At 39.4% G+C, this 144,179-nt stretch overlaps 3 protein-coding genes, 2 long non-coding RNA genes and 1 pseudogene across 7 annotated transcripts; 2 read left to right on the forward strand and 4 right to left on the reverse strand.

Moving 5' to 3' along the window:
- The first annotated feature begins 25,171 nt into the window (after positions 1–25,171).
- On the forward strand, positions 25,172–25,930 carry LOC104602095 (uncharacterized). The gene has a single exon (XM_010265658.1). It carries the CDS (start codon positions 25,172–25,174, stop codon positions 25,928–25,930), a length of 759 nt encoding a protein of 252 aa, XP_010263960.1.
- Positions 25,931–29,537: 3,607 nt separating this feature from the next.
- Positions 29,538–62,834, reverse strand: LOC104602063 (uncharacterized). Of its 2 annotated transcripts, none has more exons than XM_010265632.3 (16): positions 62,352–62,834; positions 62,060–62,121; positions 61,903–61,970; positions 60,534–60,655; positions 43,128–43,233; positions 42,964–43,015; positions 42,771–42,888; positions 42,617–42,647; positions 42,474–42,497; positions 42,183–42,307; positions 38,555–38,636; positions 31,796–31,918; positions 31,615–31,668; positions 31,456–31,525; positions 30,719–30,752; positions 29,538–30,318 (listed from the first exon to the last, which is right to left on the reverse strand). In XM_010265632.3, the coding sequence occupies exons 1-16, from the start codon at positions 62,542–62,544 to the stop codon at positions 29,954–29,956; spliced, it is 1,629 nt and encodes a 542-aa protein (XP_010263934.1). In that variant the 5' UTR covers positions 62,545–62,834; the 3' UTR covers positions 29,538–29,953. The 2 variants fall into 2 exon arrangements, with proteins under 2 accessions (XP_010263934.1, XP_010263933.1); XM_010265631.3 differs by having other exon boundaries at positions 29,735–30,329.
- A 33,425-nt stretch (positions 62,835–96,259) lies between these two features.
- Positions 96,260–101,931, reverse strand: LOC104602062 (uncharacterized). Of its 2 annotated transcripts, none has more exons than XR_736020.3 (5): positions 101,109–101,931; positions 99,045–99,133; positions 98,464–98,948; positions 97,758–97,852; positions 96,260–97,643 (listed from the first exon to the last, which is right to left on the reverse strand). It is a non-coding gene; the product is annotated as an uncharacterized LOC104602062 (long non-coding RNA). The 2 variants fall into 2 exon arrangements; XR_002022924.2 differs by having other exon boundaries at positions 99,045–99,223.
- Positions 101,932–106,157: 4,226 nt separating this feature from the next.
- Positions 106,158–119,593, reverse strand: LOC104602061 (FMN-linked oxidoreductases superfamily protein). The gene is made up of 10 exons (XM_010265630.3): positions 119,161–119,593; positions 118,468–118,584; positions 118,081–118,317; positions 116,975–117,233; positions 116,620–116,879; positions 115,601–115,873; positions 115,033–115,314; positions 114,119–114,239; positions 106,782–106,951; positions 106,158–106,638 (listed from the first exon to the last, which is right to left on the reverse strand). The coding sequence occupies exons 1-10, from the start codon at positions 119,422–119,424 to the stop codon at positions 106,540–106,542; spliced, it is 2,082 nt and encodes a 693-aa protein (XP_010263932.1). The 5' UTR covers positions 119,425–119,593; the 3' UTR covers positions 106,158–106,539.
- On the reverse strand, positions 110,261–113,552 carry LOC148791069 (uncharacterized; annotated as a pseudogene).
- Positions 119,594–122,981: 3,388 nt separating the features above from the next.
- Positions 122,982–127,096, forward strand: LOC104602060 (uncharacterized). Its single transcript, XR_736019.2, has 2 exons — positions 122,982–123,419; positions 126,870–127,096. It is a non-coding gene; the product is annotated as an uncharacterized LOC104602060 (long non-coding RNA).
- The last annotated feature ends 17,083 nt before the right edge of the window (positions 127,097–144,179 follow it).

Below are 144,179 nucleotides of genomic sequence, written 5' to 3' on the forward strand. Positions count from 1 at the left end.
TAGATCATTCTTAGAGTTGGAGCTACTAGACTCATAAGAAATTGAACCAGAACCAGAAGACATGATGCTAGAAGGGGACTTCCTGAACCGATGTACTAAAGTTGAGGGTGAGGGAAAATGGAACCCCACCCACTCTCAACCAAAGACGCAACGACGATTGACAAAATCTTATCCTTTTAGGCCTCATCTCATGGCTCGAAAGGCATGACACCTGTGATAGGATGATCCTAAGTGTTGATGTGTAAACCTTTGAAATGTGAATTTCACCATCCTACGCCCGTGCAAGTGCAACCCGGTCAAGATCAAACTAGCAGTTCAACTAGTTGACCTAGTTCGACACCTTTCAGTACTTCCTAGTCGAACATGACCAAGAGCTCATCCTCGCTAAATGCTAAGAACTTTGTCCTCACCCTCGAAAGTAGGGGCATGCGATAAGTCTAAAAATTGGGCCCTAGGTTAACTGCCATGTTGACATATAGGAAGGTTACATTGTTGAGCCAAGGCCCGACTGATAGTTGTCCTACACATAGATGAGTATTGAGGTAGCATACTCCCATTCGGTTTGTTGACTTGTAACTTAGGCTGTGTTTGGTTTTAAGGAAAAAATAGGGAAAGGAAGGGAAAGGTTGGGAAGTCTATACAAGGTTTGTAAAGATTTACTTACCTTTCCCTACCTTTTCCTTCAAATCAAACATAGCCTTAATGAACACCAAGAGCCTTGAATGAAATGACACATGGTGAACGTCAAGAGGACCTCCACTCCAACGTCAATATCGATAGCCACTTTGAACCCCATCTGAGTGAACGGGAGGCAAAATCATACACATCTAGGTGAACTACCTATCATGGTTGAACACATCAGTGCTCACTTTGAACCCCATCTGAGACCCAGCTGTACTGAACACTTGCATGTTCAACCATGATAGGTAATTCAGCCAGGTGTGTATGTTTTTGTCTCCAACTAATTTGCTCCTACTTGTCCGACAATGTTCCACTCACACCTCTAACAACTCAATTGCAGAGCACCCCAAATACTGACACACATTCTAGTAGCGAGGAGCACAACAACATTCCCCAACAAGTATTTAAGGGTACAATACTCAAAGTAAATATTCTTACTCACTCTCTGAAGTACTAAGAACTCTCTTGCTCTCCTACTCATCTTCTCATTTTCTTAGCTATAACCAACTTGGCCTAGCCAACCACTTCGTCGTTACTTACTGACCTAAATGTCGGAGTGCTCCTCCCTGAGGAACAACCTTGGGGCCTTTGACATCTTGAACTGTGTTTACTCTAGACTAAGTCATGGAACTATCATTTTCTATTGATTTGTTAACTTTATAGCTCTAGTTTTGCACATTTACGGATGAACGGGCAAATTTGCCAGATTTGTCAAGATGAAGTGGAGATTGCATTGTGTTATGTTTGTGCCTTGAATTCTTTGTGGTGACCTGTTTCATGAATCCACTCTGAATTAATTTGAGAAAAACCCAAAGGCAAATTTGCGGTATGGACCCGACCCATATTCTTCTTATAGGTCTGAATTGAATACGAAGAGTTATGTATTTCGGGGGTTTTCTCTTTTGTACATGGAGTCTGAGTCTTGTGAAAGATGAGTGAAACATTGGGTGTATTTAGGGTTAGGGTTTTTTGTGAGAGTACAACTCTATATTTCTTCTCCATTACCAACTCCTTGGTGATTTTTGTTCCTCCTTCGCCCGTGGACATAGGCTATACGTCGAACCACATGAATCTGTGTGTGTGTTCTTTGTTTGCTTGTTTCTCTTTATCTCTGTTTTACTTTCATTTTGAGTGCCATTCAAATCTATTTTCTTGGGTTTTTCGCAACCAAATGGTATCAGAGCTTACTATTTTTCGTTTGGCACTTATAATGTCATCAATGAAGTTTGATATTGAGAAGTTTGATGGTAGCATCAGTTTCAGTATTTGACAAGTCAAGATACGTGCTATTTTGGGATAAGATAGACTACACAAATCTTTGTACGGGAAGGAGAAGAAACCTACAACTATGAGTGATGAAGAATGGGAGGAGTTAGATTTTAAAGCCCTAATCATGATTCAGTTGCTGCTATCAAACCAAGTTTTGTGGGAAGTCGTTCATGAGAAGACCACTGCGGATTTGTGGTGACAAACGAACTTTCTATACTTGTCAAAATCTCTTGCTAGTAAGCTCTACTTGAAGCAATGACTATTCCTGTTTCAGATGGCTAAAGGTACACCTATAAAATATCATATTGATGAATTTAACTCTCTTATCATGGACTTGCAAAATATTGATGTTAAGGTTAAAGATGAAGACAAAGCCCTTTTGTTACTTTATTCCTTACCACTCTCATATAAGTCTTTTAGAGAGTCTCTCATCTATGGAAGAGACACCATCAGTACAGAGGATATTAAAAATGCATTACTCTCTAAATAGGTGATTGATAAAGACTTGACTATGAATAAGGGTGATAGTCAAGACTCTGGATTACTTGTAAGAGGGAGATCTAAGGATAAGGGCTCAAATAGTAAACTAAAGTCTAGATCAAAATCTGGACATAAGAACTTGACCTATAACTATTGTCACAATAAAGGGCACATTAAGTCAGAATGTTATAAGTTAAAAAATAAAAACCAGAATGAAGAAAAGAAAAAGAATAACTCTATAGAGACTAGTGTGGTTGAGGATGAGAATGTGGATGTTCTCTTAGTGACAGATGATAGAACCAGATCCAATGATGAATGAATTCTAAATTCGGGTTGTTCCTACCATATGTGCGCCAACAATGACTGGTTCTCCACCTACAAATCTATTAATGGTGGAGTTGTGTTGATGGGTAATTACGCCTCCTATAAAACTATGGGAAAAGGAACAATTCGAATAAGAATGCATAATGGTGTTGTGAGAACATTAACAAATGTACGAAATGTATTGGACTTAAAGAAAAATCTCATCTCTCTTAGCACTCTAGATGCTGATGGGTGTAAATATTCAATTGAAGGTGGAGTTTTGAAACTCAGTAAGGGTGCTCTTGTTGTGATGAAAGGCATGAAGATAGGAAGTCTGTATGTGCTATAGGGTACTACTATCACAGGTTCAGTTGCAATTTCTACATCATCTCTATCTGAGTCTGACACCACCAAGTTATGACATAGGAGGATAGAACATATGAGTGAATAGGGACATTCTATATTAAGTCAGAGAGGTCTTCTTTGTGGCCAATGTACAGGAAATCTTGACTTCTATGAACATTGTGTTTTCGGGAAACAGAAAAGAACCAATTTTAGTACAATCGTTCATAGGACAAAGGGCACTTTGGATTATGTTCACTTAGATCTATGGGGACCTTTACAAGTTCCATCAAAGGGTGGTGCTCGATATCTTCTTACCATCATCGGTGACTACTCCAGGAAGGTATGGGTTTATTTTCTAAAGCATAAGAATGATGTATTTGTGACTTTTAAACAGTGGAAAACTTTGATTGAAAAGAAAATAGGAAAATAGGTCAAGTGGTTGATAACAAATAATGGTTTAAAGTTTTGTGAAAATGAATTTAATGAGTTTTGCAAAAATGAAGGCATTGTAAGGCATCGTAATGTTGTCAAAACACCATAGGAAAATGGAGTTGCAAAATGTATCAACAAAACTCTTCTAGAAAAAGCAAGGTGCATGTTGTCAAATGTTGGTCTCTCAAAGGATTTTTGCACGGAAGTAGTTAATATGGCTTGTCACCTAGTAAATCGTTCTCCATCTACAACCATTGAATGTAAGACTCCATAAGAGGTATGGTCTGACAACCCTCCTAATTACTCAAATTTGAAAATATTTGATTATCTAGCATATGCACATGTTAAGGAAGGCAAGCTTGAGACAAGGACCAAGAAGTGCATATTTCTTGGTTATGCTTTAGGTGTGAAGGGATACGGATTGTGGTGTCCTAATCCTAAATCACCAAAATTCATAGTTAGCAGAGATGTTACTTTTGACGAGTCTGCTATGGTTTACCCAAGAAAGGAGTCTTCAAATTCTTGTGATGCAAATAAAACCTAAGGTTTAGGAAAGAAGGTGGAGTTAGAAGTTAGAAGTGCTTCCTCACCTAAGTTTACATCAGTCTAGGTGCCCATTTCTACTGAGATAAAAGAACATGTACAGGAGGAAAAAGATGAAGAATAGTATTCTATTGCTAGAGGTAGAACAAGGAGAGAGGTTAAACCACCTCAGAGATATGATTAGGCTGATTTGGTTGCCTATGCATTGTTAGTTGCAAAGAATGTTGATGTTGTAGAACCTAATACTTACGTAGAAGCTATTTCATCTGTTAATTCTACTAAGTGGTTGACATCTATGCATGAAGATATTAAATCCTTGCATAAGAACCAGACTTCGGAGTTGGTAAGACCACCTAAAGGAAAGAAGATTGTTGGATAAAAATGGGTTTTCAAAAGAAAAGAAGGTACTCCGGGTGTAGAGGATGCTAGATATAAGGCGCAATTAGTTGCAAAAGGCTACAGTCAAGTACAAGGTGTTGATTTTAATGATGTTTTCTCACTAGTTGTTAGACATAGCTCCATTTGTATTTTTTTTTTGCTTTAGTTGCCATGCATAATTTGGAATTAGAAAAGTTAGATGTTAAAACTACTTTCTTGCATGGAGAACTTGATGAACAAATTTATATGCATCAACCTGAGGGTTTTATTGTTGAAGGGATGGAGACCATATTTTCTTGTTAAAGAAATCTCTATATGGCTTAAAACAGTCTCCTAGACAATGGTATAGAAGATTTGACTCTTTTATGGTGGCTCTTGGGTATTCTAGATGCAAGTATGATAGTCGTGTTTATTTTAGAAAACTTGCAGATGATTCTTTTGTTTACTTGCTACTTTATGTTGATGATATGCTTATTACAACAAGAGAAATATCTGAGATCAACAGATTAAAAACACAGTTGAGTGGTGAGTTTGAAATGAAAGATTTGGGTGTAACAAAAAAAATTCTTGGCATGGAGATTCAGATGGACCAAAAAGTAGGGAAGTTGTATTTGACACAATAGAAGTACGTTGAAAAGGTCTTAGAGCGCTTTGGCATGAAAGATGCTAAACCAGTAAGTACTCTTATTGTAGCCCACTTCAGACCTTCAGCAAATTTGTCACCATAAATAGATGAAGAGGAAAAATATATGTCACATGTCTCCTACTCCAGTGCAGTTGGGAGTATTATGTATGCCATGGTTTGCACACAACCTGACATTTCACATGCAGTTAGTATGGTGAGCGGATATATGCCATGTCCCAACAAGACATATTGGCAGGCAATGAAGTGGATTCTTAGATACTTGAAAGGAACATCAGATACTTGCTTGGAGTTTAGGAGTAGTGACAGTTTGGTGGGTTATGTTGGTTCAGATTATGTAGGTGATCTTGACAAGAGAAAATCACTCACAGGTTATGTATTTTCTATTGGTGGTTGTGATGTTAGTTGGAAAGCTACTTTACAATCTACATTTGCTTTATCTACTACTGAAGCTGAGTATATGGTAGTGGATAAGGCAGTTAAAGAAGCTATTTGGTTGAGAGGTTTGTTTGGTGAACTCAGTTTGAGTCCAAAGGTTACTGTTGTCTATTGTGATAGCCAGAGTGCTATTCATTTGACTAAGGATCAATAGTACCATGAGAGGACAGAACACATTGATGTGAGGTACTATTTTGTTCATGATTTTGTAGAACAAGGAGATATCATTGTGAAGAAGATTGGCACTGCAGATAACCTAGTTGATATGTTAACAAAGCCTCTTCCTGTGGCTAAGTTCAAGATCTGCTTGGACTTGATTGGTGTTTGCAACATTTGAACTTGCCCATTGGGACTTTTGTTGGAGAAGGTGGAGGGAGATTACTATTTTGTGATGCTTGAGAGAATTCAAGCCAAGGTGGAGATTTGTTATGTTTGTGCCTTGAATTCTTTGTGGGGACCCACTTCATGTATCCGCTCCGAATTAATTTGAGGAAAATCCGGAGGCAAATTTGCGGTATGGACCCAACCCATATTCATATTATAGGTTCGAACCAAATATGAAGAGTAATTTATTTCGGGGTTTTCTCTTTTGTACACGAAATTTAAGTCTTGTGAAAGACGAGTGAGACATTGGCTATAAGCCGCACCACATAAATTTGGGTGTTCTCTATTTGCTTGTTTCTCTTTATCTCTATTTTACTTTCATTTTGAGTGCCATTCAAACCTGTTTTCTTGGGTTTTTTGCAACACGTTGGATGGGGAGCCCTCTGTTACATGTAATAAATGTGATTTCCCTTTGTGCTAGCCTTGTTATGAGTTTGAGAGAAAGGAGGGCAATTGGACTTGCATTTGGTGAAAAATTAGATAAAATCACATCAAAGGTGAGGGTCATAAGGCTCTATATCTTTTAGGAATCACTAGTGATTAGATAACTAAACCAAACTAGTTGGTTTTAATCATAATTGAGCCCTTGGCCTATTTGATCATACCCCCAAAACTGAATTGGGTAAAAACTTGCCAAAAAACCTAGCCCAGGCTATCAAACTAGAAAACTAGTGAACCAGTCATGGTTTTAGAAAACTGGTCAGTTTTTGAACAATTTTTTAACACATAAACGCAAACTTATAGAGGCCATAACTTTACCCTTGGATGCTCAATTGAGGTGATCTTTTTTTTTTTTTGTTTCTAGGTAACTTTTTGAGACCTACATATTCCCAAGGTGCTAAGGTAATCTTGTCCCACTATTTTTCGCTAAAAACATCTTTTTTGGCCTCAAATTTTAATTTTTAATATAAAAAATTAAAACTAAAATAAATATATGTTATAAAAGAATTATATATTTTGATATATGCATAAAATTAAAATTAGATTCCACCTCAATTGGACTTCTGAACCATGAACCTCTCCCTTTTCCTTGTCGACTCCAATCCAGTTCTCTGAACATTGGGGAAAACAACAACAAAAAAACAAGCGAGATCCTTTTTAATGGTGTCTTACCCTTGCTGAAGAAGAAAGGGTTCTAGAGGTTTTTCCCATCTTTGGTGTGGGGTGATCATTCTTGGCCCAGCTTGCAAATTTCTAGGCTTGGGCCCATATGTATAGCCTGACCTAAGCTCGGGCCTACATCAAGTCTGGAAAATTCAAGGCCGGGCTTGGGCCTAGTACTTTAAGCCCAATATCATAGTTGTTAAGGCGATGCCTAGGCGACTAGGCAGTTTCCTGAGGTCGCCTCGCCTAGATGACTAATGTTTTTTCATTAGGCACCTATCCAAAATATTAGGTGGGCACCTATATGCAAGTCGGGCACCTAGTGTGATTAGTCTACCAATCTTTATATTTTTGTGAAATATTATTGGTTGTTTTATATTTATAACATAGGACCTGTTAAGGTATGTGTAATGTGTTAATTTTCTTCTTCTTCTTCTTCTTTTAATTCATCCAGAAGACATTTATGACAAGAACCAAATTACCATTTACCAGAACTTCTTCTTCTTCTTCCTTCAGTTCACCCATATTTTAGAACTTTTTTTTTTCTCTTCTATCATCTTCTTCTTGTGTTCTTTTTGTGTTATTCTTCTTCTTCTTCTTCTTCTTCTTCTTCTTCTTCTTCTTCTTCTTCTTCGTCCAATCTGAATTGAATAAATAGGGGTTCTGCCCCACTCTTTTTTCAGTTCTTCTTCAATTCTTGCTTAGTTTTGAGTAAAGAAACAGGGACTCTGCCCCTCTCTTTTTTTTTAATTTCATGGGTGTGACCATGTGAAATCAATTTATTTTCTACCAATTTTGTGTGAAAAAAAAGGGGCTCCACCCCCTACTATTTTTTTTTTTTAATTTTGGTGTGAGAAAATAGGGGTTCCACCACTCTTTTTGTTCACTGTTGTATGAAAAAACAAGGGATCCGCCCCTACTTGTTCTTCACCTGATTTGTAAAAAAGTATATATAAACCAGGGGTTGTTCCATTAGAAAATAACAATTAGAAAGTAGCAAAAATTCAATATTGGGTATTGACATGCATGTTGAACTTATCATAGTCTCATACATGATACATCATGATTCATGTCATACATATCATTTCCATTATATGTTTATTATTATGTTTTTATTTTATTTCTTGGCTTCTTGAATGTGAATCAGATTTTGTTCATGACTTTGTGTATGATCGATGAGGTATCATTTGTCATTAGTGAATCAGGTTTTGTTCCCTTTTATGTTCATTATCTGTTTATTTGTGTTTGTTAATTAAGTCAAACTGTTGTTTTCAGTGGCTCATTGTTCATTGGTGTTTGGTTTTATTTTCATTAGATAATGATGAATGATGTGGGAAATCAAAATATTTCTAGTACTATGAATAAGGCTCAGTCAAAAGATCCAGCATGGAAATATGCATATTGGCATAATTTAGAGGACAAAAATGCTATCATGTATTCCTTGTGTGGAAAGATTGTGAAAGGAGGAAATAATAGAATAAAACAACATTTAATTGGAGCCTTATTCTTAGTATCAGAAATCAAAATATTTTTGGCACTAAGAATAAGGCTCAGTCAAAAGATCTAGCATGGAAATATGCATATTGGCATAATTTAGAGGACAAAAATGCTACCACGTGTTCCTTGTGTGGAAAGATTGTGAAAGAAGGAATTAAGAGAATAAAACAACATTTAATTGGAGGATTTGGGGATGTTACCAAGTGTAGGCACATAGTGATCACTCAGATCATCAAAGTACAAAATATACCAAATGGATAACACATGGATGCTTGCGATGAGAATATGACTCATCGCATGTTCACGACAAACTTGTACTCGACACGAGTCAAGACAAACTTTGGCTAACGTGAACCCGCAATGAATTTTAGACACGCATGGTTCTATGATAAACCTTGGACACATGCAATTCAACAACGAACCTCGGATGCACATAGTTTTGCGATGAACCCGAGACTATTACAGAGCTGCAAATTACAATAAACCAGAATTAAGTATCGGTCATACGTGCAACCTTAAGTTACACGTGTGACAATGCGCCACCTAGGTTTAATAAAAGTGAGCCCGCCAAACTATGATGTCACCAGTGTCATATCGGTTAGGTGGGTCATGAAAGAAAGTAGTACACGTGGATTATGAGAATCCTCAAATGAAAGGAAAGTTTTCCCTTGAGAGATCTCATAAGACATGTGGAGAAACCCTAGAAGTGCTCCTTAATGACTGACAACGAATCTAATATTCCCTTTCCTAATGGGAATCAAACGCTTTTAACTCCTTCCTTTCAGAACCTCGAGATCCCTCCTTATAAAAAAGAGTCCATCACATAATGAAATCATCATTTGATCATTTAATCATCCTATCATGCTACCTTATCACTTTCATTTGCCCTAATCTCCAAACCTATCTCCTGCACCCGGTCTTCCTTTTTTCTTCAAGGAGACCCTCGAACGTAGCCTGACCACCTCGCCTACACCAAGTGCACAAAAACTACAATGAATATTGCAAAGGATATGTAAGAATATATATGCAAAAATAAGAAGAAGAAACCATTAAGTGATTTCACAGTGGAGGATAACTATGGGCCATGGGAGCAAATGGTTTCTGAGAGAGAATCTTGTCATGAAAGTAACCAACGTACGGAAGTAGATGGCTCCATTTAAACTGGTAGGAGTGCCCAACCATTAAAGCTAAAGGGAAGGGAGATCCATCATATGGATGACCGAATCATGCAGGAAAGCTGGGCGAAATTTCAAAAATTTCTTTCTCCCTTCCGGGAATCCTATTCCCAGTTTTAGAAAAATTGCATTTTTCAAGGATCGTTCTTGAAACAAACCGAACCAGATCTTGACAAAAGATTAGGGGGAGAGATACCTGATACAGAATCCACACAATTGCTCCTTTCAATGTAGGTGTTCATGCCCAAAGAGAGTGCCAAATCCGTCCTCCACTGAAGATGACACAGCTTAGGATGAGGCAGGATTAGTAAGGAGGTTCTTTAGCAAGAACCAAAATTCTTCAACAAGAATCACGCCAAGGATGTGAGCACAATTTCGAATTATTTCTTCTAGCAAGAAATAATATCAAGATCAAATCTTGATCAGTCCAAGATAGAGATCGAATAGGGTAGGTGGTGGCAAAAACAGAGGGAGAAAAGCAGAACTGAGAATTGAGTGCCTGTAAAGAGAATTAGCCCTCCTATTTATTATAGTCCTCTTTTGGATCAACTTCTAATTTGATTAGGAAAGAATTCCTTTGATTCAAATCTGTATTTGAATCTGGATTCTTAAATGGATAAGACTTATCTTATCCATCAACTAATCCTATTCTGATTATAAACCTAATTCGCCACCTTTTATTTAATCTAATTAAATATCCAATTTGATGTGGGCTTTTAAGGCCCATTAAGCTTTCATGCTCACTTCCTTTAACTGTTGGCTAACTTGGTTTTGTTTTTATGACATGGGACCCTAGCATTGATCTCCACAAAAGCCATATGGGTTCATTCCAGCCTTTATTACAAGGCTTGGTCGAATAAACCCTTGAACCCATCAATATGGGCTCTTAGTGGGCCCAACATCTACACTAGATGGTCCTTGAGTCCAGCCACCTTATGAAGGCTTAGGGACTATAGACTTATGTGAGATTAGCCCATCAGGTTTATTATCCCTAAATGGTCTTACACTTAACATCTCAGCCCTTAATGATCATATATAGCCCAACAAGAGGGGACTTCTCCCTTGGCTGTAAGGTACAGTGTTGCACTCTCTACTCACATGGATCCTGGGAATTAAAACCTTTTGCAAACAATTTGAAACCATAATATATACATATACACACATATATATATATATATGTATATGTATATCTCTATATAAATATATTTTGCAAAAACAAATTTCAAACACATTTGAAATCCACTACCGGCAGTTTAGGTTTCCATCAGAGAGAGTGCATTCCCCGATCATTCACTTTGTCTGACAAAGGGGCTGATCCTGTCACTATGATCACCTACTTAGGTGAATTCTCAGACTATCCCAACATACCCAGGTTTTGACCCCCTCTAAGTATCTCACAGATTGAAACATCAAAGACGGTCCAATCTGACACCTAGTGCAGTACCATAATCGAGTCTAGGGGTCAAGTGTAACATTCTAGTTTTGCCCATATATCTCCAAGGTCCAGGGCAATACTGGAATTTGGTTCAGTTTAGGGTTTCAAGAAAACCCACACTGCATGTACCTCAGGTTTCACCCTGGCAGCTAAGACAAGCCACCCCAACCAACTTGGCGGCACATCAGTGTCATCCTTTGTAGGATAAATCTCCCCAGATTTATCCAATGGCTGTGAAGATTCTAAACTAACACGAATCTCATAAGTGTCCAGTTTAAGGGTATTACACAAAAACACACCAAATCACATGAATCAATTATGCACTTTTATTCATTTACAATAAATGACAATAAGTACATCAATCTGATTGGAGCAAAGGGCATACACTGTTTAACAAAAGCCATGGATGCTTTTAAGAGGCCAATTCTAAAAGAAGTGGTAAAGGCAAGGCATAAGGGACACTTGGTGCAAACAAGTATAGAAAGTCGATTAAAAAATGAATAAAGAGAAAAGGTGAATAAATATGTCGCAAAGTGATTTTATTAAGTCAAAATACCCTTCAACACAATAAAGTTGAAGAGTTTTGAGATTATGGTGGAAGCAATTGTACAGTTTGGGTTTGGATACAAATCTCTAAGTTACCATGAGCTGAGAGAGCCACTCTTGAAAGAGGAGGTTGAAAAAACAAAGTTGCTTTACAAGGAGTATGAGACCTCTTAGAAAACTTATGGTTGCACTATTATGTCTGATGGATGGACAGGTAAGAGGCAAAGGAAGTTAATAAACTTTTTGGTTAATTCTCCTGAAGGTACCTTCTTAAATTCAGTTGATGCCTCTAATGAAATCCATAATTCATCTTACTTATATGAATTGATTGATAAGGTTGTTGAGGAAATAGGAGAACATGTGGTGTAAGTTGTTACTAATAACCACTCTGCTCATATTACTGCAGGTGACCTTTTGGAGATAAAGAAAAAGAACTTATTTTGGACTCCTTGTGTTGCTCAATGTTTAGACCTTACGTTGGAGGACATTGGAGGATTGAAATCTACTAAGAGTTGCATTGCCAAGGCAAGATAGGTGATGACCTTTATTTATAGACATCCTCTTCTCCTTGCTTATATGAGGGAGAAAACACAAGGAAGGGATCTTGTTAGATGTGTTGTTACAAGGTTTGCCACATCATATCTTACTTTACAAAGCTTGTTCACTTCCAAAGAGCCATTTTGTTCTTTATTTGTTAGTGATGTGTGGAATAAAAGTAAATGGGCAAACAAGCCAGAGGGTTTAAGAGTCTCAGGTACTATTCTTTTTGTTACATTTTGGAAAAATGTAAGGATTGCATTTTTAGCTTCCCAACCAATTGTGGAGGTTTTACAGTTGGTTAATGGTGATGAAAAACCTGAAATGTGGTACTTCTACTTTGCAATGGAATAGGCAAGAGAAAAAATAAAATAAAATTTTGGTGGAAAAGAAAGAAAATATAAGCCCATTTTGGAAATTTTTGGCAAGCATTAGAATAATATGATGCAACATCATTTGCATCTTATTGGTTTCTTCCTCAATCCAGCCCTCTTTTATAATGCTAAAGCTAAAGATAAAACATCAATTGGGAAGTTTGAGATGGGCTTTATAAATTGTATTGAGACCATGGTGAGTGACATTGAAATTCAAGATAAGATATCCCATCAAATGGAAGAATATAAGCATGCTTATGGTGCATTTTCTAAGGAAATTGCAATTAGACAATGGGAAACAAAATAACCAAGTAATATTTACCACTAGAATCTTATGGTTAATTCATTAATTTTTTTGCATTGTTATCTTTGAATTTGTATCTTCTAATTTAATTTTTCTCTATTTGTAACTTGTACTTTGTATTTGATTGGTGGTATACTTATGGACATTGAACACCAGACCATAGGTGTATTGCATTACACATATTAGGACTTATGTGCATATCTTCTGCCTGTGAGCATAACTGAAGCACCTTTGATCAAGTAATTTTATTATTTATTGATTTATAATTATAAAAGTTAAAATATTTTATTTTTATAATCTTTTAATTTTTGTTTGTAATGAATGTAGATTCATACCAAGCAGAGGAACAAACTTGATCAAAAGAGGCTTAACGATTTTGTCTTTGTTCAATATAGTCAACGTCTTCGTGAGAGGTTCTTGACAAGACGTGTAAACCCATGACAATTTGATCCCATTTTCTTCGATGACGTTGATGAGAGTAGTGAATGGTTAACTGGAAGAGACCCATCAAATGAGCTAGTTCATAAAAGTGGTGACCTCACATGGAATGAAGTGGATGAAGCATTAGGAGCAACTAAAGCCATTGAGGGATCAAATAGGCTGAGGAGAAGTGCATATACAGTTTATACACGTGCAAGTAGAAGCAGAGGTAGAGGTGGTCGTGGAAGAAATGATGGTAGGGGACAAGACAAAGGAAAGAGTGTTATGCAAGAAGAAGATGAAGAGTCAATGTGGGATAGGAACATTGAGGATAATGAAGTTGAAGTCGTAGAACTTGAAGGGGAAGATGATGAAGATGATGAGGATGAGGATGATGTTGATTGAGCTATTAATGATGTTGGTGGATTTACTAGAAGGGTTGCAGGTTCTTATTACCTAGATACTCAAATTAGTTAGATATTTTTCTTTATTGATCATCTATAAGTTTCATGTTTTGTTATCCTTAATCCTTTTGTAGAGAATTGGATAAGTGTCTTTTTTTTTTGTTATGGACCTTATGCTTTTATAAATTGCTTGATTTGGTTCCTACTTCCTATATACTTCCTTTTAAATGCCTAGAATAGATAAATTTTAGTCAAGGTATGTGTTTGATTTGATTCCTAGTTTCCTATATAATTCATTTTCTTCTTTGTTTATTTGTTGTAAATTTACAACGCTTTTTTTAATTTATTATTGATTTGTGTGTGTGTGTGTTAAAGGAAAAGTGAGAAAAGAGAGAGTACTCAAGAAGGACAATACTCAACATTCACCTCAAACTCAAAGGTATGTATGTGAATTTAAAAAATATTTTTAGTATTTATTAGTTTAATTTTTAGTGTAGTTGGTTTCGGCTCCTTTTTATTGAAAATAATATATTTAAATGTTGAACATGAAGTCATGAATACATGCTAAATTGATAATATTTTATGTTATTAGCTTTCTATATGAAATTTATACTCATTTGAGTGATTTATAGTGTTAATAGATAGTTTTCATGCTTGCTGGCCACCTAGCCTCGCCTTGGCGCCTTGAAAACTATGCCCTATATATATAATGTTTATTATTCTATATTAAATAGTTATGAATTGAAAATTGAAGCACGTCAACACATGTGTCAACACTTAACTTAATTCAAGTATAAATATTGTCCTCTAAGCAAGGCCTTGTATAGATGAAGGCAAAGCTTTCATTCTCATTCCCTAAGTAATGCGGGACTTAGGAAAACACTCAATGGTTGAACTAATTATTTAGTATTGTTTCAAGTCCAACATTGCTCAAGAATGGAAGTGAAAGTCTTGCATTTATCTATTAAATATATATATATATATATATATATATATATATATAATGTTTATTATTCTATATTAAATAGTTATGAATTGAAAATTGAAGCACGTCAACACATGTTTCAACACTTAACTTAATTCAAGTATAAATATTGTCCTCTAAGCAAGGCCTTGTATAGATGAAGGCAAAGCTTTCATTCTCATTCCCTAAGTAATGTGGGACTTAGGAAAACACTCAACGGTTGAACTAATTATTTAGTATTGTTTCAAGTCCAACATTGCTCAAGAATGGAAGTGAAAGTCTTGCATTTATCTATTAAAAGGATAAGTAACCCAAGCCAAATCAAGTCTAACAATTAAATGAAGTTCATGCCTTGTTTTTTGTGCCATAGGCCTAAAGCCTAGTCAAAAGTCAAATTTAATTTTGGCTCATTTAATTTTTAATATGTATTACATTTACATAGTATTTAATTTAAAAAAATAATAATTAATTAATTTTATTATTTGATGTTATGGCCCAAAGTCATTATTGATTAGGCCCAAAAAGCCCATAGGCCTGGCCTGGGCCCATGTAGGGCCATGCTTAGACTTGCAATCTAGGCCTAGGGTGTGGGCCAGGCCAAGCTCAGGCCTATCTTAAAGCCCTTATCATTGGTGCTAAGCCTAGCCTGGACCCAGCCCATGATCACAGATCACCCCTACTTTGGTCTTGAACTGAGCGATGAAATCTTATTCTCTCAATTCATTTATTTTAAAACATGAAAATTAGAAAAATAAGAGTTAACGGGGTCAAGCTTGACGTTTAGAAATTTTACATATACGAGGCGTGATGCCATTCGTGGCTGATATGTAGCAACATGATTAGAAGTGTACCTACGTATAAACCAAAGCGAGTGCACTAAACACAATGAACTCCAACAATGGATGCCAAAGAAGGAAGGAACAGTTCGGGATGAGCTGACAAATTTTTTTCTTTGGACCAGATTAATGTGATCTCTTTTGGTGTATAGGGAAGTATCTTGTTCTCTGCCTGATGGTTTTATTTATGACAGTGTTTTCTTTTTCCTTTAAAAAGCTTTCTTTTCTGGGTCTCTCTGAGATTGTTAGGTGTTGATGTTCTTCCAGTTTAGTGTCAAAGCAGTTTATTTAGATAGCAATAGGTTCTAGTTGTTTTGGTTTTGTTTTCTTTTCGCATTTTCCTATGGCTCTTTTATAGTCTTGTGACGCAGTGTGGAAGCACTAAACCGAGCTGGCTATGCAAGCACCGGGCGAACACCTGCTTCGTAGCGAAGCTATACATGAATCTCTTATAGGAGAGAGAAAAGTTGGCAAAAACTGAATTGTGTTTATTAGCTTGGAAAGAACAATATTTATAGTACATCTGGAAATTGTAGAATAACTAGGAAAGAAAATTTGTAGTTGATCTAAACATCTTGTAGCTAGGATCGAACTCTTCCTGATGTTGCCTTGCTTGGATCGAAACCTTCTTTGATTTGATCTCCACCGTCCGATCTTCCTGGATCTAATCTATGCATGGGTTATCCTTATCCATGCATGGGTTATCTTTGATCTTGGTATGAATCTTGGATTATCCTTATCCATGCATGGGTTATCTTTGATCTTGGTATGAATCTTGGATTATCTTGAATTCTTGAATTATTTTGGATGTGCCTCTTATCTCTTGCACGGCCGCCTATGTGAGGAGATGGGCCTCCATCATCTTGCCTGAATCAATAATTATAAGTTGTTTCACTCCCAAGTTCTTTTCTATGCAGTGTATCTAAGGATCCTCCTCCTCTGAGGAGCTGTTATTTGGTGGGATCTTTTTCTATCTCACTTCTCAAATTCCTTTCAGTGAAAGGAGATGCGTGTGAAAGGGTTGAAGAAAAAAACGCAAAAGACGTCTCCAGAAGAATATTGGAAATCATGTTTGAATGTCTCTAGCTGATTTTTCGAATAGTAGTGATAGGCAAAAGAAGTGCCCCAAAGTTTCCTAAAGTATGATAAAACATCACAAATGGCGAATTGCAAAAGAGAAAATAACAAAGCAAACAAAATTCCTATGATTGTAAAAAATTTTTTGAGAAAAAACACCCAAGTTGTAGGGAAAGAGTTGAGAACAAAAAGATTAGTTCGGGAAGGAGCAACAAGGTTCAGGACCCCAATATTAACAGTATGGAAATAGGTGAAGGAAAAAGAGGGAAAACATTGAGAAAAACAGAATGTAGGAATGAGGAGGTGGGAGAGAAGTCCAAAAATGTGTGGATAGAGATGATAAAGGTAAAGTGAGGTCGTCGTCTTTAAGTTGTGAAGCTCCAGGCATAAGCGCCCATTTGTTCCGGGATGGGCAATCAGAAAGTTGTTGTTTTGTCCACTGTGGTGGAGAATTTACTAAAGAAAACAAATATTATGCATGCCTTCACTTGGAGCAAGAACTCCCATCTCAATGGGAGGCAGGAACCAATGAACCAAAGTTTGAAGAAGATATGGCATGAGTGGATAGGAGCAGGAAAAATTAAAAGGTTAAAAGATCATCTCTCAAGAGAAAAGGATACGCATCATCTCTAAGTGAAAGGACAGGAAAAGACTTTTCCTTGGGGCATGAGAGCTTTAGGAATCAAGACAAGAGTAATCCAATTAATGAACGTAAAGATCAAAAACCATGGATGGAAACCATTGAAATTCTCAAGATTGAAAGGGCTACATCTCTTGGGCCTAGTTAGAATTCAAGGAAGGCTAGAAAGAATTCATTAATTGAATATAGAAATTCTATCTCAATCAATCTCAAACTCATAATAAATTATATCTTACTGAGAACTCCTAATGTAACTCTATTCAACATCACCCTTATCATAACAACCCATACTCCAATCCTTATCTTAATTCCTTAACATGCCCCCTCAAACACATGGGGATCAGAAATCTTCATGTGTTTGATCACAAATGACCACAATATGACAATAGCTATGTAGATGATGATGATCCTAATGGTGTCCTGTTGTGAAAATGATAACAAGCCTACTAGAATGATGATGATGATGGCAAATGATGAACGGCATGATGAGAACCTATGATGATGTGTGCAAATCTCCAAATCTGATGTGATGATAATGTGGCAAACTAACAATGACATAGTCGTGCTAAAAGCGTGATATTGCTTCCTCGAGAGAGAACCTCCATGGGTTGATGGTGAAAATTGTCAATGGGCCAACCATGGGCCAGACTGAAAATAGGCCAAAATAGGCCATGAAAAGACCTCACTTTTAATGAGTCAATTAAGAATGTCACAGGGGGCTGGCTTCTTGAGCCAATACGAAATGGGCCTCAACGGGCCAATCTAAAAAAGGGGCCAACAATGGCCAATAAAGAAAATCGTTCTAAGTGTCTTGTTTTATCCCAAGTACATCTCTTTGAAGAAGGATTTGTGCAGTACAGAAACAAAACATGTTGAGAAAAGCTTCAAAGAAAAAAGCAGAAATCGAACTACCAGGAAGAAGAATTCTTCACTAAATAATTAAGAGAAATTTTAATATAAAAATTTGTCTTAGCCTTCCCCTAAATACTCTTTATATAGGCATACACCCTTATGGCTCCTACAAGAAAATTTATTAATCTATGAAAACACTCCATAACAGAATCCTATTGAAACTCCTCAAAAAGTAAGTCTTAATCAAGGTTTTTAAAACCGACCCGGAGAACGAACTGATCAAGGGCCTGGTTCCTAGGTCGAACGATCTAGCTGTTCAATCTATTTTACAAAAAATTAAAAAATGGTCAAAACCATTGAATGGTTCAAACGGTTCAACCGTTTGGGTTAGTTGTTTGCTGACCAAATTAACGTTTTTTTACAAATATTTGGTTTTTCCAATATGACCGTCCAGTCCGGTCTGGTCCAATTTTGAAAACCATGGTCTTAATTGAGCAATCCTAATCTAAGAAAACACTCAATAATAGAATCCTACTAAAACTCTTCAAAAAGAAAGTCCTAATTGAATAAAAATTTGAAATCTCGCTATAATGCTAACTTGGTAATTGCGAGTTAAGATAGAAATCTTCAACGATGCCAACTTGGTAAAAACGAACTAAGATAGAAATTCTGTGATGATAATATATCAGTAAATATTTACTAAGTTGGATCAGTGGTGTCATCTCTGCTTCTTATGTGTCTTAGAATGGTCTCAACTTGCATAGAACTTATTAGCTTCCTTTTGTGTTGCATAATCCTCTCCCTATATGTACTAAGATGGGTCTTCAAAAACCAACTTTGTAAATGTTTACTCAGTTGGTACGAATCCCGTACTACATCATCCTCCCCATGTTGGAGAGAATTCATGCTTGGATTCATACTACCATGTGAGAGTCCTCCAACATTACGTATCGTGCTTCCTTTGTGCTTTTCTATTTTCAACTTTCTAATAGACAGTTGGTAGGGTAACCCTCCAATACGAATTGGAATGTCTTCATTGCATCCCTTAACTTTTGAAACACAATTGTTGATCTTCAAATAATTTAGTTCTTCTTTTACTGACCATTCTGAACTTTGCAAAAATGATTGTCAATATGAATCCTCATAGACTTGTATGAAGACAATGTTATCAAAGCCTCCAAAATTATAAATATCTCCATCTTCTTGAAAATCATGATGAAGGATTGCATATTCTTCTTGAGCAATGGGTTCTTCTTGTTCATCATAGATTGGAGGTTTGTTCCAATCAACATGTTGTTCTTCAATAGATGTTGTTGAAGAGAATGACCACACAAGATTTTCGTAACAATCCTCAACAATATTAAAGCAGTCAACAAAGTCATAAGATTTTATTTTACCTTCTAACTCTAAAATTGATAACTCCTTCATGAAACTCTAGTGCATGAATTCATTTGAAGATATATATCCATTAAACTTCAGGAACTCAAACTTGAGCTACTTGACTATCTCTTCTTGCATTTTATTGTTGGGTTTCTGCTCCATGATGTGAGCTATTTGTTTCTTCTTAGGAGCCATAATCCAAAGAAGAATCAAACATGAGCTTTGATACCAAATGGCGCAATACGAAAACAAAACACGTTGAGAAAAGCTTCAAAGAAAAGAGCAGAAGTCGAACTGCTAGGAAGAAGAATTCTGTTAGACAATGTATGCCCGTAGCTCCAATCGGATTGATGTACTTGATGACATTTATTGTAAATGAATAAAAGTACATAATTGATTCATGTGTTTTGGCATGTATCTGTGTAATACCCTTAAACTGGACACTTATGAGACTCGTGTTAGTTTAGAATCTTCACAGTCGTTGGATAAATCTGGGGAGATTTATCCTACCAAGGTTGATACTGATGTGCCGCCAAGTTGGTTAGGGTGGCTTGTCTCAACTGCCAGGGTGAGACCTAAGGTGCATGCAATGTGGGTTTTCTTGAAACTCTGAACCGGACCGAAATTCTAGTATTATCTTGGGCCTTAGAGATAGATGGGAAAAACTAGAATGTTACACCTGATCCCTAGACTCGATTATGGTACTGCACTAGGTGTCGGATTGGGTTGTCTTTGATATGCCAATCAGTGAGATCCTTAGAGGGGGTCAAAACCTGGGTATGTTGGGACAGTCCGAGAATTCATTTGAGTGGGTGATCATAGTGATAGGATCAGCCCCTTTGTTGAACAAAGTGAATGATCGGGGGTGCATTCTCTTTGATGGAAACCTAAACTGCTGGCAATTGATTTCAAACGTTGAAATTTGTTTTCGCAAAATATATTTATATAGAGATATATACATATATATATTATGATTTCAAAACGTTTGCAAAGGTTCTAATTCCCGGGATCCATGTGAGTAAAGAGTGCAACACTGTTCCTTGCAGCCGAGGGAGAGGTCATCTCTTGTCGGGTAGTGTTTGATCATTATGGGCTAAGAGGTTAAGTGTAAGACCATTGAGGTTAATACCTGATGGGCTAATCTTGCATCTGCCCACAGTCCTTGGGTTTTCATAAGGTGGCTAGACCCAATGACCATTTAGTGTAAATGTTGGACCCATTAAGAACCCAAGGTGATGGACTCAGGGGTTCACTATCTCCTACAATGAATTCGGCCAGCCCTTCTAACAAAGGCTGGCTCAACCCATGTAGCTGATGTGTAGATCGATGTGAGGGTCCCATGCCATACAAAGAGAGCCAACTAGGCAGCAGGTTAAGAGGTAAGTGAGCACATAAGCTTAATGGGCCTAAAGCCCAATTCGAACTGGGCTTAAATTAGTTAATTAAAAGGAGGCAAGATATGATTTATAATCTAATTAGGATTAGCTGAAATGATAAGATAAGTCTTATCCATTTAAGTGTCCGAATCCAAATATCAGATTTGGATCAAAAAACTCTCTCCTAAATAGATTAGGAGGCTGATCCAAAGAAGACTATAAATAGGGGGCGAATTCCTTAATTTTACACACAAAAATTTGCAGAATTCTCCCCTTGTTCTTGTTATCCCTACCCAGTTTGATCTCCACCTGTGGAACTGATCAAGAAGAGTTCTTGATATTGTTTCTTGGTTGAAGAAACGATATGAGGTCGTGCTCACCAACCCTTTACTCCGTTCTTGCTGAAAAATTCGGTTCTTAATGAAGAGTCGTCCCATTGATTATGCTTCACTATGCACTATGTCGTCTTCAGTGGAAGCGGGTTTTGGTTTTCTCCTTCGACGTGAACACCTTCATTGGGAGTTATTGCTACTTCATATTAGGTATATCCCTCTCCTCCCTTTGGTTTCAGATCTGGTCCGGTTTTGTTTCAAGAATGATCCTTGAAAATGCAGTTTTCTAAAATAGAGAATGCGGTTCTCAGATGGGAGAGAAAGAAATTTTTGAAATTTCGCCCAACCTTCTTGCAGGGTTCGACCATCCATATGATGGATCTCTCATCCCCTCAAAATTCTTAATTGAATAATTAAGAGAAAATTCAATATCCAAAAAAACTATTTTCCCCTAACTACTCTTTATATAGGCATACACCCTTATGGATCCTACAGAAAGTTTTCTAATCTATGAAAACACTCCGTAATAGAATCCTACTAAAACTTCTCAAAAAGAAAGTCTTACTTGAGCAATCATAATCTAAGAAAACACTCCATAATAGAATCCTACCAAAAATCCCCAAAAAAAAATTTAATTGAGCAATCATAATCTAAGGAAACACTTCATGATAGAATCCTAATAAAACTCTTCAAAAAGAAAGTCCTAATTGAATAAAAATTCGAAATCTTGCTATAACACTAACTTGGTAATTACGAACTAAGATAGAAACTCTGTAATGGCGTCAATTTGGTAAAAACGAACTAAGATAGAAATTATGTGGTAATGCCATATCGGTAAATATTTACTAGGTTGGGTCGGTGGCATCATATCTGCTTCTTATGTGTCTTGGAATGGTCCCAACTTGCATAGAACTTATTAGCTTCCTTCTGTACTGCATCATCCTCTCCCTATATGTATTAAGAGGGGTCTTCGAAAATCAACTTTGTAAATGTTTACTCAGTTGGTTCGAATCTCGTACTACATCGTCCTCCCTAGGTTGGAGAGAATCTGTTCTTGGATTCATGCTACCATGTGAGAGCCCTCCAATATTACGTACATTGCTTCATTTATGCTTCTTTATTTCCAACTTTCTAATAGATAGTTGGTGGTATAACCCTCCAATACGAATTGGAATGCTTTTATTACATTTCTTAACTTTTGAAACACAATTGTTGATTTTCAAATAATTTAGTTCTCCATTTACTGACCATTCTGAACTTTGCAAAAATGATTGTCAATATGGATCCTCATTGACTTGTATAAAGACAATGCTATCAAAGCCTTCAAAATGATAAATATTGTCTCCATCTTCTTGAAAATCATGATGAAGGATAGCATATTCTTCTTAAGCAATGGGTTCTTCTTCTTCATCATAGATTAGAGGTTTGTTCCAATCAACATGTTGTTCTTCAATAGATGTTAAGGAGAATGGTCACACAAGATTTTCGTAACAATCATCAACAATATTAAAACAATCAACAAAGTCATAAGATTTGATTTTACCTTCTGACTCTGAAACTGATAAGTCCTCGATAGAACTCCAATCCATGAATTCGTTTGAGAATATATCTCCATTAAACTTCAAGAACTCGAACTTGAGATCTGTTTCCCATTGCTTCTATTCATCACTTGCAACTACAGCCAGTTTGGTTTCTTGCCAAGTAGAAAACCCTCCATGAAACTTTGGGATCTCAATATTGAAACCTGTTTCCCACTATTTCTGGTCACCAACCGTAACTACAACTGACTTGGATGCTTTCCTTAATGATGAAAATGAACGAGCGAAAACACTTGCATTGGAGTCGCCGTCCCCTATTTCTGACTGGGAATGCAGCGATTTCACCTCCTAAGCAAGTGCCTCAACTTGTCTTCTCAGCTCCACTATCTCCTCTTGCATTTTGTTATTCAATTCCTACTCCATGATGTAAGCTACTGGTTTCTTCTTAGGAGCCATAATCCGAATAAGGATCAACTTGAGCTCTAATACCAATTGGTACAGTATGAAAACAAAACACGTTGAGAAAAAGCTTCAAAGAAAAAGCAGAAGTCGAACTACCAGGAAGAAGAATTCTTCACTAAATAATTAAAAGAAAATTTAATATCCAAAAAAACTGTCTTAGCCTTCTCCTAACTACTCTTTATATAGGCATACACCCTTATGGCTCCTACAAGAAAGTTTCTTAATCTATAAAAACACTCCATAATAGAATCCTACTAAAACTCCTCAAAAAGAAAGTCTATATCAATATATATTTACTAAGTTGGGTCGGTGTCATCATCTCTAATTCTTATGTGTCTTCGAATAGTCCCAACTTGCATAGAACTTATTAGCTTCCTTCTGTGTTGCACCATCCTCTCCCTATATGTACTAAGATGGGTCTTCGAAAACTAACTTTGTAAATGTTTACTCATTAGTCCGAATCTCGTACTGCATCAACGATTTAAGAGAACTCAGAATAGTTACATATTGAAATGGTTGAATTATATGTAAAAGAAGTCAAACAATGATGCCCATTTTCAATCTTACGCTACCTAAATCATCATTGGAAAAGATATAAGTGAGGCACGTACTTGATGGGAACATCTTATGGTGCCAACTTCCACCACCAATTTGCCTCAAAGATGTTGCCTCCATGATAGCAGTCATGAGCCGGAGGATTACAAACTTGTTGGTAAAGGTAGAGCTATCATCCAGAAAACTCTTACCCTCTGCCTCACGTATTGGATGCCGTATTGGTAAAGGTGGAGCTATCATTACTGAGACGAGAAAACTCATTAGAGCAAATATATGCATACTTTTAAAGGAAAACCTTCCAACAGTTGCTTTATAGTGAAGAGCTTTACTTGGGCACGCAAAGTAGCATGAAGTTCACCAACATCGATGTTTCTAGTAAGAAAGGACAACAGAACCTGGAAAATCGACGAAGTCCCGTCTTCAATAGATTTCGAGTACACCTTGAATCCCATTCAAACACCACCACCACCACCACCAAAGCTCCAGAGGAATTTCCTTTTTTTTTTTTGTATTCTTTTTCTTCCCTGGGCTTTTCCTCTTTGAAACTTTCTCTGTTCGCAGCTTTCTCTGCAATGGCGTTGCAGGTGGAGGCCCAAAACAAAGATTGTTTGTATGTTAGGCCCTGCTTCAAGGTTGGTGCCTATGATCGAGAAGTTGCTGAGAGCAGGCATGAACGTTGCATGCTTCAACTTCTCTCATGATTCTCACGCTTACTACCAAAAAACCCTTGATAACCTCAGATCCACCATGGAGAATACTGTGCGATACTCTATAGTCTATCTCAATCAATCTCAAATTCATAATAAATTCTGTCTTACTGAGAAATCCTAGTGTAATTCTATTCAGCATCACCCTTATCGTAACAACCCATATAACAATCTTTATCTTAATTCGTTAGTAGGCCTTTACTGGTAATGACATACAAATCTGACAAAGGCCAGAGATACAACGTTTCATCTCACGAGATAGTTGTCATTTAGCATGAGGTGTGTAACAGCAATAAAGAGAGAAACAAGCAAAGCAACAACTCTGTGGGCCCGCCTGAGGCTAATCATGACGAAACTATTATGTGCTTGGAAAAAACATAGACCAAATAAATCAGTTTTCAAAGAAGGTCAGTTTTCGAGACACTCATTAAACCTACGTGCATGCATGAGCCGTCGACTAACGGCGAAATGGAAAAAAGAATTAAGACAACTTGTGCAAGAGAGAGGAGAGAGTTATTATTTATATGAGGAAAAGATGGGGACTTTGCCATCTCAGGCAAAATCTCGATACAGAAATTATCAAAACTGTATCTTTGATTCACATATGAAGACTGATATGGCAGAATCAAGCAAGGTGAAGAGATCTCTGGGGTCTCTCTTTCAACGCGAAGAAGTAGAAGCACAAGTTAATGGAAAATCTGAGCAACACCATTCCAAGGTGGCTAGGATGGTCAATCTGGATGAACTCAAATAAAAAACGATGGTTGATCCGCTTTGGGCTCTCTGTCTCTTTGCCAAAATCCTGGGTGAAGAGGAACCGCTTGCGACCATCATGGAAAGAGCAAGGGACTGGAGAGTGGATAATAAAATGGATATCAGGAAGATAGGTAATGGATTCTTCCTCATTTCATTTACTTCTGAGGAGGACTATGATAAGGGGTTGAAGAAGGGCCCGTGGATGGTAAATGGTAAATACTGGAAACCCTGGTTTAATCCTCTGAAGGCCAAACTTGAATCGGCTGATATCTGGATTAGACTTCCTGGGCTGCCTCTTGAATGTTGGAACAGAGATGACTTAGAGATAATCCTGGAGAAGCTGGGTCCTGTGATTAAATTGGATGATGATACTTTGAAGTTGGAAAAGACCTTGTACCCAATGGTCTGTGCCAGAGTTGATCTTACAGGCCCTTTCATTCTAGAAATTCCTGTCACCCAAGGTGGAATCCGAAGTCATATAAGAGTCTTCTACAAAAATATCTTCGACCTCTGCATCAACTATGGTTGGAGAGGCCATAAGTTCTATGAATGCTCAAAGAAAAGGAATGAGAGGATTGAGGATGGATGGTCTCTTGTCCAAAATAAGAAAAGATCCCAATCTCTTAGATCTAAGGATGACCTTAGGAAGATTGGGAGAACTGGCGACAAAAAAAAAAGGAAAGGTTTTGGAACAATAGTGTCGATCACTGGACTCAGGCTAAGATGGTTAGGGTGGGGATGGCGAAAGAGGTGTCAAAGATGAGATTCATTAATGCCAATTTTCAGGAGATGAAGAAAGACAAAGGGAAAAAAAGTTGCTCATGAACAAATCACAAGGAACGAAGGGGAATCTAGCATGGAGGAAGAAGAGGAGAAGGACAACGAGCAAACAAACATGAGGAGTGACAACCAACAAGATGATGAAATCGATTAGATGGATGATCAAGAAGGAGAGGAATGGATGAACATCAAAGACATCAATGCTAAAATAGCTAAAATTGAAGGGGACAATATGGGTCCAAGATTTGGTATACCATGCAGAGAACGTGAGGGGGCTGGAAGACCGTGCCTCCAAAGACAGGTTATGAGTCTCACCAAGACACACAACCTAGAGATTTGTTTTCTAATGGAAACTAGAGTGAATCCTGAGAGGGCAAGGAAATTTGCTAAATCCCTCTGTTTTGATAATTTTTTGGTGGTAGATTCAGTAGGCTTCTCTGGAGGTTTATGGATTTTGTGGAACAATTACGTGTGTAACCTCCATGCTTTATTTTCTAATGAAAGATTAGTTCATGTTTGCATTAATGAAAGTAACTCAAATGTTATGTGGTTCTATACCTTTGTATATGCTCCCCCTAGTAAAACTAAACAAAATCATGGATTCCTTAGAAAAAGCCCAAAAGAAATTAACTGAAAACAAGGATAGAGCTTATGTGAATCTGGAATCTTCTCTACAAAAACAACTTAATAATCTTCTCCTAAGGGAGGAGATCTACTGGGCTCAAAAGTCGAGGTCGAACTGGATTAACTTGGGGGATAGGAATAGCAAGTTTTTTCATTTATCATCCACGATGAAAAGGGCCAAAAACAGAATTACATTCATTAAGAATGAATTTGGGGAGAGATTGGAAGATCATATTAGCATTACTAATCATTTTGTTGAGGCTTTTGAGAAAAGATTTCATACTGAGGGGACTTATAGCATCGATGAATTTATTGGTGTCATTGATAAATGTGGTACCGTGGACCAAAATAAACATATAATAAGGGAAGTCTCAGATTTTTAGATTTTCAATGCCCTTCAATCTATTGAAGATTTAAAAGCCCCCGGACCTGATGGCCTGAATAAGCTTTTCTACAAGAAATTCTGGGGCACAATTATTTCTTTCTGTGAGGTTGTTAGAGCCTTCTTCCATTCTGGGAGGTTATGCCCCATTCTTAACAAAACTTTTGTTGTCCTCACTCCAAAATATGATAATCCAGAAACTGTTAACAACTAGAGACCTATGAGCTTGTGCAATGTAATTTACAAGGTCATCTCAATGATTTTGGTCAACAAAATTAAACCGTTTTAAAAGGCTTGATTTCCCCGTTTCAAAGTATATTTGTACCGAATAGCCAAATTAATGATAATATTTTGATTGCCCATGAAATGATTCATTCTATGAAAAAGAATAAAAAAGGAAAAAAAAAAAACAGAATTATGGCATGTAAAATTGATATGAAAAAAGCCTATGATAAATTTGAGTGGGATTTCATTGAGAAAGTTCTTAGGAAATTTGGGTTTCATGAGAAATGGATTGGATGGACCATGGAGTGTGTTAAAACAGTGTCTTTCCAGATTTTAATAAATTAAACTCCCACTAGAGAACTCCATCCTTCTAGGGGGATAAGGCAGGGAGACCCTCCTTCCCCATACTTACTTGTTTTGTGTGCAGAAGCTCTTTCTAGAAATCTGGTGAAAGAATCTGAAAGTCCTGAATACAAGATTGGATGCAAAGCTGCTAAAGAGTATCCCAAAATTCCTATTCTTCAATTTGTCGATGATTGTTTGATCTTTGTTGAACCAACTATTCTGGCCTATTGCAAAATCAAAGAAATTTTGGATAATTTTGCAAAAGCGTCTGGGCAAGCTCCTAATTTAAAAAAAAAAATCTACAATTATTTTTTCAAATAATTGCCCTTTTAGATTCCAAAATTCTGTCTAGGATCCTGAAAGAGTTAACTCAAGAGTTACTAAAAGTTCTTTTAATTATGTGCTTGAAAGAGTTAACAAAAAACTTGCAAGTTGGAAGAGAAACACTCTTTCCCTTGCAGGAAGAATAACTCTATTAAAATCAACTATCAATATGATGCCTCAGTTTATAATGAGATCTTTTAAATTGCCCATGAACACCATCAAGGATATTGACAAAGCCTAGAAGAAATTTCTGTGGACCAATTCGAATAATAGAAAGGCTTTACATCTGATGAATTGGAAAAAAGTATGCTTCCCTAAAAATTGATGGGGGGGGGGGGGGGGGGGGGGGGGGGGGGGCTTGGAGGGGGATCATCAATTTGAGGGAGTTTTTAAGTAAAGGTCTAAGGTGGATCAGTGGTAATGGAGAGTATATTAACTTTTGGAATGATAGGGTGGGTGGGGGAAGAACCTCTTGCTGGATCTTATGATGATTCCTATCATAAGGATGATAATTTGAGGGTTGGGGATTTCATTGATCATGAGAGGAAAGTTTGGAGGGAGGAAAAAATTAAGTGATATCCCCAAATGACTAGTTCAAGATTAAACCTCTTTTTATCCCAACTATGGAAAAAGAGGACAAGATAATGTGGAGATACGATCCAAGTGGTGGTTTCGCTATTAAATTAGATCAGCTTACAAGGTAATTTGTAAATCGTTGATTACTAGAGAGGTGACCTTCAACTGGAGATCTCTAGTTTGGAACCTAAAGTGACAACCTAAACTGAAGGTCTTTTTGTTCATACTTCTAAATGACAAACTTCCATCAAAACTCAAAAGTTAATTTAAGAAACAGAGGTTTTAATGTTAGCGGGGGTTGTTGTTTCTGTGGAGAAAAAGATGTTGATCATGTCTTTAGAGGCTGTAGTGTGACTTCCCAAGTCTGGTCAGCGGTAAATAATAGCATTATGGGCCCCGTCAATGACCTGAAGGGGCGGTGGACTAAAATTCAGGAAGAAAAATAAGAATAATTCAAAGATAGTATTTCTCCTGTGGTTCATTGACAGAATAGGAATAATAAAATATTCTAAATGCATTCGCAGAGTATCAAGATTTGAGCGAGGAGCCAAATAGAGGAGGCAAGGAGAAAACTCTAAGAAATGTGGTGTCCGCCCGAGGGGGAGATCAAGATAAATTTTGATGCTTCAAGGCTTATCAAGGGGGAGATCAAGATAAATTTAGAAATGGTTCAGGGGAGATATTATTGATTACAATGGCTACTATTTGGGTGTGGCTACCATCAACATTGCAGAGGCTTGGGTAACTTGGGAAACTCACAATTTGGCTGCCAAGTTCGGAGGTTCAGAAGTCATCATCAAAGGTGATTCGAAGCTTGTCATCATCAAAGGTGAATCAAACGACTGACTAGATTTCTAACCAAGCTCATTCTTGTCATGACTTTTTTCTTGGACTTGTGTCGATTTTAAGCGAGTGCACTAAATCCAAACTACCAAGAACACAGTAATCCAACCAAGTCTTTGATCCCAATTCCCAGCAATGCCACGTAGGAGAACAAATTGCCAAAATCATCCAACAAGACTAGATTTAGGGCAACGCATCATCTGAAATGCCCACTGGGATGATAGCATCGACCATTTTGTAACAAGAAATGATGACCATAAAATATCATATAGAGAACAGAGGGTGTTGACGAGTTCGGATCTGCGCCCCACAACGTCCCACAGCGCATCCCCCACATTGTATTGGGAACATCATCATCGGGTCTGATATTATCATCAGGAGATGTTCCCAATACACGGCGGGGATGCGCTGGGAGACATTGTGGGGCGCAGATGTGAACTCGGTTGGCTTTGACATTGAAAAAACAGGTTCACGATTAAAAATACATATCCCACTAGACGCTTTTGCTCCACATTCCCCTCCCTTGACAATGGGGTTAAGACCTAAATTTTGTTCAAGGAAATTATCAATGTCAACTACAACGGAATAAAAGGAATGGAAAAATCAGACAATAGCCAATGGAGAAAATAGTAAATTCTTCTGTCCATTGGAAAACAAATTTCTGATTTGAAGTTGGAAAATATATCATCACTTGCTGGGCCTCCCTCTTTTCCCAGCTTTGCTCTTCCCTCGACCTCGCTGAGAGCTTTTCTTCTCATCAGCAGGAGGCCTTCCCCGGCCACGACCTGTGCCTTTCTTATCTGCTGCAAGTCCTTTAGTGCCCCTACCTTGGGATCTACCAGAAGTTTTTCCACCCCGTTTTCCCTTCTTTTCTGTTTGGCCATTTGCATCCACCTCACTGCCTTCACTGTCATCATTGTTTGCATCCTCATCTGATGAATCTGATGAATCCTTAGACTTCTTCCTTTTCTTAGAGTTTGTAGAAGTTCCACTGTCACCCTTCTTAGTAGTTTTCTTAGTAGCTGGACTTGTGCTCTCAGGCTCACCACCTCCTGCAGCAATACTAAGATTTCTATGAGAAGATTCCCAAATTCCTGTAATAGGAAATTCTAGTACTTCCTTCAAATACAAAAAAGTTCATCATTGTCTAAGAAACCAAATTAACAACTTAAACCATCTAATTCATTATATTTTCTCATTCAGATGCAAAAAGAAAAAAAAAGAGTTGATGAGCTACGTGTTAAAAACTTAAAATGTACCAGTTCAAATTTATATGATCAAGATGACTCATCCTCAAACTTTTTATAACCTTCAGATTTAAGACTTCTCAGTCAACTTTAGATTACAAGTATCACTTTTTTGAGCTCCATCTAGTATTTCATTAATCTTTGATAATTTACAGAACCAATCAGAGAATTCAGGGTGGAAATTTTTAATGACATGCAAACATACCTTCACTGGAAGCTTTTCCATCATAAACATTGAGCTGCCAGAAAAGGAGAGAATCAGAAAGAAGTACTAAAAATAGAAATTAACCACAACAAGATCAATACCAGTAAACCGAGAAAATGCATTAATAATAAAGGACATCAAGTCTTGGGGCCCAGGAACATCAACCAACAAGACAACAACCCAGCAACAGAAAATTCCTATACTATGATACCCAGATGCCCACATATACCTAAGATACAGTTGCTTGGATGGGAAAATCATCTATTAATAAATAATAAATAAAATAAAGAGGAACCTAAACCATTTTCTTAGATTGAGAGTTATAACAAGATTGCTTGCATGGGCTAGATATGCATCTCCTCAACTATGACTTGAATTGTCTCCTTGTGCATACACATGTGAGGCCAAATCTTTCACTCTCATGGTCATGCATTGTGATTGCTCAATCCAAACAAATAGCCAATCTGATGAGGTTCTCCATTCTTGATATGAAGTCTACAATAACCCTATTTGGGTTTGCCTTTTCAATAATGAAGTAGGTTTGTGGCGCTATAAAAACAAAGTCAGCTGAGGAGGCTCCATGAGACTTACAGCCTTACCTCCTATAAGAAAATAGAATTCAACATTGGAAATGCACCCATTCCATGTTCGTCTTAAGACTAAAAGCCATAAATAAACTATGCACAAATGTGCTTTACCAAAAAAAAAAACTATGCACAAATGTTTGTCCCAGTTACCTCTTCAAGTCTGTCACCAACATTTGTTCTATCAACAATAACCATGGAATGGCCCAAACCACAGGAAACACTAAAAGAAATTACGCAATAAAATTGTGTCAATAGGTTTGTAACATGGAATATTTTGGACAAAAACGGAGCAGTGTCAACAATACATACCCAATAACATGCATACCCTCTAGGATGTCAACTTTCTTGGGAATTGCAGAAGACCTATTGTGTTAAAACAGCACAAGCATGAATTAATATAATAGTTGAGAGTGGTCGTAGAAGAGAAGTAACAGAAAGAAATGAATAGAATATCAGTATAGTCATCAAAATACTCATAATAGAGACTAACTTTGGTCCAGTAGGACCATATCCTAGCTCTCCACAATGAGCATAGCCCCAACTAATACACGAATCATCAGCTCCACAGAAATGATGCATAGAACCCGAATCCATGCAACGTATATGCCAGCCACTGATAACAATGACAAGTTAAAATGATCAAGTTATGGATAATAGCAAAGTTAAATCCCCTATGCGTTAATCAAGAAAATTATAGTCAAAAGCATGTATAATGTTTGACATTGTATGTTATTGAGAGAAACAACAAGAACACCATATCCAGACACTAATTAACAAGATTCACAGAAGCAAGAATAAAATGGATGTCGGACAAAAAAGAGTATCTTTATTTGGATCATTGATGATTCCGCTCTCTTATAGTGGACTTAAAAACTTTGGTGATCCTTCTTTACTTCTCTTAATTAATTAATTAAAAGATCTAGATTAAGAACAACATCTTCCCAGTAGAATTGGCCAGACATATGGCAGACAAAGGATCAGAATGGAGATATCTGAAACCTAAGAAAAACTATTCTCCAAGTTTGGACAGATATGACATGGAAAGTCTCTCGATACAAAAAATTTGCATATCAAGAGTTTCCTTCAACCAAAACTCTATTGGTTTTTATTATTTTGTTCTGATCTCGTCAGTAGAAACGTCCTATCAAGTACTATCATTTAAAACAACTAAAATCTATCAAATGTTTATACATAATATATCAGTAAGCCTGAAAACGATATGTATTGTATGATACACACCAATACATTTCAATATTTTGAAGCTTGCATGCAACAGATCACTTCTACTTACAGGTGCTGCCGATGGTCTTCTATGCATGTGACCAAACCAATACATTTTTCCACTCATCCATCTCAGCATACACATTAGTGCCACACTCATTTTATGGACATGTCTCTGTCCAAACCCATTTTGATGTTTTTGCTACACTCAAAGTTTAAATCTTTGAATGCATAGGAGCATATAAACACAGCTTTTAAGTAGATATGAGTAGATGTTCAGGACTGCTATCAGTCTTGAACCCTAATGGATTTCAGGTTCGGAAATAGAAGAAAAGGTATAGAGAAGAGAGGAGAAAGAGAAGAGAGAGCAGTAGAAAACACGAGTTGAAAGGAGGAGCAGAATCTTAATGTTCTGCCACCGCCACTTTATTTAGTATTTATAGGTTATGCTCATTACATGGAAAGGACAGATCTGCCCTTAGTATTTACATAACAAATAGAACAAATTAAAACTGAAATAACCAACTGACCACCAGCTAACCCTAGGATGACTAGAACACCTTCTACCCTACGAACATAGTGGGACCATAGCTGTGGGGCCCACATCAATGTTCTCTACACTCCCCCTCAAGTTGGGAATAAATGTTTATCATTCCCAACTTGGAGAGATCCGCCTCTAGCTTCTTCCTTGGTACAGCTTTGGTGAGGATATCTGCTAGCTGCATGTTGGATGTGATGTACGGGAGACACACTTCTTGTGATGAGACCCTCTCTCGTACAAAATGTCGATCAACTTCAATATGTTTAGTTCTGTCATGCTGCACCGGATTGTGTGCTATATTAATAGCCGCTTGATTATCACAATATAGCATCAGGGGCTTCTCATACTCAATACCCAACTCCTCAAGTAATGATCTCAGCCATAGAATTTCAGCCACTCCGTTAGCCATTGACCTGTATTCAGCTTCAGCACTAGATCGGGAGACAACACTCGGTTTTTTACTCCTCCAAGAGACAAGGTTACCTCCCACAAGAGCACAACATCCAGAGGTAGACCTTCTGTCATCAACACTCCCAGCCCAATCGGCATCCGTATAGACCTCTACCCGGGCATCTCTTCAAGTATGCTAATATTCTTTCTGTTGCAAGAAGGTGCGTGGTTCTAAGAGAATGCATGTACTGGCTGACAACACTAACTGCATGACTGATATCTGGCCGAGTGACTGCTTCAAACCATACAATGCCTTATTAAGCCGGCAGACCTTCTTACCTGTCTCTGTATCATAGAATCCAGGAGGCAATTGCATGTAAACCTCTTCCTGCAGGTCTCCATTCAGAAAAGCATTTTTAACGTCCATTTGGTACAAAGGCCAAGTGTGGCTTGCTGCAAGAGATAATAGAACTCGAATGGTGGTCATCTTGGCTACCGGGGCAAATGTCTCCAAGTAATCTATACCATAAGTTTGGGTGAACCCTTTTGCAACTAGCCAAGCTTTGTACCTCTCAATGGAGCCATCCGCATTGTGCTTCACAGTAAATACCCATCTGCATCCAACTGGTTTCTTTCCTTTGGGCAGATCAACTAGCTCCCAGGTATTATTTTTCAACAGGGCATCCATTTCAACTTGCATTGCACCTCTCCACTCCGGAACTGATAGGGCTTCTTGCATTGTTCTTGGAATAGGGACATTAGCAACGGAAGTAAGGTAGGACCTGTAGGAGGGAGATAGGCGATCATAGGATAAAAACTGGGAAATGCAGTGGACTGTAGATGTGGTGCAATGGGAAGGTCAAGGTCGTCTGCAAGAGGTGAAGTGGCAACAATGGAAGGAGTCACTGTGGGCCCTGGGACTGTAATACCTGGACTTGGAGCCACAGAAGAGGTTGGAGCTGGCCTGGACTGTTGATGACCGGGATCAACCTGCCTGCATCGCCTGTGATAGACTCTCAACTCCTGATCCCTCTGATCACCCTCACTACTGCAACCCTCATCACCCAATGGAATAGGTAAAGGAACAGCCCCAAAAGTATTAACCCTATCCTCATTGCGCTCCCCCTGAAGAAAAGAACCCAAATCCCCACTCTCACTGCTCTCCCCCGAGGAGAAACCCGAGAATAATAGGGTGTCTCCTCAAAGAAAGTGATATCCATGGAAACAAACTTCTTCCCTGAGACAAGAGCATAGCAGCAACAACCCTTCTAAGTTTGTGCATAACCAAGAAAGATGCATTTGGAGGCCTTTGGTTCGAACTTGGAGTGATGGGGTCCGAGAAACTAAACAAAACAAGTACAACCAAATGTTTTAAGGGGAACAGTAAACAACTCCTCCTTTGGGTATAAAAGGGAAAAATGAGGTTTCATATCAAGAACCCGGGAAGGAACCCGATTAATAAGATATACCGCCGTGAGGATAGCATCACCCGAGAAGCGAATAGGAACATTGGAGGTAAACATAATACTTCTAGCCACCTCCAAGATGTGCCTATTCTTCCTTTCTGCAACCCCATTCTGCTGAGGTGTATGAGGGCAAGTGCTCTGGTGGATAACCCCATGATTAAAAAGGTAAGATGCCAATGGCTTAGCAAAGTATTCCTTTGCATTATCAGATCTAAGAACTTTGATCTTGGCATCAAATTGGGTTAGAATCATTTGGTGGAAGTTTTGGGTCAGGGCGGGAACCTCATCTCGTGAACGCATAAGATAAACCCAAGAAAACTGAGTATGATCATCAACAAATAATAAAAAATATCTGTACCCACCCATAGAAGGGATGTGATATGGCCCCCAAACATCAGTATGCACAATATCAAAAGAACTATTACTCCTTTTATTACTCAATGAATAAGAGTTTCTACAATGTTTAGCAAACTCACAACTTTCACATTTCAACTAGGACAACTCAACAGACTCAAACAAAGTAGGGAACAGACTCTTTAAGGACCGAAAAGACAAATGACCCAATCGGTTATGCCAAAGCATAACCGGACTCGCAATCTGAGAAACAAGTGACTTCTTATCCACTGACTCTTCCCAACGAGAACTCTCCCCGAGCAGATAGATCCCATTCGTCTCACGGCCAATCCCAATCATCTTCTTCATCTCCAGGTCCTGAAAAACACATCGGTCAGGAAAGAAAGTTACTGAGCAGTTCATATGTTTGGTAATACTACTAACTGAAAGAAGGTTAGTATCAAGTTTAGGGACATGCAAGACAGAAGACAAGGAGATAGTATTCGACAGTTTGATGTCACCCTTGCCAGAAATGGGGACAAGAGAGCCATCAGCAATAGATACTTTATCCCTACCAGAAGATAAATGATAAGTGGTAAACAATGAAGGCAAGCTAGTCATATGGTCGGATGCACCTGAATCTATTACCCAATAGGGTTCAATAGTACCTGGAGCTGAGGCATGGTAGACTAAGGCTCGTATACCTGAATGTGCGAAAGCATATGTAGCAGGGGCTGATGGTGACTGCGGTGACTGAGCTGATTTCCCAACTTCCTTTTCCAACTGTATTAGAGTAGCCCAAACTGCAGCTAATTTCTCTAAGGGTGTGCCTCTTGTGCCAGACGAGGATGCTGAATCAGTAGTCACGGCCACATGAGCATTACCCTTCTTGCTTCTCAACTTTGCCAAGACCAAATGAGGATGCAGCTTCCAACATATTTCTTATGTGTTTAGGTTTCTTACAATGCTCACATACCACATCCCTTTTATCTTCCTTCTTCCTGTCTCTCTCTGAATCACCCCCTGATTTGGGTTTAACAGCTGCAAGGGCCGGTGTAAGAGGCTGAGGTTGCATCATGACTTTCCTCCTGGTCTCTTCACTATGCACTAAGGAGTATGCCTGAGAGAGGGTCCTCAACTTTGCCAAGACCAAATGAGGATGCAGCTTCCAACATATTTCTTATGTGTTTAGGTTTCTTACAATGCTCACATTCCACATCCCTTTTATCTTCCTTCTTCCTGTCTCTCTCTGAATCACCCCCTGATTTGGGTTTAACAGCTGCAAGGGCCGGTGTAAGAGGCTGAGGTTGCATCATGACTTTCCTCCTGGTCTCTTCACTATGCACTAAGGAGTATGCCTGAGAGAGGGTCACACTATCTCTGGTCAAAATTTGTTGCCACACAATATCATACTCTGAATTCAGGCCAGCCAGAAACTCAAACACCCTGTTTGTCTCAATGTGCTTTCTATGGGTTTGTGCATCTTTGTGACTCTCCCACTCAAGAGTCTCTAAGTGATCAATCTCATGCCACAGGGACTTCAAGGTAGAGAGTTTCTCTCCTTGTTTAAGAGTATTCACTTCACATTTCAATTCATATGCTCTGGCAACATTAAGGGGTTGGGAGTAAGTTTCTTTCATAACATCCCATATCTCCTTGGTTGTCTTTGCCTACAAGTAATTTCGGTTGATATGAGGCTGCATAGAATTACACAGCCATGTCATAACCAAGTAGTTTTATTGGACCCACTTGGTATACATGGGGTCTCCCTTGGAGGGTTCTTTCACATTTCCCAAGAGATACCCTACTTTACCCCTTCCCCCAATAGCCATCATGGCTAATTGGGCCCATTCCAAATAGTTTGATCCATCAAATCTTACGGTTGTAATATGAAAACCTGTCTCAGAAACACCACCATAACTGTTGTTCCCAAAACTGCCTTCTGCCTGATTCTTAAACTCCATTTCGGTCAAGAACCAACAGTCTCAAAAAATAGGGTTACTACAGTCAAAAACAACACTTGGACTATCAATCACAGTCAAAAAATTAGTATAGAACCAATATGTATTCACGGTATATGTGCATGAAACAGGTATAAGTCTGATCTGAAACCAATTAGCAGACACAACAGCAATAGTCCGTATAGTTTTCACCCCTTAGAATAGTTCGAAACTCCCCAAAAAAATCTGAAAACAGCTTGGAGAATAATCTGATATGCTAAAGCAGAATTAGGGTTTTAATCAGTCCTTAAAAGAAAATTCTCAACCGCACATTCCAGGCAATACCATACGGATAAGACTTGTAGTAGGGTTAATATGAAACCCTAAAACTGATCAATGTTGAGGAGAGAATTTAATAAAAAACTTCACAGGTAGATCACAAGGTTCGGCCCAGCATTAGGGTTTGCCGCAAGGTTAATACAAAACCCTAGAGAATAGAAGAAAGAAAACCCTAGAGTGGTTCGGCCGCCCTTTCTAGATAGGTCCAACCTATCTTCTCTGATAGTACTTCTCTCAGAAAATAAAAACTTACAAGAGAATGTTGTTCGCTGCCTTCCAAGGTTACCCAAACCCTAGCCTTCTCTGATTCTTCCTGATCACCAACACTCTGCAACCGTGGCAAATCTTCAAACAGCTGCTAAACCCTTTGGCGATCTCCAAGAATCAGTCAACGAACTCTACTTTCTCAGCTTCCAGCCTTAGATGGTTCTCATGTGGTCGGCTGGACTAAACTCACATGAGAAACCCTAGCTCTGATACCAAGTAGACGTTCAGGACTGCTATCAGTCTTGAACCCTAATGGATTTCAAGTTCGGAAATAGAAGAAAAGGTATAGAGAAGAGAGGAGAAAGAGAAGAGAGAGCAGTAGAACACAAGAATTGAAAGGAGGAGCAGAATCTTAATGTTCTACCGCTGCCACTTTATTTAGTATTTATAGGTTATGCTCATTACATGGAAAGGACAGATCTGCCCTTAGTATTTACATAACAAATAGAACAAAATAAAACTGAAATAAATAACAACTGAAATAACCACCACTAGCTAACCCTAGGATGACTAGAACACCTTCTACCCTACGAACACAGTGGGACCATAGCTGTGGGGCCCACATCAGTGTTCTCTACAATATGCCCTCTGAATCATTGGATATTATTAAAACTGACAAAGTTGCATATAAAAATCAAGTCCTTAAATAACACTCTTGAAAAAAAAAAAGTAACAAGTAACAACAGGAAAAATGCATATACAAACATAGCACTCCTAATACAAAGGAAAACAAATAAGGCATCAGGTGGGACCTTAAATCCATAACAGGCTTAGGATACATCCAGTCATCGCCTGTGTTTTTTATTTTGCCCCACATATACAACTGCCCCCCACCTGGAAAGAAAAAGGATGTGATCATCATTACTAGCCAAACAAAATGTAGATATTCAAATTCAACATAAACTTGTTAGTAGAGTTCTAACACAAATCAATAAAAACAAAGCATGCAGAGTATCAATCATATTACTTACATATATTCAGCAAAAGACAAATCAAAAGAAATTTGGAAAACAAATCAAGCCAGATGGCAACACATTCTAAATTTGGGGAAAAATCAACAATTAAATAGTTAATCAACAAAATAGCATGATTTATGCATTCTAACCTTTCAAATAAATGTAATTTTCTCAACCTTAATTGTCATCATGCCATAATATGCTACCTTATATCTTAAAACAAGATGACATGTCCACTTATGGAAGATATAAAGAGAATAATGTCTATAATCATGGACTCGTGACAATACAACCATCTCAAAAGTTTAGATCATTTGTTTCTTTTCTCCCCCTCAACTCATCTTTCCTAATTATATTATAGGGAGACCATTTGGGCCCACCTTTTATTCAATTTGATACCAGGGCGTGGCAATTTTCCCCATCCCCAACGGGGACCCAACTTCCCCGACCCGATGGGGCCAGGGATGGGGATTGTTTTGGCGGGGCGGGGAAGGGGACGGGGATTAATAGGAATCCTTGGTTGGGGAATGTTATTTATATTAAATATACTATTATATTATATATATCAAAACATATATAAAGCATTATTTATAAATTAAATTTTTTATTTATCTTAATTTATTTTAAACAAATAATGTTATCTGAAAACATTTCGGGGATTTGGGTCCCCACAAGGAACCCATCCCTGTCGAGGATCGGGGATGGAGGACAAATTTTACCTCCGGCAGGGATCGAGGACGGGAATAGGGGTTAATTTCATAACCGGGGACAGGGATGGGGAATATGATCCCCGCCCCAAACCCACCCTGTTGCCATTCCCAAGGGCGTTCATCAACATCAAGGAGAAAAAACCTCCTTTTATTCAAATTGTTAGCGTACACATTAGAGGATATGCACCTCCTCTGAAACATGCACAGCTTTTAATTAGCCTAAGGTTCTTCTTTGATCAAATGTTTAGGTACCATGAAACTTGACAGAGAAGCCCCAGTTATTCAAGTATTAATTATCATAAGATAAGTAAGATCACTTGATAGATCAACCTTCAATTATTTTTCCCACCATTAAAGAATTATGCAATGAGACCACGAACAACATTGGATTTGTTCCATGATTCTAGATAAAGAACAGAAATTCAATCTTATTCCCTATCCACCCCTTGATCATCTGTACATGTAATTAGGAAAATTCCAGGCCTAGGCCTTTCTAGGTTGTCCTTATTTCTAATGCAGGCAAGTGAAGAGGCAGTGAGTAGATTTTTTGTATCATCAATAGAAACAAGGTACTTGGAACCAAAACCCATAAAACACTCAAAACAAGATACATCCAAAATTGGAATATCAGAGATCACTTTCTATCATAATCTGCCTTGAACTCGCCACCATATTTAGAAATTAGTAAGAATATAAGTTACTTGGTCAATTCAGGCATGCTTAAATTCACCACACCTTTAAGTAGTCCACAAAATTGAAATATATCATATCTCCTACCAAGGCCCATTTAAGATGCAACTAAATTTAAGAAGATGTAACTAAATCAATTAAGCATGGCGTAATTCAAGGTGGAACATTATGACGGAATCACGGAACGATGAAACTCATTTTAAGAAGTTGGACCCATCTTGGCCTACAGATGTACTAAAAAAACCAACCAACCAAAGGACAATAGAGCCTATATGGCAAACTGCAGGACTTGAAGATACAGGTGTATTTTGCCGATATATATAAAACCATTAAAATAATAATGAAACTAAAAGCAATGATGAAATCCCTTTCTTCTATTTACTGGTTTGGATCAGAAGACACATAAAAAAGTTGGATGAAATACTGAAAGCCAAGACAGAACTGAACAAGAAAGTAAATCCCATATATGAGAAAATTATACGACTTCCATTAATACAAATGCAAGTGTTTGACAATGAACAAGTATTTCCTACAGGAGACAGTAATAACATAGAAATCGTAAACTGTCACCCTCACATTCATGGAATCAAGTAAGTTTGCAAACACAATAAGGATTTATGGTTTCATTGTCAAAATAAATGCTATGCATCCAGGAACCATAATGTACACATGCACCAACCATAGAACAATCCGGACCATTTAATAGAAATTCTTTTAATAGCATCAATCCAATTATAATATCTTAAACGATTGAGGAGTTGAAACATAGAATGTAACAAAAAAAGGTACACAATATCAAGCAGGATCATTAAATAGGTTCTGAATTCAGACAACAGCCATCACAACTTTTGTTGTGCAAAATAAGAACATTTTACAGTTCTAAATTTTCACAAAAAAAAGAAATAAAATGATTGATTTTCTTCTCATCGATATAATGAACAAGCAAGAATCATGAATTAAACAGAAGAATTTCAACTAGATACAACATTGATTTAATTCCTATACAATTAAGAGATTGCAATGCTGTCAATGGACTGGGTTTGGTCAGGGTCAGGGTAGACCAGTCCCAACCTGATATGACCAAATAAAACTCTACTTAGTGGTTACAATTCACAGCTGTACTTTTAACCTAAAATTTGACAACAAAACTACAAAACTACTAATTTGTTAAATTGGCACATTTTGGACAATCATAATATGATCATACTACAAGTATATCATGAAAAAGTAGTAATCTTTTATGATAAAGGAGAAAGATGAGTATTACACTGGGGTGTCTTTGTGACATATCAATATACATGTGCATACAACCGATTATAGATATACAATTGTATATATAATTATGGTATCCAACCAATTATAACCGGAGAACAAAATGCAGACTCTGACCCAATATAATTGAGTGAGGTCCGTTTGGGTCTGACCAGCCCATTGACAGCCCTGAGAGAGAGAATGATATTGAACTCAGAAATTTCATAAGCCAACGTACTTAGACAGTAAAACTGAGGGAGAATGATATTGAACCCCGAAAAGAGGAAAGTTTTATTTCAAAACAATATCAGAAATAGTTTTTCCAGTAAAAAGTGTAAGAATAAGCAGCTGAACAAGAGATTGGGGGGTCTTATTCTTCTCTCTTAAACCTGGAGTAAGAGTTTCTCAATCCAGATGGCAGTATCAGTCCCTACTCCCTAATGTGTTATAGTCGCACATACACACATTTTGCCAAGTCCAGTGCAAATGGCTCAGTTCAATTATCACCAATGTAAATTGTAAGATCCAACTAACTTAGCACAAATGAGTTTCAGGAGTTGTAACAATCTAGCTAGGGATAGGATTCCCACCCGGCCCAATTTAGACATTGAAGGACTCAATTGGGACATAAAAACAATGATCAAACCAAGATTTCAGATAACAAGGTCCAAAGATTTTAGCATAACAGGGACTCTAAAGGCCAACCAGAGAGAACAAGAAACCTTAATGAAAAGGATACCCTAAATAAAACAGAAGGGAAGGCAAGTATCTACCAGCAGTGCATGCAGAACTAACAGAACCAGCTGAAACCACCGCATCAGGAGGTAGAACATTCTGCCGCTGAAATACTTCAACACGACGTGGAATCCACTCATCCTTCTGCTCTCTATGTCCAAGCCTACATGTAACCAACTAAAACAGTTACATGCATAATCAGGAATAAGGGCAAAAAAGTGAAACACAATCTAGATTAAGCTCCCCCATTATCTCCCATATTTTGGGGGGTCACGGTAACAAGCATAGAAGAATGATAAATATGAAACAGCATTTGTTAACATCCAAACCTTCCATAGCCGCCAAATCCCCACCTGAATATGCACCACAAAGGAAAAAAATAGTTAATTCAGATGGAAAAGATTTTTTTTCAGGAGGTTTATCAACCCATCAAGAGAAGCCAAGAAGACTTAAAGAAACAAGAGGGACATACGTGTATACAAAGCCTTTTGAATCCACAGCAACTGGCTCTCAAAATCAAGAATGGGTGTTAATAAAAGTAAAATGATACAAACATCTCCATACAGAGCAAGTGACAACAGGAACAAGAAAGAGGTGCAAACAGGAGGGAGGAGGTTCCAAATTACCTGTATGGTTTGTTCCACATGCAACTTTGACAATGGTTTCTCCTGCAAGAGAAGCAATTGCTCTTGGACGAGGTTGAGGTTCATATGCAAGCTTTACTGAGCTTTCTTTTGCATTATACTGCAAAGACATCCAATATTCCATGAAGATTCAAAAAAAAAAGAAATCAAGGAAAAAATAACCAAACCTTTCTACCTCATTGTCTGTTCCATGACCTAGTTGCCCATACTGTGGAAGACCTGCAGTTCTGAAAACCAATAACCAGTTTGCAAATCAACAAGCATGTCAAGCAACTAGGAACTTCAAATCCATAAATCACCAAATAAAAAACAAAACTGTGGGATATCTACAAACCATACAATATAGAAGATCCTTGGAGAGAAGATAGCCACACGGTAAAGTCACCCCCACAAACAGCATTTGTGACTTCAGAAACCAGACAGCGGACTGGAGATGGCTCAAATTCTACAGAAATTAAATCAGAAATAATATTAAAATAGAAGCTGGATGCCTTTAAGGAGACGTTGATTTATAAGCTTTGCACAGATATAGCAATCAAGAAAAAGTATTCTTGCGTCAAAATAGAAAGCTCAATGGAACAAAAAATCACTAAAATTCACTTGGATCAAGATGGAAAATTTTATATCCTTCAAGGTTTACAATTGAAGATGAAATCAACAATTACAGAAGCAATGAGTAGATAAGAATTATAAGTTCCTATAAACATGATATATAGATTTATTATTCACAAAGGACAAAATTGATGTACTTCAAACAAAAGTTTCGATTAAACATTTGTTAGAAAAATAAAGCTTTACAAAGATTAGGAAAGACTATTAAATGCAAAACAAGAATTAGTTTTTACATTAATTGTAGGTCTATAGGCTGTAAACACATTATCCTACAAAAATAAAGCTTAATTGGAAAAGAATTGCTATCAAAGACTGCAATTGCAATTGATTATGAATGACCTGGGGAAGGGGAAAATGAGTATAAATGACAAAAAAGGATGGCACTGGTCTCCTACAGTGTAAACCCAAAGTGCAATGCCTCCTAGACTAAAAGGCAGCACCAACTGTTTTCTAGTATCACCCAAACATATCAGTGAAAACATTTCCAACAGTGACAAATATTTTTACCAGCGTGAAAACATTTCCAACAGTGACAAATATTTTTAGCAGCAATACTGATATAAGACAAAAATAAGTTAATGTTTTTTTTTTTTTTTTGATAGGAAACGGTAACTTTCATTAGATAAAACCATAAGAAACAACTGTCACCTTCCAAAGTAAAAGGTGACCCCTGAATAACAAAAATCTTACAACACTGAACAAAACAAAAACTCCCGATTCACCCCTTGTTTTGCTAGGTTGTCAGCTAAAGCATTTGCTGACCTCCTAATACACTTTCGCATCCAGCTCCCTTGTGAGGCTCAATAATTCCTTTACCTGTTGTCTAAGGGACCACGTTCTCAAACTATTTGATTGCAGCCAACCTACTACTAATTTTGAATCCCCCTCCACTTCCAACTGTTGGAAACCCAATTGCTTGGCCCATCTGAGCCCCTGGAGGAGCACCAAAACTTCAGCTCTAAGCAAATTCCCCACACCTGTTGGGCCAGAATACAGAGCTAGGATTTTTCCTTCCGCATCTCTAAACACACCCCCTATTCCAGAAGGTCCGGGGTTCCCAATAGAGCTGCCATCAAAGTTCAGTTTGACATGACACTGCAAAGGAGGGGACCAAACTGCTTGTATGGTAGGTGATGAAGTAGAAGATCTTGCTAAATAATCCAGCCTCTAGTCAAATCATCTGTAGAGACATCCTTGAACAAGTCAAGAGTTTTCAGCCAATGTACTGCCTTGATGGTGATCCCTTCAATAACTTCAGAAGCTGATTTTTCTTTCCCTAGGAAAATCCTATTGTTTCTCTCTTCCCATACTGCCCACAAGATAGCTGCCCTCATTGTTCTCCACATCACCCTTCCTTTCTTCTTTGGTTGTCGAAAAAGGCTAGGGTCAAATAAATCTGCTACACTTGTGGGAGGATTCCACCTAAGAACCAATCCCAAATTAGAGCACTAAAAGGACAAGAAATTAATAGGTGATTCACCATCTCACCATTCCTCAAACAAAGGCTACAGACATGAAGTGACAAGCACCAATTTGGTCCCTTTCTTTAAAGCACCTCCAAGCTATTGATTTTTTGTAGAATCACTTCCCAACAAAAAGCCCTTACTTTTGGGGGGACCGGAACACTCCAAACTTCTTTAACAGGAAAAGAGGAAACCAGGTTAGAAGGAAGGACCAAAGCATTGAAAAACGAACAAGAAAACTACCTGTTGAAATTTCTGCCCACACTCTACAGTCCAAAGAGGAGTGGTCTAGAAAAACTGAACTTAGAAGAGAAAAAATATCAATTGCTGAATCCACTTCTGAGTCCCTCAACCCTCTCCTTAGTCCCAAATCCCAAGAATCCCCAAAAGTACAAAAAGAAGAGATAAATTGAGATCTTTTCAAAGAAAGGGAATAAAGGTTTGGGAATCTATCCTTAAGAGGAGATTCCCCAATCCACAAGTCCTCCCAAAAAAGAATTTTATTACCCACACAAGCATCATACCTGATGAAAGGATAGAAGAAAGGCAAAATACCAACAATATCTTTCCACGGGGAAAAACGCGAAGCCCTTGGGTAGAGTCCAGCGTCCCATCCATTTGCTACCATTCCATGAATACTTCTTATCACCTTATGCCATAGACTCTCTTGCTCCTTAGGAAACCTCCATAACCATTTGCCTAACAAAGCTGCATTTCTTATTCTAATATTTCCAATCCCTAAACCCCCTTTGTCTTTCTTTCTAGGCACCACTTCCCATTTTACCTTGTGATCCTTTTTGGTATCTCCAAGCTCCCACAGAAAATCTCTCATTATTTTTTCAATCTAGTTTGCAATCTTAACAGGCAATTTGAAGGTAGACAAAAAGTACATTGGCAAATTTGCTAGTGTTGACTTAATTAGAGTGATTCTACCCCCCAAAGAGATGTAGTTCCTTTTCCAACCCGCTAGTCTTTTTGAGAATCTTTCCAAGACTAGGTACCAAAAGCTAACAGACCTCGGATTTCCTCCCAAAGGTAAGCCTAAATACTTAAGGGGCTATTCACTTACCTCACAACCTAGAGATCTAGCCAACGATGCCACCTGACCTTCTTGCCTATTAATTTTAGCTACACAACTTTTATTTCAATTTACTCTCAAGTTGGAGACCTTTTCAAAATTCTTTACCAAGACCTTTAAATTTTCCAACTCCTCCGGATCTCCTTCACAAAAGAGAATTAAGTCATCAACAAATTGAAGGTGGGTTACAACTATTTCCTTCCTCCCTACTCTCCACCCTCTAATCAAATTTCTAGCATCGGCTCTAGTAATCTGGACACTCAACACATCAACTATCAGGGTGAAAAGGAAAGGAGAAAGAGGGTCCCCTTGTCTTAATCCTCACTTTGTCGGAAAGAAATCCTTGGCTACCCCATTTACTAGAATGGAGTAGTGACATGAAGAGATACAGCCCTTAACCCACATGCACCACCTTTCTCCAAATCCTCTGATGCTCAATACTTCCAGTAAAAAGTTTCAATCCACCAAATCATAGGCCTTCTCCAAATCCAGTTTGCAAATCAAACCCTTTTCTCCTTGTCTTTATCTGTAATCCACACATTCATTGGCAATAAGGATCTAATCAATAATTTGTCTTCCTGACACAAATGCCCCTTGGTTCGGAGAAATCAAGGAAGGTAGTACCTTTTTTATTCTTTCTGCCAAGACCTTTGATATTACCTTATACATACTCCCAATAAGGCTAATGGGCCTAAAATCCTTTGGGTGGTTTGCATTTATCTTTTTAGGAATCAAAGCTATGAAAGTAGCATTGGCACCCAAATTTATCTTACCTCTCTCAAAGAATTCCAAGAAGACCTCCATTAAATCACCACCTATAATATCCCAACAATTTTGGTAAAAGGCCACCGTGAAACCATCTGAGCCTGGGGCTTTAGATCTTTCCATTGAAAAAATAGCATCTCTTACTTCTTGGACTTCAAAATTCTTTTCTAGTTGATCCATCAAAACTCTATTCCTAGGTAGCCAATCAAGATCAGGGATTTCTTCTCTCTCTCTCTTCTTGGGCTGTCATAAATGGATTTGAAATGCTCCACAAAGGCTCTTGATATCTCCTCCTCATTTGTAATCACTTCCCCATTCCATTCTAGCCTCCCCACAAAGTTCTTCCTCTTCCTTCCATTTGCTAAGGTGTGAAAAAATTTGGTATTCCCGTCTCCCTCATTCAACCACTTACACCTAGATTTTCGTCTCCAACTTATCTCCTCTTTCCTTATGATTTCCTTCAATTCTTGTTTCAGCTTCCAATGCTCTTCCCTCTCTCCTACTGTCATTCTCCTCTCTGCCTCACCTCCATCAATTTCTTGAATCCTATTGGCAATCCATTCTTTTCTTTCTTCCACTCTTCCAAATTCCTCCTTATTCCAAGCTTTGATTCTAGCTTTTAGGGCATGCAGCTTTTTATAGAACTTGTACCATTTCCATCTGAATTCCACTTGGTCTTCTTCCCACCACAGTTGAACCTTTTTTATAAAATCAGGATGTAGCAACCACATGTTCTCAAACCGGAAGGGACATGGCCCCCCTCCTATGTTTTCTTGGAATAACCTAACTGGACAATGGTCTGAGGTAGGTCTAGGGAGAGCCCTCATTGCTAGTCCCCTCCATGCAGATTCAAATTCTGAAGAGAATAAGAATCTATCTAATTTACAACACAGAGGTTCTTCTTGGAAATTGGAACATGTGAAGTTTGCTTGCAACATAGGTAGCTCTCTCAATTCATATGAGTCCACAAAAAAGTTGAACTTTCTCATACTAGAGGTCACCCTATGATTTGAATTGGTAGTTTCATTTAGGAATCTTATGGCATTAATCACCCCCCAGACACCACGGTTCATTCCACAAACCCCTTATGGCTGCAAGCTCATCCCAAAAATCATCTCTCTCCCTATATGAGTTAGGTCCATAGACATTGGTTAAGGCCCACTCAAAACCATCCTCTTTCCTTCTCAACTTGATTGTTACTGTAAAATTGCCAATTAATTCTTTAATACACTCCATTTCTTCATTCTTCCATATTGTGATGATGCCTCATGATGCTCCCCATGATTGTGTAAACGCCCAACTTAACCCTCTAGCTAACCAAACACTCTTCACCCATCTTCTATCCACCTCTGTTAGTTTTGACTCTTGAATTAAGAAAAATGGTCGGTTTCTCTTTCCTAAGGACTTCCCCCTAATTACACTTCTTTTTCTCAAGCTCCCTAAACCCCTCACATTCCAATTGATTATCTTCATGGAAAACATTAAGATCATTGGAGAGGTGAGATGGGGAGTACGGGAGAGGAGAGAAACTTCAGGCTGGTAGGGAGGTGGCGTGTGGAGACAACCATTGAAGCAAAAAAATTCCTATTCGAGCAGGGAAGGACAAAGGGGGAGGCTCATCTGAAAATCAGAGAAGGCAGTAGGCGACAGTCTTCCTACCAGGTGAAGTGTGTCTTTGGTTGAAAGGATTTGTTGAAGGAACTGTTAATTCCATCCGGGAAGAAGGATGGAAGAACTCGGTGATCTGTCGGGGAAAAAGATTTGAGTCTGTTCTAAGAAGAAATGGAAGAGGGTGGTTTATTTCGGTTACAGAGCAATTTGGCATTAACCAAAGCCAAGTGAATTGTATTCCAAAAGGGAAAAAAGGGCAAGGTTGGGCTTCCTTTTCTCTCAGTCTTCAAGCGTTTCCTGTGGAGATTGAGAGGAAAGTTCCAGTGGAAGTTTCTGTTAGCAAGCCAGTAAAAAATGTCCCCTTAAAGTCTTGTTCCCTGGAGCCTCATAAGAATCAAAGTCCGGAAACATTGGTAGCTAGTTCAACTAAACACTCAAGAATAGCATTTGAAGAAGGGAGAGGCAAGTGGGAAAACAAGATGGTCTTAATGGCAGATAAGGAGATAAGGGATTGGTCAAAGATACTAGTTGCAGTTGCTGAGAAACTGGGCCTAGAAGAAGAAGCAATGCTACTACCCTTTGCAGAGAAGAAAACCATATTAGATGTTGGTAATAAGAAATTGAACTCTTGCACCGTCCAAGTAGAAGGATGACTAATACAGGTTCAAAACTGGATTCCAGTTTGCAACGAAGTAGAGCCAAAAGTTGGTAGTCTTCTGATCAAGCTTCTAGGGCTACCCTTTAATCTCTGGAACGAACCTACTCTCAGGAGACTCACAAGAGCTTTGGGGGGTGTCCTACTGGAGGTGAACTTGAGGTGCTTGCGTGCTGTAGAACTCAAAGTCGCAGGTATCAAACCAGAAAATGTGCCTTGTTCCTTTGAAGTGCACTCAGATGGTGCTTGGTACAGAGTTTGGGCGGCCTCAGAAGCTGAGGCGTCGCTGTGGGGAAGACGAACAGAGGAAGGAGACGGAGAGGAGCTCGCAGGTTGGAGCACACATGGCTCTCAATTCAAATTGAGTTTATCAATTCAAAGAGGAAGGGGAACAGTCGCAGGGAGGGTACTTGTATCGAAGCCTTCCCTTTAAGGCTATCAATTCAAATTTCTTTGAAAATAAATTGAGTTTCAGGGGTGGCCCTTCCTTTGCTGACGTGGCCAGAAGGGGAAAAGGGTGAGCAGTTTACATTAAGAAATCCTTTTCTGAACTGGCTGTAACAAAAACTGAACTGGCTAGAAAAAGAGATGAGCCAAGAGGGGAACCCGGTTGCACCTTTAAGAGGCCCACATAACAACTTAAGTTATCACGTGAGGTGGTTTTGTGAAAATTCAATGATAGATGAAACTTGTCATCTATCATCGTCTAAGGAGGGTTCGGCTGAACACCTGAAACACCAGAACAGACGTGTGATAGGGGGTAATCAGACTCTGAGTTGGGTATGTAGACAGGCCGGTGACAAGCAGCTCAGAGAATGATTGTGATGAGAATTCAGAAAAGTTTGAAAGTTTGGGCAGCTCGGAAAATGAAGATAATATTGAAGATCAAAACAGGGGAACGTTAAATCTGGAACTTCTGTTTCTTGAGGAGGCAGTGGGGGAACAAAAGGAAAAAGGGGAGTGGGTGAACGAAACAAACACCTGTAACAGAGCAGCCCTTAGCCCAAAACTGGACGTGCCCCTCCCAAGTTCTAGTGTCTTACAAGAATCTGAGAAGGAGTCAGCCCGGGTTAAATCTGAACTGAACAAGAGTACATCACAGAGAGGGCAAACAATTGGGTACAAGAAGAGCTCTTTGTGCAGACCAAGTAACGGGGATTAATTTCCTCCAATCCAAAGAGATAGAGAACCCCAATTTCTCTGAACAGGGAGTAACAACCAATCTTCCTCGTTTGAATACCCCTCTCCACCACCCTCAGTTGATTTCAGGTATTTTTGTTAACTCTGTCAATTCAGTTTTTGCTACTGATGAGTGCTCTGTGTCCCTTGTTCCAGAGTTCATTTCTCAACCAAGTGTCGAGGCCCATGGTCAGAAAGCCACAGTGAGGGTACAAGGGGATCAGAAAGGGGAGGAAGTGGTGGAGAAAATTTGTAGGGAGACAAAGATTTGGGAAATCATTGAGGGTCTAATGGGTGAAGTGGAAAGGAAGGAAATGCAGAGGGGGTTTACAAAAGGGATAGAAAGGACAAATGATGGAGGATATAAAGAAAGGAGTGAGAAGAACCCTGGGAGTGAGAAGAGAGGAACTTTAGACAAGGAGGAAACTAGCAAGGAAGAATCAGTTGCAGAATTTGTGCAAAAGCTGGGGTGTAAATTGAAGAATCCAAATGATTAAGGTAAAGAAAAGAAAGTTGAGCGAAGTAGAGAAGTTGAAAAGAGATATTGAGGGGGACAAGAAGTTTGAGGTGAGAGGGAATAGAAGGAAAGGGGTTAAGTAGAGGGTAGAGGAATTGGGGTTGAGCTTGAGAAGTTAAAATGAGAATTCTAAGTTGGAATGTGAGGGGCTTGGGTAGTGTTAGGAAGAGAGCAAGAATTAAAGAGGTGATTAAGAAGTTTAACCCGGATGTGGTAATGATCCAGGAGTCTAAAAGAATGGATTTTGATTGCAAATGGGCAAGGAGTGTGTGGAGAGATAGGGGAATCAAGTGGGTGGCCGCTCCATCTTGGGGATCCTCAGGCGGGATTGTAACACTGTGGAAAGAAGATATACTAATCGGCTTGGAGAAGCTAATAGGTGATTACTCTGTTTGCCTGAAGCTCAGACAGGTGGAAGACGGGTACGAATGGGTAATAACAAACGTTTATGGCCCCAATAACAAACGTTAGGGGCCTCTGGGAGGGACCGTGGTGTGTAAGGGGAGGATTTTAATGTAGTGTGGTTTACAGAGGAAACCAACAACCCCGAACAGAGAGTGACAACTAGTATGAAAAAGTTCAACCATTTTGTGGATACTTTTGAGCTTAAAGAAATTCCACTCCTAAATAATTTCACTTGGTCCAACCTTCAGTCGAGGCCAGTATGCTCCAAGCTAGACAGATTCTTGTTCTCAACAGACTGGGAGGAACATTCGGGTAACCTAGTATCTAGGGCACTCCCGAGAATTACTTCAGACCATTGGCCTATAGTGATGTGTAAGGAGGAATTGAGAGGTGCTGGACCCACTCCATTCAGGTTTGAAAATATGTGGTTAACCTATCCGGGATTCAGTGAGAAGATCAGGGAGTGGTGGGAACAATCTAATCCGGTAATAGAGTGGGAGGGAATGAGGTTCCACAAGAAACTTCAATTTCTAAAATCACAATTAAAGGAGTGGAATAGGTTGGAGTTTGGGAGATTAGAGGAAAGGAAACAAGTCCTGCTAGAGCAGATTGAGGATTTGGATATGAAAGAAGAGAGGGGATCCTTTGGAGAGGAAGATAAGAAAATGAGATGGGAGTTGAGAAGGTAGATGGAGGATATTTTGATTGAAGAGGAAATAAGTTGGAGGCAAAAATTTAGGTGTAAGTGGCTAAAGGAAGGAGATAGAAACATTAGATTTTTCCATTCAATGGCAAACGGGAGGAGAAAAAAAAATCTCATATCAAAATTGGAAGTAGAAGGAGCAGTCTTGTCAAACCCGATAGAAATAGCAGAGGCCTTAGTAACTCATTTCAAATCTATATTCAGAAGGCCTTTGAATGAGAGGGTGTGGTTTGGAGGGTTTGGAGTGGTCGATTCTTAGTGCAGAAAACAGAGAATGGTTGGAAAAGAAGTTTGACCCGAAAGAGATAAAGGCAACAATATTCTCAATGGATAAGACAAAAGTTCCAGGCCGATGGCTTCACAATGGCTTTCTACCAGGATTGTTGGGATATAGTGGAGAAGGATCTTAGGTCAGTCTTCGAGGAGTTTCACAATAAGGGAATAATTAATCTGGGCTTGAACTCAACTTTCATTGCTTTGGTCCCAAAGAAGAAAGAGGCATCACAACCTAAGGATTTCAAACCTATTAGTTTGGTGAATAGCTTGTATAAAATAATTGCAAAAGTGTTGTCCCTCAAGATAAAGAAGGTCCTCCCCTCTATTATTGCACCCAACCAAGGAGCTTTTGTAGAGGGAAGACAGATCACTGATCAAATTCTCATTGCAAATGAGAGTCTGGAGAGCTTCAGGAAATCTAAGAAGAAGGGAGTGGTATGCAAATTGGACTTGGAGAAGGCTTATGACTTAGTGGATTGGTCTTTTTTAATGGAGGTGTTGAGAAGCTATGGCTTTGGAGATAGGTGGTGTAAATGGATTTGAGGCTGTATTAGGACTTGTCACTATTCTATATTGGTGAATGGAACTTTTTTCCTACTTTGAGAGGTATAAAACAAGGAGACCCACTCTCCCCCTTTCTTTTTACCCTGATGGCTGATGTACTTGGGAGATTGATCCATAGAGCAGACTCGAGGAATCTGATAAAAGGGTGGAGAATTGGCAAGGAGGAGCTACCACTGACACATCTCTAGTTTGCAGATGACACAATTTTGTTTTATGAGGGTGGGAATATAAGCTAGATCCGGAATTTAAAATTAGCAATACAACTTTTTGAGCAGATGTCTAACCTCAAGGTGAACTTTGATAAGAGTTGTGTGGTAGGGGTGAATGTGGAGGAGAGGGAGTTAAGGAATTATGTAGGTGTGTTAGGTTGTGCAATCTCAGAATGGCCTTTGACATACTTGGGCCTCCCTTTAAGAGATAACCCTAAGAATGAAAGCTTTTGGACTCCGGTAGTGGAGAGATTTGAGAAGAGGCTTGCGTCCTGGAAAAGAAATTATCTTTCCTTAGGAGGGAGAGTCACTCTGATTAGGTCCACCCAAGCTAATTAACGTGTGTATTATTTGCCAGTGTTTAAGATCCCCACCAAGGTCTCCAACTTATTGGAAAAATTAATGAGGAATTTTCTATGGGAGCCGGGAGAGGAGAAGAGAGATCATAGGGTGAGATGGGAGGTGGTAATTAGATGTAAAAAACTAGGAGGTCTTGGGATTGGAAACATCAAGAAAAGGAATATGGCGTTGTTGGGAAAATGGTTGTAGAGGTTCACAATGGAAAAGGAAAAATCGTGGACAAAGATCGTGACTAGCATACATGGGCTAGAAGACAACAGCTGGGATTCTGGAATTGTGGCAAGGGCTACAGCTGCTTCTCCGTGGAAATCCATCCATGATCTGCTTCCAATTTTCTCCCCTTGGATCAGGTACGATGTAAACTCTGGCAATCGAATAAAATTTTGGGAACATCTTTGGGTTGGGGTTTCACCTCTGAAGGACTAGTTTCCTTCCTTGTATGAACCTATCTCTTCTTTTTTAGTTCCTTTAGACTCCACTTCTGGTTTTGGGTGGAACCTCGGCCTGCGAAGGGCAATTAGGGATACAGACTTGGACAGCCTCTTACCTTTATTAGCCATCCTTGAGAATATCTTCCTTGATCCTAATAGGGAAGACACCAGAATTTGGATCCCTTCTACTTCAGGAACCTTCTCTTGTGCTTAGTTTTTTGAAACCTTAACTCAGTCATCTGTCCCTTCTGGTGTGTCCTTTCCGATTAAGGAATTTTGGAGCAAGCCCATTCCTCCTCGGGTTGGGTTTTTTTGTCGGGAAATTTTCCTGGAAAGAATAAATACAAATGATCTACTTCAGAAAAAGAGACCCAATTCTTGTTTACTTCCTAATAGATGCTCTCTCTGTAAAGATGATGGGGAATCCGATTACCACCTTTTGGTCTCTTGTAAGGTTACTAAAACTGTTTGGGAGTGGGTACTTTCTCGCTTTGGGTGTACTTGGAACCCTCCTGAGAGTGTCCAAGGTTTGTTCTCCCCTTCGTTTTTCAAATGGCCTAAGAAGCGAGGGAAGATGATGTGGAGGAGTATTAGGGAAGCCGTGTGTTGGTCACTATGGGAGGAAAGAAACTCTTGAATATTTTCAAAAAAGGAAAGATCCCTGGAAGAACTATTAGACCTAATACTTTTAAGGGATGCCCATTGGCTAAAAACTATGGAACTGTTCTCAGACTTTCCTATTGCTGACCTGTTAAGAAACTAGAAAGAGATAGCAGCCTCTACTCTGTGTAAGAGGACTCTTAGTCCCTTGTGGTCCCCTCCTCCCTCCAGATTTATAAAAGTGAATTTTGATGGCAGTAGCATAAGGAATCCAAGGCCCTCTGGGATTGGGGGAGTTTTCAGGAATGAGGAAGGGATTGTTATTGCTTTGTTCTCAGGCCCTATTGGAGAAGGAGACTCTATTAGGGCTGAGATCCTTGCAGCTCTGGAAGGGGTTCAAAGAGAAAGGGAACTAAATATCAGTCGGCTGATTTTGGAAGGTGATTCAAAGGTGGTGATTAGTTGGTTGAAGAAAGAGGACGGTGGCTTGTGGAGTTACAATAATGAAAAGAAAAAATTCTTATGGCTATGTAGAGGCATTGAGATACAATACAGTTGGGTGAAAAGGACTGCTAATTCTTTTGCAGATGGGTTGACAAGCAAGGGGTGAATAGGGAAGCTATTTTTTGGGCTATTTTTTAATATTCTTTCATTGTAATTTTCTGATGGGGAGATAAGACTCTTTATCTCCCCCTTTTTGTACCTAAAGCTTCATAATTCTTAATAAAGTTTCTGTTATTGATCAAAAAAAAATGGAAAACATTAATTAAAAGGCCCACAACTCAGCTTAAATTTAACCCAGCTTTCTCTCCTTCATTCCTGTACCTCCTCTTTCATAATCCACACCACACCTAAGTTTTTCAACTTCACTCATCTTTTGTGTTCTTCTTTTAGAATTCTCTCCCTCCCCCTTGTTTAAAGCTTTTAACTAAGTTACTTCTTGTTCTTTTTTCTTATTCTTGCTAAGTTTTTTATTTGCCTTTTTAGTTCCAGCACCACTCTTATTAATCTCCCTCTCCTTTTTCCTTAGAAGTAGTCCCAATCAATCAGTCCCCTCTTATGATCCCAACCTGGAGTGAATTTCCACCTCTATCAACTGCTCAAAAAAGGATCACTATTAATTCCCAAATTCTCTCCCCTTCCTCCTCACCAACCCCTATCTCCTCTGTTACTCCCACCGAGTCACTAGAAATGGCAGCTGTTGGGCAGGACTTGGAGACACCTGTAATCTGAACAGGCAAGACAACCGGAGAGAGAAGAGGATTAGTCGAAACACAAAAAGGAACTAAAGAGGATTGGCACAGCATACCGGGCTTCAAAGGGTCTGCACTAAGCTCCACAGAAGACTGGACAAAAGGGCTTTTAAGTCAAGGGTTCTCCTCCAAACCAACCTTTGAAGGGCAAGCCAGGGATGGGGATAATCCTGTAGCTGTGCTTGCTGAATGCTGAGAAGGAGGCACTCTACTAACAACTTGGCTTTGTCTCTGGACAGGGATAGGAGCTTCTCCATCTTTGACCGAGGTATTATCCTCGCCCAGGTGAGGAACTACTGCACCGTAGCTCTTCTGAGCTCCCAAATGAAGTCCAGTGGGTGCTGGTGAAGAAGATTCAAACAAAAGTCTTGTTCTCATTTCCGTTTCCTCCAAGAAACTTTTGCAACACCTACTATTGACGCTGCCTATACTGAAAGTTGTGTATCAGTGAGAAAACTAGATATGTCAATGAGCCAAGCTAGCTTTGCCTGTTTTTTTATATCAGTTTGTTTTGCAGCTCACACACTGACCCTGAGCTTTGAATTAAGCTAATTGAGACAAAAGCATTGAAAAAAGCTAGCATAAGCTCTTTTTTTTTATGATCATAAGCAAGGATAATTTACATATAGTTGTAATAGTGTGCTAAACAGGCTGAACCATAAGCTCTTTGAATTAAGCTAATTGAGACAAAAGCATTGAGCAAAGCTAGCATAAGCTCTTTTTTTTTATGATCATAAGCAAGGATAGTTTACATATAGTTGTAATAGTGTGCTAAACAGGCTGAATCAAATTTATAAATATCTTTATTACCAAAAAAAAAGTAACAAATATCTTGTTACTTTTGCATCCAAACAGGACTGATGAAGTAATGTCCAGTTGTTTTGCCCTCTAGTTGACCTGATGACTATTCAGTGCCTATAACATGGCTAGTCAATGAAAAAATATGTTGCAAATTTAAGGATATTATGCAATCTCATAAATCTTAGAAACAGCCTCTCTGTATGTGCAGGGGTAAGGCTGCATACATCTGTTCCTCCCCAGACCCCACAAGGGAGCCTCGTGCACTGGGTTACCCTTATGCAATCTTATAAAATATAGACAACAAATATGTAATAAAGTTCAAATCACAAATATGTAATAATTAATAAAAGAATGATATTCAATATCTAGTTTACATTCTGTGTTTTGCAAACATGAAAAAGTTAGGTTTGATAAGCTAGGGGAATGGAATTATAGCCTCTTTTTTCTAAAGAAAGACAGAAATATCAACCATCAAATCTACCCTTTGCTTGTAACAACTCCATTCCAGCACACCTTGGTTAGAAGAAAACTTAAAAGAACTCAACTGCCTTCTTTATTTTATGCCTGAGCCAAATAAACAATATGAACATAGCTAAATACAAACATATTCTATAGTACTTCAAATAATTAAAGACACAAACAAATAAATCATCATCTAAGCCTTATCCCAATGTAGATACAAAAGTTGTAAATCACACCTGCACTAATTCTGAAAATAAACCAAAAGAAAGGAGAAGAAGATGGAAGAAGAGAAGACTTCAGAAGAAGAAGAGAAGGAAAGAAAGGGAAGAAAGGGGAGCTCTTCAGTCCCCTAATAGCTTTTATTAATCTGATTGTAATAATTCAGATACAATTACAAGAGTGCCCTCAATAGAGTGGCTACTTAATAGATAATAAAAGAAAGAAAAACTGGCCCAATAAACTAAGGTCCACTAACTGAACACACACTAATAACAGCACCAATAAAATAAAAAGACTAAGGCCCACTCGGCCCATCATCTCTACAAGAAACAAACAAATAAAGTTTTAAAATAACTTTTAGGGGCAGTAAGTTGAGTAGCCTTTTATTCACTAATTGACCAAGTCGGTGCTTAATCATCCTAGGGTGACCTACTTTATGAGTATTAACCAACTAGTTATGGATGCAGTTGGTCTGGCCCTCCACTAACTAGTCAGTTGACTAGTCGATACTATGATACCCTGTGGCCAATATGTAGGGAAAGGGAAACAAATTTATACTTTTATTTGGGCTATAGGGCTTGAGATGGCACTGGCAATGGGCCAGAAAATAGATTTTCACAAATCCACAAGAACCCAGCTCAATTTGATGGGTCTAAAAAAGCTGCACCAAAAGCATTAGCCCAAGAAGTTATGGAGTCAACATAATGCCCATAACATTTGGCCCCATACCAGAAAGCCCAATTAGTTAATTGTCAACCCAAATGGTGCCCACTAGGCCAGTTATTGGACCAGATGTACATAAACCCGAGTTTGATTTGAGAATGAAAACCCTCCATCTGAATTTGACCTGAACTCCGATCGGATGCTTGGGAGATAAATCCAAGTTTGAGTTTGATCGGATGTATCAGATTGCAGATTCCATCTAAGTTTGAAAGAATCAAATAAAAAAGAATGAAAAGAAAAACAAAGTCAAGCCAGAACTAAACCCTTGAAATACAAGTAGAAATCAAAACCCTAGTAAGAGAAAACATGGAGGGGGGGAGGGAGAGAGAGAGAGAGAGAGAGAGACGTATATGTTAATGGTCAAAAGAAAACCCAATGAGAAAATGACAACATAGAAGAGGGCAATGCAAGCAAAACAAGCTGGAGGGATTGTTAAGAAATCAGAAATCAATAATAATAATAATAATAATAATAATAAAACTCAACTTTGCAAAGAAGAAAGAAGACGAGTTGCAGAAGAAGCTCATGTTGAAGGAGAGAGCGAGACGTATCTATTAGATGAAACTCTCCATACGTGAAGCCAAGCAACGAAATGTTTGCCTTTGCATTTGAGAACATTGAACAGAGTTAGACAATAGGCTGGAATAGGAGATTGAAACCAATGGTTTCTTGGGTTAGGTTGTCTTGTCAAATGAAGGGAATGGGGAAAGATATTGTGTAATTACCCCATTTACCCTTTTAGGTACACACACACGCATACAACTCCAGTCAGATTATATAACTACTACATCTAAGTTCGAGATTTTCAGATTGGATGTTGGATCAGGTATCAAATTTTCAGAGGCCATTGAGAGCCCTACCGCCCACATGATATGAATTTGACTCTCCCAATCAAATCATTGATTGGACGTGGAATATATATTGAATAATGGGTGGATCCTCTGGATTCACTTTAGATCTTCAAAATATTGTTATAGACTTTTAGTTGGAAAATCACCTCTTCTAGCCCTTATACTATAATTTTTCTAATCTATCTACTTGTCGTTTAAGTTATTAAATTTCTGCAATCCATAAACAATTCATCCAAGATTTATTTTGCTTTCTTTTCTTAATTTCTAAAACCGCTTTTAAATTCTCTCCATCCCTTTTACTGGATATATTTAAGCTACAATGTCAAAACTAAGCAAGCTGAGGGCCTTTGATCGGTTTCCAGCTTGATATGGATCCCTGTCAACCCACCATTTTCCATTTATTTCACCAATATTTACACTTTTAGACTGATTTACCTACAAAATCTAATTGTTTAAATTTCAGCATCAAAACCCTATCTTAAACCTCTTGATCACAATCTTTTAAAAGGTATTTGAAGCATCCATTAAGGCATGCTCAAATGCCCTGAGGCATATGCTGGAGGTGTGGATGCCTCTGATGCATACACCTCACGTGCATGAGACATAAACTTTAAATGCCTTTGGCATGAAGTTCCGGTACACCTCATGCAAGCCTCAAGAAAGAAAAGGAAAGGCAAAGAAAAGAAGAACATGAACAAGAAGATAACGCCTCCTCCTCCTCTAGAGGAAGCTTACACCTCCTTGTGCTCAGGAAGCAAAGCTTATGCCTATTGCATTTTGAACTATATCTCACACCTCCAAGTAGTGGAATGCCTCACGAGTCACATCACACCTTTGCATTTTAAAAAATTGGTTTGGTCATTGCAATTTAAACCTTGAAACCCCAACTTAAACAGTTAACCTAGTCAACAACCTTTCTTTATCTTTAGAAATTCAAAGAAATCTAAGTTTTGATTTCTAGAGATGAGCCTTTTCAGTTTTTTCTAATGGTCTAGCATCAATTCTCCACGTGACAAAGATAGACAGTGGACCAAACGCAATCAATTCAAACTGTAATTTCTCCATTTCCCTCATCACCACCATGAGCACCATGCCCACCATCATCAACTTGTAATATTAGATTTCTTTTGCATCCAAACAGGACTGATCTGTCCAACATGCTTCCATGGATGTGACTAGACAGGTCAAGAGAAGAGAAGCTACAAGTTCTTTATGATCTCTGTGCCAATATGAAATAACATGTAACCAACAACAATGAGCTGTCAAGTATTGACTCTATAGTTGACAGCTTGTCCCAGAGTAACTACCCAAGTCAAGACAACTCAGATGGTTGACAGCCTGAGAGAAACAGAGTGAATATGATATGGTGTAGTATTAGGTCGACTATTACTAATTGACAAGACCTCGTGACCTACAATGGACTCTCAAAAATGGATTACGTAAACCAATAATGCATAGACAAACTACAGACTAGAGAAACCAATAATTCGTTGCCCAAAAATGGACTCTCAAAAGTAGAACAATATTTATTTCATTGCCCTATGTAGTTCATTTCCTACTCACTGAATGACGAGATATTGTCCTGAAAAGTCAAATATGAACACAATAGAACTCATTCAGCAACTTACAACTACAACAAAAGAATGGATCAGTGTCAAATCCCAGCAATTTATTTTCTCAACATAAAGTCTACAGAAACAAAATACAAAAGGATATAACACATCAACTAACCAAGAGAAATGGATGGTCATGAAGTGTGTGGACTATTTACCTGCCATCAAGGCAATTGAAAAAACACTGAACAGTAGCACTCAGGCATGAGCCAAGCCAACAATTTGTTGATGCAGAAGACATTGAATTGGTATGCATGTTTGTTTTGCACAATTGCAAGCATCATGAATGGAGAAATTTCGGGACGCAATGGGCATGTGATATGAACCAATAGATCAAAACTTTCCAACAACTTACAAATTTCATGGCATTCTTACTGACCAAGAACTGGACATACCATTCTTTATTGAGCCAGACCCCAATTGTCCATGCTTGTTCCAGCCGAAGGAGAAGGAACTTCCATCTTCAGTTACCACCACAGTGTGACTCCTCCCAGCTCCTGCTTTGATAATTTTGTATCTGGACCCAACAACATCATTAAATTAGGTTGCTAGCAGGAAAAAAAATTGAAAATAGCGAAAACAAAACTTCTAGTTCCACCCTGAAGAAAGAAAACAAGGAAACTACTATATCAATAGCTGTCCTAACTCCTAACCGGCTAAGCCATAAAGGCATAAAAAGAAGTTACAGTAGCACCTTATCTAATCTATCACTTTCATAATGAACTAATAATTGCATTAGTTATTTGACAACAGTTGTCAAGAAAATGATTTGACGTTGCAACACATGTAGCGCCCCATCTGCATCAGATATCATCCATTTCCTTGTAGCTTCTAAGAGAAGCCCATTTCCAAATACAAACCAGAGAACAGTGTCCTGAGAGTTTTTGTTTTATGGCCATGGGAGTGGAGGTCATATTATCACATTGACCACCACCAGAAAATTTCAGCAGAAGGGACAAGTTTGTTTTCATTCAATGCCAATAATAGTTCACTCTCAGACTCAAAATGCTGAAATACTCTCTTTGTGAAGTTCTGATGCAAAATCTATCGTTTCGAAGCATCAACAGAATAGTTCACTCTCAGACTCAAAATGCTGAAATACTCTCTTTGTGAAGTTCTGATGCAAAATCTATCGTTTCGAAGCATCAACAGAATAGTTCACTCTCAGACAGAAACCTGTTCATCATTTATATTTCCTGGTAATATAAATTGAAAATGTATGTATAGCAAGAAACTTAAAAAAACTTATTGAAGTTAACAGTTTCTTGTGAAGAGGTCTTCCCACCATAGAATCGTGCCTTTGCAATATCCTTTTCCATTTTCATATACTTTTCCTGGTTATTCATTTGGGGTTGCAATATTTATCCTCAGCAATCTTGTAATCAAACGTACCACCCACTCGGTGGAATAAAGAATAAAAGAAAAAAGAAACAAAAAAACTCAACCCGCCAACAATATAGTAAAACGTTTCCATGCTAAAATTGACTTCAACAAATAATGGCGATTGGCAATTCACAACCTAAAGGAGAATAATGAGAATAGTTTCAAAAAAATCAGGCATGTAGCATATATTGTATTATGCAACCAGCTCATGATCCTGCTGTATACAGAATGGAGAAGGTAGGTAGACGAAAGGATCACCATAAATATATAAGAGAAAGTAGTTTCAAAAAAAATTGAAGAAACCATTTTTTCTCAAGACAAGGTGCACAGGCCAAGTACCAAAGAAAGAAAGTGATCTCAAGTAAGAAAGCAGCAGCTTACTTCGACAAGTCAGAGACAACTGTAGGCCGATCACGCTGAAGCATATCTCCATGTCCCAACTGCCCCTTCTACAGAAAGACAGTTCATGATGAAAACGTTAGAGAAAAGAAGTTCTAAAATCCCCAAGTTCAAAGCACATTTCAACATTTTATAGCACCTCGTTCCGTCCCCAAGTATAGCAGCGACCTTCAACATCCAAAGCCACGCAATGACAAGACGCTACGGAAACATCAACAAACATTAGCTTCTTCGTTTAGAAATACGAAAGAGAAACTCCATCTTTTGCAGTAACAGGCAAACAACTAAAGAAACAAAAGAACAGTAAACGAAGGGAGAATCCAAACAATCGCAACAAAATAGAATTTCAAAAAAGGAAGAAACAATGAGGCGAAAAGAAAGCATCAGCAAGCCAGCCAAAACAAAGAGAGGCTGGGGAGGGGGGTGCTTACTGCAACCCGAAGCAACAAAACAAATGTCGATGCCAACAAGAGGCCGCAAACGAGTGGGAGAGACCAAGTTCCCATCAGCCGGAGTTCCTTTACGGCCGATTGAATCCCAATTTGTTCCGCCGCAGAACAGCAGCTCCCCACTCTTTACAACCTTCTCCTCCTCCGGCTTTTTCTCCGCTTCGGCCACAGACATTTTTGAGACAAATTCAAAAAAAAAAAAATGAGAGAGAGAAAGAGAGAGAAGTATGAAGAAAAAAGCGGCGGAACAATTGCCGGAAACAGTGACGGAACTAACGGCTAGTTAACGGAGTCCGGCGAGTAAACGGTCAACAATAAGATGGAAAATCGGCGGGAAATGGGAGGGATTTAACGACTAGTGAAGAGGGAGAAAAAGGGTTCGCCCTAGATCTAAACTGAGAGAGGAAAGAAAAACCCTGGTTGAAACAAAAGTCTGAAACAAATGAAATGGAGAAGAATGCCGTTGTTTTGTTATTGCTGTTGTTGTTCTCTTTCTTTTAATGTAATGTTGATGAGATTTCAATGCACTTCCTTTTCCTTCTCTCGATATTTACCTTTTCTTTTTTTCCTTTCATTTATTTTATTAAAATTTTCCCCACTTGGACGAAACCGGATTCAGTCAGTGCACAACCCGTTCCAACAGCCATTATAACCTTACACTCGGAATATCTCCCCATGATGCACGAACGGGCCAGGCACTGACTGAAGCCGATCTATCCCCTGCGGAAAACCTGATACTGGGATAATCATGATACGACACCCCTCAGTTTGATACGTGGGACCCATGTGTACAGAGATGATGCGGCGTTCCGCTATTGGACAAGTGTTGCAATTGAAACTAGAGATGTTTTGAACCTCCTCGGACTAGGGGCGGACGGACAACGAAATCGTCAGTCGCGGCCCCCGCAAGTCGCTTTCTTTCGGATTTTCTTTTCCATTTCGTGTCTGATGATTTTCCCGGGGGTAGGACCATTGGATTTTGGCTCTGTGGGTCTCTTCCTCTTGCAACTTTAGGGCAGATAAGATTGTTAAATGACAATATTACCCCTGATTAGTGACTTGGGTCCTCCTTTGTTTCCAACCCTAACCGTCGATCAGTGATTCGGAACTCGGGGGGCTTGGGTGGGTTAAAAGGTCAACTTAAGCCCAACTCTAAAGGCTCCGTTTGTTTCCAATGTAAATGCAAATATGTATCATGTATATTTGGCGGCATTTCGGTTCATGAATATAAACTCGGTTCACATTTTAGTTCAGTTTTTGTACTCTTTTCGTTTGTTTGGAATTAAGGCAAATCAGGGTACAAATTTACTAGCATTTGGTTGGCATCGATGTAATCTATGATAACAAACATAAATGCACTAACTACCTACTCTCCACTGTGTTGAACTTTCGGTCAAATAACCAACAGACCAGGTTCGATGAAATTTGGACCGTCCATTCTTATGAATTCATCTGCAATTCTAACTTCTTCGTGTAAGATGCCAATAAAATAGGTAAATTCCCAAGTATATAGAATAGAAAAACACCCATCTCCAAATAAGCACTGCTCCATATATCTAGCCCATTAATTATAGTCAAATTTCTATAAAACAGATAAACCCAATAATCAACACTGAACATTTCTTTGTCTGAATTCAAACATTGGTGTGAACAGTGGATTTTATAGATCTAAATCACTTTCAGTGAAGCTCATTATAATATAATAACTAAGAAGTGATTTTATAGATCGGAAAACAATAACTCAAAGCTTATTCCTCAAATAGTGAATCATTGGGATTCCACCCCATAATTCATTTGGTTCGGGCTTTGTTGTCGTGCCACCGTGTGTGGTTGTGGGTTCAAATCCTCCTCAGCCACTAATGGCCTGATACATTACAGAGCTCGTCATTGCTAAGGAAAGTAGGAAATGGCCATTTCCTTGGATGTAGAACTGGAACTAGAACTGTTAATGGCCTAATACATTTAACAATGCCTGATACATTACGATCTTTCATCTGATGATCTTGTAAAAGATCCATAGTGGGGATGTTCCTACTCTATCAAAACAAATATAAGTGATATGATAATGATAGCAAAGAATAAAAAGGAATAGCCCTCTCTCTCTCTCCCTCACTCACACACCTCCCCCCCCCCCTCTCTCTCTCTCCCCACTCATACCTCTCTCTCTCTCTCTCTCTCTCTCTATCTATCTATCTATCTGTATATATCTTTCAGAGTTGCAGTCAATCTGTTACCTTCCAAATGATTTGGCTAATTAAACAACCCCCATGCCACAATCCTAGTAAAGAATTCAATGATGCCTCCTATCAGATATGGCCTAATTGTTGATGTGGATGGCCCTGCAACCAATTTCTCAAAGGAATATGTTGTATCCAGTTCTACTTCACAAAAATTATAGCATACATCTTCAGCTTCTTCTCAATTGTTATATGAACAATAAGAATTCCCCCTGAACCCAACAACTTACTTTCGACACTCAGGCCATGAGTCTACACACCTGGCTTTCTCCCCTTGAACACAACATAGGATTTTTTTCATCCTACACACCTCATCGTTAGGACAAACCGATGTGAGTATAAGACATCAACAATGTAATTAACTATACATATATTTCAAGCAACTGACAAACGATGATATATTACAAACAAAGAGTTATAACAAAAAAGTTTCATTATATCAGTAAGTCAAAAGTATCATTATAGAAGAAAGTTCTAAAGAGTTGTAATAGCTATTATAGTTGCCACCAATTAGTTAATAGGTTTTATCAGCAAATGCATCAACCTAATTTGGTTATAACAAAAAATGGTAGAAGTGTTAAGTTCCATTGTCTAAACTTCATAACAAGCCAAGAGGTACTACTGTATTCCACCAAAACCAATCATCTTAGATATGATGGATATGACCATTTGAGCCCTAAATGGCTTGTCCCTTGCAAGGAAAATCTTTGCTTCCTTCTCATGTTCACCTAGGTACCCAAAGATAGTGTTCCAGACCTGAATGTCATACCCTTCCAAGTCCATAACTTCCCTTTATAAGCAGTTTAAGAAATCCATCTCAGTCTCCACTGTAAGTGCAGATGCAACTTTTGACATTGTAATAGTCATTCTATCAATTGCATCAATAAAGTCTTGGTTGGGTTTCGGTTTTGATCCATGCACTCTTTTTTTTTAACTTGAGGAAGTTATCATACGGTTGTTGTTGGAGACTGATTGAGTATCATCTTCACAAATGAATTCATCAACAGTCACTGGGGTTGTTGCATCATCATTGATCTCTGGGTCATCCTCTTTATCACCATCAACATCAACATTACACTCAGTCATGGACTCAAACCCTGCCATAGCCTTGTCACCTATAGGCTGATCATTTCCCATAACTATTTTCATCTCCTCAAACATCTCCATCACCCTGCCATTTACACACAGTGCAAGTGGATTGGCTTGCATTGTAGATGGCATCATGACCAGTTGCTAAATTTTTTAAATATTAATTAAAAAAACCAAATAAGCCACATTTACCTTGATGTAATCATCCCAAACAACTGGGTTAACTATGATTTGATTATTGGGTTCATTCCAACCAAAGCCATTAGTCCCAAGCAACTTCTTGGCTTCCATGTATATGGGCTTTAATATTCTCATTCTACTCATAATATGGGGTGTTCTCATATCAATATTGAAATGAATAGTCATTTCCTTGCATACTGATTTGTATGCAGATGTCTGAAACCCCTTATCAATTTTGTTGTCCAATGCTACTTGATCAACAAGTAGCTCAATCAATGCCTTATCCATGGCATCATTCCATCTTACTTGTCGATTTCGATCACCCTTGTTGGACATCGTTTGAGAGACATACAACACATCATTTCCCTTATTGCCATCTTTCCTATTACTGATAGATGCTCCTGCTATATCTGTACTAGAGACCATCCCTACAAAAGTATTCCATTTCATGCGGTAAATAAATAACATATAGACATGTATATACACTATCATAAAGAAATATTGAAAATACCTCTAGTAATCAACAACATAAAAGTGAACATATACAATACAGAAACAAAGTTGTTAAAAAATATTGTTGATATATCAAAATATCCATACCAAGTCATGAATATCTAAAAACACAAATAACTTGGAGGTTTTAAACATTAATAACTGAAATTAATACAAATTGGTTCTAAATGATGATGAGTAATTAATCCAAATACTACAACTCTTAATCATCTTTGCAATCTCCTCTAATCCCGGAACATGTCTGACCCAATTTGGTCCCTAAATGTGGACTACTTTGCTAGTTCATTTCTTTGCAACCTCGGTGCAAGAGAATCTACATTGGTGCTTTCATCCACAAATTCATCCCCACCGAATGTATTTTGCATGTCTACCTCACAGACCCCTTCTTGGGTGTATTGGTCATGTGGATCAACTCCCATGATATGGTTGTGAAGCACACAACAAGCTATAAAAATCTTGACCTGCGTGTGAAAGTCAAAATGTTGTGTTGCATCAAGGATTGCCCAATGCATTTTCAGAACACCAAAAGCATGTTCCACTATATTTCTCGATGATGAATGTTTGTGGTTGAAAATCTCCCCAGGGGACTTCGACAACTGCCCTCGTATCTCATTGAGGTGATATCTGGTGCCTCAATAAGGTGCTAGGAAGCTTGGCATGTTTCTGTATCCGGCATCTACTAAGTAGTATTTTCCTATATTGCGTTGAGTGGTCATTGTCAATAAGCAATTAGTTAAGACAATGGAGTCCACTATTCGAGTATTAGAAAGGATGAAGTATCAATGTAAGTTACCTTCTGGGACTTGGAGTTTGCATTCCCTTCACAGGGAATCATAATGGACTGTGGCATCAGTGGCCAGACCCTCCCACCCAGCCAATACATAAATGAATTTTAAATCAAATGTCACTACAACCATTACATTTTGTGTTATTTTCCCCTTCCTACCACAAAACTTGCCTTGCTCCTCAACAGGCACTTTGCATGGGATATGGGTCCCATCAATTGCACCTATACAATCACACATTTAACTAAATTATGTTAATTTTATGGTTTAGAGAGGTTTTAAGGAAAAAAGTGTAAAAATCTGTTACATACCTTAAAATATGGCATAAACCAGGAGTCATTTCTAATCTCTGGGGGTACTTGTTTTCCAGTTGGTTGTATAACCAACAAAAGGTATGATCTAAGTATAGCACGTAGGACTTTGTGGAAATACTAACTAACGATATGTTGTGAACGCCCGAAAGTAACATGTATGACACTATTCCTTTCATTATGCCCTATAGTGTGCAAAAACGTTGCAACTTGCTATCCAACAAACAGATTAATGGTTGATCAAAGTCCATTATGTGTTACAAGTAAATGATAGAGGGAATCAAAACATGGCTTTCTCATCCTAATTTGAGATAAACATGATGCCTCATTACTAAATACGGTGTTAAGAAATACTCTCCTAGGCTTTTGACCTCTCGCACCCTTTGGCTCATAGACTCAGTATATTGTTTGACGATGACAACCACTGCAAGATATGTCATAATGGCACTAATGGCCATACTGATCTGTCTACGCTTGGCCACAGTGTCATGTGTTGCCCTCATTCTTGACTGACAAGTCAAAATAATGCCATGAGACAACATGCCATTGTAAGACAGTATAAAAACAAAATGAGTGTTAAATGTAGTACTTCATTTTATCCTAATTTAAACATGAATTTTGTATTGTATTGAAATAATGTAAAAAGTAAAAATTAGTTGGAAATTATATGAGACTTGGAAATAACATCAAAGTGGTTTGGATTAGACCCAATGACCCAAGTTCATCATTCTGTTAGGATTTCATATGTAAAAGAATCCATATATGGAGTACCTAAATGGGAATGTATCAACTAATATATACACACACACATAGCTAACCAAGTTTAATTTTGACATTTATTATGAGTATTTAACTTGAATTGATTTCATTTAATGATTTTGTGCCATTCCTTGGGGTATCAAAGTAACAAGATAATGCAAGAAAAGGAACTTTGTGATCCTTCTATACTAAAACTAGTCGGCCATGTGAAAGGTTGTTATTGTTTAGGAAGCTTTCCTACAACTCAACTAGAAAACATGCCCTGCCATCTTGGTTTCCATGCAACTCATAAAATTTAAATCGATGTAATATGATTCATATCATGTAAGGTTAATATTTATATATTTACTTACCCTTTTATCTTTGCCCTTGCACTTGCTTTTTTAAAACAAGCAAACTGATCATTGTTTGTTTTACCCTTTTTTTAATTGATCACAGGAAAAGGAACTCTGTGATCCTTCTATACTGAATCTAGTTGGGCATGTGAAAGGTTGTTATCTTTACCATTTTTTAATTGATCAACATTTTCATTATTTCTACAGCATCACCAACAAATGGGAATTGACAATGGTGTGAGGGAGATGGAAAACGGGTATCATTAGAAAGGAAGGAACTATTCTTCATCATCAATGCCTCTGGCCTTCCTTGTGAAGCCAATCCAGCCCAATTTACATGAAAGAAAATAGCCTAACAATGCTTGGTATCCAACTCCTGTAGCTTATTATATAGACTTCATTTATCTACTGTTACAAAACAACACTTACAAGAGGAGAATGTGTAATAATATGGGCACATGCTTGGCCTTTGGCCTCTTACTATCTTATCACAATTCACCATGAACTTAAATTTCTATACCATTACTTCATTATTATTATTATTAGTTTGATAATTTATAGTTTATAGTGAGTAGAGAATTTGGAAATAAGAAAGGAAATTGATCACTGTTTTAGGGATAAGTTCCCACTAATGTTATTAGTAGGGCTCCTTAGTGGATTGTGTGATTCTTTGAATCCTCATCTCCTAGATCTGGTCCATTCACTTGTATTAGTAGCTAGCTTCCCTCTTATAAAGTAGAGAGCACATAATCTTCCTTCCAAACAAATGACCTTCCTCCTAATTCCTTCTCTTTTATATAGATCAGAGATCACTTCATTTCACTTCCTATTTACCAAATGTTGTAAATAAGCTGAAACCAAAAGGCCTAGGTCTAATGCAAATGGAATTCGTCAATTAGGACACCCGAACTTGCACTATTGATAGTAATAACTAATAGCAGGTGCTGCTCTCTATGATCATCTAAGAGGAACAAAAACCAAGGACCTTGGGTGCATGTGGGGACCCAAAACTATCACATTTTGAATGTTTTGGGCATAAATTTCTACTTTCAAAGTTTTTCAATTTTTTAACACTCCTATAGTCCTACTTATCTACTCAACCTTTCCAAATACAAGCAAAAGAAACAAAAATAAAAGAAAAAAAAAGAAAAATTGGAAACAGGAGTTGCAGGTATTTCATTACTGATAACAACTTTAATGTGATTAGGAAGATCAAAGAGAACTAAATGAATTTTACTAGTACCTAGATGTGTAGAATACATGCATGGAAAAATACAGAATTACAGACATAAACCTAATTAAAAAATAAAATAAAATAAAAATCACAAACATACAGAAAAGACATGCACTAATCATAATTAGCCTTATCTCAACTATACAGGTTGGATACATGAGATCCATTTTGGGTGGTTCCATTTTATTTATATCCATATCCATTATTACTAAATTATGAATGCTAGAAATGATTTGGATATTGAACCTAAAACTTTATACCTAAGCTTCACGAAGGAATTATCTAAAGTACTAATGTTGAAATTTTGGTAAGAGGAATCTTGTGGATACTGGAAAAGGTGGGTTTTAATCTTCTAGCTAGTTGGTAAATTAGTCTATGGTCACTAGAGATATGGTTGTATTATTTTTTATCGAACCTTTTGCAAAATTATTGGTACAAGATTCTAGTCACGGGTATCCTTGCAAAAGGCTGGAGCTAATAATAATAATGTTATTCTCCTTTTCATTTTCTTTTGCAAAGTGTTTCCTGAAATATTATGGATCCGTTATTTTTTTGTTTTGGGAAAAGTTGGTTAATGGGAACTCAAGACTAGAGCAATATATTTACTCTACTGTTTAAGAAAATGAAATTCCTTTTAACTAAGAAGAAGATTACAAACAAGAAGAATAACAATAAAAAACGAATAACTAAGAAGAAGAGTAACAAACAAGAAGAATGAGAGAAGAAACAAAAATAATGGTTTCACCGTGCACATACTCGATTGTTGAAGGCAAAGCGAAGATGTGGAAACTTGTCTAGATCTGAGAAAGAAGCAACAAAAAAGGAAAAAAAAACTTATTAGTCAAAGCAACAAACCATATATGTGCATGTGTATGGACGAACATGGATTTATACATCAGATCTATGAAGCTCAAGCGGTTGTAACGTTAGATCTACTATTACCTTGTTTAGATATTGAAGGGAAGACTTCAACCCAGATGAGGATCGGCCTTACCTCACCGCAGGAACCCCGCAACCAATACAAGATCTAAACATGAAAATAGCAAAACAAAATCAGTTAAAACACAAGAGGAGATTAACATCTACTTGATCGCTGACCACCGACGACCATGCCATGGTCAGAGATGGGGGTGAGAAAGTTACCATTGGAAGGGGAGGGGGGGGGGGCAGAATGCAACAGATCTCCTCTCACTCGAACGACTATATTTTCTTTCAGTCAAACAACACAAATACATACCCTAATTACATCGTCAATCGAAGAGAGCAAGTTTTTATCAAAAAATTGATGCAGTAATGCACTCTTGAAACGAAACAAACCTATTAGAAAAAACATTTTTACGCTCATAATCGATGCAGCTATGTATCACAAACAAATGCTTGCAAACACGAACCGGGCTACATAAATACCCCGGTTCAATGTTTGTATCGCAAACAAATGTAGCCAAAGGTGCAAAACTCGGGCCAGATCTAACATGAGGATAATAACAACTTTTTCAACCCAAGCCCAATTTGAGCTTAATCCAACAAATTTAGGTTGGGCGTGGGCTCAGGCTGGGCGGGTTGGGTTAATTGGATTTGTGTTTGAGAAAATTTATATATATATATATATATATATATATAAATTACTTATTATTTTTTAGTATACTCTATGACCTAATTTAAATATAGAATTAATTAAAAATATGTACAAATTCCATTTAATAATAATATATATATATAATACATATACATATGTATATAATTAAAAATATATTTTTATATAAATACAATATATATTTTTTCAGGTAGGTTTGAATTGGATCAGGCTTGGTTATTAGACTAGACTTGGCTCAGTTTCGGATTATGGATTGCCTAAGGCCAAAACCCAAGTTTTGATCAAACCTGAATTTTCTATGCAGCCCAAATGGCAGCCCAAAAACTCAAACTCAATCCATGAAAAAGAAAAGGAAAAAAAAACCTTGAATAGGGTTGGATAGGGTTCGGATTGAACCCGCCCAAGTTGCAGCCCTATTGGCAAATGTGTACGTAATGTCAATGTGACAGTTGAATAACAAAGGGCGTGCACCAGACTTGGGGAGAGTCCGTCTTCTATCACGGCAAATTCAAAGCGCGCACTGTTCGCCCAGCATGAAGGCACACCACGCATCCTAAAAACATGTATACACTTAAAATGTGCAAGGTGATTAATCATTGTTAGCGAGTTTACCATTCCTGCTTCCTCTCTCATCAGACTCCTCTCACTCTCACTCTCTCCACATACAACCGAACCCACACTTTCCACTCTCACTCTCTCCCTTTCCGATTGGTGGCAACCAACACTGAAGATTGAACCTAACTATCGTTCTCATCATTTGTTTTCAAACGAACCTTCCCATCTCATCATTCTCATTTACGTCTTTCACGTTTTCGATTTTAGTTTCCTTAAGGCTGCATTTGTTTGAAGTGTAAATTCATTTTTACACTAATGAAAAAGGTGGTGCCGCTTCAGTGGTCGGTGGAAAATGAAACTGGATGGGTTTGAATTTTTACAGTGATGACATTTGGTTGTAACAGAGTAAAAGTGAAGCTTTCCACTTTGTTTCTGCTTTGAAACTCTTCCTTCCATTGTACCTAGTTTTTGCTCTATGGAAGACTAGAACTCTCCTTGAAATTCTCCTAGCTTCTGTTTCTGAGTTTTTGCTCTGAAACGTTGCAAACTTTATTTCTATTTCTGCGTTTTTGTCTTGCAAATCTTCCACTCTAAAATGTTGGAAACTTCCACTCTGTTTCTGTATTTCTGCTCTGAAATAAACCTGGCTTCTGTCTTGCAAATCTTTCACTCTGAAACGTTGGAAACTTCCACTTTGTTTCTATGTTTTTGCTCTGAAATTCTCTTGGCTTTTGTCTTGCAAATCTTCACAGTTTAATACAGTCTACAGATCTGCAACACTGATGGTGGAGTCTTCATCGTTGGAAACTTAGATCCTCTACTCTACCGTGAAATGCCGTGCAAGTGAGATATCCAAAAGAAACAGTAACAGATCGGAGAAGGGGGAGAATTGTTTATGCTACTGCTAGAAGTTGCAGTGGCAGGTAGGTAGGAATAGACGAGAGTGAAATTAGCGAGGAAGAAGAATAAGTTGGAGAGAGAGTGTGTCCGTCGAGCTTTGAGAAGATGTAGTTTTACATCGGTTTTACCGTTGTTAACTTTCCACCAATTTTTAGTGTAAAATTTACCTAAAGTGGAGTTTTACACTCATCTACAATGTAAAATAACATCTCATCCAAATGTTAGCAAAACTGAACCAGAGTGTAATTTACCCCGATTCGCATTTACATCTTAAACAAACTTAGTCTTAGGTAAATTTTACATCGAAAATTGGTGAAAGTTAACACCAATGTAAAACTCCATCTTCTCAAAACTCGATGGACACACACTCTCTCTCTCCAACTTATTCTTCTTCCTCGCTGGTTTCACTCTCGTTTATTCCTACCTACCTGCCACTGCAACTTCCGGCAGTAGCAGAAGCAATTCTCCCCCTTCCCCGATCAATTACTATTTCTTTTGCATATCTCACTTGCGTTGGCGTTTCATGGTAGAACAAAGAATCTAAGTTTCCAATGATGAAGACTCCACCATCGATGTTGCAGATTTGTAGATTGTATTGAACTGCGAAGATTTGCAAGACAGAAGCCAGGAGAATTTCAGAGCAAAAATGCAAAGACAGAGTGGAAGTTCCCAATGTTTCAGAGTGGAAGATTTGCAAGATAGAAGCTAGGAGAATTTCAGAGCAGAAACGTAGAAACAGAGTGGAAGTTTCCAATGTTTTATAGTGGAAGATTTGCAAGACAGAAGCCATGTTTATTTCAAAGTAGAAACATAGAGACAGAATGGAAGTTTCCAACATTTTAGAGTGGAAGATTTGCAAGGCAAAAATGCAGAAACGCAGAAACATAGTGGAAAATTTGCAAGATAGAAACGTAGAAACAAAAGCCAGGAGAATTTCAGGGAGAGTTCCAGTCTTCCATAGAGCAAAAACTAGGTTTGATGGAAGGAAGAGTTTCAGAGCAGAAACAAAGCGGAAAGCTTCATTTTTACTCTGTTACAACCAAACGTCATCACTGTAAAAATTCAAATCCATCCGGTTTCATTTTCCATCGACCACTGAACTGGCACCACCTTTTTCATCGGTGTAAAAATGAATTTACACTTCAAACAAATGCAACCTAAAGTGGAGTTTTTACACTCATCTACAATGTAAAATGACATCTCATCAAAACGTTAGCAAAACTAAACCAGAGTGTAAAATTTACCCCGGTTCACATTTACATCTTAAACAAACGCAGTCTAAAGATTTCATATGCTCTGTATTCTCTCTCTCTCTCTCTCTACAATTTGCAATTTGAATTTGCATTTAAGAAGCTTTAGTTACTGTCAACACTTTACATTGGGACAAACCCAGAATGGCTCCTCTAAATCTTGAGGCACTAGAGTTTGTTTCTAAGAATTTTGTGGTTCCCAACATCTCTTTTCCTATCATTCCTCTTTGTTCCCTTTATCGACAAACTCCATGTTCAACACTCTACTTCCTCTTTCCTCTTTACCACCATTATTTCACTTCTTTACCTGCAATACCAACCTTTCCTTTCCTTTTCATTGGCCCTCCTCAATCATATATTCACTACATCTGAAGTTTCTTCTACAACTCTTCAACGAGTGTCAAATTATCTATAGCGCCTGAACAAATTGTGGTCTCCAATTACATAAATGGGTGTTTTGAACTTTTACCGTTTAGTTATTTTGGGTTTATTATAGTTGATAAGGGCAACTTTTGGGCCCTAATATCAATAAAAATGATACTTTTAATATAATTTCTAAAATAGGTTAACTTTTAAAAAAATATATCAAGTAAGGGCAAAACGTTGTTCATCTTCTTCCTCCTATAAACCATCAATTAGTGCCACCGCTCGTCGCCACCTCCAGCAACCTCTGGCAATGCCTCCGCCCACCTCCAGCAATGCCGCCTTCACCCACCTCCTTCCTAGCCTTGCAAATCTCAATGACTACCATCCACCAACGCCACCGCCGCCCACCTCCACCCAGCCCTACAAATCTCAATAACTACCATCCACTAGTGTCGCAGCCGCCTACCTCCAGCAACGCCGCCTCCGCCGATTGTCACCCCAACCCTGCAAATCTCAATGACTACCATCCACCAGCATCGCCGCCATCACCGCCTCTGCCTCCGCCCACCTCTGGCAATGCCAATCAAACGACATGAGGTGGCCGGTAGTGTTGTTGGAGGCAGTGCTGGAGAATAGTGGTCATTGAGGTTTGCAGGGCTGGGCTGGGGCGGAAATGGAGAAGATGAATAGTGTTTTTACCCTTATCTGATATATTTTTTAAAAATTAACTTATTTTAAAAATCATATTAAAAATATTATTTTTATTGATGGTAGGGCCCAAATGTTGCCACTATCAGCTATAAGCTCTCTTTTTTTTTTTACAATAACCAACATCTATATATCATTCTAACATTGTATTAATGGGATTTTGTTGAAGTTTCTCCCCTTAATTCTATATCGTTTTTGGGTTTGACAGTCGGCAAATGTTGATGAGTTTTCTTGATGAGCATTGCATGAAGGAGAATGAGTAGTTAAAGAGACCCGCAATCACAGATGAGTTTTCTCGATTTCCTCTATCTACTCATGGATTTCAAGTATTATTTGCTTTATTAGAGTATATCCAGTATACCCAGTTGTGTATATCTTTAGGACTCCATCCTTAGGATAACAATTATCCTTAGAGATTTAGGATAATTGTTATCCTAATGTGATAAGATCTATTGGTGATCTTTATTGGTTGTTATCTAGGACTCTATCTTAGATAGAGTTTCCTCTTTGTAGAACTCTTCTATTATAAATACAGCTCAAGGCCAATGGCCAATTCATGGTGCCCAAACATTCTTAGTGTTCTTTGATTTTAACTTGGTATCAGAGCATTGCCGATCCCATGGCTTCCAGCGGCTTCAGTTCTACGTCACAACAATTAACAGGCGTGTCAGCCTCTAGCAACACAGTAGGTTCAAATTCAGTTCCCCATAGTGGGATTCATTATCTTCCTATCAAGCTTACCAATGATAACTACCTGCTCTGGAAGGCGCAATTGCTGCCAATTCTCTACACCAATAGATTGATGGGGTACGCAGATGGCTCTATTGTTGCACCTCCTCAATATATACCGGATCTGACAGGTGAAAGTCGGATGGTTCTCAATCCAGCACATATATAGTGGTTTGAGAAAGATCAATTGATCTTATCCTGGATCATTGCGTTACTCACGGAGAACGTGTTTGTTCAAGTTGTAGGACATCGATCTTCCCGTGACGTTTGGAACGCTCTGGCTAAGTCCTTTGCAAATTACTCATGGTCCAGGCTGATGCAATATAGAAGACAACTTCAGAGTCTCAAAAAAGGAGGTATGCCTATTTTTGAATATTTCGAAAAGCTAAATCCATAGCCGATAGCCTTGCAACTTATCGCCGAACCAATAAAAATGAGTGATTTGATTCTTTATATACTGACTGGATTAGGATCAGAATATGAATCTGTTGTTACTGCCATTACTAATAGGTCTGATATAGAGGACCTCGATATTGATGATATTTTAGGCATTCTTCTTGGCCATGAGGGATGGTTAGAATAGAATGCTACCACAGTTGATTCACCCCCTACGACCAATATGGCTAATTTTAAAAATAATAATCAATACTCCCCTTCCGGAAACACCTGCTGAAGAGGCAGGGGGCGTGGTTCTTCAGAAAACCGCATGAATAATGGTGTTAGAGGATGTGGCAATACAATTATCTGTCAACTGTGCAAAAAGCCGGGTCATGAAGTTATTAAATATCGCTGACGATATGATCTTAACTACAAGAATGAGGAGACAAAACTAGCAGCCTACAACAACAACACTGCTCTCTCTTAGTCTGCGTTTGATCCGACCTGGTACCTAGACAATGGTGTAACACATCACATGACACCTGATGTCAACAATCTGCAAACTCGATTTGAATATGGTGGGTTAGATCAAGTCAAAGTTGGTAATGGTTCAGGTTTGGAAATTAAGAATATTGGTTCTTCAATTCTACATACTGCTACTCATCAATTTTCTTTAAATAATATTTTTCATGTACCAGAGCTCTCCAAAAATCTGTTATATGTTCAGAAATTTGCTTGGGATAACAAATTATTTTTTGAATTTCATGGTGATTATTTTCTTGTGAAGGATTATACGGGGAACATCCTACTACAAGGAACCAGTAGAGACAGGTTGTATCAATTTCCGAGCGAAGTGATCAATATAAATCAGTCTTCTGCATTAATTGAAGAAAGTGCTTCTATCAATGATTGACACAAACGTCTTGGGCATCCAACCATGCAAATTGTGAAGCAAGTTGTCACTCAATTCGGCCTACCTTATGAAGGTCAATTTTGTTTTAGATATAATTTACTTTGTGAGTCGTGTCAAGTCTGTAAGAGTCATAGGGTTACCTCTTCCCCTGTCTTCTTCAGTTGTTTCTAGTCTACTAGATTTGATATTTTCAGATGTATGGGGACTAGCACCAATTTTATCTAATGCAGGGTTTCAATATTATGTAATTTTCATTGATGCTTATAGTAGATTTTCTTGGTTATTTCCGTTGCAACGGAAATAAGATGTTTTTGATGTATTTTTATCCTTTAAGCGTCATGTTGAAAATTTATTTAATACCAAAATCAAGGCTTTGCAATCTGATTGGGGTGCAGAATATCAGAAACTTTCTTACTTGGACTCCGTTGGCATTGCTCATTGACTTGCATGTCCTCACACACATGAATAGAATGGTTGTGCTGAACGGGAACATAGCCATGTCATCAAAGCAACCCTGTCTCTACGGGCTTCCTCGTCACTCCCCTTCTCCTTCTGGGCAAATGCCACCCTTACAACAGTTTACTTAATTAATCGGCCACCTACTGCTACTGTTCGACACAAGTCTCCATATGAAGTTCTATTCGGCTCCCCTCTAGATTACAGGTTCCTCCAAATTTTTGGTGTGCTTGCTATCCACTGCTTCGTCCGTACAATCGGCACAAATTCGATTTTTGTTCCCAGCAATGCATCTTTCTTGGCTATAGCGACAAACACAAAGGGTATCGCTGTCTGCACCCTGAAACTGGGAAAGAATACATCTCCCAACATGTTATCTTTGATGAGTATCATTTCCCAGGATACTCTGCCACTGCTCCCACCAAATCGGTTCAGCCAATTGGGGTTTATCTGCAACCGCCGACTGTAAGTCCAGCTGTGCCTCCAGCCTCCACTAAAGATTCCCCAACTTCTGATTCACTGTTACACGATCATTCTATTCTTCCACCATCGGCTGACAGCCCTCACCATTCGGCAGCTTCCTCCATAGGTATGTCTTCTCCTAAAATCGGACCTCGTGGGATCCGTCCTATGCAGGACATTCTTACTGTAATAGTTCCAGTTGCTTATCAGCCTTATCGTCAGCATACTATGGTCACTCGTTCCATAGATGGATCTCTTCCTCCCCGTTCTTCCTACCTCGAGATCATAATAGTGAACACTCCGGTTATTCACAAGGAGCCAAATCTGCTCATTATCGCTATGCCATGAATAAAGAATTTAATGCAATTGTTTCAAATGGTACTTGATTCATTAATTATATCATGTTTCTTTGAATTCTTTTTTATTTTCCTTTTTGTTATGTTTTTGGTATTTTGATGAGTTGATGAATGGGTGTAGACCGTAGACGTAGGTTGAACAAGGGTTACGCCTTTGTTAACTTCACCAACGCTAATACCGCATCTAGACTGCATGTCTCATTGAATAAGCACAAATGGGAAGTGTTCAATTCCAAGAAGATTTGTGAGGTCGCCTATTCCAAAATCCAGGTGATTATCATGGAAACTTTAAGATAAAAAGACACCCCCCCCCCACCCCACAAGAAGCCCCCTCGCGTCTGGGTTTCTTCCCTTTCTAATGATCTCTGATAGGGTAGTGATGCTCTCATAAAGCATTTTCAAAAGTAGATGTTCGTGTGCGACTCGGAAGAGTACCACTTCATCCCTGTGTAGGACGGCTTGATCTGGGGAGATGGGTGGATTTGTTTCCCGATCGAATTTATGACCCATTTCTTCTTAGTGTCGCGGGTGTCATCTACCATTCGTTGTCCCCCTTGTGAACCGTCGACAAGCTCTGTTCGTAAGGACGGGGAATGATCATGGCTGGGAACGAGGTGAATCCGCTCCAAGGAGGTACGTATGGAGATGGGAAGGTTCGTTCGAAGACGAACGATGAGAACGATAGGAAGGTTCAGTCTTCAGTGTTGGTCGCCGCCGGTTGGAAAGGGAGAGAGTGAGAGTGGAAAGGGTGGCTTCGGTTCGGTGTGGGGAGAATGAGCTCGGACTTCACATCGTCTGCATCTAGGATGCCGAAAAACTTCTGTATTCGCCAATAATATTCCACCACGTCACGTAATGTAACGGAGCCCCGCCGAGGTTGAAATTCCTATTTTGTTTGTATTCCACCTGCACGGCTGCACTCCCTTTTTTTCTCTCTCGCTCTCTCCCTGCCTCCTCCGCTCTCCCCTGTTCCACCGTCCACGGGTGACGGATGCACCGCCGGTACACATCGTCTCCTGTATCTAGCAACATAGATGGAGTCGTTGTCGCTCGAGGGCTTGCAGTTGGTGCCGGGCTTGGTGAGTTTTATCGATGAGAATGGAACGGCCAATGGTACGTCGGAGTGGATGAGACAATCCCGCTAGAGTCGGTGGCAGAGCTACTAGTGGTGGAGACTCCGGCGTCGGAGACAAGTTACCCGAAGGAATTGGCAATACCCTTATGGCGAGCTTCTCAGTCTCTAAACAGGCTTTTCAATGAGCCGTTGTTGAAAGAAAAGTAGGCTTAGCCATGGACTGATGGGCGCCACTAAGCTAAGCAATAGGAAAGATATTAAAAATAAATTATCAAACAAAATGACATAGAAAAAGAGATTCAGAAGAAGAAAACGGATTTCATCAAGCAAGGAACCCATATTTAAATTTCAACGTAAAAGGAAAGAGAGATGCTACCATGAAGGAGGTGGAGTTAGATTGATTGAGAAGTGTGGATTCATTGAAGTTGCAAAATTTGAATGCTCTATTGTGGAAAATGTAGACGTTGTGGTGGCGTTCACATTTGAAAATTGTCAACAGAAGGGTAGAAGGTTAAATATTTTAGCTTCAGCTGCAACTTAAAAATCTAATAAATGGCCCTAACTTAACTTATCATTGGCACCTCTCTACTCACTAATGAGTATCTGTGTGAATACTTACCAACTAACCTTGGCTCTCTATCTCCTGCGTGAACTGTTGGTTTCCTCCACTCTGCAATTTCATCTACAGCAATGGTCTTGGCATGGGAGGATTAGAAGACTAGTGTGAACAGGAAAAGAAGTATGGGCATGGAGAAAGCCTCCATGGGTTGTTCTTCGTTTCTCAGTTTTGGACTCAGAGGTGTAGATAGATGGGGATGGGCTCGGTGAGTTTGTCTCAGTTTTGGAAGAAGGTCCATTGGATTTTGGATTTGGGTGCATGTAACATGTTTTCGTTACAATAAGCTTTCACCATAAAGGAGGAATTATTTTCTTTTACAGTGAAAAATTGAAAGGAAGAAGAACAAAGCAAAAGAAATGAAGAATTGAGGATGTAAAAATAATGGTTGAGACTTGAAGAAATTATTATTCTATAAACATTAGGCAGTTGTTAATGGTTGATTAAACAAAGTCTAGATTCACGACTCAGCACCCAGTCTTTTTATTAGATTATTTTAGTACATATACAGTTATTGAAGAGGGAGTATAGGTCCACCGTGAGAGACGATGTGTACCGTCGCCGGTAGACGGTGGAACAGGGGAGAGAGTGCAGGAGACGGGGAGAGAGCAAGGGAAAGAAAGGGAGTGCAGACTACAGACAAAATAAGATTGGACCTAGGCGGGTGTTCAACTGGGCTCCGTTACATTATGTGACGTGGTGGAATATTATTGGTGATGCAGACTTGGATGCGGACGATGTGAACTCAGAGTGAGAGGAGTCTGATGAGAGAGAGGATGCTCATGGATGCACACATTTTTAGGACATGTGGCGCGCCCTCATGATAGAAGTTGGACTCCAGAAGGGAACGCTCATGGGATCAACCGATCGAGCGTTTGAGATTTGAGGGACGTCTCTCTCTCTCTCCATAAATATTGCCAGTTGTATGTTGGGAATTCGGTTGATTTTTCAGATGAGAAAGGAAGAGTGTCCGGCAAGGGGGATACAGCTTCCAAGAAAGAAAACTCGTACTTATGCCTTTTATTCGCTTTGCCTTGAGATCATGTCACTTTCGAGTTCTGTCTTTAACTGACGTGGCAACTTTTTCTGTTTTAGAAACAACAAACGTACCGGGGAACAGCCACTTGGATGGTGTTTATAATAATACGGTCTTTTGAGAGGTGTTTTTTAGAAAACGGTGTTGCATCCTCATGTCATTTTCTCATAAAATATTATCTTTTTTTTTTTCTATTTGATATCATTGTTGTTACTTTAAATACCATACTAGCGGAGGGGTGGAATGTAACCGTTACTGGTGTTTGGCCAAAAATCGTTGAATCGGTTAATGATTCATTGATCCAAGCAATCGAACCATCGACTCATTGACCCGTTCAATAGTTTTTTGCTGTTTTTTATTTTATTTTTAATTGGAAATCATTCAGGGGCAATTGATTTCGTTTTATCCTAATCTCGGACCCTAGCCAAAAATTGTTAAATCAGTCAATAACCCATTGACACGGGCGATCGAATCGTTGACCTATTCAATGTTTTTTTGTTATTTTTTTTTTATTTTTTCAATTTTATTCTCAGAATGGGCCATCCATTCGAACCGAATAGTCGAACCGTTGACCCATAAACCGGTGGCCAAAATGGTTCCATTTTCAGGTCGTATGAGTCACATGCTCGAATGATATAACACGTATGGTACTACTTATTGTTATATTATTTAATATAACAATAATTATTAAATTATGAATAGGATTTATTAACAATATTTATTAAAATAACATTTACCAAAATTAAATTAAATTAACAGTATTTATCAGTAATTATAATATTTTATTAAATAATCAATAACAATACTTTTAATAACATTTTTTATTATTTAATATAACAATAATAATTAAATTTATTAACAATATTTATAACTATAATTTAAAGTAAATATCTAGTTACTAACAATATTTATAATAACATTAATTATTAATTATAATCACTAATTATATATTTATTAAATTACTGTAATAATCAACAATTACTTTTTTTGGTTAATAGTAATTATTGTTATCTTATATATATTTATTAATAGGAAATGGGTGCTTGCACATCGGACCTACTCGCACGAATAGATTCCATTTCCTGGATGCAGAGAGCACCCATTTCCTATTAATGTATATATAAGATCAACAAATTATTGCTAGTAACTGTAAAAAAATGAGAAAATATCAAAAGGGTATTTTCTCCAATTATACTTTTTTCGATTTTTAAGTCATAATCTGAGAAATCGTTTTTTTAGGGAAATTGTCTAAAACTCAACATGAGTTTTCAACATTTCTCTTAAACTCACCATAACTTTTCAAAATGTCTAAAACTCACAATGTCAATAAGTTTTTATTTTCCAAAACTCACATTCCGTTAGTGCATCGTTAATGCTTCTTAACAGAGGTGTCCATGTTAGCATAAATAACAATTTTCATGATTAAATTACCCTTGAATGGTGAGTTAGAGGAAAAATGGTCTATTTCAATTTTCAATTTTCTTGTTTTTTTTTGCATTTTTAATGTTTTATTATAATTTTCGTTTTTTACATTTTTCTATTTTCTATTATTGTTTACAATTTCTATACTTTTTTATATTTTTTTGTAATTTCTATGTTTTTATGTATATTTAAAAATATTTTTTTGAACTTTTTCCTTTTTTCATGTCTAAATATTAAAATGATAATATATTAACACCCATTAATTTATTTTGTACAAATTTTATATTTTCTATGAAAGTTAAAATGATAATATATTAATGCCCATTATTCTGTTTAACGTCAAGTTAATGGCATGGTGAGTTATAACCATTTTAAAAAATTGTGATGAATATAAAAGAAATGTTAAAAATTTATGATGAATTTTAGACAATTTCCCTTTTTTTAATGCATAACCAAACATCAGGTGTTACCTGAAAAAATGGACTTCAGATGTGATGTGTACATGATGCCATTTTTCAAAGAGACAAATATTGGTCCCAAACACCGAGTCGGTTTGGCCAGCACAGTTTCTTTTGTCATGTCTTACCAAATTATTTGGTTGTTGCTCACTTAGAGGAAGTGAATCGGTGACGTCTATAGGCAACGGAAACCCACTAACCAAATATTGCAAGTGGTTAAACTTAAGGTTTAAAACGTCCATATGCACCAAGTGGTTATGCTCTTTATTTTCTTTACTCAAGATGGGCATCAACATTTTAAATCATTGAATGCCAAGTGAACATTTTAAATCATTGAATGACAGTGGCGACCTCGAACTCGAGTATGGACTTTGGTTAGTAAGATCTGCAAAGACAATGTCAGCGGGGCTGAGTGGATGTCCCAAGCTATGAATTCTGACGATTTAGATGCCAAGCTCTCCGAGATGGTAAAAGAAATCAAGAGTAGGAATAGAGAGTGAAAAGGTACCTTGTATATCGAAGTGCTTTCTGAGTTAGCAACTTGCCCTCCAAGTGTTCGTCGTAGATTCCCTCATGGGTATCTCTCAACACAGTCAACTTAAGTAGGCCTAAGGCATCTAAGATGCAATAAGGTGAAGGACTTCCTGTATAACTAGTCGCCTTGGCACAAGTACTCTATAATGGGATCTGGCCAGCTCGGTTCAGCAGCCATGATTAGAGAGACTTCAATTTTGTGGTGCTTTTGCTATGCTACTATGCTAGGGCATGGTAAATCTATTATGGACACACCGCCCAATAGTACGCATCGCCTGGCAGCGCCGCACACACCGGCCGGCAACACGCAGCACGCGTCGCTCGACAGCGCGCAGCATGCAGCACGCACCGCCCAGCAGCGCACAGCACGTACCGCCCGACAGCGCGCTGCACGCACCGCCTGGCCGCACGCAAGCGCACCACCTGGCAGCGCGCAGCACGCACCGCACGGCAACAGCACTAGGCAACAGCACGCATCACACGGCAGCAGCACGCACCTCACAGCAGCAGCACGCACCGCACGGCAGCAGCACCGCGAGACGCGCGCGCCGCCTGGCAGCAGCAGCAGGGCGGGGTCCACATGACAGCTCATCAGTGTGGGGCAACACTTATCTTACCACATCAGCTCTGCCCGCCAACTCGCCGCCAGCTACACCATTCCTTATCCCTTATCCCTTATCTTATCTTATCCTTATTTTTACCTTATCTTAAGTAAGAGTTGTGTTACCATTAGGAGTAGGTAATTAGGAGTTTGAGTTTAATTAGGAATTTCCTTCTGTAATCTCCTACTTAAGGAGCTACGAATTGAAATAAAGGCATTCAGTTTTGCAGTCAAGAAAATAGTGAGGAGAGTTCGGTGGTCTCTTGGACAAATCACCCCAAGGGAGAGTTCGGGTGGTCTCTTGGACAAATCACCCATTCAGTTTCCGCAATAGGGTCTGCCCGCAAGGGAAGGCACAAGGGAAAGCAGGGCTTTCTCACTGGGACCGACCCGTGACAAGATCCTACACACGGGACCATAACAAAATCATTGACGTGAACTGTCCTTTGGCCATTGGTGAAGGACTTTCTACCCTTGGGATTTGGTGAATAAAGAAAGAATCAAATTGTTGGGTGAGCTCTTATACATTTGTGAGATGTTTGATCATGGTTTATTCTCAAGCTTCACACTGCCCATTTGATTGGGTTAACAATGAGATGGGAGTCACTATAGACAACTATCTTCTTTACACTGACCTCCTTAGCCAATGATAACCTTGCCAACAATGCTTCGTACTTAGTCTCATTATTTGATGCATTAAACCTAAATCGAAGAGCATACTCAACCTTTAATTCATTAGGTTTGAGTATGATCAATCCAACACTGCTACCCTTCTAGTTGGATGAGCCATCCACGTAGAGGACCCATGGTTCCTTTTTTGAGGTGAGCAAGGATGTCAAACTGGTGGAAACTTCCAAGGTAGTAGATGGTTCAGCCGGATCCAATGTCTCCGAGCTAAATGTGCATTTAGTAATGAAATTGACCAAGATTTGGGCTTTGATAGCAAGTCGTGATTCAAATCGAATGTCGAACTCACCGAGTTCAACTACCTATTTGGTGAGTCTTCCTAATACTTCAGGTCTCTGAAGGATTTGGTGCAACAACTAGTCAATGAGCACGACGATTATATAGGCTTGGAAGTATGGTCCCAACTTCCAGGTTGAGATAATTAGGGCAAAGGCGAGCTTAGAGTACCTGGTTTCGGTTGCATGTAAGACCCTGCTCACATAGTAGACGGGGGTCGTTAGCCTTTCTCCTCTATCCAAACCAGTACCAAATTGACGACTTCATCGCTCGTTGACAAGTACAAGTAGAGTTTATCCCCAGGCTACGGCCTCATCAATAGTGGAGGTGAGCTCGAATACTCATTTAGATCTTCAAAGGAATGTTGGCACTCCTTGGTCCACTAGAAGTCTTTTGCTTTCTTGATGGCTTGGAAAAAGGGGAGGCATCTTCTACCAACCTTGACATGAAGCAGGTAAGTGTCGCAACTTGGCCGATGAGTCATTGGACCTCCTTGATGGATCTTAGTGGTTGCATATCTGGGATAGCTCGGATTTTCTCCAAATTAGCTTCAATGCCACATTGAGTTACCATGTAATCGAGGAATTTTCTCTAGATGGCACCTATGAGCATTAGGAAACGGCTCATTCGGGTTGATCTAGAGTCGCCAACCATCAATTAAGGAAATGGAGGTGATAGAATCTCTGGAAATCACATAAAAAAAAACACTTTTCATTTAATAATGACTCCAGTAGCCTGAGGCACCAACTAAACCAATCTAGGTAACACTTAGATGGGAGATGGAAGGGATTAGGCACCCGGACCCACATGGCATATCAATAAGCACAAATACAAATAAACAATTATTCAATTGACTAAGAGAATAATAAAGCAAAACAAATAAGAAAAAAATACAAAAGGTTTCCACTAATTACATATTTATTTATATTATTTGTTTATGCTATTTTCTTATGGAATCTCATTTCATTTTTATTTCTCTTATATTTTCATTATTTATTTATTTTTTGTTTTTATTTTCTAATTAATTTTATTTTTTGAATCTTTTATATTTTATGTTTTTTTTTATATATATTTTTTCATTTCATCATTTTTTAGTATTGTTTTCCCTTTAAAAAGCTTATTTCCCCTTTTGTCTATTATAAAAAGTCAATCATATATAATTATCCCTAAACCCATTTCCTTCTTCCTAAACACATGTTAATACATTTGCATCTCTTGCCACCTTTCTTTATTATATTTTTTATTCCCTACATTTTCATATATAATTTATCTCCTATCATCCACTCTCTCTCATCCTAATCTCCATAATTCTTTGTCATTAACCAACACACAGCCGACCGGCGCGATGAGCCTACATGTAATTCCAATCGGGTCGTGATTTCCCTGGTACCACCAAGGGACATTACACAACGCCCCGGCGATCCTGCGGACCACCCCTAACCCTAATCCCCAATGTGCCAAATGCGCCCAATTCCCCCAAGTTTCCTTTGACTACCATGTGGATCAGACGGGGTGTGTTGGCCACCAAACTGGGATGGGGGAGTTCACAAAATCCCTAGGGACAGCCGACTTGCCCGGTACACCTAATTACCACTGGCCTTGGCCTTGGTCAACGAAGCGAAAACGGAGGTTTCCATTGGCCCCATACATAACTTTGATCGAGTCACAATTTCCTATGTGCCACTGGGGGACATTACCCTACGATGCCGTCGCGGTTCCACAACTCATCCCCATCCGTAACTCCCGGTGCGCCACCTGTGCCTAAATCTCCTAATTTTCCCTTGAGTGGCACGTGGACCAGACGAGGGTTGTGTTGACCTCCAAACCGAGACGGGGGAGTCCGGAGTCCACAAAGTCCCTAGGGACACAGCTGGCCAGCATGGGACGCCTAATTACCAATGACCTTGGCCGATGGTCACTCCATTGAGCCTACACGTATCTCTGATTAGGTCACGATTTCCCCCATGCCACTAGGGGATAATATCCTATGACACCATGGCGGTCCCATGGCCCATGCCCAACCCTAACCACAATTTGCCACACGTGGCCCAATCCCCTGAGTTGCCCCTTTGTGGTACGTAGACTGGACGGGGGGGTGTTGGCCACAAAACCGGGACGAGGGATTCCACAAAGTCCCTAGGGACATAACTGGCCTACTAGGGACACTTAATTACCAACCACCTTGGTCGACAGAGCGAAACGAAGGTTTAGGGCAAACCTCTGTTTTGCTCCGTCAAGCCTATACGTAACTCCGATTCGGCCACGACTTTTCTTGCACCACCGGGGGACATTACCGTATGACATCGTCGTGGTCCTGGGGCTCATCCCCATCCCGAACTCCTAGTGTGCTACATGTGCCCAAATTTCTTGAATTGTCTCATGTAGACACCCCATTTTTGTGCTCCTTACTCTTTTTGCAGCACTTTGAGTTTTAAGCATGCTTCAACTAACATCTCAATCAATTTGGGGGTATTTTTGGAATTTTATAAAAGTTGGGGCCTCAAAGATCTAAGACTATAGATACGTAAAGCCTAGAAACTCAAACCCAATGACACCAAGGTCACTCAAATTTGATACCGTTTACCTCTTCATCCAAAGACCTGAAGCCAAAACCGGTTCCGGTCGTTCGATCAGAATCATTTTGATCCTAAACCTCATTTCACATCAAATCCAAAATCCGAGACCATAGGTACGTAGAGCCCAAAAAACCAAATCCAACGACACCAAGGTCACCGGAGTCCGACACTGTTTACCCCATCATCCTAAGACCCAAAACTAAAACCAATTTTAATCGTTTGATCGGAGTCATTTTGATCATAAACCTCATTTCATATCAAATCAGAAATCCAACACTATAGGTACGTAGAGCCCAAAAATCCAAGTCCAACAACACCAAGATCACCCAAATCTGACACCGCTTACCCCTTCATCTCAAGACCCGAAGCCAGAACCAATTCCGATCATCCGATCGAGATCATCTCTGATCCTAAATCTTATCCCCCAGAAAATCAGAAATCCAACACCATAGGTACGTAGAGCCCAAAAATCCAAGTCTGACAACACCAAGATCACCCAAATCCGACACTACTTACCCCTTCATCTCAAGACCTGAAGCTGAAACCGATTCTAATCATCCGATCGGGATCATCTCTGATCCTAAATCCTATCCCCCATAAAATCTAAAATCCAACCCTATAGATGGATAGAACTTGAAATTTCGAGTCCAACAGCACCAAGATCATCAAATTCCGATACCGTCAACCCCTCTATCTTGAGACCTGAAGCTAGACTCGATTTAGGCCCTCCGTTTAGAGTCCTCTTCACAACAACTTCGAGCCTAGGGCATCCCACGACTAAAACTTACTCTCAGTCTCTAGAAGCATCTTAAAAATCCAAGAATTAACCAGTTAAGAGCCTCCAATCAATCAAGCCAATCACCTAAACTTGGAATGTCCAATTTAGGTAAATTGGTGAAATCTTTCACTCTTTGTCTTTATTGATTGATAGGATCTCTCCTAAAGCTGTCTTGACAGCCCATTCTCTCAATCAATCTCTATCCAAAATCCCTTTAAACCTCATCCATTGGTCTCCCTTGTCTCCAATCTCAACCCTCCATTCCCCTCTCAAAAAATCTATAAATACTACCCCTTTCTCACATTCAACCTACACAAACTTGCTTAGGGAGAAACCTCAACTCCCACAGCCACTACCCACGTCCCAAAGCTTCCCCACTCACTCTCCAGTGTCCCTAGAGTCCCTCATATCAGTTTAAAGCCAAAGAACAACACCCTTGTGTTGGACATACATCCAACCAAAGAAGCATAGAGCATTTTTGAAGCAAAGATCTTATTGCAGAAAAGTTTCAATCATCCAACATATTTTCTCACATTTTAGGTTACATAATCAACACCATTAACCTCCCAAATAACTAAGAATTCATCTAAAAACTAAGGAGTCTCTCAACATTTGAAAGGCCTCGTGAAGGACATAACAAGGGCACCTGTCAAGGTCGGAGTTATTGAGAGAAGCTATTCAATGTAATGATAAAATGCGAGAGGCGACTCCTACATTAAACCAACTATTATGGTATGTCGTTCTCTACTTTCATTATTTTATTATTATTATTTTTTTTGTCATATAGGTCTGCTGTTTCCATTCTACCTTAGAAAACTTTTGCTTCTTCCAAAGTAATCCAGTATGATCGATTTATTAGTTGTCCGAAGATGAAAGTCCCACGAACTCTTTATTTAGTCCAACAATCACTTGCATGCATTTTCTTTTTTATCCTTTTTTTTTATTTAATTTTAGTTCGTTGTTTTCAACCTTAAGCCTAAATTCCTTGCATTGGAACTGTTAGAATTTCATGTCAATCATTTCCTAATTAATTGACTAAGAAACGTCTACTATCATTTTCTTAGAATTAAATTCAACCTTTTTTTAATCAAGCATCTAAGTGGGTCCCTCTTTTATTTTAAATTTCATTAGCATTATCCCATTTGTCTAATTAGCTTCCTACATTTGCATTTGCATATTTAAGTAGTTCCATCCATACTATTAGTGTAGAATAGTTTACATAATCCCAGCGTGTCATATCACATAAGTTTTAGTTGTATTCACAGTTAATTTATTTGTTTTAGAATTAGAATTAGGTCATCTTAATTTAAATTAATTATATGTCATTTGCAAACTTAGTTACTTAGGATTTTCTTCTTCCATTTAACTAGTACTTTTTAGCATTAGTTTAGAACTTGATAATACTTTTTCAACATTCCTCTTATGAAAGGTCATTTGTCAATTAATTTTCTTTAACGATATTAATTGTTCTTAGTTGCTTTAGTCCTAGCGTTATTATTCATGTATAGTTTATTGCTAGGTTATAGATTTTGCATTTAACTTTTCATATCTCGATGGCACGTAGTAGGTTTCGTCCATTAGTCACTCATTAGTCACAAATTTCAGTTCTATTTTTTTTTCAAATAATTAGTTTGTTAATTTATTAACCCACTCCATCGTTATCATTTTAATAGTCAAAATGCATCTCTTAGTTAATTGATTATAAACTTCCTCTTTTCTTTCTACATTCCAATCACTTAGTTTTGTGTCTGTTTTATTTTTAAGCCCAAAAATTATGAAAATTTCCTTGAAACATTAGTGAACTAGAGACCGATTTAACCGGGTGTGTTTGGGGTGCCTAACAACTTCCCGCACCGTACTTTGGTTCCCAGACCTTAAGAATCTCATCCTCATTGGGCAACGAATCACCAAGAAAAAAATGTTTTCTTTGAAAAATCTCGGGTTTTCCTAAATTCACAATTCTAAAAATTTAGGTGGCAACTCCAAATTCCATACCCATATTTATCTGTCCCCCTCCGGGTCGGGTAGCCACACCCCTAAGTGGCACATGGACCAAACAAGGGTGTGTTGGCCGCCAAAACAGGACGGGGGAGTCCACAAAGTCCCTAGGGACATAGTCGGCCCGCTAGAGAAAAATGAAAGTTTAGGGAAAACCTCTGTTCTCCATCGGGCCTACTCAAAATCCGGATTAGGCCGCGATTCGAATTGTGACACCGGGAGACAATACCCTATGACGCCATGGCAGTCTTGTGGTCCATCCCCAACCTAACCCTTAGTGTGCCACATGTGGCCAAACGGCCTTGTGTCGCAAGTGACTCCTTCGCCGTGCCATCAAGCACCTAGCGTGTGCCATCAGAGTGCCAACCGCGTGCCTTCATGGTGTCAACATGGGTGTCATGGGTGGGCTATGCATGTATTTTGTAAGGGGGGACTACCAATGGCGTTATTGTAATTACATAGTATGATTTTTCATCCTTTTGATGTTTCCTATTGTCACTCCCCCAAAAGCTTAACGTACTCTTTGAGGGGAGGTAGGTAGTCGAGTGAGTCATGAGCATGTAAAGGTTAAGCATGAGATCCCCTCAGCACTGAACTGTGTGCTTATGCTTGCCATCCATTAATGCAATACAATTTGCTTTTTATCTAATTCGTGTGCCATCTTTGTTGTGTTGTTTCTTGTCACTTAGGCTTACTCGTCACATTCGAGTGCCGCACGGGGTCCCAACGACTAGCCCCGTGACAATTGGTATCGGAGCAGGAGCTTCCACACACACTCTGGACCTTGTCTTCGTCCCTACGTCAACACAATGAAGAGCAACCGTGGCATTGCCGATGACACACCACATGGGCGGCTCCAAGCCCACAACACTGATGAAGCTCCACTTGACGAACCTACCAAGACACAAGCCCCAAAGACCTGCACAACTAAAGCTAGCAAGCGCGACAAATCAGTCGACCAACTAGTTAGCATGGACATGCGCCTCCTATGTTGTGAGGTGACAATGGGAGAAACCCGAGATCGGGTCGATGAACTCCACCTCAACCTAGAGACTGTTGAGAATGTAGTGGTGGAACTAGAATGACGTTTCAATGGCGCCTTCAGAGACATGTACACCACCATACAAAATTCGGGAGCTGGGCCTTCCCAAAGTAGCCTATAGGGCTTGCTAGACAGATTTCAAGCGCAATTGGATGAGATGAGAGATGAGATGACTCTCCTAAAGAGGGCGGTGGCCAACGCACCTAGCACTCCCTCCACCCTAGCTTCCATGAACATCAAGATCCATGAGCCAACACTTTACTCGGGTGCCCGGGATGCTAAGGAGTTTGACAACTTCTTGTGGCAATTGGAGCAATATTTCTCCGCTACTGGCATCATTGACAACCAAACTCAGGTACGTATAGCTGCTATGTATTTGACTGATATCGCAATGTTATGGTGGCGTAGGTGTTGCCAAGACATTGAACGTGAAACTCGCACCATCGACACCTGGGTTGGATTCAAGCGTGAGATCAAGCAGCAGTTCTACCCAGAAAATGTGGAGTACATGGCGCGCCAAAGAATGAAGAATCTCAAACATCAAGAATCACTACATGACTATGTCAAGGAGTTTTTGGCCTTAACGCTGGAGATCACCGACATGTCAGACAAGGATCTCCTGTTCAATTTCATGGACGGTCTCAAGCCATGGGCCGAGCTTGAACTCCAGCGACGCGGGGTTGAGAACCTCGCCACCGCCATGGCCATAGCTGAGCAACTTGTTGATTTGAGAACACCTAAGGAAGATGTGCAAAAACCATCCAGCCCACGTACCATGAGTTTGAGTGGGGGAGATCAACAATCAACCTCTACAAAGGAGAAGCCAGTGCCCGCGGACAAGCCCTACAATTACCAACAAGGGAAGAAGCCACAAGGAGGCCCAAGTTATCAGGGCCACCAATTCACTGGGAGACCTCCTCTTGCGCCTTGTTACCTTTGCAATGGGAAGCATTGGACGAGTGACTGTCCAACCCAAAAGAAAATAACTGCCCTCATCGCCAAACTCAGCGATAGTGAAGAGAGCGATGAGGAGAAACCCACAGCGGCACCAAGAGTAGGCGCCCTCCAGCTCATCAACGCCATGGTCAAGAAAGAGGCTACATCCAAGCGGCCCACCAAAGCCCACAAGGGGCTGAATTATGTAGACATCACCCTCTGCGGGAGGCCGATCCAAGCCTTGGTGGACACTGGGGCCACCCACAACTTCATTTTGCTTGCAGAGGCAAAGCGACTTGGCTTGACCACCACCAAACAAATTGGGTGGGTCAAGGTTGTCAACTCCGGGGCCAAAGCAGTAGAGGGCATGGCCCGTGGAGTAGAACTCCGAGTTGGAACATGGAAATGACCCATCAATCTATCTATGGTTCCCTTGGATGATTTTCAGGTTGTTCTTGGAGTGGAGTTCCTCACGCAGGCGGAAGCAGCACTTATGCCACACATCAACAGCTTGCTTATTCTGGACGAACACTCCCCTTGCATGGTTCCTGTCTCATCAACCTTGCAGATACTTGGGAAGCAGCTTTCAACCTTGCAGTTGTACCAAGAAACCAGCAACCATGAAGACAGCGCCGCGTCAACAAGGAAGAACCCCTGTCAAGTATCTCACATCGACATTGGAACTGGTTGGGAAGTCGTCACCAGGAAGAAGTCTCCCCCAAAACAGTTCCATTTCCAGTGCCAACGCCAATGCCAGCGCCCAAGTCAGCACCAACATCAGCACAGCATCAGCTTCAACACCAACCACTTCAGCGGAAGTCAACACCCATGTTGACACCATGAAGACACGCGGTTGACACTCTGATGGCACACGCTAGGTGCTTGATGGCGCGGCGAAGGAGTCACTTGTGACATTCTCCCCCACTCAATTCGATCTACGTCCTCGAAGATCGGCTTCGACTGGTCCCTTAGAGTCACTGTTGCGGAAGGAAGGTTCTTCTGCTGCTCTCCGAACCGGCTGTCGTCCTAGGCCGAGGTGTATATTTTGGTGGCATGATTGGGTTGGCTCATTCTGTTGGAGTGTCAACATGGGTGTCATGGGTGGGCTATGCATGTATTTTGTAAGGGGGGGACCGCCAATGGCGTTATTGTAATTACATAGTATGATTTTTCATCCTTTTGATGTTTCCTATTTTCACTCCCCCAAAAGCTTAACATATTCTTTGAGGGGAGGTAGGTAGTCGAGTGAGTCATGAGCATGTAGAGGTTAAGCATGAGATCCCCTCGACACTGAACTGTGTGCTTATGCTTGCCATCCATTAATGCAATACAATTTGCCTTTTATCTAATTCGTATGCCATCTTTGTTGCCTTTTCTTGTGTTGTTGCTTGTCGCTTAGGCTTACTTGTCGCATTCGAGTGCCGCACGGGGTCCCAATGACTAGCCTCGTGACACTTGGCCAATGGTTCCATCAAGCCTACTTGTAACTCCAATCGGGCTACGATTTGACCCATGCCACCTGAGGAGATTACCCTACGACATCGTCACGGTCCTACGACCTATCTCTAACCCTAACCCAGTGTGCCACATGTCGCTAAATCCCATAAGTTGCCCCTAAATGACACTTGGACCGGACAGGGGATTTGTTGGCCACCAAATTAGGATAAGGGAGTCCACAAAGTCCCTAGGGATACAGTCGACTCGCACCAGGACGCCTACTTACCAATGACCTTGGCCGATGGAGCTAAATGGAGGTTTACCCCGTTGAGCCTACATGAAACTTCGATATGGTCGCGATTAGAACCGTGCCATTGGGGGACAATACCCTACGACATGGTGGCAGTTCCGCTGCCCATCCCCAACCCTAACCCCTAGTGTGCTACATGTGCCCAAATCCCCTAAGTTCCCCCTGAGTGGCATGTGGACCGGACGTAGGGTGTGTTGGCCACCAAAACGAGACAAGGAAGTCCACAAAAGTCTTTAGGGACACAGTCGGCCTGCCCGGGCTACTTAATTTCCAACAGCTTGGGTTGATGGAGTGAAATGAAAATCGCAGCCCGAACCACAATGGCTTTGGTTGCCCAGGCCACAAAAGTCCCCTAAACCTGTATTTCGCTATGTCGAGCCTACACATAACTCCAATCGGGCCACAATTTCCCCTGTAACTCTAGGGGACAATACCCTATGACACCCTAGCGGTACTGCCGCCCATCCCCAATCTTAACCCAGTGCAACACACGTGGCCAAATCCGTAAGTTGCCCCTTCGTGGTATGTGGGTTGGACGAGAGGTGTTTGGCCACCAAACCAGGATGGGGGATTCCACAAAGTCACTAAGGACACAGCCAATACGCCCGAGACGCCTAATTACCAATGACCTTAGCTGACGGAAGTAAACCTCTCGCTACATTGAGCCTACCCATAACTCTGATCGGGCTGCGATTTGACTCGTGTGACCGGAGGACATTACCCTATGATGCTATCCCCAGTGCGCCAGATGTTGCCAAATCCCCTAAGATGCCCCTAAGTGGCACGTGGACCGAGGGGTGTATTGGCCTCCAAACTGTGATGGAAGAGTCCACAAAGTCCCTAGTGATACATTTGGCCCACCCGAGATGCCTAATTACCAACAACCTTGGCCGACGAAGTGAAATAGTGATTTAGGGTAAACATTCGTTTTGCTCTATCGAGCCTACATGTAACTTTGATCGGGTTGCGATTAGAACCGTGCCACCTTGGGACAATAGTCTACAACACCATCTCGGGGCACATCCCCAACCTTAACCCCCATTGCACCACATGTGCCCAAATCCCCTCAATTGCCCCCAAGTGGCACATTGATGGGACGAGGGGTGTGTTCGTTGACAAAACGGAATGAAGGAGTCACAAAGTTTGTAGGGACACAGCCAGCCCGCTCGAGTCGCCTAATTGTGAACGGCCTTGACCAACGGAGCGAAATTTATGCCTACACTTAACTCCGATCAAGCCACGATTTCCCCCATTTCATCGGGTGATAATACCCTACCACACCCTGGCTGTTGCATGACCCATCCCCAACCATAACCCCCATTGCACCACACGTGACCAAATCCCCTGAGTTGCCCATTTGTGGCACGTGTACTAGATAGGGGGTGTGTTGGGCACCAAATCAGGATGAGGGAGTCCACAATGTCCCTAGGGACACAGGCAGCCCGCCCAGGATGCCTAATTACCAACAACCTTGGCCGATGGAGGGAAGGTAAACCTTCGTTTCACTCCGTCAAGCCTACACGTAACTCCGATCGGGCCACGATTTACCCTATGTCACTGGGGGCATTACCCTATGATGTCATCGTGGTCCTGCGGCCCATCCCCATCCCTAATCCCCAGTGCACCACATGTGTCCAAATCCCCTAAGTGGCATGTGGACCGAACAGGGTGTGTTGGCTGCCAAACCAGGACGAGGGAATCCACAAAATCCCCAAGGACACAGCGAACCCGCCCGGGATGCCTAATTACCAACTTGGGGGCTAAATATTTATACTGGAGATTAGTCAATGTAACCTCAAGTATAATGACATGTATGGGTCGTGGTCCTCCCGCAACTTGACGTCTTCAAGTACAAGAACAACATCCCAAAGTCAATTATAAGTTAAACAAAGCATACCCATTGCTCATGGATGATCTGCTCAGGGGATACTGCTCCGCAATATCCGGTTAGTACTTACTAAGTAAACACAGGAGTAAACCATGCAAATGCAAAACAAGTTCTTGTTTGCTTATTGGATCAAAGTCATTGGAGAAACATACAGTTGCAAAATATTGGAAACATTTTCTCCTTAAGACGTACCCGAGCTGCTTTGGGATTGAGTCAACAAATTCATATGCCCACCCGAATACACCAGGAATGATTGGCGCCATCTTATCCCTTAGTTTCGTTTGCTGCCTTAGGATGAAGATGAACAAAAGGACATGGATGCACAAGTAAAGCGGCCGATAAACACTTGAGCAAGCAATTTACTAGTGAACTAGTCATGAGGTAGACACAACGGGTCTAGCATGCACGCGGTGGCAAGTGGTATTGATTGAGTTGTACGATTGGAGTTCCCGTTGCTTTCATATCAACCACAAGTAATTTCCATTGCAAAGTAACGATCCGTTATTGGTATGAAGACCTTATCGACTACCAATATCGAATCGGACTGGAGCCATTTGTATAGCTCTTCATCGCGATCACCAGAGAATATAGCTACAGTAATCAATGGTGCAATGACAATCAATGAGAACTTTAACTACCAATGAGTCTGTAAGACTTACCGGGGCCACGGACGACACATTGTTACGGTTCAGCACAGGCTTAGCCTTGCTTACGCTTGGCAGGCTTACGTTAGGGATATGCCCGTCATTTTCGCCTGTAAGATTTTTGGGAGAACTGATATCTTTAGGCAGACCACCAAAAGCTTAACGTACTCTTTGAGGAGGGGTGGTCAACCTCCTTGGGTGCCTAACCTTGGCACTCCTAGACCTTCATCCCCTTGCGGGGCGGCCCTGGTTAACGGCTAGCATGGCTACCAGGGTTCCTCATGGGCGCACACTTGCTCATGGGGACAGTGTTGGACCGGCACTGCGCTACCGATACTCAAGGGAGGCTTGGCATGCGGGCCTGGTTCAAGCATGTCCCTTTACCTCGCCAGCCCCTTGCCCAAGCTGATTGAGCTATCCCGTTGCCCCTAGCGCACGGGTGTGCTCCGGCCCAAGCGGTTGCCTATCATCATGGCACACAAGTGCCTGTCATCATCGACATACAGGAGACCCTTCACATCGGTGCCAAGTCACCTCATCGGCGCATGGTCGCCTTCCATGATGGTTGTCCCCCTTTAGCACGTAAGTGGCGCCTCCCATGGACCGGTCTGAGCCAGGAGAGTGCCCCGGCCATTGGACTTGAGGTCATGATCCAGTGCTACTGACTTTGGTGGAGCCATCCCATCGGGCAACTCCTAGCCTCTAAGCGCATAAAGGCTTGTCCTGTCCTGCCTTGGCCAGGACGCCGCACGGGTTTCTTCCGTTGTAGAACTACCCCCGTGACAACATGGCACACTTTCACCAAATTTATCGATCGTGCAACCACCAAGAATCCGTACGCATCTATCACCTATACAAGAGCAGAGTCAAGCAAGCACCAATAGGTATGAAGGCAAACAGGCTACACTGATCGCATTTAAGCTATTTTCAACAATAAACGATGCATTCACAACAAAAAACATACCTCATTGTATACCTAAGCATATGTCTCAAAGAGGCGCCGCAGCCACCGTGCACTCAACCACATATCGCCATTACTCCATACAGACAGACTCCTCACTGCAATAAAGGGTTATCATTTATTAGAGACCAAAAATGACAAGGGGGTGGGGTCAACAATGGGTCAACTGAAAGTAAACGGGTTGTGCGGTGGAATCAACTTTTCATAATAGCCTCTTCTTCTTAAAACAGCCTGGCCCAGGCCCGCAAATTTTAGGGCCGGATTTGAGCTTAATACTTTAAATTCGGCTTGCATATATTTAAACTTATACATTTTGTGTATAATGTATACATTATTTTACATTATATATAAATATTATAACATGACATATATAATTTATATTATATAATATATAAAATAAATTTATATGCATGTTATGTCATTTAATATATCGATATGTAATATTTTATATATGAGTGACATTAGCCCAGAATCAGGCCCGATCTGGCCCAGGCCCGTATAAACCTGGGCTAGGTCTTGTGTTTCAGGTCTAAAACCCCAGGCCGAGCCGGGCCCGGACCTAAACTATAACCCTTATCATAAGTGCAAAGCCCGACACAGGCCAGGCCCATGATCACCCCTAATCAAGAGTATGCAACAAAGACATCAGTAATCAATACGCCATTAACAAATTCAAACCTGCGGACAACATCTACTAATTCTAATTCACCTTCTCCTGCTGCACTTTCTTCGGATCAGCTGCAATGGCAAACATGTTTGCAACTTGCCCATGATGTGTTGGCACCTGACACTGGGAGACAACTAGGCTACTTTGGAACTGCTCTCTCCTTACCTGGGTTGATCTACGTTTGAAAATGGATAGGCCAGATGGAGACGGTTGAACGATATCACATAACCAGGAGGCCGCTTCAATGGTAATCCATTCAAGAGAGAGAGCTGCATCGGTGCTGTTGGCTAAACCAACAGGGGGCATAGCGGTGCGGTGATGATCAACTTTCAATAGCAGGAGGCTAATGCTAACACTCTCTCGCTCAAAGGGACTCCATCGGGGTCAATGCCATTGTAGGTCAGCATTGCATGCAACCTATTGACCTCGGTGCGAAGCACTGCATTCTGCTTCATTGATGCATACTCTTTGGCCTTCTTTTGAAGAATTTGGTATTCCAACGACTCGACGCAACTTTTGCAGAAGCCCTGTAGATGAAAACAACACAGGAATTAATTACTACGTATGGTTACATGTCAATGGGTGAATTATTATTCGTATCATTCAACTAAAGACACAAGTACCTTCTTCCCTCTATGCTCACCAAATTCAGCAGGGTCATCAGTCGCACCATGCCTCTCCTCATCATTGCTTGGGCCGACGGGCTCCTCAACTTAATTAGAACGACAAAACATGTGAGCACTAGACGCATGGCCCATACAAATATCACGTAACCTGAACCTTCGGCGTATGGTTGGAAGATCTACATCAGGAGGTAGTTGTTTAGTCAGTTCTTTTTGTTGCATAAGAGTGGGTCAGTGTGTTAAGAGAGTCAATCTGTTAGTGTGTTGCATAAGAATAGGTCAATTTGTTAAAGAGGTTAGGTTGTTAGACTATGGCATAGGAATCTGTATAATCCCATAATTAGGGACTAGTTTAGTGGTAATTAGTTAAAAATCTTGTGGGTTTCATTCTCACCCTAAGCAGAATACTCTTTCAACTCTAGCTTTGATTGGGACCTATCACATTGGTCCTTACAAGACTAATTCCATTAATTTTACTAACTGGGACATTACTACCAACAACATCTAGCAAGGGCAGTTCCTCAGCCCTAGGGGTCAAGAATTCAACAATCTATCAAGGGCTTAGGCATCATTAGATGTACGCTAGGGGTCAAGATAGTTATGCACGCATCTCCCCATGCATAATCTCCAATGCGCTCCAAATCATCATTCGTCAATGTAACTGGCCCAGATGAAACTCACTCGGAAACTGCTTAGTGTGAAACAATACACTGCCAAAGATGAAGAGGAAGACCACCTTTACAACCTCCTGAATGTACTCTTGGCCTTCCAACCTCACAATAGTTTTCAACCGGCGAAGCACCGCATCTAGCTCTATGTTGGATGCACGGTTTTCAGGGAGCTTGAAGAATGACAAGAACAATGCCTTAATGGCCATCCCACTTGACAGGTCAACGGTAATACCCCTCAAGCTAAGGCCAGTGATCAGGGCAACATCACTTTCAGAAAGTTCCATGACCCTACCTCCTAGGTTGAAGTAGTGAGTATTCGGGTCCCATAATTCAACTAGGTCTTGACCCACGTTTAGGCTCAGTTTTGAAGGAGTACAAATACAATTACATAGGTTTTATATTCTACAAATTTGTATTTGTACTTTTTTTCAAACCGAGCCTTAGGAAATGCCCAAATGGAGTCTGTTGGGGCATGTCCTTGTGCTTTGCAGGAGACTATCCAACAACTCCCGCACAGGTTTAGTAGAGCATCATGATCTGCATGGTCACTACAAACCTACAAAAATAAGCAAAAACCATGCTAAAAAACAACGTTTTTATAACTTCGGTGTATGAGATTCAACGATTAAGGGGGATGAAAATCTATTCCGACATGCAAATGACATGACTCTCGTGAAGGACTAGAATTACGAATGGATGTCTTGAATTTCAGTATAGCCATACCATGTCTACTAGGTTTGACTATATCTTTACTGTACAAGTGCGTCTAGTTGGCTGTAAGGGAATTGATGTTTGCATCCGAGGATACAAAATCGATTTGGATTGGTATAGGTGACTATAGTATGGCATTTACACAACATAGTACAGGATAAATACAACGAACCTCTGTCCTACCCACAATTGTTGTCACAACCAATATAGTCTTATTTATACAGAGATCAAAACTAAAATCCAAACTATGATTGTCGAAAAATTAAGGTGATAGGTCCCAGTCAAAGCTAGAGTTGAAAGAGAGAATGAAACCCACAAGATTTTTATTTAATTTCCAACACCACTTCAGCTGGTTGTTGGTGTTTAAATACAAGATGAACTTAACTAATTACCACTAAACTAGCCCTTAATTATGGGATTATCCCTTCTAACTAACTGACAGGTTCCTATGCCATAGTCTAACAACCTAACCTCTTTAACAAATTGACCTATTCTTATGCAGCACACTAACAGATTAACTCTCTTAACAGACTGACCGATTCTTATGGCAATGGTAATGGACTAGCAAGCTAACTTCTTTGAAGGTTCAGGTTACGTGATATTTCAATGGTTTATATCAACAAACACTTGCAAAAAAAAAAAAAAAAAAATGTAAAACAACTCAGCAGAGAATAGGGAGTACGCAAATGGTGAGAATGCAAGGAACCTTTGCGTCCGGTCAAACAGGATCCACCACCCGCAATGCAGCGCTTCAGACAACACAACAGGGGTGGGGAAGTAGGTAATTGCGCGAAATAACCTACAATAGCCGCCGACGAACTTCCAATTTGGGAATGGGAATATCCCTCCCAAGTTCGGTATGAAGAAAACGTTTCGGGGAGTGGGAATGGGAATCCCTCTGAAGCTTGGCAAGAAGAAAACGTGTCGGGGAACGACACACACCCTGTTAAAGAATGAGTGAAACTAATTAATTATTAAGGGAGAGCTTCACCAATGAGAGGTTACCCTGATCAAATCGGGAGGAACCACATAGCCTAACGAGAGCGTAATCACTGGAACCGGAGGGAAGAAGAGAGACTAAGGGAACCTTGTTCAAACCGGGATGAAACATAGAGTCTAACGGAACCTTCCGCACTGGAATCAGTGGAAACAGGACACACTAACGGGACCTTGTTGAAAAGAAAACAGGGAGTACCGGAGAGACTTTACGGAACCCTCAACTCTAGAACTGGGATATTCAAGGAGATGCAAATAGATTACCAGAAACTTCGGGGATGGCATTGGAGGGGAGAAGACCGGCCAACGGAATCACCGAAGGGAAGAAGAACAACAACTGGGAGGAAAAAGAACGAGTATAAGGAAAAAATACCCTAAGCTTGTATGGTACACACAGGGTAGACGAGAGGAAGAAGAAAGAGCAGAGAGAAAAAGATACGCAAGCCTCGTATAGGGGTATAAGGGGAATTTCCGATGGTCTACAGTTGAGGTGTAACTTGTAAGGGTTGGTGGAGCCCTGACCAAATATACAAGGGTGAATTCAACCCACCTCAGAATTTTTAGGCCCACAAATGAATCCTGACCGTGGATCAAACAACCTCTCTAATTAAAGAATTTTGCGGTGCCTGCGGTGTACTTCCCTGAATATACAATTAGGTGGGTCATTATTTATAGAGTGGCACAAGTTACTCCTGGATTGGGATACGGATCAGCTAAAACATGATAACAACAACTCTCCAACCAGCCATTGCAGTAGTACATAGATATAGTCGACTGTTGGGACAGCCTTGGGAGCATTTTCTTGGGAGCAGATACCTACCTATTACTCCTAACCCAAATTGTTATAATAACTTTGGCCAAGCTGAATCTGACCTGAACCCAATAACAACAAACAAACAAAAGTTACAAAACCTCAAACAGAAAAGACAAGTTGAGATCACACGCTAACAAATACGTTCTAATATACTCCCAACATGATCTAACATATATGTCCTTGACTCCAATTGAATTAATGTATTGATGCATTTATTGTAAATGAATAAAAAGTACATAATTATTTCATGTTATATTGGTGTATTTTTGTATAATTATCACTTAAACTGAATACTTATAAGACTCGTATTAGTTTACAATATTCTCAGCCGTTGGATAGATTTGGGGAGTTTATCCTGTCAAGGCTGACACTAATGTGTTGTCAAGAAGGTTGGGGCAACCAGTCTCAGCTGCCGGGGTTGGACCCAAAGCACATGTAGTGTGTGTTTGTTTGAAACATTGAACCCGAACCATTTTCTAGTTATGCCCACAACCTTGGAAACTGATGGACAAAACTGGAAAGTTGCACCTAGCCCCTAGACTCGATTATGGTACTGCATTGGGTATTGGATCGGGTTATCTTTGATATGCTAATCGGTGAGATCCTTTGGAGTCAAAACCTAGGTATGTTGGGGCAGTCTGAGAATTCACTCAAGTGGATGATCATAATGATAGGATCACCCCCTTTGTCGGACAAAGTGAATGATCGGGACTGCACTCTCTTATGGAAACCAAAACTATCAGCAGTCAATTTCAACCGTGTTTTAGATTTGTTTTGCAAAATATATTTATATGATCATATATATATATATATATATATATATTATGTTTTAAGAAACATGTTTTAATTCTCAGGACCCATCCGAACAGAGAATGTGACATTGCACCTTGCAACCAGGGGAGAGGTCCTTCCCTGTTGGGTAATGTTTTACCAATATGGACTGAGAGGTTAAGTGTAAGAAACCATTAAGGGTTGTTTACCTAATAGACTATATCTTACTTAAGTCTATTGCCATTGGGCCTTCATAGGATAGATGGACTTAAGGATCATTTACTGTAAATGTTGGGCTCATTAAGAGCCCATACTGATGGACTCAGGGATTCACTATATTTAATAGTGAATTTGGCCAGGCCTTTTCACAGAGGCTGGGCCGAACCCATATGGGCTTATGTAAGGTCATTGTTGGAGTCCCACACCATACAAAGTGAACCTAAATGAGCCAGCAACCACCTAGGGATGTGAACCACTTGCTTATTGGGCCTAAAGCCCATAATTAATTGGATTAATCAAGGTGTCACATGACGACTTAAGCAGTCATGTGATTTGGGCAAATATGGGCTTTGATATGGGTCTGAATCAACCATTAGGATAAGAGGATAAGTCTTATCCACTTAGAGAGTCCAAATCCAAATAAAGATTTGGATTAGGAACCTCTTAATTTGATTAGGAGTGGTGATCCTTAAGGCTAAGAAAAGAGGATATCGAATCTGCTCCACTTGGCATTGCTCTCAGTTCTCTCTCTCTATTCTTGCCACCCCAAAAACCCTAATTCGGCCTCCACTTCTAGGATTGATCTTGATCAGTTTCACCTTTGATTTTTGCAAGAAAAATACAGAGAAAATTCATGCTCACCTCCCTTGTACGATCCAAAGTGTTAGATTGCAGTTTTGCTGAAAACTGCATTGTTGAACCGGCTTCAAATCAAACTCTAAAAAAAACGTATCCACCTGAATAGAGTATACACAATTAATCTACCCCATCGTCATCTCTATAAAACCCTTGTATATAGGGGTGGCCACGAGTCAAGCCTTTCATGAGTAATTCGAGCTTGGCTTGTGAAAAGTTCGGCTCGACTCGATTTAAACCAAGCTTTGAGCCTGATATATAGGCTTGTTTACTAATTGAGCCAAGCTTGAGCCCAGTGAAGCTCGACTCGTGATGCTTGCGAGCCTAGTATTGAATAAATTATTTTTATTGTATATATAATATGTATGTATTAAATAAATAATACATACATATAATTTTTATTTTTCAAAAAAAAATTTGGCTTATAGTCGAGCTCGAGTCGAGTTGAACTCGAACTCGCGAGCTATGAATTAAGTCAAGCTCGAGCCTGATACTATTCTTGCAAGCCGAGATCAAATAACCAAGTATTTAGCTCGAATCCACCCCTATTTGCATGATAACTTCTTTGTGCCTCTATACACTCTCTTCAGTTCAGATTGGTGCTCCACATGCACATCCCACCATGCATTGGAAACATCTCCCATACTCTTGTCATGGGGATATGGGGATATGTTCTCCAATACACTATTGGAATGTGCTGTGGGGTGCGCATGGGACACGCTTTGTGGGATGTCGATGCAAATTCGTCTTTCTCACCTTCAATTCTTCTTCCAAACCCCCAAAGCTTAGATCAACCATTTTATTGTACCAAAGAATTTACCTTGGATGGATCAGTTCCTTCCACCAGCACAATCATCACTCGGCCCCACGTATACAAGCAAAATTTAACGAGTTTCCCATCGTAACAAACCGGCTACCCTATTAGAAACCAACTCAACTAAATCACAAATTGATATTAGATCAGAACCCCCAACGTCCAACGAAGAGTAGAAGAGTCCGATGATTTGCTACAAACTAGACATGTGCAATGAATCTCGATACATCTGGTAACAGTATGGAGCACTGATGATTGGGCTTTCATTGCCCATTGGCCATTGTTACATGTCTTGTTTATAGCGGTTGGAAGAATTTGGTGGGATGGGATGGAAAAGGGAAAACGGGTGGAAATTTTTCATGTTCCATTGTTTGGTTGCAAAAGGGAAAATAGTGTGAAAATCTATGCTAGTAACGATTATTAATTAATTGATTAGTAATACTTTTATTATTTTATATTTTACTATTATTAATTATAAAAATTTTAAGGAAATAAGTTTATAATTAATTAATATTGGTAATTATCTAATTAATTATTAATTAAGAAGTAATATTTTAAAATTTATTTTATTAATATTTACTATGAATTAACAATAACTAATAATAATAATTATTATTATTATTATTATTATTTTAAAATCATTTTTATTCAATTATTAATTACTTAATTAATTAATTGTTAACTATTTTTCGTTAATTGTTAATTAGTAATAATACTTTTTATTATTAATTAGATAATAATTAATTAAATCCATAATTAGTTAATTATTTTAATTAATTAATATTTTACATTTTATTAGTCTATAAGTTATTAATGATATTACATTTTATTAATACACATGACTTAATTAATAATTATAATAATTTAAAATTAATTATTCATAAATTATCAAATTATTTTCATTGATAAATTATTTCTTTTAATTAAACTATTAATTTATTATTAAATATTTTGTTGCTAATTGTTAATAAAATTAATAACACTTTTATGATTTAGTATTTTATTGTAAATTATTAGTTTGTTAATTAATTATTAAAGTTAACTAATATTATAATTTTTGTTAATTTCTCATTTATTATTAATATTTTATTTTGTTAATACTTATGACTTAATTATAATGTTATTTTTTATTCTAAAAAATAATTAATTATTAAATTATTTATGGATTATTATTTGTTTATTCTAATCTATTTTATTTATGGATCATGGATCTAGTATTAACTCTTGAGACAAGGGTTCCAGTAAAAAACTAAATTATGTATTAAGAAAACTGGTTAGGAACCATAAAAGTTAATTTATCTACATGAAAAGGAAAATCAATGCATAAATGGAATTGACATTACAACCAGAGCATTGGGATCATAATGAATTAACATTAATTCAGACCAAAAAATCAGGTTTAAGCATTAGCACATGTTAAATCAAAATATACGAGATCACAAGCACTCGTGCTGGAAGATAATATACAAGACTAGCACTTATTTGAGAATGGACAAGTAACAGTTGATTATTCATAAATAGGCTGATCTATTTTCTGCATTATTTTTCTCAATTAGTTTACTACTACTATTGTTCTAAGGTAGAATCCCTAGACTGCTTAAACATTTTAAAATACAATGACAACATATTCCATCAGTATTGTATTTTCAATTTCTCACCCCGCATAATACGTATCAGCTTAGCACCATACTGGGCAGCAGGCATTCATCTTTTTCAAGCATCACAACCATAAATGTAGCTGAAACGCCTGAAGCTAAAAAGACCAGACTGGCACAAAGCCGTAAGCTAGGGAAATGACAAGTGAGGTGCACCTAAACACCATTTTCAAATCCACTTATTTACTTGGCGAATTTGCATAAAAAGTTAACCATTTTCTGCTCGGTCATAAGCATTAGATTTATGTTTTGGAGCGAATGTGAAGCCAGATGGAACCTTGCCGAGCAACATCTCAGAGATCCGAATCTGCACCAAGAATAAAAAGAAAACCATTTTTTATCAACAGCCTGTATTTAAAAGAAACACATTGACACATTTATTAAAAACTAAAATAGGATCTCCTTCCAGCAAAATACTCATCCATGGTCACCATGAATAAAATAATATACCCAGTCAGCTGCAGAATCAGAGGCCATTAAGGTCTCGAGGTCATTGCGACCAAAGTAGCTGGGAGGCCTCCAGTTTAGTCGCTGAGGAATAATATCTAACAGGCCAACAGGAATGTATCTACATGTATAGCTAAGCCATTCTAGCAAGAAATGCCTTGTCGTCTCCACACCTGCAGACATTTGTCAGAATTAGCTTCCAATCCTTAGGTTTATTACCAGCCAAATTCAAAAGGCATTTAAAGAGACTCTAACTTCGATAGTCATCTAGAAAAAGTTAAAAGACAAAATGGAAGAAACTAATTAACCATCCTATCATAAACTGGCAGAGAATGATTTGCCATTTGAATTTTCTTTCAATTTAATGGACTCATAAATCAAGATTCCAATGGACCTACCCCTCTTCCGGCCTAACACTTACTGCAACAAAGAGAAGCAGTCACCTTTATTGCTCCTTTATTGTTGTCATTTAACAATGTAACAAAGAGTCTACATGCCGTTATCTAAAAGCACAACTCCCAAAAATATAATCAATATATTAAAATGGAAATCCAACCAAGTCAAAGACTTCATTGCTGTTCTACGGTTGTTTGGTCTGTTGTGGGTGGTTCCTCCAAATGTAAGCAGCCTGGTCTTGGCTTTGAAATCTGGTGCTTTCAGTAGGAGAGGCAGAATCCTTTGGAAGATTGCTACAGCTGTTTGCTGGAGTGTGTGGAAGGAGAGGAATGATAGGACGTTTGAAAACAAGGCATCTTCTGTTGATACTTGATAACCTATGTAGGAAAGTTGAGAAGCTGATTATAAGATGGGCTTTAGCCTATAATGCTTTCCAAGGTGTCAAAGTTTTTTTTTTTTGGTTAAGGCTGCATTTGGCATTACATATTTTAAGGACTTACCTCCTTTTTGCAGTTAAAATGCCCCTATGAACATTGAGTTTTTAACTGCAAAAAGGAAATACGTCCTTTTTATCTCCTTTTTGCAGTCATTCATTGGCTTAAAGCATCCCCTTTATTTAAAAATTATTCAGCTGATGATTTGTTTAGAGGATGGTACACTGTGGCAAACTCTTCCTCATTGAGGTCTGTGTTAAAGGAGCAATGGATCCCTCCTGCACATCAATGGGTGAAGCTGAACTTCGATGGGAGTTCCTTAGGAAACCCGGGTCCCTCTGGGGTGGGAGGAGCTTTCAGAGACAGGGAGGGCAGACTGGTTGCACTGTATTCAGGTCCAATAGGTGATGGAGACTCTTTGAGAGCAGAGATTATGGCCTTGCTACAAGGTCTAAGACTGGCTAAACAATGGGGCTTACACCAGATTGAGGTAGAAGGGGACTCTAAACTATTAATTGGGTGGTTGCAGTCACATAACTTGGGGGCCTGGGTACATTGACAATTCATGAGGAAAATAAACTGCTTAGCAAGGGAGGTTGGGGCACTGTTCAAGTGGACAAGGAGGTCAGCGAATGGACTAGCCGACACCCTTGCAAAACAAGGAACTTTCAGGGAAAACTTGTTTTGGGCTATTCTGTAATCAGAAAGTACTTTTCTTGGGGTAAACACCCTTGACTGGGTGGTGACAATGTATTCTCTTAATATGTCTAATGAAAGTTACCGTTTCTGATAAAAAAAAAAGGAAATACGTCCTTAAAAAATGCAGCATAAGAGAGTTTGCCCTTTCTGGGTTACTTATGGATAGTTTTAAAATAATTGGTTGTCTTGGGTCAATTTCCTAGTCCAAATTGGAGTTTGTAAAGGGGCATCTGAGTTAATAAATTGAGTCTATAAATAGAGTCATTGTAATTGGAGTACAAGAGAGTGATTTGATTAAATAAATATTGGTTAAGTGAACTCTGGTTCTTTTTCCCCTCTCTATTATTTCTTCCAAGTGATCCGTCTCTTTGCTGTTTACCATAACAACAAGAGTTCACCTCTCTCCTAATTTCTTGTTCATTCTTTGGTGAACAGCAAGCACTCAATTTTCTTTTCCAGCCACATTATTCATCTCTAATCACCCACAGCCCCACATTCACCACACAAAGACCACCACCAGATCCACATCACTTTTTTTATTTTGATGGGTCAAAGCCACTGTTATGGGCCCGCGAATAGGATCTCGTCACAGGTCGGTTAACGGGGAAAACTTCTTGTTTTCCCTTGTTTCTCCCTTTTCTTGAGGAACCTATCTTTAGCGCCTTAATGGTGATTTGTTAAAGAGATCACCAACTCACCTCTGCTCTTTCTGGACTGAAAATATCGATAATTTTATTGAATATCATCTGCTCCTTTAAATAGGAAATTACAAGAGGATAAGAGTCCTTCTTTAGGAATACTTCCTAACAACATTTATCTTTAAATAATAATAATGCTACTGCCTAATTAATAGGAACACTGAATCTAGCTAAGAAATAAGATAACACTGAGTTAATCGCCCATTACTGCTGTTGTCCATTACTACTGCTGCTTGCGGCTGTATTTCTTTCCAATAAAAGCATCCACAATATTACTCCCCTCCTGGACTAAGAGCTTGTCCTCGAGCTCGAATTCAAGATAGGTGTCCTGAAACACAGTCAAAGGAATCAAGGTAGCTTCAGCCAATGGTAAGCTGGCCCATTCCACCAGAGCCTCAACAACACCTCGATTAATTCTGGAACGAACAATAGACTGAGATTGGAGAATGATTTTGCCCTCCTGGATTGGGTTCCAATGAAGAGGGTTCATCCTCATCTTCCTCTTGTTCCACTAGGAGGCAGAAAAGTCTCTTGCACTTGATCCCTGCTGAGTAAAGTTCATCACAATTAAAACACTGTCCCCTCGCCCTGCGTTCTGCCATCTCAGCCCTAGACAAGCGCTTAATAGGGGGTGCAACAACGCTACTTCCCACACTGGATGTCGATCTGGAATTGTTGCTCGTCTGTGGTTTTTGTTCTTGGTTGGATGCTGAAGAAGGAGCCATTCCGAGTGGTTTCGGGGCTGCCCATGTTGTTTGAGGCCGCCCTATACTGATACTTCCGCGGTTGAGTTGCAATTTGCGTTCAAAAGCGCGAGCCAAATTCATAGCAGTAACCAGATTGGGGGGATTTGTTAGGTCCCAGAAACTTTACACACAATTCTCAGACTCACAGCAGAATTCACACAACTCGAATATCAACAAAGAAACCGGTATTCATTCAGAAGAAAAGAAGAACAGTAACAATTGGTCAGTTCTTCGAGAGACCGCCGGCTCTCCCAATCACTCACAGTATTTTGCACTCAACCAAAGCCTGCCTTCCCCATCCCCCAAAGACCATTCTTATATTCTTCTGACAGCATAACTGACTTCCCCCCCATAAATGCCTAGCTGGCCTAGTTATAAGTGCCCAACACTCTTCTTATTCATAACTGACATAGCTATAAATGCCCCAAGACTCTTCTTATTCCCTTCTGACTTCCTCTATAAATGCCTAGCTGGCAAGCCCCATGTGTTCAATTATTTCCCCCCTTTAACCGATTGCTGCCCTTTCCCTTTTCCTAGCATACATAAGGTTAATTGGGGGCCTATCATTACCCGCCACCCGAAGTCTAACTTTGTCCTCAAAGGTTAAAATGAGGAAATTGGTCTCGAAGCAAGTCAAAAGGCTCCTAAGAATCTTAAAAATCAGGTAGGCCCTGCCAATGAATAAGCACTTCCAAACCAGTAACTCCAGGCATAGTGGATGGATGCACACCGTGCACCGATATGTCCCTGCACAGGCCAAGCAACAGCATCGCCCAATGCATAGATGGTGTGTCTGCTTTGTCACCTCTTGAAGCATGTCTATTTCCTCCAGCTTCGTGTTTCCAACCTTCAGCCTCTCCATGATCATCCACAGCCATCCTGTCCCCTCCCTGCATGGTGTGCACTGCCCACAACTTTCATGCTTATAGAAGTAAGAGAGCCTAGCAATTGCATCCACAATATCAGTTGACTTGTCCATCACAATTACAGCAGCTGTCCCTAAACCCATTTGGACAGCCTTGAGTGCATCATAATCCATCAACACATCATCACATATGTGCTTTGGAATCAGTGGAACAGAAGAACCCCCTGGTATCACTGTAAGCAAATTATCCCATCCACCTCTAACTCCTCCACAGTGCCTCTCTATCAGCTCCTTCAATGGAATACTCATCTCCCCTTCAACTGCACAAGGCTTATTCACGTGGCCAGAGACACTGAATAGTTTTGTCCCAGAATTGTTCTTCCTGCCAAAACTAGCAAACCATTCAGGATCACGCCTTAAAATGGTGGGGGAAACAGCCACAGTTTCAACATTTGTAACAGTTGTTGGACATCCATATAGCCCTGCATTAGCTGGAAAAGGAGGCTTCAACCTTGGTTTTCCTTGTTTTCCTTCAAGGCTTTCCAACAACGCGGTCTCTTCTCCACAAATGTAAGCATCAGCTCCATAGTGGATATGAACATCAAAATCATATCCAGATCCACATGCATTTTTTCCCAAAAGTCCAGCTTGATAAGCTTCCCTCCTTGTTTTCTCAAGGTTTTTCCACTCATTTACATACTCTCCCCTTATGTAGATATAAGCAACAGTAGCCCGCATACCAACCCCTGCAATCAGGCAACCCTCTAGTAGTTTATGTGGGTCATGGTGCATAATTTCTCTGTCCTTACATGTTCCTGGCTCACTCTCATCAGCATTGACAACAAGATAAGAAGGACGGCCATCAGATACTTTTGGCATGAAAGACCACTTCAGGCCATATGGAAAACCAGCTCCACCACAACCTCGAAGACCAGATTTCTTCATTTCATTGACAATCCAATCAGAGCCCTTAGGTACCAAGTCTTTGGTTCTATACCAGTCATCCGCTTCATGGCACCGTTCAGGAAAGGGTCGTGCAACCCATTAACAAATGTTGCTTCAAGGACTGATTCCGGCAGGTCACGTAAGGGAGTGGAGAGCACCTAATTGGCGACGATATCCCTTAACAGTAGAAGACTGATGTAACGAGAAGAGCTGCTCCTGTAAATTACCCTCCTTAGTCGATCGAAAACGTTCAAGGAAAAGCTCTTTGAATTCTGTCCAACCACAAAAAGGTCACCGACCAACTTCCCGGTAATACCACGCCAATGCATCGCCCTCTAGACAGACAATTGTAGCTAGCAAACGCTCTGCCGGAAGCAATCCATTAATCTCAAAATAGCGCTCCGCACGAAAAAGCCAGTCGTCTGGATTTTCCCCATCAAAAATAGGTAACTCCAACTTCCGAGGAAGTGAATCAGGAGTATGTTCCGGCACCGACATTGAGGAAGACGTCGGAAATGCCGCACTCTTCCCTTTGTCAGCCACACGACTCGATGCGACTAAAGGAGGAGCAATGTCAGTCGTGGACAAAGGAGCTGAATAGGCCTGTTGCTGAAGCAACAGATCAAAACGTCTCACCAGATCTTGAACGCCTCCTTCCAGAGATTGTACCGAGCTTTCCAGAGACGAGATCTTTGAAAGTCCAGCTGCTACCTTTTCTGGATTGAGTCGCTGAATCTCATTGCGTAAGCCATCCATCTCCACACGAAATTCAGAATGCAGAGAAGTTAAGCATTCTTCGAAACCCTCCACCTGCGATGCCACTTCCTTAATTGTCACCATGGCCGAGGAAAGACGAGCTCTGATACCACTGTTAGGTCCCAGAAACTTTACACACAATTCTCAGACTCACAGCAGAATTCACACAACTCGAATATCAACAAAGAAACTGGTATTCATTCAGAAGAAAAGAACAGTAACAGTTGGTCGGTTCTTCGAGAGACCGCCGACTCTCCCAATCACTCACAGTATTCTGCACTCAACCAAAGCCTGCCTTCCCCATCCCCCAAAGACCCTTCTTATATTCTTCTGACAGCATAACTGACTTCCCCCCCCCATAAATGCCCAGCTGGCCTAGTTATAAATGTCCAACACTCTTCTTATTCATAACTGACATAGCTATAAATGCCCCAAGACTCTTCTTATTCCCCTTCTGACTTCCTCTATAAATGCCTAGCTGGCAAGCCCCATGTGTTCAATTATTTCCCCCCTTAACCGATTGCTACCCTTTCCCTTTTCCTAGCATACGTAAGGTTAATTGGGGGCCTATCAGGATTTTGCATCTCCACATCCACCCTCAAAGTTTCCGCTAACCCTGCGGTGAACATGTCAACCTGTTGGTCTGGTCGTACCAAAGATGCTCTTGCAAGGAGGGTCTGAAACTGACGTTGATACTCAGCCACAGTTCTAGTCTGTTTGAGGTTGATTAGTTCGCCTAATGGATTGCTTGTTAATGGGGGCCCAAATCTGAGAAGGCAGTAAGATTTGAATTGGGTCCAACTGAGCCCAGGTTCCTCCTGCTCCAATTTATAAAACCAGAGTTGCGCCTCCTCTGTCATGTGGAATGCGACTAAGCCTACCTTGTCCCTGTCCTTTGTCCGTTGGTTGCGGAAGAACTGCTCACATCTGTACAGCCATCCCAAAGGACCTCCAGCTCCATTATAGGAAGGAAATTCCAGCCTGCTGTATTTGGGAACGATCGCGGTTCCCTGGGCCACGACCTACTGCTCGCCGGACGATTCTGCCATGTCTGGTCGGCGGCCATCTGTGATTGCAGCCCCTTCTGAACTCTTTTCCTTGCTGGAAAAATATAACTCCATCAAGTGCCTCAACTCTCGGACGTCGTCCTTGATCTCGCATACCTCCTTGTTGTTTTCCACGAGTTTGTGCTCCAGATCATGAACCCTAGTCTTCAATTGCTCAAAGTCACCCATGACGCCCTGCTCTGATACCAAATTGTTATGGGGCCCGTGAATAGGATCTCATCACAAGTTGGTTAACGGGGAGTTGAGGAACACTTCCTAACAACATTTATCTTTAAATAATAATAATGCTACTGCCTAATTAATAGGAACACTGAATCTAGCTAAGAGATAAGATAACACTGAGTTAATCGCCCATTACTGTTGTTGTCCATTAAACAGTGAATTAATTGCCCATTGCTGCTGTTGTCCATTACTGTTGTTGTCCATTACTGCTGCTGTTTGCGGCTGTATTTCTTTCCAATAAAAGCATCCACAACAGCCACTATTGAAGCTAAAGGATCTTAACTTTGCCAATAGTGATAGATGATAGATCACCTTATGGTGATGGCTAAAAGACCATCGTTGATAGAAGCCACTTTCTTTATTGATAGAAGCTTTCAATAACCTATTATTGAGGTACAATAATTTCTCAGTTGGTCAACTTGTTAAAGACTAATCCAAGCCTAGAGCTTCACCTGCAGCTCTGACTAAACTGCTAGAAATGGCCAAAATGTTAGAAGGTAATCAGGACATACCTTTGGTGTCAGAACCCCAATGCTCCAGGCCAAAATGTATAAAATCCCTTAAAATATCCAATCGCTCACCAGAACTGATGTCCCAATGTCTCTGTTCCTTGATTTCAGTAAATATCCAGGGCTGCATAGCAGAAAGCTTATTATTGCAAGGTCATTAAACCATTTTACAATGAAACAAGAAGAAACTTCCAAGACAAACAAATACATATGCAGAAAACAATAATTTAATGCAGGAAACCATAATCCATAACAAGGGAGAAATTGATGAGAATGTTGCCCATAGAATTATAGGATAGGCAGAATGGAGGGGCACATCTGGAGTCTTATATTATAAGCAAATACCACATAGGTTAAAAGGAAGGTTCTATAAGACAGTTGTAAGGCTAGTATTGTTGTATGGAGCAAAGTGTTGGATAGTCAAGAACATCTCCAAAAAATAAGTGACATAAATGCATTTGTGAATGCCAACAATGGAAGAGTGGAAAAACTAGAAAGGATAGAGTCAGAAATAAAGTCATTTGAAGAAACTTAGGATTAGCTCCAATAGGTGATAAAATGGGATAGTAGACTAAGATGGTTTGCTCATGGGACTACAGAACCTGTAAGATGTGATCAGTTGAAGGTTGAAGGGACTAGAAGGACAAGGGGCCGACCAAAAAGGATATGGACTTAAGTAGTAAGAAGTGATTTAAATGCTCATAATTTAACAATGGATATGGCATTGAACAGAACAGAAACGGCAAAACAGGAATCATATAGCTGGCCCCATATAGTAGGGATAAGGCTTAGATGATTATGACGATGATGACAGATTACAAACGCATCTAACACCACAAACACACCAAAAAATAATAATAATAATAATAATAAAATTTCTTTAGCATTATGATATAAATAAATCAAGGCATACAAACCTTAATAAGTGATCCTCGAGCAACTATACATGTTGAAAGTTCAGCACAATCGGATATGTGCTTGTTCCAGTCCAAGTATGAAAATACATCTCCATTTCCCAAAACATGCAAAACATCAGGGGCCTTTCTTGCACATTGGTATATATAATCCCAATCAGCAAGCTTGCTATAGCGTTGCTGACGTGAGCGACCATGAATTGTTATTGCAGCGGCACCCCAATTGCCAATATCTGCTATTAATGAATCAATGCGATTTCTCCCTTCAAAATAACCTGTCCGGACCTAAAGCAGTAAAATTCCATTTGAACCATGATGACAAAGGATTAAAATGAAAACAGGAATGATGATAAGAAAAACTTGAGAGTAATAAAACACAGTTAATGAAGTATATATTCAAACCACAACAAGAACAAAAACTGAGCATAGTCCATTTTCAAATAACAATAGATACAGGAAGAACAGGCATTCTGTTGGTGTTTGGAGAGATGTGGATCAGTGCTTAAGAGAATGAGGCATGATATGCAGATGATTTTTTGTTTAGATTAACAAATCAAAGGGAAAGAAGCACCTTTACAGTTATAGGTTTGTCCACTGTGCCAGAAGTAGCTTGTATAACATTCTTCATCCTCAAAGGTTTTGTAAGAAGAGCAGATCCAGCACCCTTGTTAACAACAATATCAATAGGGCACCCCATATTTATGTCAATAAAATCAACAGTACATTCACGATTGATGAGTTCAACAGTACGTGCTACAGTGTCTGGGTATGCCCCACATATTTGTACACCAAATAGATCCTCAGAAGAATGTCGCCTCAACAATGCCCATTCTGAAGCTTGACCCTATTTCCACTACTCTATGTTAGAGAACAACATACCAAATCATACAAGAACTTGAAAAATAATAACTTGTAAGAGCTATGTTATATAACAAATTTTGAGGAATTCATACACAAAGGCAATATACTTGTCCAGATTAAAACCAAACAAAAATCTACTTGTCATTCTAATTTCTATAACCATAGTTGCTGCAAAGCTATCTTCTGAACACTACAGTTGTGTACATAACTTGAGAATAAGACAAAATAGCCAACTGCTAGTAACTGGATCCTGGATTCATAAGGATGTCTGACTCTACCCTGATCTAGGGCATGGCATATAAAATAACTTTAAAAAGTTCTAAACTCATTGTGATTTTACAAGAGGAATGAATTTGTGCACAGATGAAACTAAGTTAGCAACAGCACAAATAGTAGTAGTGGAAGCAGTAGTAATAAGAAATGATTAAGCCCTATATCAAGTGTAGGTTAAGTGGTCATGATCATGACTCATTGATTTTTTTTTTATTGGAAAGACTCATATTGATTATTAAACTAATCAAGGAGAAAGCTCAGCAGAAGACCTTATTCTTTTCCATGATCCCTTGTGAGTGACCCATACTATATACAGAAAGGTAAATCCTAGATAATATTAAGAGTCTCTATAAGTTCAGCAGAAGTTCTCATTCAAACTTTACAAAGTTCACCAAAAACTTTGAAGAAGAGTTGCATTGTTGAGATGGTAAAACTGATAAGTGCAGACAAATAAACCTGCAGGAGATTTGTACACATAGCCATTTCCCCACATGTTATATCTGCCCCTAACATCTTGCAGACCCTTCTGAAAGGAAGGTTCCCAACAGTGGTTAGAGGTGCAAGATACAGCTTTCCTCTGAAATCAATAAGTTTCTTTTCACGTGGATGTGCTTTCAAGCACATATCAGTTTCTGCAAGACAATTATCAGAAGGTGTGGTTTCTAATTCGGCCTGTATGAGGCTTCTCTCAAATTCTTTTTCCTGGAGATTCAAGCCTGTTGCAATACAACCAAGATCAGATACACTAAAAAACTCAGCAAAATGTTAATAAATAGAGCTATCAAGAGCATTTCAGTGAAAAGCAAATTACCACTACTTTCTACTTCACTGGAGCAACATTTTTCAATGAGTGGAGTTTTAGCTTTCTTTGATGGCCGCAGATCAAGTGCAATTGAATCCCCCACATGGTCCTCCACCTCCTTAGCTCTTTGAGGGCAATCTACTTTTTCAACAGAATCATAAGCTATTTCGCCATCATTATTTTCACCAATATGAGACCCATTAAGAACAGCTTGATCACCTTCCTCCTTGTGTGGTTCCAGATTTTTTTTCTTAGCATTGCCATTCCCCTGCAGTTGACATTTATCAAAAAGTGAAAACCAACCAATCATTTTGGGACCTTTCCAGGAATTCAGTGTGAGAAATCACAATCTAGAAAAAGGGTTTTTTTGGTATTAGAAAAGGAGGGTGTTTCAGACAAAACTTATAATGCACCAGTATAAATAAAATACACAGCCTAAATCAAGTATCGAAGGGCCATCTGATTATGGAGATTGATGTCTCATCTTCCAGAAATATGGCCTTTTTTAATAAAACTCTTGAATGATAATGTGAAGACTTCTAGGCTATGTTTGGTTAAAATTTTGCTCCAAAGAATCACTATCTAAAGAATGAGTTTTGAGCCAAAAATGATTCTTTTTGAAGCTAACTTCCTAGATCCAAAGAATCAATTCATATAGTGTGTTTTTAGCCCGAAAAAGAATTAGTTCCAGCAAATTCCATAATCCAAACTCAAAAGTGATTCTTAGAACCACAGAATTCATTGAAATTAATTTTCCAAAAGCATGCCAAACACAACCTTGGGAACTGTTTTCCATGCATAAAGATTAAAAATAGCAACATTCTGAAGAACAAATATTTGCAGGAACACAAAAATAAAAAAGAAAGATGGGCCATTAAAAACGAAACTTGGTGAAAAGTGACTAAGACTTAAAAGTTAATGCCAATGATTATAGGAAGTACAGATGTAATTAGAAAATCAAGTAAAGAGTTATAAGAATTCCAAAGAGATCCTTTTGGTTACCAAAGTAAGATTATTTCAGAAATGCTACAATAGAACAATTATCATACATAAGATACAAAAGTGAAATGAATTATGGAGCCCCGCTTTGTTACAGATAAACAATTTGTTCATACCAGAAGACCGAGGAGTTTGAGCTGTGCATCTGCCATGGGGAAGTTGACTTTGTTTTTCCACAAAAGTTTCTGAAGATCTTTGCTCAGCCCATTTATTTCAGAACTTTTCTTCTGTGCATTCAGTGAGTCCGCAGGAAAGCCATCCTTATGCGTACTTGAGAATCTACAGGCCAATCCATAAGGACATGGCCCTTCAAGGGCAGAGAAAGGGCAATCTCCATCTAGATCAGCCGGCTTCTGCAATTGAGAGCATTTTATCCATCATAAAGGCAGAATAATGCATGTGAGAATATTAATTTTTATTTGGCACTCGGAGAATATTAATTCAATAAGGAATTTTTGGGCTTATCAAAAGGTGGAATGTATGGTATACAAGCGTCACAATACCTGAGCTTTGAATGCTTCCACATCGTGGCTGAAGCGGCAATTACCTCCAAAACGACATGAGCTCACATTACCAGTCTTTGCTACCTCAGGACAGATATGTGATGCAGATTTTCGTTCCTGCAAGTTTTTTGACCAGTTTTGTGAGTAAGAACTATTGGAGAGAGGAAAAAAAGCGCCGCTATTATATATTTGAAACGAAAAAGGAAAATTAAAGAGTAGTACAACTATTTATGGAGAAGAATGCAAGAGCCTTCATAACAGTAGGGAATGATTTAAATACTTAAGCTCCGTTAAGATGTCTTGTTTCAGTCAAACAACTAAAACGCACCTTCTATTCTGCTATTGTTCAAAGTGCAAATTATCATTGTTAAGTTAAACAATGTATACCGATCTTGTTATTGAGCAGTAAAATTTCAGAACGTTCAAGGACGACAAGCATTCGCTCGTTAAGTACTGGCCATAATAGCGCCTAAAACACTTATATCAGGAATGAATGAAGAACTAAGTGATACAGCTACAAACTCGTAAGCAGTAATTAATGCGGCCAACAAATTATAAACTGAGAACCAATGTAAGTACTTTAAACGGTGAAGACTTCTGGTAGGATAAAACTGAGATAAAGCAAACAAGGAACTTTAGTGAATTCTAATATACAAGAATCGGAAAGGAGCTATAAATTAGAAGTAAGCATACCTGTTGGCGTTCCCTCTTCAATTGCCTCCTTGATTTCTTCCCTGTTACCACGTTCGAAGGGACTACCTTCTTGTTTACAACTGGTTCTCCATTGACAGCATCATTAGAGCAAGGCCTGAGAGGTGGAGGTCGAAGGAATTCTCTCTTAACTGGAGCTATTGCTTTAGCGACGAGTTCCTCTGGTTTTAAATGAACTTCGCTTCCGTTCGACGAAGGTGCTTCCTCCGAAACTTTCGTTTCCACCTCCCCAGGAGCTTCTTCCATGACAGGGCGATTAGACGAACACCTCCAGAGGCAGGCTGGAATCTAGTGTTCTGCCAAGAACGTAAACCTTTTAGGGTTTTTGTGAGTTGTGCACCAACTAACCGAAGTGGGCTCTGTAATTATCCTGATCCGCCCGCCCCATCCGGCCACTCCACGGTCCCCATCCACCACCTCTCCCAGGGTCCGGATGGTGTCCATGAAAAATCGAACCGAATCGAGAAAACCGAACCGCAAAATACGGTTAATCGAATCTATCGGTTCGGTTTCGTTTTGAAATTTTTTAAAAATCGAAAGATCCGTTCGGTTTTTGATTGATCTATAAAAAAATCTGCGGTTAATTAAACCGATCGGTATATATATTTATATGTATATTTTATATATATTTTTAATATATATCATATATTCTCTATATATTATATATAAATATATGTTTATATTATATTTATATTAATCTATTTATAAATATATTATATATCATTTATTATTTATAATATAATATTATACATATATTTATATAATATATATTATAAATTAAAAAATAAAAAAATCAGAGAATCGAACCGAAAAAAAACCGAAATCGACGAATAGGTTAACCGATGGTACTGGTTCGGTTTCAGTTTAGAGAAATGGAAAAATTAGTACCACCAGTTCGGTTTGCAAAATATGCCCATGGTTTGATTAACCGAACCGTGGACATTCCTAGATGAGTTGAGTACAATAAGTAGGGATGCAAACGGATCAAATCGGATTCAAATACGATTCGACACTATCCAATCCGATCGGATCTGATAAGACTCGATTTGAATTCAAATCTTATCAATAAATCGGATCTTTGGATTTGATCCAATTCGACTTATTTTCTTTAAAAATTAATAAATTATTAAAAGAAAAATAAAATATACTGATTTAAATAAAGTAAAAACAAAAATACAAATATTTTTTAATTATTTTCTTCATATATACATGTTTTTTATAAAAAAATAAATAATATAACAAAGTTATAAAAATATAATATAAAATGTATATTCATAAATAAATAAATAACATATATATATATGTATAAAATATATATCGGATCAGATCGGATCATGATCCAATCCATTTGCACTCCTAACAAGAAGTTAACAATATGGGCCGAGCAACCAACGGCATTGTAACATGTCTCCTTGTTTTGGGAGAATAACGGTTCAGCCCAGGGTCAGAATTTTTAGGCCCAAAGTATAGTTGGGGTGGGTGCCAATTCAGAATTGATGTCAATGCATTGGTTTATGGAGTGGGGGTTATTGACATTTTAAACTTTTATAGCTCTACAGTGGAATTCAGAAATTTGCATTGAGCCTGTCCATATAGTTCTGATAAAAATCTCCCGTGTTTTGATTATAATAAAAACATCCCTTACAGTTCTGATAAAATGTGCAATTACCTACCTTCGCTATCTTCCTAAACAAAAATAAAAATGTTAAATTAATGCATTTATTTTTTAAAATACCAATTTTACCCTTAGTATCATTCGAGATCTTCTCCCATTTACGATTTCTCTCTGCCAATGAAGATGTCTACGGGATTGGTTTTCTTCATTTGCAGCATTTCAAGAGATTCCAAATTCCAATGACATGAGATAGGATTGATCGGGGTTTCCATTCTATTTGTCAAAATATTTTCCTTTCTTGTTCTCATTTCTTTTGTTGTTTGAATTGTTTAAAGGATTGATTAGATTTTTTTGAGATGAATCCTTTGTGTTGTGTTTCTGTTTTCAATGGAGCCGAGAGTAACAACGGGGTAGCAAAAGTATGCAATCAACTAAGACAATTTTGTTATAAGTGTTGAATTTGGTTTGACCAAGTGGAGCTTTTCAACTAAGCTTCTATTATATTTTGGCTCAGTTGAGGTCATCTTGCTTGTTCACCATGCTCTTTAGCTTGTATTGCTCCACATCTACCATTTTTAATTTATTGCTTAAAGACTACCTGGCTTAGCTTTGTCCTATTTCATGTCTTTCTTGAAGCAAAGGAGCTTTGAGACTACGATGGGAGGGTATTCTAATGGGTACCCTTAGCCCACCCTCACCATTTTCCCTCAACCCTAATGGGTCACTCGACCCATATTGACCCACCAATGAAATGGGTCACATGGGTTGGGGTCAAAATTGTCATCCCTACTAACATGTTTTTATTAACTTTGCCTAGGGCCTCGTTCGTTTAGGAATTTCTTACTTACCCGGGTAAAATGTTTCATGTGTAACACTTACCCATGTTCTTTTGATTCCCAAGTAATTAAGTAATATAATGATTTTTTTACCCATAAAAAGTCAATGTTGAAATGGTAAACTTGATCCATTATGCTTTATAAATTTTCTCCCATGTGGGAAAGTTACTTGCCCACCTAAGAGATATGTAAGTTTTACTTAGGTAAATGAAGTTAGCTTTACTGTGGGGCCCATTACTTATTGCAAAAAGAACACTTTAAGTTGGTATTAGCACTTGATTTTTGTTTGGTCTGTCACCTAAACCCTCAATTCACTTCGAATGCCCAATCATATCCTTCTAATCACTCCGAAGCACCCAAATACCCAAACAAACTTTTAGCCTAAAAGCCCTCAAATCGATCGTTAAAACTACCCAATACCAATCCAATGGCCCCGATCAAACCCCATTTACACCTCAAGCCCCATATCAGATACAACCATTAGATTCAATACCTTCCAAAATACCTACCTAGCAAATCTCAACTCAAAAATCCTCCGTTTACCCTCTCATCAAGCAAAGATTCCATTTTGACCCCTCTCGGTAGCCTAAAACACCCATAACCCAGATCCCCTTGATCCAAACACATTTGAGCAAATCAGACCATACAATTGAGCCTTAGACACACTAAAACACCTATCCATAAAAGTTTCAACCCAAAGATCCTCCCATTTACCCCTCCATCAAACCAAGATTTCATTATAGGTCCTCTCGTTGACCCAAATTCCTATAATCTTGACCCCCCTGAACCAATCAGACATTACCACCAGATCCTGAACACATTGAAATGCCCCTATAAATTTTCAGCCCCAAATACCACCAAATCCTGGACACCGTGAAATACCACCTATAAAATTTTAGTCCAAAATACCTTTGTTTGCTTCTTCATTGCACAATAATTATATTTTGAAGCTCTAGATTGACTGAACCATCACCCTTCTAGATTTGCATGATCTAGGACCTTTTGGGACAATCCAACCCTACCAATCAACTCTGAAAGTTCAAAAAACCCATCTTGTGAAATTTCAACAAAAAATACCCCTATATATCCATTTATCCAAAAAGATTCCATTTTAACCAATCTTATTAGCCTGTACATGCAAAACCCCTCTCTGTGTCCAGAATCCATCTGAACCCTTTGACCATTGACCCAAAACCCCCCATCATTGAACCAGAACCCTGGTTTGACACCCCTTGGACCAGTTTTGACTAGAATTCATAAAATCATAAAGTTGCCCCTGGTTTTCCCAAAAATTACAAATTTGTCTTTGCCCCCTGTTATAAATAAAATCGAGTGATTAGGGTTAAGGGACAGATTTTTACTATTGACCACCACTGTTCATCGTCTTCTTCATTGAACAACGGCGTCAACTCTCAATTTTGGTTCCCATTAAAACTATTCTCCTTGTTTCTCTCATTCCCTTCGTTTTTCATTCTTTTCCCTCACCATTCTCTTCCTACATCATACTATTCATCTCTTGCTCTACGAGAAAGGGCAATCACACGGTGAGAAAGTCCAGCAACATTTCTCTCCTCTCATTTGTTTCCTATAAATTTCCTTAAGTATTCCGTCTTCCAATGTTGGCAAGTCACAAAAATGTTCATTAGGTCCTTTGTGCACAGAAGGTGGAAGGAGATTCGAACCATTCCATCATTGTGCATCATAGTCCTTGATTCGTATACATGGAGTAAATCAAGCTTATCTGAATCTCTAATTCACATCATCTAACAATCGGTCGGGACATCACCTAGGTAATTTGAACTGAACCTCTATTTTTTTTTTCTTTGGCAGTGAAGATTTGAGGTTTGGGAAAAGGTCGATGGAGTAGGTTCCATCGAACTCACTCTTGTAAACTTTCATCCCCAACCCAATCCGATCTTTGTTTCGTGTTAGGTGTTAATGGTGTTAGATTTAATTCAAACCTGTTAGTCCTAGAGATTGGATCATCGTTGTTTTCTTTATTTTCCCCTAAAATCACCCCCTGATTTGTTGAATATTGTAGATGAGGCTATCTATAATCTTTCTGTCATTCTCTAATGAATATTACCAAATGCTAATAATGTTATCTTAGTATTTCTTTTAAGTCAATTTTACAAATTGATGAATGTTGTTGATCATATGTCCATGTGTTTAATCTCATTCTAGTCTACCTCTTCTTTGAAGATCAGGTTCCGGTTTGGTTTGATGAAATATTGTAATACTTAAATCTCAGCGCATAGTTTGAATCGTTAATTGTTGTGTGTTGAAGTTCCTGTTAATTAGCTATTTGATTTGTTCTAATTCAATAGTTGTATATGTTTGCATCCTTTTGTCTCCCAAGAAATCCTATCATGACCTAGACTTTCAAGAACTGATTTTTGATAATTTTTTCTTCTAGTTTTTACAAGAAAAATGTTAAAGAAAATCAAGCTCACTTACCTCATTCAATTCAACCAAGTTGGATTGTAGTTGTGCTGAAAATAGTGTTGTTGAACCGGCTTCACCTACACACTGCACCATCTTCAGTGTAGGCTAGTTTTAAGACTGATTTGGGTGTAAACTTCCACATTGGGATATGCGCTTGTAGTATCCGTATCAGGTATAATTTCTCCTTTTGATTCGGTTTCAAATTTGGTCCGATTTAGTGCAAAGTCGATCTTGAAAATTCTGTTTTCAAATTCACTAGGAAATCGGTTCCCAAAAGGGTTAGAATTTTTTTTTTTTTGAAAATTTGCCCAACCATTTAGCATGGTTCGGCCATCCATATGATGGATTCTAATACCTTCCAACAATCAACATAAAGTAAAATGATAATAAAAACACCATCTGGAAATTTTTTAAGAAACATGTAATGGTCTGAAGTTGTTTTTGTGTACTCATGATCCACCACAAATGAATCAAATTTCTTATATCATTTCTTTGCAACTTGTTTTAACCCATACATATTTTTTCTTATCTTGAACACCATGGACTCTTTTCCTTTTACTTTGAATCCTTCTAGTTAAGGTTCAAATACACATTGGATATGCATGGAATTAGACGAAAAATTAAGATACACATGAAAATGCATGGAAACACTATAAATACTCCAATAAATCATAAAAATGCATCAATAGTCATTTAATGAAACATTTTTTTTTTGTAATTTTTAAATAATTATTTATTTCTTATTCAAACAATTATTTTGTTTTTTATTCCAAAAATTATAACAAAAATAAAAAAAATAAATATGTAACAAAAAATAACTCTTAAGCTTTGGAGGTTGCTTTTGTTTTTTTTTTAAGATCTTGCGTTCCAAAAATGTATAGGCACAATTTTGTAAGTTTGGAAGAGAAAAAAGGCTTTTGGAAAGAGTTAAAAGCCTTCTTTCTCAAAGATTTTTAATTTATTTTTCGCCTAGGAAAGTCATATTGTATCGGTCAATGCACCTCAGTACAACTACAATACGGTTACAATACACCCCGATACGACAATGATATAGGGTTGGCATGATGAAAAGAACAATACAAAGGGTTTTGTAACGTTTCTTGTGTTGACCCCTTAAAGGTATACGTATTGGCCAAAATAGTCCGATACATTGTACAAATTTGAACCTTGCTTCTGGTTGGTTTATGTAAATTTCTTCATCCTAATCATCATAGAAAAAGGTTATTTTCATATCTAGTTGTTCAAATTTTAAATCCAAACTGTAGTCAATCCCAATATAACACTTATTAATGACATTTTTACTACAAGAGAAAAGATCTCATCAAAGTCAACACCCTTTTTCTTTTCAAAACGTTTCACAACTAGCCCTGACTTATATCTTGATTATAAATTCTCGTCTTCAATCTTCAATTTAAATACTAGTTGTTATTAAGTGATTTTTTGCCTTTAGGCAACTTCACCAAACCATATATGTGATTCTCATGCAAGGAATTCAATTTTTAATGTATAACTTTCAACCACTCACCTTTCTATTCACTAGATAGCATATCTTCATAGCTTTTCATGTTCCTCCATCAATAAGCATAATAGATTCTTCAAGTGGGTACTTCTTTAATGGTTGCCTCTCTTTAGTGGATCTTTTTAATAGTAGCATATTTAGGGGCTCTTAAGGGGCAACTCCTTCTATTCATCATCTTGTATATGATCACCATCACCTTCATTTTCTTGATTTTCATTTTCTTCACTTACTTCATCATGCATTGCTTAAGGAGGGAATGAATCTAGCTCAATTAGATCATTAGGGTTACTTAACCTTGTCAATATTTTCAATGGTTTGGTCTTCAAGAAAGAACACATCTCAACTTATAACAATCTTCTTCTCAACAAGATCCTATAACATGTAATTGAACTTTTTATTTGCATGTCCCAAGAAAATGCATTCTTAGCTTTATCATTAATCTTGGATCTATCTTCTTTTGAAACATATGCAAATGCCATTCTTCCAAACACTATTAAGTGTTTATACGAAACATCCTTTCCTGTCTACACCCTTGTAGACACATTTCCATTCAAGAAGGCTGATGGAGATAAATTTATCAAATAACATAAAGTACACATTGCCTCTCCCTAAAAATATTTTTGCAATTTAAGATGCACATGAGTAGTGGAGACCTTAGTATTGTGCTAATATGATATGCTCTAGATATATTTGAATCCATATTATGAGAGTTGTGCAATACAAACACAAGATCCTATTTTACATCTCCACCTAAAGACCCACACAAACACAAAGATCTGGTTGATGTGATTGGCACCTTCTGGAAATGTTTGTTCTCCACTTTTTTGGATAAATAATCGTTATGTTTTTTTTTTTTTTCAAAGGTGAACTTGCTACTTATTTAATCTAGTTTTCTGTTGGCATTGCAGTTTTAACATGTGACAGTAAGAGATTTGATTGCCTCTAATACAAGTAGCAAATATCATAATTCATGTTTTCATCATCTCAGATGCTTCCAGTCTGAATTATGAATTTGCATTAGCTACATTTATAAAGTGGTTGGTGTCTTGTAATCCACTTGATTGTGACAGTAAGAGATTTGATTGCTTCTAATACAAGTAGCAGATATCATAATTCATGTTTTCATCATCTCAGATGCTTCCAGTCTGAATTATGAATTTGCATTAGCTACATATATAAAGTGGTTGGTGTCTTGCAATCCACTTGATGCTCCACTAAGAAGATAGTAATTTTGTCTCGCATATTAGTCACCCCATCTTTGCATTACACCTTACAGGTTAATATGGAGAAGTGCAAGAGATTGAACATTGCTTCATTGAGTTCTCACGCAAGTTGAAGATCAGCCACAAGGGGGTGTGTCCAATAATGAGGGGCAAACTACCTAAGCTGAGCCCAACAATGAGGGCCAAACTAGAACACTCAGAAATGCATCCTACTAAAAGTATTTAATAGTTTTGTATACTTTAATTTGACATAAAAATCCTTAGTTGGTTTATTGAGTTATTATAATCCATATACATTTTACACATCTTTCATGTTTTCAATGTAACACTAGCCTCGAGGTCCCACACGTATGTTAGAGGTGTAGGATATGTCAGCTAAGGAGAATATTATTGTTCAACTAGATGAAAATGGGCCGGCCAATAAGTGATGAGGGAAAAACTCTTACCAATTTCATAGGTACAAAAAACTTATCTCTCTTTCTCTAAAATAGAGTGATTACAGTAAATTGTTCAAGGAGAATCAATTGTCTTGCATGGTTTGCTAATATTAGACCCTGAAAAGCTTATCACTAAGGGGCTTTTGATAACAGCTGAATATGCTGAACTGAAAAGTTTATTATTTTACTTTTAAGACTATGTTTGAGAAGAATGCAAATACAAATATGTATGGTTCATGGTTCATACACATGAGCTATGTTTGCATTTACATTGAATGTATTTGTATTTATATCCAAATGGAGAGTAAGTGAATAGCATTTTAAGGAGGCTTTGAATTTCTCCATGGCTGAATGAAGTTGGATAGACCATTTTATCTTTCAAATTTTGATTATTTAATTATTTGAACAATTAAAAGACAAAAACAAGGAATTTTTTTATTAAGTTCAGATAGTAGCTTATGGCTTTATGAGGTGGGCTCCATCCGAACAATTCTTAAGCCATATTTGGTGAAAAGCACAGGAATCCCATAATGCATGTCTTTTATCTAGAACTAGGGTTGTCTGTTGAAGTTTCCTTTTAGTTCTATTTAGGAGGGTTGAGCTGTAAAGATTCAACTTAACTGGTTTAAATGTTAAAAAGCACTTGGGATAAACTATTCAAAGAAGCTAAAGTGGACATCCCTTTAAATGATTGACTGAAAACCAAATTAGGCACTCCTGAACAGGTAGAGCCCACCTCGAAAAAAATAAATTTATTTCAACCAAAGTTTTAACCCTCCCAAACAGGTCCCAAACTAAGGTTGACATGAAGCCAAACCAAAATTCTTAATTTCTCTAAAATTGTTGTCCCCCAAAATATGAATCCAAGTCCTACATTAACCCTCAATGTGCCACAACATCTGTTTGTCAATTCTCATACTTTGCATCTTACTAAAATTATGCAAGAGGATACTAGACCCGGAAAAGCTATACCGATGGATATATAGCAATATACACCATACCCCATATCTATGATGTATACCAACGGATGCCTTGACCGACGGTTTAGAAAGTCATCAGTATAGGAATCTACACTCTATACTAATGGATTTTTCCATTAGTATAGGTTTATGCCGACCATGGCTAATTGGACGCACTAGTTGGCCGTTGGAGTAGCTCATTTGGGGATACACTAACGGATTATACCCATGATCCATCGGTATATGTCATATTTTCTATAGTGTGTATGTGACATTTATCTAATTTTTTCTATAATAGTGTGGTTCATCCTTTCGGCTACACCATTTTGTTGTGGTGTCATAGAAATGAAATGCATGTCTAATTCTATGGTTCCTACAATAGTCTTCAAATGGGCTAATGTATTCACTACTGTTGTTAGTAGAAATACATTTGAAAGGTTTTCTCGCCTCCATTTCAACTTTAGTATAAAATTGTTTGAATAACTCCAAGGCATCACCCTTATGTTTCATTGCATATGCACATACTTTTCTAGGTGCACTATCTATGATAATAACAAAATAGGGTATATCACCAAGAGTTTTAAATTTCATAGGGACTACACATCATCAAATGAATTAATTCCAACACATCAAATTTTCTTTTGAAATATTTTTTTTTGAAATGAAATTTTATATCGTTTGTCATCCAAATATTGAACAAATTAAGTTAAAGGCGTAACTGTCATGCCAAGAAGGAATTGGTTTTTTGTGAGAATTTGTAGGTCTTTTTCATTCATGTGGTCAAGATGTGAATACCATAAATATGTAGACACCTCCTCAACTATGTTCATCTCACTCTTGCAAACATGTGCTTGCGTCTTGTAGAGAGTACACTACCTTCTTCCTCTTGCCACCACAAGAAAGCCTTCAGCAAGCTTCCAACACCCATTACTAAATTGACTAGAGTACCCTTGTTCATCTAATGTCCCTACTAAAATTAGATTAAGTTAAAGGTCTAGAACATGTCTCACATATTTGAGAATCAATTTGCAACCAACATTTGTCTTTACATGTATATTATCTATCCCTATAAATTTTGAAGTACTATTATTTTGAATCTTCACCCCACCAAAGTCACTAGATTTGTAAGAAGTGAAGAAATCCTTCTTTGGAGTAGCATGGTAGGACGTACCCATATCAATTACCCAACCCGTATCATGAGATGTGAAACTAATGCATGATTCTTGATTGAATTGGCCCTATTGGACTGCTTCGTGAACGTCGACGTGCTTTGGATTCGCCTGATGTCTTGACTACATTAGTAGTGCAAATCATCATGCACCAGAGTTAATGGTTGCACCAACCAATGAAAACCCTGAAGAGAAGAAGAGCACTTAACTCTCATGTTACTAATAAGAACCCATGCCAAGGAACACAAAATCATCCGAAGACCTCAGCCACCGATCTCCTCACCCAAGTAGAAGATGTAACCGTGTACACTATAACACCCTGCTACTTAAGGGCATTCTCATCAAGGTATTCATTTAGAGGAAATAGAAGTTATCCCCTGTCATATTTATCAGTTTCATTCTATTCATCTAATGTGCAAGGGTTTGAGGTTGTGATGCCAGACAAAGACACCATGGAGCACACTATAATTCCTACTGTTAAAGCTTTGAATATGAAGGATACTGAAGGAGCAAGAAATCTCTTGAGAATTGCACTCCAGGTTCTTCTAGTGAGGGCTATAAACATTGTGATCCTTGCATCTAATGACATGTGTGGTCTTTTACCTTGGGATGGTACTTTTCTGAAGAAATGCATAGATCTAATGGATGCTTTAGCCAGATCAACAATCAAGTGGTCTCAATCTACTAGAATGACACATATAAGTAGACACTTGAACTATACCTATGTTCTTTTAATGCTTGTTGCTAATAATTATGAGATATGGCTGCTATGGTAGGGAAATCTATATGACATACATGAGAGATATAGGAACATATATGAACTTGGAGAAAAGTTACCTATCAATAAATGAGTACTCCAGTTGCTCCCCTCTCCGTTCAGAACAAAGAGTTATAACATGTCGAACATATCTCTGCAAATGAGAAACAAAGAGTAAATGGAAAAGGGTTTGCCTGTTGTCTAGAAAAATCATGCCAAATAGAAAGGGACTACAAAAGCTTACTCACTAGGAATAATAATAGTAGCAATTACAGTAGGCTCCCAATAAGCTGTTACATGTTTTCCTAGATTTGAGGTCAGTGGAACTAGATTTTGAACTTGAACTTTGCTAAAGTTGACACCAAGTAATACTGATTTAAGTCAAGAAAAATCTAAAACTAACAACAAGGGGAGAATAAAATTATTGGTTGGCAGACAAGATACCTTCCACCGGAGTACTCAAATATATATGGTATAGTTGGAGTAGTGGAAATGACAGGAGCTTCATGTTCCTGTGATTACAAAATAAGAAATTGAGATCAACATTTAGAAATAAACTGATGACTTGATGAGTAATCCATTAACACTCATTAAATCTATACATTAAGTTTTATGGATGTAATTACCATCTTGGAACCAGGCTAAGAGCTTAGGATTTACTAACCAATCGGTCCCACCAAGACCTCCCAGATCAAAACACAAACCAAATGATTTGTATATTTTCTGACTTTATTGAGAAGTGCATTGAAGTGTTCATGGATGATTTTACTGTCTATGGTGATTCATTTGATGATTGTTTAGATAATTTGAGTAAAATTCTGGATAGATGTGTCGAAACTAATTTGGTTTTGAATTATAAAAAATGCCACTTTATGGTAAAGGAAGGCATTGTGTTGGGACATGTTATCTCTGCAAGAGGCATAGAGGTCGATAAGGCAAAGGTGGATTTAATTGTGAGCATACCTTACCCTACAAATGTTAGCGAAGTGTGTGCTTTTCTTGGACATGCAGGTTTTTATCGTAGGTTTGTTAAGGACTTTTCAAAAATTGCCCTGCCATTGTCCAAATTGCTTCAAAAAGATGTGCCTTTCGATTTTGGGGATGAATGCAAGGAAGCATTTGATAAGTTCAAGAATTTGCTGACAATTGCACCCGTTATTCAACCACCGGACTGGAACTTGCCATTTGAAATCATGAGCGATGCAAGCAACTATGCGGTAGGAGCTGTTCTAGGTCAATGGATTGATGGGAAGAGTCATATCATTTACTATGCTTCGAGGACGCTGAATGCTGCACAATGCAATTACACAACCACCGAAAAGGAGCTACTAGCAATTGTTTTCGCTTTAGATAAATTTCGATCATATTTGCTTGGCTCTAAAGTGATTGTGTTTTTTGATCATGCAACTTTGAAATACTTATTGGTGAAAAAGGAGTCAAAGCCGAGGTTGATAAGGTGGATACTTTTGCTCCAAGAGTTCGATTTAGAAATCAAGGATCGAAGGGGAGCTGAAAATTCGGTGGCGGACCATCTAAGCAGGTTGGTAAAAGATGAAGACTCCTCACCCATCTCTGAGCTTTTTCCTGATGAGCAACTGTTCCAAATAAAAGGTATGGTCCCTTGGTATGCTGATATCGTGAATTACTTAGTTACTGGAAATTTGCCTAGTTATCTTAGCAAGTCGATGAATGATAAAATCAGGTATGAGGCAAAATATTATGTTTGGGATGAACCTTATTTGTGGAAATTTTGCTCTAATCAAGTGATTAGGAGATGTGTCCCTGAAAGTGAACATATGTCGATTTTGAATTTTTGTCATAATTATGCTTGTGGTGGTCATTTTGGGCCAAAAAGAACAGCTAGGAAGGTCTTAGATAGTGGGTTGTATTGGGCAACTTTATTTAAAAATGCATACTTGTTTTGTAAAAATTGTGAAAGATGCCAACGAACAGGTGCATTGTCTCATAGAAATGAGATGCCCCAAACCCCCATTCTTATTTGCAAAATTTTTTATGTTTGGGGTATTGATTTTATGGGACCCTTTCCTTCCTCTTGTGGTTTTGTTTACATACTTCTGGCAATTGATTATGTCTCAAAATGGGTGGAAGCAAAAGCCACAAAAACTGATGATTCTAAGTGTGTTGTAGGTTTTATCAAATCTAACATTTTCAGTATGTTTGGTATTCCTCGAGCCATCATAAGTGATCAAGGGACCCACTTCTACAATAAAGCCGTTGAAGCCTTACTGAAAAAGTATGGGGTGCATCACCGAGTCGCCACTGCCTATCACCGCCAGACAAATGGACAAGTTGAGATGACGCACTTTGGGCCTACGTCCATTTTAGAGAATACGGTGGATCCAAGTAGAAAGGATTGGAGCCTACGTCTAGATGACGCACTTTGGGCATACCGGACCGCATACAAAACACCAAAAGGGATGTCTCCTCATAGGATAGTTTTTGGCAAATCTTGTCATTTACCAGTTGAAATCGAACATAAGGCATATTGGGTAATCAAATGTTGCAATATGGACATAGAAGAATCTGGCAAAGCAAGAAAGCTCCAATTACAAGAATTGGAGGAGTTGCGGTTAAAAGCATATGAGAATTCGAGAATCTACAAAGAGAATACCAAGTTGTTCCATGATAATTTGCTTTTAAGGAAACAATTTATGGTTGGTCAAAAGTTGTTATTATATAATTCTCAACTCCAACTCATGCCAGGTAAGTTGCGTTCTAGGTGGATGGATCCATTTGTTGTTACTAATGTGTTTCCTTATGGTGTAGTGGAGACCAAAAGTTTTTATACAAACAAGGTTTTCAGAGTGAATGGGCATAGATTAAAGTTGTTCCATAAGGATGCAAATGTCTCATCCTTGGTAGACATCTCGTTGGATCTCCCTCATTATTCATCGAATTAAGAAAGCAAGGACGTTGAGCATAGCGATGTTAAACAATTGCACTTGTGGGAGGCAACCTAGTGTGTTTAGTTATTTTTGTTCAGTTATTCTTTTTGTTTTCAATTTTAGGAACATGGTTGTGTTTAGTAGCTGATTTTACACCAGAAGGATCTCAACAAGGCGTTCAGGGAAGTTCCCTTAAATCTTTCTATCTTTCGCACAATCATATACATTGGGGACAATGTATACCTTAAGTGTGGGGGGATTAAGGGAATTTGATAAATTCTGGGTTAACTCTAGCATGCTTCGATCATCACTTTTTAACATTGCTTTTTGAAGTTTCTGCCCCCTAGAAACTTATCTTTGAATAATTTCAAACTATCATGAATTATGTGCTTAGGTTGAATAGACAAGACAGGATGCAAGCATGACTAACTGAACTTTTTGACTACGTAAGGCACCTCATTATTTTGGAATAAGCAAGATTCAATACAAATGTAACCCTTATGAGCATTTTTTTTCGCCTAAAGGCCTGTCTAAAGCCTGTCAAACACGGTTTGATTATTCTAGAACTTTCTTTGTAGTCATGTTGAGACCACGTCAATGAGTTCATGGATCGGAATGGAAATGGTGATGTCTACTTGTGCAAAAAAAATAATAATAATAAAAAAAAATTCATGACTAATGTGAGATGGAGCATAAAATGCACTCACATTTAGAAGCGAAAGAAAAAAAATATGAGATGGAGCATAAAATGCACTCACATTTAGAAGCGAAAAGGGTGAGATGGAGCATAAAATGCACTCACCCCTAGCACTCCATTTCATTTTTTTTGCATAGAACTCATGCTTTGTGGTGAAGATATGATACATAAGCAAGCTTATGGTGATAGCATACCCTGTTTTGACCTTGAAAACTATTGATACCTCAAAAACAAAGAGAGATATTTGAATATGGCTGCATTTGATTATTAAAACAATGAGTGCCTATTTTATTCCAAGAATGTTCAGACTATGGAATGCTTGTTTTCCTTGACTGTTGATTTAACTTGGGTTCATGAGGAATGATGGTTTGAGGTTACTCTTTGACAAGTTAAAGAGGAGAAAGAAGTGGAAAATGAAAAGATTATTATGTCTGGATCGAAGCATGCGAGAGGTCAAGCGTCATGTTGAGAGAGAGAGTTTTAAAATCAGTAGGTAGTTAGATTGTTTTTGCTTGAGTTCTGTCTTGCCCGAGGACGGGCAAAGTTTAAGTGTGGGGGGATTTGATAGGAATAAAAAGTAACATATTTTTATCCCCAATTATTCATTCTTTTACATTAAATTAGCACTTAATTGGACTCATTACTCTTGTATTTCGATTCAGGGCAAGCAAGAAGAAAAATGGAGGAAAATAAGGCTAATCGGATGATTTTGCACAGTTTCAGCACCGTTCAGTAATCGGGGCATACCTCTCAACTCCAGACTCCGATTGGGATGATTCAAGATTCACTGGAAAGATAAGGGATAACTCAACAACTCTCATGTTTTGGATTTTGACAGATTCAGTCTGCATCGAGGTCAAAATTGGGTCCGACGTTGGAGCAAATTCGTAGTAAAGCCCAGTTCACAGCTGAAGCCCAATTCACAGGAAAGCCTTGTAGCGGCCCAAGTTATTGAAGAAGCCCAACTCGAATTCAAGAATAAAGAGTCCTATCATATTTAAATTTCAAATGTAATCCTAGGAGGATAAGAAGATTGAGATTAGATCACTAGATAAGAGTTAGGATAGGAATAGTTCAAAACCAATTAGGACTTTCTAATTTTGAGGATAATCTCCTAAAGGGAGTTGGAAAACAGCCTCCCTAAAGCTATATAAAGGGGGGGGGACTAGCTTCAACACTCAATCAATTCAGAAGATCAGTCCATCCATCTAGGAAGCAGAGCAAGAAGGAGTCAACAACCATGAGCAGCTAAGCTTTTCTTTTCTGATTCAAGGGGGATTTTCGATTCAATTGTGTCATCGTGAGGTTCTGTGTTTAATTTAAATTCTTGCTTTTAATTCAAGTATTCGTTGATTTTTGTGCATGTTTTTCTGGATGTTAATGTTAATTAGTCTGACAAATTAATTAATGTTGATCTACCTACTGTTATCAATGGTTCGATGATCTGTAATTGTCACGAATAGTGGTACAAGTAGCAATTAGGTTATTATCTTTTTGGGTCAATTGTTCATGACAGCCTTTGACCAATGTATTGGCATGTTTTAACCTAAGGGGAATCAACGGAACAAGATTCGATAATTGCAGCTATCTCAATTATTGTTATTTTGGTTTAACTATTTTCACAAAGGTTATTGCTTTCATTAATTGATATGGAATGCTATCGTGCCCAGTCGGTCAATGATAAGTGTTGATCGAATGCTGGGTTTGGTCAACTAAATTAGGAAAACACGAGGTTTATTATGACTATCCTAATAAATCCTAAGGTTAAATACTTGAATTGCAAGACTACTGAAGTTTACCTATGATCGATGACCAATTGACTCAATCCGAACCCTTGGAACAGAATTCGGTAAGACTGAATTTTCCTTGTTAATTGTTATTTGCTATTTTGCGTTAATTGTTATTCTAGAAATTTAATTATTCAAACTTCCCACTCTTTATATTGCGCATTCGGCTGAGAAATTAATTATTGGCTCCCTATGGGATTCGACCTGGTACCACTGTTACTACAAGTTTATAGTAAGGTGGGACTAGAATTAATTTTGAGGGCTTCGACAACCCGTCAAAATTTTGGCGCCGTTGCCGGGGAGCTATTTTAATTTCTTAGCTTTGTACCTTCTGTTTGTGTTAACCTCCTTTGTTTTATGACTCGTGCTTCTCACCAAGGTGAACTAGAATATAACCCTGAAATTGAGAAGACCACCTGTCGATTGAGAAAGGAGGCGAAACAAAGGAATGACTGTTCACCTCCAAGGGTGAATTTTGATATTGATTTGACAACTTGTGATTGACCCATTTTCGAAGAGGAAGAAATGATGGCTGATAGAGAAAGAACGCTAAGAGAGTTGGCTGCGCCAATCGTGAATCAACAGCCTTTATGCATAATCTATCCCACTCTCAAGGTAGCTTTTGAACTTAAATCGGGTTTGATTCAATTGCTTCTTGTCTTTCATGGCTTTCCAGGTGAGGACCCTCATAAGCATCTTAAAAAGTTCCATGTCATCTGTTCGAGCATGAAACCACAGGGTATGACTGAGGATCAGGTAAAACTTATATCTTTTACTTTACGAGACAAAGCAAAGGACTGGTTATACATTCTTCCTCCTGGTTCAATACATACATGGGATGAGATGAATATGATGTTTTTAGATAAATATTTCCCAGTTTCACGAGCTGCAAATATTAGGAAGGAGATTTGTGGGGTTCGGCAGTTTAGTGGTGAGACACTATACGAGTATTGGAAAAGGTTTAAACAACTTTGTGCTAGCTGCCCACACCACCAAATACCTGAACAGCTATTAATCCAATACTTCTATGAAGGACTCCAACCTATGGATAGAAGTATGGTAGATGCAACTAGTGGAGGAGCCTTGGTCAATAAAACACCCGAAGCGGCTAGGGAATTGATTTCCAACATGGCCAAAAATTCCCAACAATTTGGAGCAAGAACAAATGGTGCTATCAGACGTATTAATGGGGTAAGCCATTCTAATTTGGAAAGTCAAATATCTGATCTAACTGCTTTGGTTCATCAATTGGCTGTAGGGCAATTACAAACGACAAGGGTTTGTGGCATATGCTCGATTCCTGGGCTTCCTACGGATATGTGCCCATCATTACAAGATGGTTCAATGCAGCAAGTTAGTGCCGTAGGAGGATTTCCGGGCCAACCTCAACGCAAGTATGATCCCTATTCTAACTATTACAATCCTAGGTGGAGGGATCATCCCAATTTAAGCAACGGAAATCAAGGAGGACCACAGAGATTCCAGCCCCAAGCTTTCAACTGACAACCTCTAGTTTCGACACCTACCCAAGTTCAAAATCAACCCTCAAGTTCAGGTATGTCTTTAGATGAGATCGTTAAGGCTCTAGCGACTAACACTCAACAATTCCAACAGGAAACAAGGGCCAGCATCCAGAACTTAGGGAACCAAATCAGTCAACTTGCTACTTCTATTAGCAAGTTGGAGGCGCAAAATTCTAGAAAGCTACCATCACAGATGGTAGTCAATCCCAGGGAGAATGCGAGTGCAGTGGTGCTGAGAAGTGGGAAGGAATTACAGTCATAGCCTACCTCACCAAGGAAAGAGGATAAAGAGCATAAAGAAGAGGAGGAACAAGTATCACATGAGAACTCCCATAAGGTAAAATCCGACCCCCCTCTACCTAAGATGTCTAATGCAATTGTGCCACCATTTCCTAGTAGGTTGGAAAAATCTAAGAAAAAAGAGTACGAGCAAAAAATCTTGGAGACGTTTAGGAAGGTGAAAATAAATATTCCCTTGTTAGATGCCATCAAGAAAATCCCCAAATACGAAAAATTTCTGAAGGAGTTGTGCACTAACAAAAGGAAGCTGAGAGGAGATGAGAAGGTAACGGTTGGGGAGAACGTGTCAACTGTCATCAAGAGGACCCTGCTGGAAAAGCATGCTGATCCAGGTATGTTTACTTTACCTTGCGTGATTGGCAATAAAAGAATTGAGCGTGCCATGCTAGATTTAGGTGCATCCATCAATGTCATGCCATACTCAATTTATTGTGCTTTGAATTTAGGTCCATTGAAAGAAATTAGGGTTGTCATTCAGTTAGCTTACCGTTCTAACACTTACCCTGAAGGGATTGTTGAAGATGTTTTGGTGCAGGTTAATGACCTTATATTTCCATCCGACTTTTACATCTTGAAGATGGAGGAAGATACTATCACAAGTTCAGCCCCACTTCTATTAGGTAGGCCATTGAAGAAGATGTTTTGAGGTCCCCTCAAAACAAACTTGTGTGCTTGTGCTTGCTATCTCTAATGCAATATAAAGTGCCTCTTGACTAATTCGTGTGTCATCGTTGTTGCCTTTTTGCTTGTTGCTTTGTTTCATAGGCTTTCTTAACACAATTGAGCGCTACATGGGTCTTCAACTGTTCGGGTTATGGTTGAGCTGGCCACGGATGTCACATGTCACCTACATGGCCCCCTTATCTTCCCGGCCATGACAGCACCGCATCACCTCTGAGGCCATACCTTATCTCCTCGGCCACGTTAGCACCGCATCAAGTGGATAAGCATGTCTTATTCCGAAGACCTCGACGGTTAACCTCATCCCGACAACCCCAGAAGCCTTATTCGGTTAGGACACAGATCTTCGGCTATATAAAGGTACCTCCTGCTCAAGGTAAACGGTCCAATTCTTAAACTCCCATATTGTTACCCTGCTCGGATCAGTACTGGTCTCCAATTGCTCAGCCCGACTGCCCACTATTTTCTACTGACTTGAGTGTCAAAGTATCTACCCAAGGATAACTCCTCAAGCCTTTGACTGTTTTTTTGGTTTCAGATCTTGGAGAGCGGCTTCGCCCTTCCACCTCGGCTCTGTCCAGTTGGCAAGGATTATTTGACTGCGGCTTCAGTTCAAGAACCACCTCGAATCGAGCAGCACCAAACTTGTGCCGTCTGTGGGAATTCGCAAAAAATGCATTCCTAATTTTCTCTCACTATGTAATCAAGAGCCGATCACGATGCCAAGAAATGCCTCTAAACGTTCGACATGCCAATCTCCATCTCGGGGATCCCTCTCTCAATGCAGCCCTTCATGCCACAAAACTCAGCAACCTCAACAGCAAGCCACGATCGACCCTGCCTAGTTTCAAGAAATGCAAGAGAAGATCGACCAAATCTTGGCGATGATGCAGCTGTTGGAATTTACAACACAACCTCATCAGACCATCCCCCTCCTACCCCGACGAGTACTATGGCCAATCCTTGCCCTGAGGACCCCAAAACACGCCAATCAGACAAGGATAGGGTGTAGCTTGATCAAGAAAAGCAGCAGATATAAAGAAGGTCGAGCTCCTTGGCCAGGTCCCAAGAATGTGATGATCGTAGCCGAACACACCGATCTGCCTAGATTCCGATGAAGGAGAGACTCAACGGACGGATGTAGCAGCATCCAGTCGCCGTCGTTGAGTCTAGTTTGGTCAAAGATCATCCAGCGCCACCCAATAAGGAAAGAGGGTTTTTCCAAGGGGTTCAAGGTCTGCCAATTGGCTTGGAATCAAGAAAAGAAACAAAAACAATTGAAAACTTCATTGGGTTGCCACCCAACCAGTGCTAAGTTTAGTGTCTTCAATTAGACGCCATTCTCTCTAGATCACTTAAGCCTATCTTCTCAATCTTTCCACTCTCATAGAATCCTTCTGATGTAGCACGATCTGACTACTCCCTACTGGAGGATAATCTGGCTTCTAGTCGAGCAGCTAGCTAGGCGAATCTGCAAGACAACGGATCAGAGAACCCGGGGTGGCTAACCTGGCGAGGTCGTTCCGATGCTTAAGTTAGTATACTGTGACGTAAGTTGAAAGCTTCGAGAGCTAGAGAGTAGAAAAAACACGCGTACCTTGTGTCATTAGGGTTGGTGCCTTTATTTAGTTGAGCCCTCATGGGTTTTGCGGATCGGTTCCGGGATCTTCGTCCTGAGGGGATCCGTTTCCGCTTTAATTGGGGGGTAGCGTATCAATTAATAAAGATTATCAATTCCGCCCGATCCGGGTGAGGAGAAGATTAGGCCTGCCGTTACGCGGCATGATCACGTGAGGTTTGGAGTCTACTGAAGAGACTTCTGGGATCGTTACATGGCGGTCTGGGTCAGTACCCCGAGCTAATACTTCAGTCTTTTAGTTCTGAACTAGATTGAATGCCAAGGTGACCCCTGTGCCGAGGTGATTGAATACCCGAGCTCAATTGTTGCGAACTTGGCTTGCTAGGCTGAGCTGTCATCTCTTAGTTAGGTCGTGTCCACGTGTCCCCTTTTCGCTAGGTCGGGCCAAATCATCCTTCATTAATTGCCCCCACTCCCCGAGCCAGGGGTCTCAACCCGGTGCGGGGAGTTCATGACAAGTCTAGGTGGATTTGGCACGAGGTCTAGGCGGCTTGACAGACGAATCATTGGTCGGACCTGTTCGGCCGCCTGGCTCAACCAGGAATAACCCTGGTCACGTCTAATGTACGCGCGGATGTCACGCCGTTTTATAAACTCCGCGGACATCAAAACACGTGCTAATCCGATTTCAACCTCGGGGGTCGTGCAACCAGTTTTCCTAGGAGCCATTGGATCATGATGATCTCGACCATTGATCCCCGGACACACCGACTATAAATAAGAGGCAAGGGGCTCACTTTCTTCGCCACAAGTCCGCTAATCCGCAATCTGAGGTCGCGCTCGAGTCCTACAATTTGGTCTCTTTTCGAGGTCGTCTTCCTTTCTCTAGTCTTTCTTTTGGTGAGTCTCCCCTAGCTCTCTTTTTCGATTCCGTGTCTTTCCATTATGTCTAGCTTTAGTTTCGATAGCCTCTTAGACAAGAGCGGTGAATCCGTTGGAGCCAAGGTGGGTACCTCAGCTCAGGCCGTAGATCTTCGTCCTACCGAGGAGGTTACTTCGGGTCAGGATGTGGTCCACGGTCCTCTCGAAATGGACTCACTCCGGAGGAAGTGAGAGGCCTTTGGTGTCCTGGCTTCCACCTCACATCGAGGTCCGCTACCAGATAACTTTGGCCCGTCGACAATGACAGTGGACAAGCTCCTATCCCTAGTAGCCCGGTACAGACTTCCCAACAATCTCGTCTATAGTATCCCCTTAGGTAATTTCCCTTGGGAACATGGTCACGACGAGATTGTGATCTTCGAGGAATAGGTCGTAACTGGTATTCGTCTTCCACTTCACCCTATGATAGTCGAAATCATAAAATTATTCAACATCACCATAGACCAGTTGCACCCGAACTCCATCAGCAACGTCGTAGGAACCATTTCTCTTTTCCATGACTATAACTTTCCTCTCGACCTCGACATCTTTTCTTCTATTCTTTCCATCAAAAAGAACTCGTTTTGTGTTCTGTCCAAGAACAGGCGAACTTATTACCTATCACCTCGTCCTAGCTTCAAACTCTTGCACGAGCTCCTGAACAAGGTCCCGGCCGGGAAGAGACACTATTTCGTGGTCCGCAACACTGAGGGGTGGCCTTTCCCGACCCATTGGAGGGCAGCCATCTAGGACCTTAGTGTCAGGTTGGACCTGAAGACGAGGGAGGCACTCCGATCTTGGGCAGAGCTTGGCCTGAAGTTCGAAGACTTCGTGACCGAGGAGAAGCTCATGCAGGCTAGTCTGAGTCATGGTAGGTCGTTGTTTGTTGTATTTCCTGTGTTTTATTTTGGTACTATTTTTGACAGTTCGTTTTTGTTGCAACTATCATGGACATTCCCGCCAACGAACTCTTCAGGAGTTTGAAGAAGGGAAAAAAGAAGAGAGCTTCAAAAAGAGCTCACGTTGAGTCCCCGCCAGCTATCGTTCCAGAGCTCGAGCAGCCATCAACCGCAGAGCAGCCTCCAGTGATAGACCTGGTCGAGGAGGAATCGGACAAGCTCTCCCCGCCCTGCACGCCCGAGGAGGCCACGTATTCGGAGCCCGCCCCGGCAGTTGCCGCTTCTTCAAGCAGCGACGATGTATCTCAGAGCATTTTGACTCTGAAATTCGGCCTCCTCAAGTGCAAAGGCACAGTGTTTGTCGAGGAGGTTGCTAGCTGGGCCGAACTGCCAGTTTCTCAGCTCGGAGCCCTAGCAGCTACTCACTACATGGTGGTAAGTTTTCAGAATTGTCTTCTTCGATCTATCTTGTACTCGACTTTTTATATGCTGACGCTTGTTTTCTTCTCTTGGTAGGTGAATTCCACCATCCACGCCTTGGCTAACCAGTCTGAGGTGAACTTGAAGCGGGCCCTCTTAGCCCGCAATGAAAATAACCAGCTGAAGAAAGACGCACGGACTAAGAAGGAGCTGCTCACGTTGCTAATGTCAGAGAAAAAGGAGCTCGTAGAGCGTGAGGCAGCCTTGAAGAGGGAGCTCACAGAGCGGGAGGCAACACTGAAGAGGGAGGTGGAGAACCTCGAGGCTCACGTAAAGGAGCGAACTGAGATACTTCTTCAGGCAATGGAGGAGGCCAAGGTCAAGGCCATCGAGGAGTACAAGTCTTTGGTAGAGTACTTGAAAAAGATGGTGGAGGTGGGGACGGCAAGCTACCGCAAAGGTTTTAAACTTAGCAGGTGGCTGACCCGATGTGAGTTCTCCCAGCTCGACCTCAGTGTCATAACCAATTCGAGGATCATAGAGGAGATGGCCGTCAAAGCTGCCCAAGATCTGGACTCCGAAGCAGAAAGCGATGGCGACCTGTCCGATGATGATGAGGAGACTGGTGCTGGCGAGAGCCACATGGAGACGGATCTTCCTACCGAAGCCTCCAACAAGGGTGAGGAGCCATGAAGTGACTAGATGCCTCTTTTCTTGGACCTTTATGATGTATACCTCGAGTCTCTGAGCTCGGTTCATAGTGAAAGTTTCTCTTTTTTTTCTTTTTTTTGTACTCAAAGCTTCACATCAATGAAATACAAGCTGAACTTAGCCCGTAATGAAACTAACCAGCTGAAGAATGACGCACGGGCTAAGAAGAAGTTGCTCACGTTGCTAATGTCAGAGAAGAAGGAGCTCAAAGAGTGTGAGGCAGCCTTGAAGAGGGAGCTCACAGAGCGGGAGGCAACACTGAAGAGGGAGGTGGAGAACCTCGAGGCTCACGTGAAGGAGCGAACTGAGATACTTCTTCAGGCAATGGAGGAGGCCAAGGTCAAGACCATCAAGGAGTACAATTCTTCGGCAGAGTACCAGAAAAAGATGGTCGAGGTGGGGACAGCGAGCCACCTTAAAGGTTTTAAACTTAGCAGGTGGCTAACTCGAAGTGACTTCCCCCAGCTCGACCTTAGTGTCATAACCACTTCGAGGATCATAGAGGAGATGGTTGTCGAATCTGCCCAAGATCCGAACTCCGAAGCAGAAAGCGATGGCGACCTATCCGATGATGATGAGGAGACCGGTGCTGGCGAGAGCCGCATGGAGACGGATCCTCCTGCCAAAGCCTCCAACTAGGGAGAGGAGCCGCGAAGTTACTAGATGCCTCTTTTCTTGGTCCTTTATGATGTATACCCCATGTCTCCGAGCTCGGTTCATAGTGAAAGTTTCTCTTTTTTCTTTTTTTTTTCTTTTTTGTACTCAAAGCTTCACATCAATGAAATACAAGCATTTTGTCTATCTCTATGCAAAAAAATTTCTAAGTGTAAATAACTCCTAAGCTGGCAAAGTAAACCGAAAGTAGGAGTAGATTTTTTCTAAGGGTTGGTTATCCCGAGCTATCGAGCTAACGAGCTGGACTACTGATAGGGATAACTTCGCATCGTTGTGCGCCGACCCCAAATAGGAGTAGATTTTTTTTTTGTGTCGGTTACCCCAAACTGTCAAGCTAACAAGCTAGACTACGAGTAGAGATAACTTTGAATCGTTGTAAGCCGAGGTGGGCATACACTGTAGGGTATATACCCGACATGTCTGCACACAGGCTACTCGCTTAGGTGTCAGTTAGTGCTGAGCCATCAGGCCTGACCTCAAAGGGGATCAACCTGTTGTTGTATGCCGAGGTGGGTTAGACATAGTAGGGTTTGTACTCGAACTTTCTATGCCTTAGGCATGTGAACTAGTTTGCCTATGCCGAAGAGGCGACTAGGACTTGTCTGCCTATGCCGAAGAGGCGACTAGGACTTGTCTGCCCATGCCGATGAAGCGATTGGGTCTTATCTCCCTATGCCGAGGAGGTGACTAGGACTTATCGTAGTGTCGAGGTCCTATGTCAGCTCGACATCATAGCCCTTGGGTTTCTAAGAGTAACTCGCAGTCCTCTCTCAAGTTTGGTGATCACAAGTAATACCTTCTTAGGTTGCCAATGTTCCATGCTCAAGGTATTTGCTTCCCTTCTAGAGTCTCGAGCACCTACGTACCTTCCCCGAATACTCGTCTTACTCGGTACGGACCTTCCCAATTTGGTCTGAGCTTACCAACGCCGGGCTCAAGTAC

Source organism: Nelumbo nucifera, chromosome 6 (assembly GCF_055504915.1).
Source record: "Nelumbo nucifera cultivar China Antique chromosome 6, China Antique-T2T, whole genome shotgun sequence".
Lineage (NCBI taxonomy): Eukaryota > Viridiplantae > Streptophyta > Magnoliopsida > Proteales > Nelumbonaceae > Nelumbo > Nelumbo nucifera.

Coding starts and splice junctions, on each gene's coding strand:
- LOC104602095 (XM_010265658.1), top strand. CDS start 25,172: ATGGTTGATCCGCTTTGGGCTCTCTGTCTCTTTGCCAAAATCCTGGGT.
- LOC104602061 (XM_010265630.3), bottom strand. CDS start 119,424: ATGGAAGAAGCTCCTGGGGAGGTGGAAACGAAAGTTTCGGAGGAAGCA. Junction 116,880..116,974: donor CAGTGAAGTAGAAAGTAGTG/GTAATTTGCTTT, acceptor GTATTGCAACAG/GCTTGAATCTCCAGGAAAAA. Junction 106,952..114,118: donor TTGGGGTTCTGACACCAAAG/GTATGTCCTGAT, acceptor AAATGTCTGCAG/GTGTGGAGACGACAAGGCAT.
- LOC104602063 (XM_010265631.3), bottom strand. CDS start 62,544: ATGTCTGTGGCCGAAGCGGAGAAAAAGCCGGAGGAGGAGAAGGTTGTA. Junction 62,122..62,351: donor TTTTGTTGCTTCGGGTTGCA/GTAAGCACCCCC, acceptor ATGTTTCCGTAG/CGTCTTGTCATTGCGTGGCT. Junction 31,919..38,554: donor AAGCCTGTTATGGATTTAAG/GTCCCACCTGAT, acceptor CATTGTTATCAG/TGGCTGGCATATACGTTGCA.